The sequence below is a fragment of the Anomaloglossus baeobatrachus genome (assembly GCF_048569485.1).
Source record: "Anomaloglossus baeobatrachus isolate aAnoBae1 chromosome 5 unlocalized genomic scaffold, aAnoBae1.hap1 SUPER_5_unloc_14, whole genome shotgun sequence".
NCBI lineage: Eukaryota > Metazoa > Chordata > Amphibia > Anura > Aromobatidae > Anomaloglossus > Anomaloglossus baeobatrachus.
Genome location: NW_027441789.1, coordinates 159,586 through 303,764, shown reverse-complemented (window position 1 = coordinate 303,764; position 144,179 = coordinate 159,586). Strand labels below are relative to the sequence as shown.

The 144,179-nt window shown below is 45.9% G+C and overlaps 3 protein-coding genes across 3 annotated transcripts; all 3 read left to right on the top strand.

The window, feature by feature from the left end:
- Window positions 1-31,507: 31,507 nt before the first annotated feature.
- On the top strand, window positions 31,508-38,793 carry LOC142258860 (uncharacterized). The gene is made up of 5 exons (XM_075331433.1): window positions 31,508-31,653; window positions 31,783-31,962; window positions 32,089-32,167; window positions 32,251-32,364; window positions 34,025-38,793. The coding sequence occupies exons 1-5, from the start codon at window positions 31,576-31,578 to the stop codon at window positions 35,383-35,385; spliced, it is 1,812 nt and encodes a 603-aa protein (XP_075187548.1). The 5' UTR covers window positions 31,508-31,575; the 3' UTR covers window positions 35,386-38,793.
- Window positions 35,964-59,503, top strand: LOC142258859 (uncharacterized). Its single transcript, XM_075331432.1, has 6 exons — window positions 35,964-35,978; window positions 40,454-40,648; window positions 51,412-51,591; window positions 51,673-51,796; window positions 51,880-51,993; window positions 53,718-59,503. Exons 1-6 carry the CDS (start codon window positions 35,964-35,966, stop codon window positions 54,734-54,736), a joined length of 1,647 nt encoding a protein of 548 aa, XP_075187547.1. The 3' UTR covers window positions 54,737-59,503.
- A 15,790-nt stretch (window positions 59,504-75,293) lies between these two features.
- On the top strand, window positions 75,294-118,422 carry LOC142258858 (uncharacterized). The gene is given in 6 exon segments (XM_075331431.1): window positions 75,294-75,311; window positions 93,465-93,588; window positions 93,672-93,769; window positions 93,967-94,057; window positions 115,865-116,990; window positions 116,992-118,422. Coding segments are annotated over 6 exon segments (1,542 nt in total). The 3' UTR covers window positions 117,077-118,422.
- The last annotated feature ends 25,757 nt before the right edge of the window (window positions 118,423-144,179 follow it).

Below are 144,179 nucleotides of genomic sequence, written 5' to 3'. Positions count from 1 at the left end.
ATCGTATCATCGAGCCTTTACACACTACGATGTCGCATGCGATGCCGGAAGTACGTCATTTTCAATTTGACCCCACCGACATCGCACCTGCGATGTCGTAGTGTGCAAATCCCGCCTTAGCTTTCCAAAACATCCAACTTTCCTAATACCCACTGGTATACACAATCCTAGCAGAAAATTGAGTCTACTTACATACCTTCACAGCACTAATATTCTAGTGAAATGAAAAAAACATTACTTTGCTATAAAACCTTCGTCTCCATTTTGAGGGGAAGACACATACGATATCTCACTATAAGGACAGATCCCAGGACCACTTGTCCACTCATTCATTGATTCCAGAAACTTGTGTAACAATACACCTTCCAAGGATCAGTTAACCTCACATGTAAATAAAATTATCTAAACCGCTCTTGACACTGATGGGGAAAAAATACATATGTAAGCTATCCACTCAAATACTCTATATGGCTATGCCCTGTGACATTTCACAACCAGAACATCTTTTCACAGTCCACAGTATGGCCTATAACCATTAATTTATACATACATATTATTACACCAAGTCCCTTATCTCAATTACTCGTCACTTTAATGTTATTCAGAGGCTTCTCATCAATATACAACTTACTGCCTGTCTACTTTATCTAGGCATTAGTATGAAACCACTTATGAACACATATCCCTAGTCCAGTGTATTGCACATCAAAGATGCAAAGATGGCCAAAGCAAAACACAAAACACAGCACATGTAATTATACAGAGATTGTCCCAATTCCGTACTATGCAATCTATGCAATCAGTTAATGGACGGACAACAGATTATCTTATTACTCTATTTTTCAACTCTCATTCAGACATGCATGAAAAAACAATACTCACTGGTGATGCCAGAGTTCTTGAACCGTGTGTACAGCCTTACCCAGAATATTCGGGAAATCACAGAGAGTGTAATAAAGTGTAAGAATTGCAGGCAGGTCAGTGAGGCTGCACTGAATGCACCCTGACTGCTGAGCACCGTATGTAAGAGGTTAAAATCCCACTCCCATGCCCGAACCCTGCCCCCTTTATGGTGTCCAATCCCACTATTTTCCTCACTATTGGCTCCCCTATATAATTCCCCTTACTTCCTGGATTTGGCCTCTCCTCATCCTGAGACTTGGACGCTGCTGTGCTGTTGGCAACCCAGACACAGTCTGCTGCTGGTGAGAGATGGCTGACACTTTGGTTGCTGCCATAAGAGACAGAATCAGGAGGGATGGTGACGCCTGGCTTAACGCTTTCTTAGTTAAGCCGCGTCCCGTCCCTCCTGAGGCTCAGATGGTGACCCCAAGCGGCAGGCGGTCCGCTCGGCGTACTCGTCCACCGGAGCGCCTGAGTCCCACACCGATAATGTCGCGAGGCGTGCGCACTTCTCGTGCTCGCGCCTCGCGACTAGCCCCCCAAAACCCCCCTCGGTTCCTGACCGCAGTGGCTACACGCCAGTACTGTCCCTCTGGCAGCATGGACCTGCGGTTGGTAGCTGTGACGTCACGGAGCGTGCGCACTTCTCGTGCGCGCGCGCCTCGCGATTAGTACCGCCCACTTTCACCCAGCTCCCGACCGCAGCGGCTGTGAGCCAGGACTGTCCCCCTGGCCGCATGTATCTGTGGTCGGGAGCTGTTAACCCCCAAGTACCACCAACTCATGCGGATCCCTCCCCCCTCACCCCCTCCCAACTCCTCACTCCCTTCCAGCTCCCGACTGCAGCGGCTGTGAGACAGGACTGTCCCTCTGGCCGCATGTATCTGCGGTCGGGAGCTGTTAACCCCCATGTACCACCAACTCATGCAGATCCCTCCCCCCTCACCCCCTCCCAGCTCCTCACCCCCTCCCAGCTTCTGGCCATGGCTGCTGCACGCAGACATTCTCCCCCTGTCAGTGTGGAGCCGCCGCAGCCAGTATTAGTTAACCCCTGCCTCCCCGAACCGCTATTAAAACAGCCACCACCATCACTAACAATAACAGGGGGACACCATGACTGTGGCTCCTCGTTCATGGGAGGATCTGCAGGCATGGTGTACCCCCTACCCCCCCCTCTCAGTTTATTCAGCAGGGTGCACCCCTGAGTGCTGGGGCAGTAATAAGCCCTCCTGGCCCCTTTACACAGTTGCAGCCCCTCGCCATGCCACCTTTGGTGCGGGGGGCTGCAGGTGTGCACCCTGCAGTATCTGCCCCTCCCCCACCTGCACGAGCCTCATCTGCTCAATTATTAGCCCCTCCTGCCCCTTGTCCACCTGCCCCGGCTTGTCAAGCCCCTGATATTCCTGCTTTAACCCAGGCAGTTGCTGGACCCCCGGCCCGCGGTCGTAGCTGCCGTGGGCGCGGTATCCGCTCTGCCTTGCTCTCCTCGGCATTACCTCTTCGTAGCCCTGGCCTACGCAGATGCTCTGCAGGTGTACATCCTGCAGTGTCTGCCCCTCCTCCACCTGCACAAGCCCCATTTGCTCCTGTTTCACCAAAAGCGGTTGCTGGATCCCCGGCCCGCGGTCGTAGCCTCCGTGGGTGCGGTAACCGCTCCAACTTGTTCTCCTCGGCATCAACCTCTCGCATCCCTGACCACAGACACTCTGCTGGATCACATGGCAGACATAGCCACCATTCCTCCCGTCGTTCCAGATCCTCTCGGAGGAGTCGCCGTTCCCGTTCATCAAGGTGGTGTTCTCCTTCCACTTCACCGTATTCCTCAAATGGCTTAGTTGTGCCCCATGGGCATCATCGCCGTCGTTACCGACCTCCTCAGAGGGAGACGGTTGTTGATCCTCTTCAGGAACCTGCTGTCGCTCCCCTTCCGGGTGTTGGTGAGTACCAATACTTGGGGACATTGGGGAGTAGTGCGGGCATGGCAGCGACTATCCAGACACTGTTAGCTAATTTACAGGCGGGTGGGAGAATACTAGTTAACCCTTCTTTAGCTGGTCCACCTCCTTCACAGTCTGACCCCCCCGCCTCGTGCTGACATTCATAGAGACGCTTTCTTTTGCAGCATTGCCCCTTTGGGATCCCATTTGGATGCGGAAACTGTCCGAAAAATATGGGCGAATGACTATGTTGATATATGGTCTTTAGTTACGACCGATCAACATACAATTGACAAGGAATGAAGCTTATCTGATCGTCCTTTCGAGAGGAGGCCAAAAGTGGCTAAGTCCATTAACAACTGGCTTCAGGCATTTTTTGTTATGGGATGTGTCATGGGACAGAAACACCCTGAGCGCTGTTCTGAGATGTTTATATATCTCGACACCATTTATAATTCCTACAAGTCACATAGGGGATCAGCTTGGTGGCGTTACGACTAGGATTTTCGGCATCGTTTGGCCCTTCAACCCCAGTTGGGTTGTGGCGTGAAAGCCATGGACACTTGGCTGCATTTAATGCTGGCTCAGAAGGCTTATGATCCCCTTCACCCTGGCACTTCTGCCGACTCCGGCTCAGTGGCAGTTCGTAGACCCGGCGCGTGTTGGTTATTTAATGAAGGCCACTGCCGCTTCTTTGGCCTATGTAAATTCAGGCATGAGTGCTCCGCTTGTGGCGAAGCACATGCAGCAACTCAGTACCTTAGTTCGTCCGCAAAATTGCCAGCGAAACCATCAAATATGCTGGATAAGGACGCCAGTGGGCGTTCTCGAGATGGGACCGTGGCTCGACTGGTACCCTAATAAAGAGGCTGTTGCTCAGCTGTGCTTTGGCTTTATTTTGGTTACCCTTCTTAGGGATTGCAATTGTTTCCAAAGCTATGGTTTTTTCTCCTCCCACCTGACAAAGCTTGCTTTTATTTCCCATGAGGTTTTTTTGGATCTGTCCATAGCACAAGGTGGCAATTGCTTGTGCGTGTAAGTTTGTTTGTCCATGCTCATTCGGTTCTTTTTTTTTTTTTTTGCGTTTTACTTGGCTAGGTCTTTTTTGGCGCTTGTCAAATTGGCAAGCAGTTGTTTTGCAAAGCACATTTCTGGTGGATTTTCGGGCGGTTTACGTGTTTGGGTTTGTAAGTCCAGGAACGAATCCATCCGTTAGGTATTCTTTGGTTAACAACTACATGCGCTGCTCAGCTCCGGTGTTTCCTCCTACCTCTAGAGGATAGGATAGTCCCTAGCTGTCAAAAGTTCCAGTTCTTGTTCCTTTTACGTCAGTGTCTTTGGTTTACTCGGCCTAACCCCTTCGGTTCTGGTACGCATTCTTTTAGGATGTGTGCTGCTGCCGAGGCTGCACGGGCTGGTTTTCCAACCCTGATTTCCAGCACGTCGGTAGTGGCGTTCCTCTTGTTTTGTGCATTATGGTAGCCTTCATTTATTGCTTCACTAATGGACGGTGCAGTATCGCCCGAGCTTTTCGTATTCGGTTATGAGCTCTGTTCCTGTCCCAAGAGCTCCATCAGAGACAGGCAGCTATTTTATTAGCTTTCAAGATGGCATTCAGCAGGTCCTCTTTTTAATGGGTGGGGGTCAGAGCGCAGGCTATCGACTTTTGCTCCTCCGTGGCGGTTAGTGGTTGAAAATGGTGGATGTTAAGCGAAGGCTGATTGCGCCGGGAGTCCGGCCTGGCATTACGCCTGGTTTGAAATGGTATATCCGGTTGGATAATTATAACGGTTAATTTTAAGCTGTGACCGACCCCAACCCAACAAAAGATGAGAGTTCGTATAAATATTTCATTATCTCTCCAATAAAGTTGATTTGGTTTACTACAATCGTGTGTTTTGTTCGGGCATGGGAGATTGGTTCAGTGGTGGGGTCTCAGCAGTCTGCAAGGCAGGTCAGTGAGGCTGCACTGAATGCACCCTGACTGCTGAGCCCCGTATGTAAGGGGTTAAAATCCCACTCCCATGCACGAACCCTGCCCCCTTTATGGTGTCCAATCCCACTATTTTCCTCACTATTGACTCCACTATATAATTCCCCTTACTTCCTGGATTCGGCCTCTCCTCATCCTGAGACCTGGACACTGCTGTGCTGCTGGCAAACTGGACACAGTCTGCTGCTGTCCCACCCTCCCTCCCCTTTATTGTATGTTATATTGTTTTTAGTCACAGTGGTCAGTGGTTGAAAATGGTGGATGTTAAGCGAAGGCTGATTGCGCCGGGAGTCCGGCCTGGCATTACGCCTGGTTTGAAATGGTATATCCGGTTGGATAATTATAACGGTTAATTTTAAGCTGTGACCGACCCCAACCCAACAAAAGATGAGAGTTCGTATAAATATTTGATTATCTCTCCAATAAAGTTGATTTGGTTTACTACAATTGTGTGTTTTGTTCGGACATGGGAGATTGGTTCAGTGGTGGGGTCTCAGCAGTCAAAGCTTCTCACCTTGCTGCAGCTGAAATTTCACTGTCTCAAGAGTAGAGTTCAGTGAGGTTCGAGGTTCACCAATTTCATGTTCAAGTGATTTTGGGGTGCTCGAGATCGAACGCGAGCTTTATGCTTAAAGCTCGATAGCTCGAGTTACGTTCGAGAACGGCTTGATCAGCAAAAAGCCTACCTATTTACTAGCTGGCTTTTCATTGTAATAGTGTGAGTCACTCTGTGATTCACAATATTATCTAATTTCAGCGTATAGTGTGCTGGGGCGGTGCGTTTAGATCAGTGCTGCTGGGATAATGGCGATCGCCATTTTTTTTTTTTTTCCCTAAGCGCGCGTGTAGTGGGGCGGGCCAGCATGTCAGCCGATCACAGACACACACACAAAGCTAAGTGTTCTTTTTTGCCAGACAAGCAAGGGCATGTGTCATAGGCTGTCCATGTCACATATCCTTGCATTATAAATACGGGCATTTTCTCTCACGGCGCCATTATCTGCTTTCTGCGTGGAGGTGACAGTCACCGCTCACGCAGCTCATGGCGCCGCTTCGGCTGTGTACGCTATACACACAGCGCTCTACAGATTAGGGACAGAAGTTTATTTCAGTCCTTTTCAGGGCTCCTGTTCTCGGGCTCAGGGCCATATGTGACAGTCAGGTCCGTGGAAACGCTGTATACAGCTTCAGATAACAGCGTCTGTGCACCTAAGCTCAGGGAATTCCTTGCTGCATTTCACCATTAGGAGGGATAGAAAGTGAGGCTTCCTTTCCTGTTCACTGACCCAGAGAACCCGGCCACTGTACTCACCTGCCCACTTTTCCCCCACTATTTTTATAGCAAACAGTGCTGGACATAAGTGGCATCTAAAAAGGTGGCTGCTCTACTAATTTTGTGTCCCACTGGTGCAAGCATTTGCCAGCACCTCTGCATTAAACCCTGATGCACATTTTGCTACGCTATTTTTATAGCAAACAGTGCTGGACATAAGTGGCATCCAAAAAGTGGCTGCTATACTAATTTTGCCTCCAACCGGTGCCAAGCAAGTCCCACCACCTCTGCTTTCTACCCTCATGCACATTTTGCTACCCTATTTTTATAGCAAACAGTGCTGAATATAAGTGGAATCCAAACAGTGGCTGCTATATTAATTTTGTGTCCCACTGGTGCCTAGCATTTTCCAGCACCTCTGCATTAAACCCTTATGCACATTTTGCTACGCTATTTTTATAGCAAACAGTGCTGGACATAAGTGGCATCTAAAAAGGTAGCTGCTTTACTAATTTTGTGTCCCACTGGTGCCAAGCATTTTCCAGCACCTCTGCATTAAAACCTCATGCACATTTTGCTACGCTATTTTTATAGCAAACAGTTCTGGACATAAGTGGCATCCAAACAGTGGCTGCTATACTAATTTTGTGTCCCACTGGTGCCAAGCATTATCCAGCACCTCTGAATTAAACCCTCATGCACATTTTGCTACACTATTTTTATAGCAAACACTGCTGAATATAAGTGGCATCCAAACAGTGGCTGCTATAGTAATTTTGTGTCCCACTTGTGCCAAACAAGTACCACCACCTCTGCTTTCTACCCTCATGCACATTTTGCTACTCTATTTTTATAGCAAACAGTGCTGCCAGTTTTAGGGCCATAGCTGCATTGTCAGGGATAGTCAGTGTTGGTTCTTCAGCTGTCAATAAAGTTACACCACCTCTGAAATCTACACCACCTCTCAATTTTTGCTACCACATTGTAAATGACTAATCTTGTTGCTAACAAAATGAGTGGCAAAAGGACAGATGCTGTTGGAAAGGGGAACAGGCGTGTTTGAAAAGGAAATAAAGTTTGTGTCCGTGGGGAAGGTGGCAAAGCTACATTAACATCTGCTGAAGATAAGCCATCTTCCAGCAAAAGTAAGATGTCTACTACTTTCCGTGGACAATCCGATGTGCTCCCTTTTTTATGGACCCAAACAACTGTAACAAAGGTAGATGATGCACAAAAAAAGAACATGCTTGAATGGATCTCAAGTGCTCCAACAAGTGCCCTCTCCTCCACCTCAACTACCACATCAAAAAAAACCCAGTCCTCTGAGTTGTCATCCTAATCACAATTGCTTTCTCCCAGCTATCAAGTCTCCACCCGCCCTGCACAGTATGGTGTACCAGAGATGGCTGAGTCTGCAGAGCTGTTCAGTCACACTATAGACTGGGAATCAGAGGTCTGCTCCCAAGCTACAGTGAGTACAGACCAGGAAATGGTCTGCAGTGATGCCCAGAACCTCTGTTACTCAGATTCAGGCCCTGATGACCAACTTTCTGAGCATAATGTAGCCCTCATTCCCAAACTGTAACACCTGTAGGTGGAGACAATGAGGAACATACTGATGACGATGAGACGCAGATACCAGATTGGGATGACAACTTAAATGTTCGGGCAGGGCAGGAAAAGGTTAGGTCTGAGGGCGAGGGGAGTGCAAACACAACGCTTGATGGTGAAGTTCTAGATCCCACCTACTGTCAACCCACAGTCAGGCACTTGAGGAGGTCAACAGAGGCGGTGGAGGAGGATGCAACTGACGACGAAGTTACCTTGCGCCTTCCTGGACAGAGTCGGAGTACTGGTAGCACGTCTACAACTGCATCCTCAGCCACCACTCTGCCTCTGAGCACAAGTCGGGGTGGTTCTGCAGGTCGCATGTCCTCTAAGCCTTGCCTAGCCTGGTCCTTTTTTGACCTTGCAAAGGATCTCCCAAATCATGTGATCTGTAAAATTTGTCGTGAATCTATAAGTAGAGGCAAAAAGCTCACCAGTTTGACAACTTCTTCCATGAATCGTCACATGAATACCAAGCATAATTCCCAGTGGGAAGCTCACTGTGCTGCAATGCTGCCTAGCGTAGCGGGCCAACCACCGCCTGCCCCTTCCAATACATCCGCGCGCTCTTCATCTTCTATTACTGGGGGGACAGCTGTCACACCTGGTTTTCCACGCACACCTTCCACTACTGTAACCGCAACAGGCAGTTTGCTTGGTAGGTCGTCAGTTGGTTTGGAAGGGGAAACAAGTGCGTGTGTACAGCACTCTCAGACATCGATAGCACCAATGTTGGATGAAGGGAACATCATGTCTACGCCTGCACTTTCCTTACAAACCTGCATTTTTCCAGGGACACCCTACTCACCACCGTCTACACACAGCAGCCAGATCTCTGTCCCTCAGATGTGGACAAATAAAAGGCCATTTCCTCCGACCCATGACAAAGCTAAGAGGTTCACTTTATCCCTCTCTAACATCTTGGATACGGAAATGCTGCCTTTCCGCCTGGTGGTCACAGAGGATTTTTGAGACTTTATGTCCATCGCAGTGCCCCAGTACCAGATGCCCAGTCGCCACTACTTCTCCAAGAAAGGTGTGCCTGTGCTACACCAGCATGTCGCACACAACATCACCGCTTCCTTGAGAAACTCTGTGTGTGAACGGGTGCATTTCACCACCGATACTTGGACCAGTGAGTATGGACAGGGGCGTTACATGTCGCTGACTGGGCACTGGGTAACTATGGTGATAGATGGAGAAGGGTCTGCTAAACAAGTCTTGCTGTCCCCATGACTTGTGCGTCTATGCTCTGTATGTATAAGTTCCTCCAACTCTTCTGCCTCCTCAACCACCTCTGGGTCCTCCACCTCCGCCCCAAGCCTGCCTGGTCAGGCCACCAGCGTTGTAACTGCGCACAAGGAATCACACACACCTACTTACTATGCTGGCAGCAGAGCGCAACGGCATCAGGCGGTCTTTAGCTTGAAATGTCTTGGAAATAAGAGTCACACAGCGGCTGAGTTGTGGGCAGCTCTGCTGTCCGAGTTTCATAAATGGTTGTCTCCACTCAACCTGCAGCAAAGTAAGGCCGTGTGCGACAATGCTGCAAACCTGGGTGCGGCCCTTTGCCTGGGCAAGGTGACACACTTGCCTTGTATGGCTCATGTGTTGAACCTTGTTGTCCAGCAATTTTTAACACACTATCCTGGCCTAGATGGCCATCTGAACAGGGCACGAAAACTGTCTGCTCACTTCCGCTGTTCAACCGCCGCAGCTGAGCAACTTGCTTCGCTCCAGAAGTCTTTCGGACTGCCGGTTCATCGCCTGAAATGTGATGTGCCGACACGCTGGAATTCAACTCTCCACATGTTACAGCGACTGTGGCAGCACCGCCGAGCACTGGTGTAATACATCATGACGTATAGCCTGGGCCAACGAGATGCAGAGGTGGGGCAGATCACCCTGATGGAGTGGTCTCAGATCAAGGACCTATGCACCCTTCTGCACAGTTTCGTCATGGCGACGAATATGTTTAGTGCTGACAATGCCATTATCAGCAGGACAATTCCAGTCATTTACATGCTGGAGCACACGCTAAACACTATTCGGAGTCAGGGGGTGGTTCAACAGGAAGGGGAGGAAGTACATGAGGATTTATATGCGCAAGGGATAACAACATCACCAAGGTCCAGGCATTCATCATCACCAAGCCGGCAGGCATGAGATGGTGGGGGAGAGGTATTAACAAGGGCGCATGGTAGCAGGCAAAATGTTGAGGAAGGTGCAGGAGAACATGAAGAAAAAAAGGACGAACTGTCCATGGACATGGAAGAATCAGCAGATGAGGGAGACCTTGGTCACATTTCAGTTGAAAGAGGTTGAGGGGAGATGTCAGAGGAAGAAAGAACGGTTAGCAGTGCACCTCCATGCCACAAACACAGCAAGGACTTGGTCCGCATGGATGCGCAAGACACATGAGCGCCTTCTTGCTGCACTACCTACAACATGACCCTCGGATTGTCAAAATTAGAAGTGATGATGACTATTGGGTAGCCACACTATTAGATCCCCGGTACAAGTCTAAATTTTGTGAAATAATTCCAGCCATAGAAAGGGACGCACGTATGCAGGAGTATCAGCAGAAGCTGTTACTCAATCTTAGCTCGGCTATTCCACCAAACCCCAGTGGTGCACGCAGTGAATCTCCCAGTTGTAACTTGACAAACATGGGACGGTCTCGTCATCAACAGTCTATCCGTACCAGCAGCACCATATCTGGTGCTGGTGACAGCAATTTTATTGAATCTTTTCATAATTTTTTTAGACCATCCTTTGCAAGGCCAACAGAGACAAGAAGTCTGACACATAGTCAACGGCTGGAGAGGATGATACAGGAGTATCTGCAAATGAACATCGATGCCATGACTTTGCAACTGGAGCCTTGCTCATTTTGGGCATCAAATCTTGAAAAATGGCCTGAGCTCGCCACTTACGCCTTGGAGATCTTGTACTGTCCAGCTGCCAGCGTTGTCTCTGAACGTGTCTTCAGTGCTGCTGGGTGTGTGCTAACAGATAAGCGCACGCGTCTGTCCAGTGACAATGTGGACAGACTAACGTTCATCAAAATGAACAAGTCATGGATCCGCAAGGACTTTACTACCCCTGTGTCCTCCTGGGGAGAGTAAATGCTTGTGTATTTGGAATGTGCTTGATGCAAATGTACCTGTCAAGTTTACAACTGGGGCACAAGTGCTGCCACTGAAGGGGTGTCTGGGGCCCAATTTTTGGAAAAAAGGGAGACTCCGCTTGGAGTAACCCTTGCTTGCAGTGTTTCTAAAAATGATCCAAGATGAACAGATCTGGGATCAGCAAAGAGTTTGCTACCTACCCCGGTGCCATCCTGGGGACAGTTAAGGTTGGCGTATTTTTGAATGTGTTTGATGCAAATCAACCTGTCCAGTTTGCAACTGGGGCACAGGTGCTGCCACTGAAGTGGTGTCTGTGGGGCCCAATTTTTGGAAAAAAGGGAGAGTCTGCATGGAGTCCCCTTGCTGTGTTTTACATGATTTTAGAAGGGCATGCCATGCCTATATCTGTGTCTCCTCCTCTTTTTCCTCGTCCAGCTGTTTAGTTTTCGCATGAGTATTTGTCCTTGTCACTTTCCCATGTGTTTGTGTTGTCTGGGGAGTTGTTTGGCACCTTTTGGACAACTTTGAGGGTGTTTTCCAGGTGTTTTTATGGGTTTGTGATTGCATCCCATTGTTTCCTATGGGGTTCGAGAGTTCGACGAACGGTTCGACGAATGGCTCGTCGAACGGGGCACCGTACGACGAACCGAACTCGAACTCTAGGGGTGGTGGCTCATCTCTACTCAAGAGTCCCCAAAACTTCTTCCGAATAGGCTGGTTGGCCACGGCTCCACGTTGGGCACCAGGAACTGTTATAGCTGTTCTGTTTTGTTTCAAAAGTCAGCTTATGGGATCACCAGTGAGGTCCTCTGAATTAGGCCTCTTCAGGCCTAATCAATATCCAGCGCTCGGAGAAAAGACCTGCATTAATGTGAGCATGATCAGTTTTCTGTTTATTCAGCCAATGCACAGATAATTTATACCATTTACAGATCAATGTGATATTGCAAAAAAGGCTTCGAGTGGAAATTTACAAGTTGATCATATGACCTTTGACAATGACAAAAATGTAGTCATGCATATGAGATAAGAAGAACATTTAGCAGACAATAATAATCCTTGAGCTTGTTTCTTGTCTTGAAGGCTGAAAAATGGCGATGAACTTACACCAGATGTACTAATGGAATAATAAAGTATTTCAAATCAAGAAATATAACTATTAACCCTTCTATATCAGGGTGGACCCCATGTTTTTTTTTCTTATTTATTTATAAATAATTATAAAAAAAGAGCTTGGGCACTCTCCAAATTGCATCAGCAACCAAGGTGAAGCTGCCAGCTGTGGTTTGCAGGCTGCAGCCATCTGCTTTACCCGAGCTGGCTATCAAAAATGGGGGGACCTCACGTATTTATTTTTTTTTTAATTATTTATTTTTTGGCTAAATACAAGTCTAGTCACCCTTTAGTGCCACATGAAAGTCACTAAAGGGTGCCAGCTTAGAATATGTAGGGGGGTGGGACATTTTATATGTGTTTGATATCTGTCTGTCCATCCATCCATCCTAGCTTTTTAGGCTGCGTGCCCGCAATTAGGGTTTCAATCGTTTTGGACGCTGTGTTTTCGCTACGTCCATAATGCTACGTTGTACAGTAGAAGTGCAGTGGGAGGAGTTTTAGAAATCTCCTACCCACGGTGCTTATTTTCTCCGCATAAACTGACATTTGGTACTGCAACGTGTCAATTTATGCTGCGGAGATGAGAGTTCTCTGCAAAGAGAATAGAGCTAAAGTCAGCAGCAGCCTGAACCTGGACCGTGGTCATGGACATCACTCACATCTCCACAGACTCAGTATCGCCGGATCGTGGGCACATAGCCAAAAAGTGAGAAATTTGCTGCTAGAGCAACATATATGTGTTCCCCATGGGGGTTCAAAATGCTCACTATATCCCTGAGTAAAACCCTTGAGGGGTCTAGTTTCCAAATTGGGGTCACTTGTGGAGGGTTTCTGCTGTATAGGTACCCTAGGGGCCCTGAAAATGCAACATGGTGCCCGCAATCTATTTCAGCTTTACCAAAATTTAAATGGCGCTCCATCCATTCCAAGCTCTCCTGTTTGTCCAAACAGAGGTTTTTTTCCAGATTTGTGGGGTATCCCTGCACTCATAAGAAATTGGATAACTGTGGGGTCCACTTGAAAAAGTGATACATTTGATGCTAAAGCAAGATTTTTGTGAAAAAAATGAAAATTTTCGATATGACAACCTAAAGTTATCAAAATCTGTGAAGTACCTTTGGGTTTAAAATGCTCACTATACCACTGGATAAAATCCTTGAGGGGTCTAGTTTCCAGAATGGGGTCACTTGTGGGGGAGCTCCACTGTTACGGGCCCTCAGGAGCTCTCCAAACGCGACATGGCGCCCACTAATGATTCCAGCCAATTTTGCAGTCTAATGGCTCTCCTTCCCATCCGAGCCCTGCCGTGCACCCAAACATTTGATTTCCAGCACATATGAGGTACTAGCATACTCAGGAGAAATTGCACAATACATTTTTGCTGCATTTTTCCTGATACCCTTGCAAAAAAAAAAAAGCTACTTGGTTGAAGTAACAATTTTGTGGTAAAAATGTATTTTATTTATTTTTACAGCTCAACGTTATAAAATTCTGTGAAGCCCCTGGGGATTCAAAGTTCTCACCAAATATCTAAATTCCTTGATGGGTCTAGTTTCCAAAATAGGTTCACTTGTGGGAGGTTTTTACTGTTTAGGTACCTCAGGGGCCCTACAAATTCAACATGGTGCCCACAATCTTTTTCAGCCAAATTTGCTTTTCAAAATTCAAATATTGCTCCTTCTATTTTGAGCCCTCCCATTTGTCCAATCAGATGTTTCTGACCACATGTTGGGTATCAGCGCGCTCACAAGAAATTGGGTAACAAATTTTGAGTTCCATTTTGTTGTGTTACTTCTGCAAATAGTGTATAAATTGGCGCAAGAGCAACATTTTTAGGTAAAATATATACTGTATTTTTCAGACCATAAGACGCACTTTTTCCCCCCAAATGTTGGGGGAAAGTGGGGAGTGCATCTTATGGTCTGAATGTGGCTGCGGGGAATGTGTGTGCTGCGGTGGAGCGGGTCATCGGGGGCACGAGCAGGCTGTAGCAGCCTGCCGTGACCACGTTGACCCGCGCATTTAATATGCACGCCCATCCCCCGCCCATCATCCCTCAGCGCTGAAGCAGGCACTGACAGGTGGGCGGGATGATGGGCGGGGGTTTAACAGCCGGCCCGCATGATCACTCCTGGCAACTACGGCCTGGAGTGATCATGTGCGGCTGTATTCACTGCTCCCCGCGCATCATCATCAGCGCGGGGAGCAGTGAATCAGTGTACAGTACTCACCGTTCCCCTGCAGCATCGCTTGTCCTCCCGTCTGTGTCAGCGGCAGCGCCGCTGAGTGGAGCCGTCCCTGTTACCCTGCTGCATTGCGATCATCTCCTGTGTCTGTGCCGGCGGCTGGGTGGAGACTAGCGGGGCGCACAGCGATGACGTCATCGCTGTGCGCACGTGTCCACACGCAGCCGCCAGCACAGACACAGGAGATGATTGCGATGCAGCAGGGTAACGGGGATGGCTCCACTCAGCGGCGTTGCCGCTGACACAGACTGGAGGACGAGCGATGCTGCAGGGAGCGAGGTAAGGTGAGGTGAGTATGAACGTTTATTTTTTTTATGTGCCACAGGATGTGGCCATACACCAGGATGATGGGAGTATATTATGAGCAGGATGGGGTCATATGAGCAGGATGGGGTCATATGAGCAGGATGGGGGCATATCAGCAGGATGGGGGTATATGAGCAGGATGGGGTCATACGAGCAGGATGGGGTCAGATGAGCAGGATGGGGTCATATGAGCAGGATGGGGTCATATGAGCAGGATGGGGTCATATGAGCAGGATGGGGGGCATATCAGCAGGATGGGGTCATATGAGCAGGATGGGGTCATATGAGCAGGATGGGGGTATATTATGAACAGGATGGGGGTATATTATGAGCAGGATGGGGGTATATTATGAGCAGGATGGGGTCATATGAGCAGGATGGGGGTATATTATGAACAGGATGGGGGTATATTATGAGCAGGATGGGGGTACATGAGCAGGATGGGGTCATACGAGCAGGATGGGGTCATATGAGCAGGATGGGGGTATATTATAAGCAGGATGGGAGTATATGAGCAGGATCGGGGTATATTATGAGCAGGATGGGGTTAGATGAGCAGGATGGGGGTATATTATGAGCAGGATGGGGCCATATGCCATGATGGGTTATATAGCAGGATGCGGCCATATGCCAGTATATAGCAGGATGCGGCCATATGGCAGGATAGTATCATAGTATCATAGTTTTTAAGGTTGAAGGGAGACTCTAAGTCCATCTAGTTCAACCTGTAGCCTAACATGTTGATCCAGAGGAAGGCAAAAAAACCCCAATGTGGCAAACAAGTTCCAATGGGGAAAAAATGTCCTTCCTGACTCCACATCCGGCAATCAGACTAGTTCCCTGGATCAATACCCTGTCTTAAAATCTAATATACATAACTGGTAATATTAAATTTTTCAAGAAAGGCGTCCAGGCTCTGCTTAAATGTTAGTAGTGAATCACTCATTACAACATCATGCGGCAGAGAGTTCCATAGTCTCACTGCTCGTACAGTAAAGAATCCTCGTCTGTGATTATGATTAAACCTTCTTTCCTCAAGACGTAGCGGATGCCCCCGTGTTCCAGTCGCAGGCCTAGGTGTAAAAAGATCTTTGGAAAGGTCTCTGTACTGTCCCCTCAAATATTTATACATTGTGATTAGATCCCCCCTAAGCCTAAGGATGACGGTATATAGCAGGATGAGGGACATAAACTGTATATACAAGGCAGGAGGATCATTACCAGGATGCGGCACCTTAGTAGAGAATTTGGGGACATTACCCCCATAACAGTGTCAGCAGCATATGCTCGCCCCATAACAGTGTGTCATGACTACATTTTTTGCTTAAAATTTTATTTTCCTATTTTCCTCCTCTAAAACCAGGGTGCGTCTTATAGTCCGGTGCGTCTTATAGTCCGAAAAATACGGTATATATATTTTTTTTTCATTCCACATTGCTTTTGTTCTGGTGAGGCAAATGAAGGGTTAATACACTTCATGAATGTGGTTTTGAGTTCTTTGAGGGGTGCAGTTTTTAGAATGGTGTCACTTTTGGCTATTTTCTGTCACTTTGGCCTCTCAAAGTCACTTCAAATGTGATGTGGTCCCTAAAAAAATGGTTTTGTGAATTTTGTTGAAAAAATGGGAAATTGCTGATGAACTTTGAACCCTTCTAACTTCCTAACCCCAAAAATTTTGTTTCAGAAATTGCGCTAATGTAAAGTAGAGATGCGGGAAATGTTATTTATTAACTATTTTGTGTGACATAACTCTCTGGTTTAAGGGCATAAAAATTAAAAGTTTGAAAACTGCAAAATGTTCATCAAATTTCTGATTTTTGCACAATTAAAAGCAAAAAATATCGTTCTAAATTTATAACTATCGTGAAGTACAATATGTCACGAAAAAACAATTTCAGACTCACTGGGATCCGTTGAAGCGTTCCAGAGTTATAACCTCATAAAGGGACACTGGTCAGAATTGCAAAAAATAGCCTGGGCATTAAGTACAAAACTGGCTTCGTCCTTAAGGGGTTAACATGTAAAAAAACAGAAAAAAAAATCCAAATAAAAAACCAACTTCAACATCGAGTTTTTATTGCTGATGTCGAGCGATACTGTGTGTATATAGCACACTGTGCTATATACAGGCTGTATACTACATGAAGGTGCTTAATGCTATCTGGGTCTGTACTGTGCTATATGGGGCTGTATACTACATGAAGTTGCCTAATGCTATCTGGGTCTGTACTGCGCTATATGGGGCTGTATGTTACATGAAAGTGCCTAATGCTATATGGCTCTACACTGTGCTATATACGGGCTGTATACTACATGAGGGTGCCTAATGCTATCTGGGTCTGTACTGTGCTATATGGGGCTGTATACTACATGAGGATGCCTAATGCTATCTGGGTCTGTACTGCGCTATATGGGGCTGTATGTTACATGAAAGTGCCTAATGCTATATGGCTCTACACTGTGCTATATACGGGCTGTATACTACATGAGGGTGCCTAATGCTATCTGGGTCTGTACTGTGCTATATGGGGCTGTATACTACATGAAGTTGCCTAATGCTATCTGGGTCTGTACTGCGCTATATGGGGCTGTATGTTACATGAAAGTGCCTAATGCTATATGGCTCTACACTGTGCTATATACGGGCTGTATACTACATGAGGGTGCCTAATGCTATCTGGGTCTGTACTGTGCTATATGGGGCTGTATACTACATGAGGATGCCTAATGCTATCTGGGTCTGCATTGTGCTATACACAGGCTGTATACTACATGGGATGCCTAATGCTATCTGGCTCTGCACTGTGCTATATTGGGCTGTATACTACATGAAGGTGCCTAATGCTATCTGGCTCTGCACTGTGCTATATAGGGGCTGTATAGTACATGAGGGTGCCTAATGCTATATGGTTCTGCATTGTGCTATATGGGCACTGCTTAATGTGATATGGGGGTTGCATAGTGCCATATGGGGGCTGCATAATGCCATATGGGGGCTGCATAGTGCAATATGGGGGCTGCATAATGCTACATGGGTCTACATAATACTATATTGAGGACTATGGGGGCTTCATAACACTATATGGAGGAGTATGGGGGCTGCATACTACTATAACCCAGGAGTTGTATGTCCCCTCCACCCCAGCGCTGTATACCCCCAGAGCGGTATGTCCCGTGCACCCCAAAGCTGTATACCCCCAGAGCTGTATGTAACCCCCACCTCATAGCTGTTTTTACCCCCACCCCAGAGCCACTGCCCCCTCTAGAGCTGTATGCCACCCATTGCTGTATACCTCTTTCCTCAGTAATATGTATGCCCCCCAGTAATGTGTATGTCCCCAGCCTCTCTTGTGATATATATGCAGCAGTGTTAGTGTGCTCTATGTACGACCATGTCTGTTAGTGACGGCCACCAATCAGCGTGGCACAGACACATGCCCAGAAGGAGCTGGATGGAGACCTGCGGGGAGGTGAATGAGTCAGTTGCCGGCTTCCCAATATTAGAAATATCTCTAATGTGTCTGTGTGTGCATGTATGATGTGTATCTATGTATGTTAGTGTATATGACTGTGTCTAGATTTATGTCTGTTTATGTGTTTTTGTGAATTTCTCTTTAAATATATATGTGTACGTATGTCTCTATGTGTATGTATCTGAGCATGTCTACGTGTGGATGGGGCCCACTGAGACTCTTTCACCCAGGGCCCACAAAAACCTGGAGCCGGCTCTGCTAGCAGGCCTGTGATGCCCCAGGTATGTGTACCGCCCCCGTGCCAGCGGCCGAGCAGCTCAGATCCGGAGCCGGGATGGCTCGAGGGGTCTTCGGACCCAGGGGTTTGCATGGACACTCGAATTAAAGAAGAGAGGGGGAGATATGTACAGGGAGGATGTGTATGTTCGTGACGCCACCCACGGTGCGTGGTAATGGGGGAGACCACCGCTGCTGTTGGGGAGCCCGGTGGCGATGGTGGAGCAGCAGGATATTTAACCCCTCCGTGGTTAGGGGGTTTGTGCCCTGAGCCTGCTGGATTGTTGGTGATTGGGGTCCGTTGGGTAGAGGAAAAGGGGCTTTCAGTGTACTCACTCAATCCAGAAATAATAACACCGACAGCTTGTAAACCAGAATTCTGAGCACCACTGCAGGTTGGAGGGACCACGCTTGGGTCCGTGCCCTTGGTGTTGCTGTTAGCCTGTGGCCCTTTCCTTGGCACCTGTTTTCCTCTAGTTGGACCCTTAAGCATAAAACTTTTCGGGTCCCGCTCACCCGTGTGGCTAACAGAGTGAGCTTGCTCTCAGGGTTCACTCGTAGGATTTCTTTGGACTGTATTGGGAAAGTCCTATTCCATCGGTGCGCTAGTACCCCAATTTTAGAGCGGGTTGTAAATGAATCTTGAAGTCTTCACCCCCGTCGGGTAAATTACCGGGAAGCGTGAAGCTACTTCCCGGCCTAGGGTCCACGTACCCCGTCGTGTCCTGGCCCCTGCGCGGTGATGGCTCAAGGCTGCCGGCTGCCCCCTTGACACGATCCCCTGCGACCGGGGTTCCAGCTCCTACCAGACCAACGTCTGCCACTTAGTAACTACAGGAGCCCTGCTCCAGGCCGGTGACCTCTCTCTCTCAGAGAGTCATCTCCACCTCCTTCTCCTTCCACTCCCGTTTCACACTTTCTTCCAAGTGTCACTTTCTCACTTTCCCCTCACCAACACCCCATCTGGGCGGCCCTATTCCCTTCAGGCCCCCAATGGTGTGTCTGGTGGTTACGGTGTAAAGTGTTTCTAGGATTTTGATTGGCTAAGCTGTTAGCAACACGAAAGGACAAGAATCCGTAACCAAGGAGGAGTGGATACTGTACAGAAGGGAAGATTGTACAATACCCTGTGACGACCTGATAGGCCAGGGCGTCACATTCCTCCTTGGTTAAACGTAGCTCGTCCCCGAGCTACAGGACACCAGAGGTTTATTTTTGTTTTTAAACTGCAAAAGGGGAAAAAGAACATTTTAAACAACACACTTTTATTAACGGGTTCCATCCCACATAGGGGAGGCACTTTACTTAAACGTTACTAAAAATTGTTAAGAGTTCGTCGCCCAACTGTGGGACGCTACCGGTTTCTATGGTAACGGAGGCTCAACCTACTCCATTGCAGCCCCTTCCTGCGACATTCCAGTCCCAATGTCCCGGATCCCAATGACCCGCCACCCAAACAACCTGTTCCCCCTGGAATCCTATGGTGGGTCCATGACCAGGTTAAGGTCCCGGGTGTTGTCTTTCAGATAACTCTGGTTGACACAGGAGGTGCAACTATTATACAAGACACAAGTTTGTGTTGGTTACGCCAGTCCTGTGACCATGGTCCATTTTTACCTATATAAAACTTTTAACGAAGTCCATGTACCGGTTGTACACTTTTTCAACAATTTTTCTTGCAAATCAGGTAACTTTCACTCTTTTCATTAAAACTGGTTGATTAGGCACTCATTTACTAACATTTCTATGTGGAAAATAACAAACTATGGAAAATAACAAACGAAAGCACCGATAAATAACAATTCTATGGCATCGTAACTATTGGTACTGTAACATTTTTTTTAACACTCTTCTCTGTACCTCCGTGGAGGTTGCCCAAAGTTTACACAGGTTGACCTCCTTAACTCTGGGCTCTCGCTCCTCTCTAATGAAGTTTCCACACCCTCTACACGTCCCTCTCCCTCCATGCTAGGTGTAACTGGCAGGATCCTACGTGTACGTGTCAAGGGGACTGGTGATACTCTAGATGCTGGAGTGGATGCAGTGTCAGTAAGCCTTTCCTGCTCTGGTTCTTCCACAGGTTGTGGGAATGTTAACACAGGGACTATTAGTGCTCCATTCTGCATCGGCCAATTTTCTGGAAAATCACCTAGGATCGTGTGGATCACCTTCTTCCTTCTTTCCACCACTGGAGACTGGGACTGAGTTTCTTCTGCTCTTTTCAAAGGTTCTGGGCACTTCTTCAGGTGGTCTCTGGACACCGTAGCTGTAGTTCGTCCATCGTCTTTGCTAATCAAACAAGTCTTCTGATTATCGAAATTGGACGGCTGTATCACATACAGCTCTTTCTCCCACTGGTCTTCCAACTTGTGTTGTTTCCTCTTTCTTTTTAATACAATTTCACCAGGGGCGAAGGGGGCTGCCTTAGCTTGTTTATTAAAATTCCTCTCTTGCCGCTCCCAGGTCTGATCCAAACTTTCTTCAACGTACATCTGGATCTGTTTGTACAGAGCTTGGCGACGTGAGTCCCAATCTTCTCCGGATGCGTAAGTTTCAGGCAACTCTACCTCCATCTCTAGATCTACCGGGAGTCTTCCAGGCGGGCTCTCATCAGGTAGGCTGGGGTACACTTGGTGAATCCTACTGGAATGTTATTATAAATGTCAACCAAATCTGGCAGCTTTTCGGGCCACCGATTCCGTTCTTCAAGAGGGAGGGTTTTCAGCAAATTAATTACCAGATGATTCATCTTCTCGCACATCCCATTTGTCTGTGCGTGGTAAGGTGTGGTGCGGATCTTCTTGCACCCATATAGGCTGCAGAACTCTTGAAAAATCTCGGCTTCAAACGCAGGACCCTGGTCCGTCAAAACTCGGTCGGGATACCCATGCGGCCTACAGAAATGGGCCTGGAACACCTTTGCTGCTGTGTTGGCAGTCAAATCCTTCACGGGCACCACCACCAGGAAGCAGGAGTAGTGATCAACTATCGTGAGCGCATACGTGTACACACATCTGCTGGAGATCAATTTAACATGGTCCAGAGCCACAATCTCTAGAGGTTGTTTAGTGTCAATCGGTTGGAGGGGTGCACACTGGCTAGTGCCATCTCGTCTTCTCAAGGCGCAGGGACTGCAATTTCTACACCAGGCTTCTATGGAGTCTCTCATTCCTATCCAGTAGAAACGGCTTCTCAGCAACATCTCCAGCTTCTTCCACCCGAAGTGCCCGGCTCCGTCATGATATGCCTCCAGCACCACTGGGACATTTGACTTAAGCCTCCTTTACACGGGACAACTGATCGTGCGATTTCACGATCGATCGTACCCGCCCTCGTCATTTGTGCGTCACGGGCAAATCGCTGCCCGTGTCACACAAAGTTGTGAAACCCGTGTCACACGTACTTACCTGCTGAGCGACCTCACTGTGGGGGGCGAACGTCCACTTCCTGAATGGGGAGGGACATTCGGCGTAACAGCGACGTCACACAGCCGCCGGCCAATAGAAGCGGAGGGGCAGAGATGAGCGGGATGTAAACATCCCGCCCACCTCCTTCCTTCCACATAGCCGGCGGGAGCCGCGGGAAGCAGGTAAGCGATGCACGGAGCAACGTGTGATACCACGGAAACGATGAACAACCGGCGCCATGTTTCATAAACGATTTTATGAAACCTAGCGACGAGTACACGACTCACGATTTTTAAGCGATACTGCGTCGCTAGGAGGTGTCACTCAGGCCGACGTCGCAAGCGACACCGGATGTGCGTCACATGACCGTGACCCCGATGATCTATCGCACGATAGATCGTCTCGTGTAAAGCAGCCTTTAGGGACCATGATCTGGCAGATTCTCTCATGAGTCTTGGGGTTGGTCCGACTTCTGCACAATTTACCTTGATGCAGGTAAAGCCGACTCCGATCTTGCCACAACTTCTTGGCCTCTTCTGGAGCGACTGGTCCAAGACGGGCATCAGGTCTGGTCAGCAGTACTTTGACTAACTTAATCACTGGGTCTCGATCCTGAGCCTCCAGCCAGCCATTGTGGGGCAACGGATTACAGGTCATCTCTTGTTGTCGGGCACTGGATCTGGATTGTTCCTCCCATGGAGGCTGGTGGAACGCAGGTAGCTCGACCTCTTCCAGGTCCTCTTCATTACCACCATCATTGGACAAGTGAGGCATCCGGGATAGGGCGTCTGCATTAGTGTTCTTATGGCTAGTCCTGTACTTAATAACGAAATCGTAGTTGGCCAGTCGTGCGACCCATCGTTGCTCCAAAGTCCCAACTTTGCTGTATCCAAATGAGTCAATGGATTATTATCAGTGTACAACGTGAACTTAGCAGCAGCGAGGTAATGTTTGAACTGTACAGTTACCGCTAAGACAAGTGCCAGAAATTCCAATTAGAAGCAGCTATAATTCTCTGGATTTCTTTCCGTAGGTCTTAGCTTCCGGCTGGCATAAGCAATCACCTTTTCTTTGCCCTTCTGTACTTGGGACAAAACGGCTCCCAGCCCTACATTGCTGGCATCAGTGTACAACACGAAGGGGAGGCCATAATCGGGATGAGCCAAGATTTCTTCCCCGGTTAGGGCGGACTTCACCCTCTTGAAAGAATCTTCTTGTTCCGCGCCCCATTTGAACGGAGGCCCCAAGGATTTACCGTGTGCAGCCTGGCCCACCAGGAGATTCTGCAAGGGGGCCGCCATTTGGGTATACCCCTTCACGAACCTCCGGTAGTACACCATCAGGCCTAGGAACTGTTGCACTTCTCTGACTGTAGTGGGCCGTGGCCAATTCTGGATGGCTGTGATCTTTTCGGGGTCCGGGGCCACACCTTCAGCACTCACCACATGCCCCAAGTACTGCACCTTCGGTTTCAACAAGTGACACTTGGACGGCTTGAGCTTCATTCCGTACAAGGAACAGAGCCTCAAACACCTCGGCCAGATGCTCCAAGTGTGCTTCGTAGGTCTTGCAGTAAACAATAACGTCGTCCAGATACAGCAAGACGGTTTCAAAGTTACAATGGCCCAAACAGCACTCCATTAACCTCTGGAATGTCCCGGATGTATTGCACAGCTCGAATGGCATACTATTAAACTCACATAGATCCATCGGGGTAGCAAAGGCGATCTTCTCCTGGTCTTCCTCGGCAACTGCAACCTGCCAGTACCGCTGGTAAGGTCAAGGGTGGAAAAGTACGTTGGGACTTTAGAGCGGCTAATGACTCCTCAATGCGGGGCAGAGGGTAGGCATCTTTATGGGTAATCTTGTTAATCTGGTGGTAATCTACGCACATCCTCATGGTCTCATCCTTCTTCTTTACCAGCACCAGTGGGGCGGCCCACGGACTGCAGCTATCACGGATCACTCCTGCTTCTTTGATACTTCTGAGCATGTCCTTGGCACATTGATAATGGGCAGGTGGTATAGGCCTGTACCTTTCTTTGATAGGTGGGTGCGTGCCAGTGGGTATGTGGTGTACCCCCTTAATTCACCCAAAATCCAATGGGTGCTTGCTAAAGACCTGCTCATATTCCTTGACCACCCTGTAGACCCCTTGTTTGTGATGTGCGGGTGTAGAGTCGGTGCCCACATGTAGCTCCTTACACCCCTTCCCTACTGGACCCTGGGGATCAGCGCCAGGATGTTGACTTTGCTCGCCTGAAGACCCTGTTGCATGAATGTCATCTGCATTTACTGTAAACAGCTTGGCTATGATGGCATAGAGGGGCAATGTGGCCTCCTCTTCCCCATAGTTTAGCACGCGCACGGGCACCCTCCCCTTCTGGACATCCACTACCCATCTGGCCGTGAACACAGTGGGCCAATGTTCTGAGTGTAGGGGTTCTACCACTGCTTGGTAACCCTGTCCCCAGGAGTCTATAGCTGCTCTGCACCATATCAACATTTCACTTTGTGGGGGCAATACTAGGGGGGTTGCATCCATTACCCGTACACCACCTATCTCACCTCCAGAGAGATTTACCTGTTGTCGCTGCAGGAGAGCTCGGATCTCACGTTGCAGGACCCTCTGTCGCCCTGCTCCTGCAGTCTCAGACAGCTGTTGAAGCAAAAACAACACTTCACCCATGCAATTCTCAATGACATTTGTTCCTAAAATGATCTTCGGGTTCCGATCACTAGGGTCATTTTGTAATACTATCAGGCCTTGTCTGACTAATTCTACTCGGCCCACTTTTACAGTCACCTCCTTGAACCCAATTTGAGTCACAGGTAACCCGTTGACAGCATAGATGGTCAAACCGTCGTCTGGGGGCATCAAGTCATCATCAAGTCAGAACTTCTTATAGAGTACATAAGGGATAGTTGTTACCTGTGAGCCGGTGTCAAGGAGTGCAGAGGTAGGGATCCCATCCAATGTAATAGAGACGATGGGCCGTCCCCTGACATACCGCTCTCTCCAGTCTGCTGGGCCTTGGCAATTTATTCCTGTGGATTGGCCCTTGGCCCCAGGGGCTGCCCGTTTGAAGGACAGCTTCGTGCGTAGTGGCCGGTCTTGTTACATTTATAACAAACAGGTGGATCATACCGGTCACCGCCTCGTTCTCTGTACGCTGAGGTCCGCTTTCTCATCGAGGGGACGTCCTCTGGGCAATCCGCCAGTTGGATCTCTCTCGACGGGATGGTCTTTGACTTCAGTTGCATGGCTTCCAAAATCCAGGCGACATCCTTAGTTGTTGCACTTGGGTAGATAAATCGGGTACTACTCTCCCAGTTGCTGTTAAGGGAGTCGTTGCAGGCAGGGCCAGGGCAGAGGGCTTTACTTGTGCTGGGGAGGCATCGGCCTGCCAAGCCAGGAGTGGGGAGTCAGGAGCCTCTGGGGGCTGTAGGGCCTTGATTGCCCGTTCTTTCAGGATAGCAAAGTGCAAAGCAGGGTGCTCCAAAGCCCATAGCCGGAGCTGCTTGCGGTCCTCCACCGACCCGAGGCCTTTTAGGAACTGCTCCACTAGCATCTTGTTCCCTTCCGGCTCTCCGATATCGTTGGTCAGTCTCAGGGTCCGCAGCGCTGCTTGCAATCTCAAGGCGTAATCTCGGATGTTATTGTACTGCCCCGCACTCGGCTGCAGCCGAGCCGCTCGGATCCGGACTCGTTTGTCGGTGGCTCGAGCGCCTCCGGACCGGGAGTTACTTCGCTCTGAAAGGGGCTGGCGCTCTGAAGGGGGTTTAGGGTTACGGCTGGGGCCATGGTGTTTGTTGTTAGAGTTCGTGACGCCACCCACGGGTTGTGCTGAATGTGGACACCACCGCTGCTGTACACTAGGCACCCGGGGGAGATGTTGTGCAGCTTTGGTGTTAACCCCTCCGTGGGCAGGGGAGATGGCCCCTGGACCCGTTTGGTGTGAGGTAACGGTGCTTGGCGGTGCAGGGCAATGCGTGGCCTGAGGGCACAGTTGTACTCACTATTACAGATGCACAAGAGTCTCTGGTAAACCAAAAAGATGGTGGTCGGTGCCCGCAGCCGGCTGCGTCTGGTCCCCCAGGCGGGTTGGTGGTCTCCGCCTTTCTCCTGCACCTTCTGTGTAGCTATGGACAACCCGTGCTTCAGCAACGGGAGCCCGCTCCCCGGGATTATGTGTCGGGAGAGCCCGTTTGCCCGCAGACGCTGGCCCTTTGGATCTCTTAGCCTGAGCGGTGGCTTTTTATCCCTTTTCGGTGGGCTGTTGTCTTCAGTCGGGACTTGGGTGGGAAAGGACCTAAAGTCCAGACCTCAATCAGTTAATTAACGGGATCCGGTAGTTTCGGGACCGCGTTTCAGGGTCTGAGTACCCCCCTTTGTGCTCCAGTTTCCAGTCGGTTCCCCGGTTCGGTACCGGCAGGCCACTACCCTGTCCCGGTCCCTTATAGTTCCACCGAGCCATCTTCCCGACTCCTGCAGGCTGAGGCCACCATCTGCCTCCTAGCCAGAGGTGACTGGGCTCCGACCCAGAGACCCGGAGTTAGGCGGGCTTTGCACGTTGCGACATCGCAAGCCGATGCTGCGATGTCGCACGCGATAGTCCCCGCCCCCGTCGCAGGTACGATATCTTGTGATAGCTGGCGTAGCGAAAATTATCGCTATGCCAGCTTCACATGCACTCACCTGCCCTGCAACCGTCGCTCTGGCCGGCGACCCACCTCCTTCCCAAGGGGCGGGTCGTGCGGCGTCATAGCGACGTCACACGGCAGGCGGCCAATAGCGGCGGAGGGACGGAGATGAGCAGGATGTAAACATCCCGCCCACCTCCTTCCTTCCGCATAGCCGCCGGCGGCAGGTAAGGTGATGTTCCTCGCTCCTGCGGCGTAACACACAGCGATGTGTGCTGCCGCAGGAACGAGGAACAACATCGTACCTGTCGCGGCAGCGTAATTATGGAAAAGTCGGAGCCTGCACCGATGATACGATAACGACACTTTTGAGCTCGTTAATCGTATCATCTAGAATTTACACACAACGATGTCGAAAGTGACGCCGGATGTGCGTCACTTTCGATTTGACCCCACCGACATCGCACGTGCGATGTTGCAACGTGCAAAGCCGCCCTTAGACTGGGGCAAACTTGGGCACAGGTCTGCCTCTGCACTTGTACTTCACTCCTCCACTCCTCAAACTAATCTAACTGTTTTTCCTGCCTCAGGAGCTGTGAACTCCTCGGTGGGTGTGGCCAACCGCCTGGCTCCACCCCCCTGGTGTTGTTATGGACAAGATTATGAATTATTATGAGTATATAAGAGTTACATGGAGATATCCATAAAGAACAGGATTTAAGATGGTGTTTGAACTGTACCACACATATCTCTTGGCATAAGACTCAGACAGACAGTCTGGGCTATTCTTGTGACAAGTGAATCATGCTGACATTGCCTAATATAAATGAGGAACCAAGCACATTACAGTAAATTGTATATCACAGAATAAGCTGTTCTACTTTATCCAATAGGAGACGTGTTACGTATTCTTGGCACCTAGCCAATAAGCCCGGTTATATATATTTGTACAACTTCCGGAATAAAGCAGTCTTACTTTCTATTCATATCTGAGCACGTCTCTGGTGTGGGTGAAAGAGAGTGGAATGCATGCTACCACGAGTGACTCATAATTTGGACTGCAGACAGTTTAAGAGGGATGCATGACTGAATGGCATCAACCTAAATTAAGGCCTTACCAGTGTGAACATCAAATCCTGAGGGAGGTGACTAGGGTTTTAAGGGTGGCTAATGACACCTTTTTAGGGCACGGGTGTTTGTGCAAGGGCCTACCTGTGACTATCTGGCTAGTCCAGGGCGTCACATTCCCCCTTGGTTTAATACAGACCGTCCGCGGGCTGTCCGACCACCAGCGGTTTATTTTTGTTGTAACTGCAAAAGATAAACGGGAAAAACAGATACAAGTATAATAACATTATTTACATTATAAGCAAGTGTGGAAATCATCCCTTACGGGGGGCATGTTACTTTAACGTTGCAAACCTAAAACATTTTTATTAAATGGGAACGGGTCCTTTCATTTGCCCACCCAAGCAAACCTACCCCTTGATGCTGCCTCTAAGAACAGGTCAGCACCCCTCTTCCCCAGTCCAGGAATCGGGTCCGGGTCCGGGTATTGCCCACAACGGGCTGGGTACAAAGTTCCATACCCGGCAGTCTCTCAGAGGTCCCACGTCCAGGGGACCCCTGGACCCGGAGGGTTGTCACCGGTTGCCATGGTGACGGGACCTCGGCCGACTCTACAGCAGGCCCTTCGTCCAACCAGCCTCTCCGGAAACCGTAGACATGAAAGGTGTTCCAGGGGCTTTTTACAAAGCCCAAACGTTATTGGGTGGTCTGCAAGTTCTCGGCCTTGTCTATGTTTAAAACGGGACCGCGTTTCAGGGTCTGAGTACCCCCTTTGTGCTCCAGTTTCCAGTCGGTTCCCCGGTTCGGTACCGGCGGGCCACTATCCTGTCCCCGGTCCCTTACGGTTCCACCGAGCTGTCTTCCCGGCTCCTGCAAGCTGAGGCCACCGTCTGCCTCCTAGCCAGAGGTGACTGGGCTCCGAGCCAGACACCCGGAGTTAGACTGGGGCAGACTTGGGCACAGTCTGCCTCTGCACTTGTACTTCACTCCTCCACTCCTCAAACTAATCTAACTGTTTTTCCTGCCTCAGGAGCTGTGAACTCCTCAGTGTTCATGGCCAACCACCTGGCTCTGCCCCCCTGGTGTGAACATCAAATCCTGAGGGAGGTGACTGGGGTTTTAAGGGTGGCTGATGACACCTTTTTAGGGCACGGGTGTTTGTGCAAGGGCCTACCTGTGACTACCTGGCTAGTCCAGGGCGTCACACTATCCTGGGGCCGTTGCTTGCAGCTGTAGAACCTCATTCTCAGCTCCGCTTCTGTGCGGGTTTCAAATGCAGCTCCCAGTCTCCTAAAAATGGTGGTCACTGATGTCCGGTCTGCTTCAGTCCACATCTCCACTTCTAGCTCGGCAGCATCGGTCAGCTGTCCCAGTACCACCGAGGCCCGCTGCCGCCCGTTTAAGGCATACATATCCAGACGTTACATATTTTCCTCTTAAATCCTTGCAGCGCATCTGATCGGCCGTCATACTGTGGGAGCCAGGCATACATACGGCAATGTTATCGGCATTATGGGGACAACTGCTTCAGGTCCCGGTGCCGCTGCCTCTTGTGACTGGAGCGGCATACGCTGCGCCATCATTACCCTGGTCGGGCGGAGGCAGCACCGCCACAATCCCATCGTCTGGAACCGACATCTCCGCGCGCCACCTTGGTCTTTTCGCAGCACTCCCTTGCTGACCGTGGCCCTCTGGGAACTTCCGGTTACGGCCTCACTGGGAAGACGAAGGGTGGGGCTTAGGCTTTGCACGCTTTCTTGGAGAAGATGGCGTTTTGGCGCGAAAAAATGCCAGAAAATGTCAGAATTGGCGGGAAACAGAATCTTGACTCGCAGTTTTCGGCTTTTAAGGCGCACGTTACCAAGGTAAGTGGGTCCTGCTCGTATCCTGTTCGTGACGCCAGGTTTTTCGAAAGTGTACCGCCCCCGTTCCAGCGGCCGAGCCGCTCGGATCCAGAGCCGCGGTGGCTCAAGGGGTCTCCGGACCCGGGGGTTCGCGCGGACACTTGAATTAAAGAAGAGAGGGGGAGATATGTACAGGGGAGATGTGTAAGCTCGTGATGCCACCCACGGTGCATGGTAATGGGGGAGACCACTGCTACTGTTGGGGAGCCCGGTGGCGATGGTGGAGCAGCAGGATGTTTAACCCCTCCGTGGGTAGGGGGTTTGTGCCCCGGGGCCCGTTGGATTGTTGGTGATTGGGGTGCCATTGACTAGAGGAAAAGGGGGCTTTCAGTGTACTCACTCAGTCCAGGAATGATAACACAGACAGCTTGTAAACCAGAATTCTGAGCACCACTGCAGCTTGGAGGGAGCACGCTTGGGTCCGTGCCCTTGGTGTTGCTGTAAGCCTGTGGCCTTTCCTTGGCACTTGATTTCCTCTAGTTGGACAGTTAAGCCTGCTTTACATGTTACGATTTCGCATACGATATCGTATGCGATCTTAACCGCCCCCATCGTATGTGCGGTACATTCAATTTGTTGAATGTGCCGCACAAACGATTAACCCCCATCACACTTCGAACGTCCACTTCCTGGAGTGGGAGGGACGTTCGGCGTCACATCGACGTCACGTGGCATCCGGCCAATAGAAGCGGAGGGGCTGAGATGAACGGTACGTAAATATCCCGCCCACCTCCTTCCTTCCGCATTGCTGGCCGGGAGCAGCTGGACGCAGGTAAGATCTGTTCATCGTTCATCGTGTGCTACCCCGGGTACGATGAACAATCTGACGTTCAATTTTTAGGAATTGAACGACATGCATGCGATGAACGTTTTAAGGTTCAATCGCAATCGCACGTACCTGTCACACACTACAATGTACCTTACGATGCCGGATGTGCGTCACTTACGACGTGACCCCGCCGACACATCATAAGATATATTGTAGCGTGTAAAGCGGGCTTAAAGCATAAAACTTTTCGGATGCCGCTCACCCGTATGGCTAACGGAGTGAGCTTGCTCTCAGGGTTCACGCGTAGGATTTTTTTGGACTGTATTGGGAAAGTCCTATCCCATCGGTGTGCTAGTACCCCGGTTTTGGAGTGGGTTGGGGATGAATCTTGAAGTCTTCACCACTGTCTGGCAAATTACCTGAACGCGTGAAGCTACTTCCCGGCCTAGGGTCCACATACCTCGTCATGCCCTGGCCCCTGCTCGGTGATGGCTCAAGGCCGCCGGCTGCCCTCCTCGGCAGCCCGTGCCCCTTGACATGTTCCCCTGCGACCGGGGTTCCAGCTCCTACCAGGCCCAGACCAACGTCTGCCACCTAGTAACTTCAGGAGCCCTGCTCCAGGCCGGTGACCTCTCCCTCTCAGAGAGTCACCTCCACCTCCTTCTCCTTCCACTTCCGTTTCACACTTTCTTCTAAGTGTCACTTTCTCACTTTCTCCTCACCAACACCCTATCTGGGCGGCCCTATTCCCTTCAGGCCCCCCAATGGTGTGTCTGGTGGGTACGGTATAAAGTGTTTCTAGGATTTTGATTGGCTAAGATGTTAGCAACTCCAAAGGACCAGGATCCATAACGAAGGAGGAGTGGATACTGTGGAGAGGGGCAGATTGCACAACACCCTGTGACGACCTGATAGGCCAGAGCGTCACATATGCTTTTTAGGGTTAATTGGGCAGTTCACGTCTCCACCCACATGCAGCCATAAACAGATCACTTCTGGGGGAGGGTGGGTTTTTCCATTTTTTTTTTGCTTGTGCACACTACATCCGATCATTCTGTTGTTACCCCCAGTGCAAGCCGATCAAACCCTGCAGGTGACTCACACTGGGTTGAGCACCGAGCGTACCCGAGTACCGCGATACTCCAAGAGTGGTTTACATTCATAAAGCCTCCGAACTCTGAACTCGAACTTAGTTTTCTTGGAAAAGTCGGAGTTTATACTGATAGCCAAAATTCAGTTTCACTCATCTCTAGTGGTATTTTTGCATCAATGGAGTTGAGTGAGGAATTGTTTTTTTCTTGATGAGCCAACATTTTCATTGATGCCATTCTAGGTACAATATGAATAATTGATCACTTTTCATTGTATTTATATGGCTATAAAATGATATCTCACCTCCCGTATCTGAATTAATTTTCCATATCATCTGCTCATCTCCTTCCCATTCAGGTCCTTATAATATCAAATCCTCTCAGTGGAGATCTTCTATATAACAGAATTCTCCTGATTGCCCCGTGAAGGATGGATATGGACAGGGACAAGATGGCGGAGAAGATATTACACCTCACCCTAGAAATCCTCTTCCGGCTTACTGGAGAGGTGAGAGATTCTGATGACGTCACATTACATCATTCTTATCTATGGGAATAACAGATGGACAGAACTGGAGAGGTGAGGACTCTGGAAATGTCTGTAGTGAGATTTATTACTGTGTCTCTCCATAACCAGGATTACACAGTAGTGAAGAAGACCTCTAGTGAGCGCTGTCAGAACCCTGTGTCTGAGGGATGGGGAAGACCCCTGAGCCCAATCACGGGGCCTCCACCTCACCCCCCGATACATGAGGACATCAATGACCAGAAGATCCTAGAACTCACCTACAAGATGATTGAGCTGCTGACTGGAGAGGTGACACTGCTGGGAATGCTGGGACATTATACAGTAACGCTATGGAGGGATCGGGGGTGACGGTATCATTGTATGTGTCAGGTTCCTATAAGGTGTCAGGACGTCACCGTCTATTTCTCCATGGAGGAGTGGGAGTATTTAGAAGGACACAAAGATCTGTACAAGGACGTCATGATGGAGAGTCCCCAGCCCCTCACATCACCAGGTAATAGACAGGACTAAATACACACGGCCTATAATTATCTGTATGTAAGGAATGAATTCAGTCCCTGTATGTGTCTCCTCCAGTTCTATCCAGTAAGAGGACAACACCAGAGAGATGTCCCCGTCCTCTTCTCCCACAGGACTGTAAACAAGAAGACCCCGATGTTCCTCAGGATGTGTTTCCTCCAGTTCTATCCAGTAAGAGATATCTACTCATGTACTTTCTGCACTAATTTTGTGTTTACATTTTTAGACTTTCTGCTCCAGGGTTTTTTTTAGCTGTATTTTCTTTTCTTCTTCTGCTTCTTCTGCTGTTTGTTTCTAGTGCCTTCTCTATGTTGTTTTGAAGGCAACTCAAAGACCTGCAGAGGGTTCACGAATACTCTGTTTCCCCAAAAATACGACCTACACCAAAAATAAGCCCTAGCATGATTTTATGGGATTTTTGGAGAATGAAATATAAGCCCTACTCCAAAAATAAGCCCTAGTTACAGTCAGGGCCAGCGTTAGGAGGAGTTAAACTGTGCAGTTTCTCAGGAACCCAACTCTCTTCGGGTCCCCATCAGTTGTATTCTAAGGTTGATTGTTTAAGGACCTTTGATGACTTCAAAGTTATGTGACATGATGTAACCAAAGGTCTCATCATTGCAGGAGTCTAAATTGAACAGAATAAAGGCTGGCATGCAGGACTGGTATTAATGGAAAGGGAGAGCAAACTGGACAATTTCACAGAACCCCCATTCTACTAGGTCCCCCAGTGTTTATATACCGATTATAGGACTGCTTAAGGACCTTTTTAACATCACATCATGTGATATAAGGTCTCTTAATTACAGAAGTCTAAAAATAAAGAGGCGATAGGCTGGTGTGTGCGTGTGTGTGTGTGTGTGTGTGTGTGTGTGTGTGTGTGTGTGTTCATGCAAATTTTAACCAGCTTTGCCAAAATAGGCAGAGTTACAGCCGCACACTGAAATGCAAAGGTTTACAACTACCAAAAAAGATGTAATTAAATTATTGCTTTAGAGAGTGTGAATTACTGGCAAACTACCCTGGAAGGAATGGAGACACCTACAGAAGGAGATTTTACACCCTGATTCATCAAAGCAATTATGGCATAAACCACTTTGAAATTTCTCAAAAAAATGTGTGCAGCACAGAGTTTTAAAAAAAATTGTGCAACTTTTGGAGGTTTCACGCCAATTGTAACCAGCTTTGTCAAAATGGGCAGAGCTTGGCCAGAAGAAGGGTGTGATGCCACCGCTTCTCTAATTCATAACAAAATGCAGTGTTCCCTATGCCAGAAATCTCACTCCAATTCATGATGTAATTTTTCAGTGTCCATCGCCAGTCTTGATGAGTTGGAGCTCTAATGTTTATCTGCATAGACCGCAAGAACTTACTACCGGATTGGTTACAAAGCCTAAGGATGGGGGGGGGCGTGGCCGGCTGCAGAGTGATGAGGAAGTGAAAATCCTCTCTGTGTTTCACTCAGCAAAGCTACAAAATACAGCAACTTGGATGGACCTTAGCCTTTATTGAACGAAGGAGAGCACAAGAGGACTCCGTCTGGATCATTTCAGTACCAAAATTACCTAAATCGGGCTCTCCTAGTTCGGAGTCGCTCATAGGTGTCACACGCAACGACGTCGCTAACGACGACGGAAGTACGTCACGAAAACCGTGACCCTGACGACATATCGTCAGATAAATCGTAGCGCGTAACGGGACCTGAAGATGTAAAAATTGGACAACAGATTCAGAATACATTTTTTCCTCATTTAATTTCTGATGTTATGGTTTAAAAAAATAAATGTGCTTTCAAGATATTAAAAACTAATAACATTGTATTTATTTTTAGGAGATTACTGTATTTTGAGTTCGTATGGAAATCTATTATCTTCAGAATTTGAAACTGACAATCAAAGTGTCACACATGATACATATGAAGAGCATGCAGTTGTCCCAGATATATCTCCAGTCCTTCCTTGGAAAGCTCTATCATCTGATCTTTTCAAACAAGTCCAAAATTCTGATTCATTACAGAATTGTCAGCAAAATAAAAGTTACAGTAGGGATGTGGAATATGAAACTGCTACTACAAGGGAGAAACCATTTTCATGTCCAGAGTGTGGAAAATGTTTTATTCAGAAATCACAACTTGTTAAGCACCAAATATCTCACACAGGGGAGAAGCCATTTTCATGTTCAGAATGTGGGAAAAGTTTTATTCGGAAATCAGCTCTGGTTAGACATCAAAGATCTCACACAGGGGATAAGCCATTTTCATGTTCAGAGTGTGGGAAATGTTTTATTTGGAATTCAGAACTTGTTGACCATCAAAGATATCACACAGGGGAGAAGCCATTTTCATGTTCAGAGTGTGGGAAATGTTTTAGTCAGAAATCACAACGTTTTCAGCATCAAAGATCTCACACAGGGAAGAAGCCATTTTCATGTTCAGAATGTGGGAAATGGTTTAGTCAGAAAGCACAACTTTTTCAGCATCAAAGATCTCACACAGGGGAGAAGCCATTTTCATGTTCAGAATGTGGGAAATGTTTTATTCGGAAATCAGCTCTTGTTAGACATCAAAGATCTCACACAGGGGATAAGCCATTTTCATGTTCAGAGTGTGGGAAATGTTTTATTTGGAATTCAGAACTTGTTGCCCATCAAAGATCTCACACAGGGGAGAAGTCATTTTCATGTTCAGAGTGTGGGAAATGTTTTATTCAGAAATCATACCTTGTTAGACATCAGAAAAATCACACAGAGATTAAGCCGTTTTCATGTTCAGAATGTGGGAAATGTTTTATTCAGAAATCAGACCTTGTTAGACATCAGAAAAATCACACAGGGGTGAAGCCATTTTCATGTTCAAAGTGTGAGAAATGTTTTAAGTGGAAATCAGGACTTGTTGTACATCAAAGATATCACACAGGGGAGAAGCCATTTTCATGTTCAGAATGTGGGAAATGTTTTATTCGGAAATCAGATCTTGTTTGTCATCAAAGATCACACACAGGGGAGAAGCCATTTTCATGTCTGGAATGTGGTAAATGTTTTATTAGGAAATCAACTCTTATTGACCATGGAAAACTTCACACAGGGGATAAACCATTTTTATGTTCTGATTGTGGAAAATGTTATTCTCAGAAATCAGATCTCGTTAAACATCTGAAGAAGGCACACAGAGAAGGATCCTTTTTCATGTTGTGAATATTTGAAATGTTTAACTGGTAAATCAAGTCTTGTCGACCATGAGAAAACCCACACAGTAGAGGAGCCATTCTTGCATTTGGAATTTGGCAAATGTTTTTATCATTACTCAGGTCCTGTTGTCAGATGAGTCACATGGGAGAAGGCATCATGATGTACTGTGAGTAAAAGGGTTTTTTTTCAAAAGTCAATTGCTCAAGTAAGACTTCGTCAGGGAAAGCACCATTTTCTTTCTTTTTAAACTTACTGTATTATGATTATAAGATGCACTTAGGTTTTAGAGGAGGAAAATAATAAAAAAATTGTAGCAAAAAACGTAGTCATGATACACTGTTATGGGTGGGTGGGGAATCTTCTGCTGACACTGTTATGGGGGTAATATCCCCCAATTCTGTACTATTATCCCCCATCCCGAGGCCCTTCCAGTTATGTGTCTCTGATTTTGGTGCATATTTCGTTCTTCCTGGTATATATGTTCCTTATCTTTCTCCCATCCTGGTATATATGGCCTTCATCCTGGGCTCATCCTGGTATATATGATCCCCATGCTGGTATATAAGGCCCTCACCCTGGTATACATGATCCTCATCCTGGTATGTATACCTCTCATCCTGGTATATATTGCAATCATCCTAATATATATGATCCCCATCCTAAGCCCATTTCAGAATATATGTCCCTTATCCTGGTATATATGATCCCAATCTTAGTATTTACAAGTGAAAATGGGCCCCCTTACCTCTTGGGCTGCAGGTTGCACCTGCCCCTGGCGTCATCCTGGTATAAATATCCCTCATCACACTGCAGAAATAAAAAAAAATGCTTATATTCACCATCCATCTGCTCCCCCAGTGTGTGGTGTTGTCTTTGATGTTGGCAAGTGAATTCAGTGTATAAGCGGTGCATCGCATGACATCACTGCCATGCACCTGCAGTTACACGCAGATATCAGCTGCCGGAATATTCACTGCTTCCCACACCTGGGATTATTGGCTTGGGGACAAGTGAATTATTAAAAAGAAGTAATAGTCACTGCTCCCCACGCCCATAATGCCACACACCCCTCGATTTTAGCTTCAGTGTCTAGAGGTAGACGGGATTATGGGAGTGAGGAGCAGTGAATATTCACTTTTGTTATTAGCAGGCACACTGTTCGCCCCAGCGCTGGTTCCTGCCTCCTGCACTACCACTCCTCCAGCCACAGCCAGGAGCATTCGGACTATGAGACAACCCCCCTTCCTACACATTTTTTTTTGGGGGGAGGGGCGATGTGTCTTAAAGTACAAAAATTACAGGAATTGGTTAACAATTAGTAAAAGTAAAAAAAAGTACAATAGGCAAAATCACATATCATAAAAGGGCACAAATTATTGTGAATCTGTCTGACCGCTTCAGGCACCACCCTCTTTCACTAAACTTCTCCTACATTTCAGAATAAAAAATGTCAAAAGTCACAAAATGTTTGAACAACTAAGGTGTGTTGCACAAAATGAGTGACTTTTACACAATAGTTTGTAGCACAATGTGTTTGATGACTTTCCCTTTAAATAGTGCTTATCATCATAAAATATATATCATGGGATCCTTTATCAAGATAGCCTCAAAAAAAAACAAAACACAGAACTGCCGCTCAGAGAGAGCTGGAAATTACCTTGTTAAAGTTAGAGGCAGCAAACCAATCATATCCCACTATCCATCTTACCAAACGCATAACAGATATTACATTTCAACTACAAACTTTGTTGACAACAAAAACGGAGCGAGCACTAAGATGGACGCAAGCGACATACTACAAACTTTCCAATAAAATAGATAAACTATTAGCAAGAAAACTTTGTGATTAGGAAAGGATTAACTCAGTATACAAATTAAACAACAATCAGGGAGGCCAAACCTCCAAACCTGATAGAGTATACCAGTTATTTAATAACTTTTATCAATCTTTATATACCCAGACAGCACCTGCTACCCCGAATGCGATAGATAGTGTCACGGGCGGAGGGGCGCGCTCGGGTCCGGGGCTTCTGCTGCTCGGCTCGAGCGGTGGGCCGGACCCGGGGACTCGAGCAGCGCTCCTCACCCGTGAGTGAAAAGGGATGGTTTGTTTGGGGAGATAGTTCGTGACGCCACCCACGGGATGTGGTGATGATGGCTCCACCGCTGCTGGTGATGGGGATCCCGGGAGCGATGGTAGGGAGCAGCTAGGGTGTTGTCCCCTCCGTGGGTAGGGGTTGGTGTTCCTGGGGCCCGGGTGATGATACGGGACGGCTGGATAGCTGGGATGCAGGGTTGCAGAGGCAGCGCGGCACGGTGCCGGATGGCACTGTTGTACTCACTCAGACAGAAAGTCACAAAGTCTCTGGTAAACCAAACGGCCGGATGGACGGGTCCCGCAGCCGGCTGCAGTGTCTTTGCTCTCCCCGGACAGGTGATGGTGGCTGTCTTTCCCTGCACCTGTGTAGAATGTGTTGACTCTTATGGTTTCCCAATGGTAGTCCTCTCCCCGGCGTATTGGTACCGTAAGAGCCCTTTTGCCCGCAGGCTCTGGCCCTTGGATCTCTAGCCTGTGGCGGTGGCTGTATATCCTCACGGTGTGGACTATTGCCTTCTAGCGGGACTTGGGTGTTAGGAAACCCCTGGGGTTCCGGTCACTTTCGGATAAACTTTGCAAGCCTGGTCGGGGTCCGATGGCCCTGCCTGTGTGCTTAACTTCACTCCGCTCCCCGGTTCGGTACCGGTGGGCCACCGCCCAACCCCGGTCCTACGGTTCCGCAGAGATCCGCCAACTCCTGCAGACGGCCACCACCATCTGCCGACCTTGCTGTCAGTGCCTGGGCTGCTACCCAGGCACACGCAGACGTTTTACTCCTCTCACTTTCACCTCCAAAACGAATCTGACTCCTTTTCCCGCCTCCAGGCCTGTGAACTCCTTGGTGGGTGGGGCCAACCGCCTGGCTCCACCCCACCTGGTGTGGACATCAGCCCCTGGAGGGAGGCAACAAGGTGACTGGTGTAACTGTCTAGGGAAGGTGGTGTGTGTGGTGTTATGTCTGTGACTACCTGGCTAGTCCAGGGCGTCACAATAGCTTTTTAAACTCCATAAATCTTCCTACCCTTACCTCGAATTTCTCAGCAACACTTTAAGCTAGAGTCACTAAAGAAGAGTTCGAGGAAATGGTTAAAAAGTTAAAACCTCACAAAGCCCCCGGCCCGGATGGACTCTCAGCAGTTTATTATAAGAAATTCATTCACATTTTGAAACCCCATATTATAAACATATGTAATTACATTCTTGAAGGTAAAGCGATGCCCCTGGAATTTCTCTTAGCACATACAGTTAGGTCCAGAAATATTTGGACAGTGACACAATTTTCGCGAGTTGGGCTCTGCATGCCACCACATTGGATTTGAAATGAAACCTCTACAACAGAATTCAAGTGCAGATTGTAACGTTTAATTTGAAGGTTTGAACAAAAATATCTGATAGAAATTGTAGGAATTGTCACATTTCTTTACAAACACTCCACATTTTAGGAGGTCAAAAGTAATTGGACAAATAAACCAAACCCAAACAAAATATTTTTATTTTCAATATTTTGTTGCGAATCCTTTGGAGGCAATCACTGCCTTAAGTCTGGAACCCATGGACATCACCAAACGCTGGGTTTCCTCCTTAATGCTTTACCAGGCCTTTACAGCCGCAGCCTTCAGGTCTTGCTTGTTTGTGGGTCTTTCCGTCTTAAGTCTGGATTTGAGCAAGTGAAATGCATGCTCAATTGGGTTAAGATCTGGTGATTGACTTCGCCATTGCAGAATGTTCCACTTTTTTGCACTATTGAACTCCTGGGTAGCTTTGGCTGTATGCTTGGGGTCATTGTCCATCTGTACTATGAAGCGCTGTCCGATCAACTTTGCGGCATTTTGCTGAATCTGGGCTGAAATTATATCCCGATACACTTCAGAATTCATCCGGCTACTCTTGTCTGCTGTTATGTCATTAATAAACACAAGTGACCCAGTGCCATTGAAAGCCATGCATGCCCATGCCATCACGTTGCCTCCACCATGTTTTACAGAGGATGTGGTGTGCCTTGGATCATGTGCCGTTCCCTTTCTTCTCCAAACTTTTTCTTCCCATCATTCTGGTACAGGTTGATCTTTGTCTCATCTGTCCATAGAATACTTTTCCAGAACTGAGCTGGCTTCATGAGGTGTTTTTCAGCAAATTTAACTCTGGCCTGTCTATTTTTGGAATTGATGAATGGTTTGCATCTAGATGTGAACCCTTTGTATTTACTTTCATGGAGTCTTCTCTTTACTGTTGACTTAGAGACAGATACACCTACTTCACTGAGAGTGTTCTGGATTTCAGTTGATGTTGTGAATGGGTTCATCTTCACCAAAGAAAGTATGCGGCGATCATCCACCACTGTTGTCATCCGTGGACGCCCAGGCCTTTTTGAGTTCCCAAGCTCACCAGTCAATTCCTTTTTTCTCAGAATGTACCCGACTGTTGATTTTGCTACTCCAAGCATGTCTGCTATCTCTCTGATGGATTTTTTCTTTTTTTTCAGCCTCAGGATGTTCCGCTTCACCTCAATTGAGAGTTCCTTAGACCGCATGTTGTCTGGTCACAGCAACAGCTTCCAAATGCAAAACCACACACCTGTAATCAACCCCAGACCTTTTAACTACTTCATTGATTACAGGTTAACGAGGGAGACGCCTTCAGAGTTAATTGCAGCCCTTAGAGTCCCTTGTCCAATTACTTTTGGTCCCTTGAAAAAGAGGAGGCTATGCATTACATAGCTATGATTCCTAAACCCTTTCTCCGATTTGGATGTGAAAACTCTCATATTGCAGCTGGGAGTGTGCACTTTCAGCCCATATTATATATATAATTGTATTTCTGAACATGTTTTTGTAAACAGCTAAAATAACAAAACTTGTGTCACTGTCCAAATATTTCTGGACCTAACTGTATAACTGTTTTACCAAATCCCAAAAAAAAGACCCCCTGCAAGTGAAAAACTACAGGCTTATATCACTTTTGAATGTTGACCTGAAGCTCTTTACCTCTCTTTTGGCTAGTAGAATTAATCGAGGACTACAAGCACTTATACCTCCAGACCAAGTCGGACTCATCCCGTTTTGCCAGGCACCAGACAACATCCGTAAGAATCTCAATATAATTCAACATGCCAGTAAGTCCAAATCGTCAATACTCCTTCTCGCCCTTGATATAGAAAAAACCTTTACCTCGGTAATGTGGCCATACCTACTGTATATAGGGTGTTGGCTAGATTAGAGTTCACTGAGAACTTCATCCGAACTATACATTTTCTCTATAACAACCCCGCGGCGTACCTAAAACTCCCCACCACTAGCCCACAACCGATACGCATTGGACGGGGTACCAGACAGGGGTGTCCATTATCACCGGCCCTGTTTGCAATAGCGATGGGTGACTCAATAACTTGAAAACTATAGTAGCATACATTTTTTTTTACAAGAAATAGTTGATTCCTGATTTTCTGATCCCATTTGGGGGAGATATTTTGAAAATAGCATAATGTCATTGCATCAAGAAATGTAACCATATAATGCTTTGATTTATTTGTCAATGATTTGAATGACTCAATAAAAATCTGTTGAAACAAAACTAAATATTTACATTAAAAATTTGCAATAAGAAATTGATTTTGTAAGTCTTATTTTCATTTATTTTGAGGTATTGCCTTATTTAACATAGTTATCTAAATGGTCATAAAAAGTGATGTCAAACCGAAGGTTATTTTCGGATTCAGTGCATCCAAAAACATAAAGATTACGTGGAAAAAACAAAACATCTCTTAAAAAAACATTTTTTGCAGACCTATGTTATAGATCCTTTTTCTACATTTAAAACAAAATATGCTCTCCTCATAATAAAAGCTTTTGAGAAAGGAATCTTAGGCGGGCTTTGCACACTACGACATCGCAGGTGCGATGTCGGTGGGGTCAAATCAAAAGTGACGCACATCCGGCGTCACTGGCGATGTCGTAGTGTGTAAAACCTTTTTGATACGATTAACGAGCGCAAAAGCGTCGTTATCGTATCATCGGTGTATGGTCCGACATTTCCATAAATGCCGGTGCAGCGACGGTACGATGTTGTTCCTCGTTCCTGCGGCAGCACACATCGCTGTGTGCGAAGCCACAGGAGCGAGGAACATCTCCTACCTGCGTCCCGGCTGCAATGAGAGGAAGGAGGTGTGCGGGATGTTTACATCCTGCTCACCTCCGCCCCTCCGCTGCTATTGGCCGCCTGCCGTGTGACGTCGCTATGACGCCGTACGACCCGCCCCCTTAGTAAGGAGGCGGGTAGCCGGCCAGAGCGAAGTCGCACGGCAGGTGAGTGCATGTGAAGCTGGCATAGCGATAACATTCGCTATGCCAGCAATCACAAGAGATCGCCACTGCGACGGGGGCGGGGACTATCGCGCTCGGCATCGCAAGCATCGGCTTGCAATGTCGCAGCGTGCAAAGTAGCCCTTAAAGAGAAGCAACCATCATCCAACATATTGTATAACAATTTAGAGCAGACATCAGTTGGATTGATTGTAATGTACGATAAGTTGTATTATTTTCCAAACTGTCATATTCTCATTTTTTATATAAAGAGTTATCCAATAGCACTATACATCCCGCCTTGTCTGACTTACATATAACCAAATAGTTGTTATTTTCTTGTTTATTTTCAGCATTAAATTGATTTTTTGTTAAATTATATACTTTTTATTTTTATTGGAGGAGACATAACGGTGCAGAGCCAACTGGTCCCTTTCTATCATATTCTGGAACATGTGTAATGATGGTAACGAGATGTTACTGGATAATAATGAGGGTTTGAGGCCTTTGGTTTTACATCATGATCCCCCATCAATTCTTCCAAATTACGATCCTCATCCATTTAGTTTAGCATTACAATGGCCTTCTGTTCAGAGAAGGAGAATCCTTCAAATTCATTAAAGGTTGTAAATATATTACTAGAGTAATTCAGACCTGAAACATTTCTATCCTCAGCAAAAAAAATGTCACTGAAAAAATTTAAGCCCCTGTCAAGGACTTCAATCTGCTCAACCGATAAGACTGTGGGTGTCAAAACCAAAACACTATGTCACACCAGAGCGTACAAACACTCAGCGTGCAATGTAACACAAGGGTAACAATGGGAATAGTAAAAAAAGAAGGCCCTGATGATGGGAAGAGGGGACACCTCCTGCAACTCACCTGAGTCTGTACCCTATACTCCCTAACGTCTCTATACGGGTGCTTGCCCCCGTTATCATCATGTGCCTAGGCCTGTGCTAAGCCTGGCTAGTGAGAAGGTCAGCGAGAGCAGTAGTCTCACCATTGCAATACTACAACACATAGGTAAATGAGACAGAGGGAAAATAGACACAAAAAGGAAAAATACTTCAAACTCTTCCAATGCAGCTAAACACCACAGCTGCAATAGTCACAACTCCTCAGCTTCTTCCAGAGACAGGCTCCTTCCAAAGAGGTCAGCATGGAATGAGAATCTATAACTGGCATCAGATGGTAAAATACATGACTTTTTATATTGAAGGGAAGTGGTCACAAAAGAGATGCACCTGAGTTTAATGCTACAAAGGATAGCCAGATTGGAAAGCGTTCTTAACCCCTACAGCATTAAAAGAAAGTAGATTGACTCAAATAATGTTGTAGACCTATGAACAATAAGTTGCTGTGACCTTCTGATCCCAGACTCACCAGAGGTCTCCTCAGAGCGGGACACACTCATGACACATTATCCATAAATTCATTGATATTCAAGTTCATTTTTTCTTGTTCCGTATTGGAGATCTTTTCATATCCTTCTTATTGGTTCTCCTTTTTCTCTTTCTTTTTCTGAATCCTGAAATTCTTTGAATGATGTATTAAAATGAACATTTTCTCTTTAAATTATCAGGATTACAGTCTGAAGATTCCAGATCTGTAGATTTTTGCAGCGTCCGTGCAATAGTTATTGTGTGAGGTTTTCTTTAAGATTTAGGCTATGTGCGCACGTTGCGTTTTTTCTTGCGTTTCCGCAGAATTTTGAGCTGCAGCGTTTTAATGCAAAAATGCAGGCGTTTTGATTTCCATGCAAAGTCTATGGGAAATAGGCATATTCTGTGCGCACTACACATCCAAAAACGCAGCGTTTTTTGTGACAAACATTTGTCAAAATCTCTGCATTTGAAGAAGCAACATGTCAATTGTTTTGTGCGATTTGGCAGCGTTTTGGTAAAATTGAAGTCAATGAGAGTTGTGAAAACGCATCCAAAATCAAAATTCAAGCGTTTTACATGCATTTTTGGAGCTTTTTTGTCAAAATGTAAGCATGCGTTTTTAGCATTATAGTGATGTCAAGAGGTTTCCTTTTGCCCTCACATGCAGCCCGACTTTAAAAAATGAGTCAAACAATAAGATAAATTTATTTTTAACATAAATATTGAATCTCAAGCTTTTTATGAAAATTATCATTATAGTGTATGATTTAAAGCATGATTTTTTTTTTCATTTTTTTCCAAGTGTTTGAATGTTCAAACTTTATTTAGTAGTGTCTTTGTCTTGAAAACGCACCCCATTTTAAGCACTGAAAAAGCATGTAAAACGCAGTCAATACGCAACAAAAACGCAAGAAAAACACATGAATTTTTCATGCATTTATGTGGTCAGAAAGAAATTTGACATTGAGAAATTCTGCCAGAGGATGCGTTTTTTCCTGCAAGGTACAGGACTCAATGTGCGCACATGGCCTTACTTCTGTGAAAGAAGGTGTTTGCCCGACATTGCGCTATGAGCCAAATATCTATCATGGTGCAGAGAAAGGCGGCAATCGCTCTCCCCCCTTTTGTCACGTGATAGTATTTTGAACACGCCCCTATCACGTGACAAAAGGGACGTCATCCCTGGAAGCAGCCCATACAGTCTAGCACTACCCTGAGCATAGTGTGACCGCTGGTGAGGTTTGCGCGCTCACGAGATTATGGGCGGGTACTTGCTGATAACAGTCACAGCCCCGCCCATAATCACTTGCCTGCGCACACGTCACCAGCGGTCACACTGCTCAATCCCCTGAGCCTGGCACTGGGCATGCGCGGGGATGGCTGGAGCAGTGGGCGGTGCATCAGCTATGGAAAGGAGCAATGGGGGCGGCATACAGGACAAGGAGGCAGAATAACGGATGGCAGAGAGCCCGCGCCCGTGTCACATTTACAGTATCTGAATACAAAAAGGTACCACTTTATAAAGCCTTTATTTTGGTCTCACATGGGGCACAATAATCACAGGGACCTTTCTAGAATGCAGCCCAGGAGCTGCAGAGGGGGAATCTTTTAGTTTTTGGGCGAAATTTCTGCTGACAGGTTCCCTTTAACCTGTAATTTAAAGTTAATAAACACACATCCTCATACACACGCGGCTCTGCTCCGTACACCTCGTACACACACGGCTCCGCTCTGTACACCTCGTACACACACGGCTCCGCTCCGTACACCTCGTACACACGCGGCTCTGCTCCGTACACCTCGTACACACACGGCTCCGCTCCGTACACCTCGTACACACACGGCTCCGCTCCGTACACTTCGTACACACACGGCTCCGCTCCGTACACCTCGTACACACACGGCTCCGCTCCGTACACCTCGTACACACACGGCTCCGCTCCGTACACTTCGTACACACACGGCTCCGCTCCGTACACCTCGTACACACACGGCTCCGCTCCGTACACCTCGTACACACACGACTACGCTCCGTACACCTCGTACACACACGGCTACGCTCCGTACACCTTGCACACACACGGCTCCGCTCCATACACCTCATACACGGCTCTGCTCCGTACACCTCGTACACACACGGCTCCGCTCCGTACACCTCGTACACACACGACTACGCTCCGTACACCTCGCACACACACGGCTACGCTCTGTACACCTCGTTACACACACGGCTCCGCTCCATACACCTCATACACGGCTCTGCTCCGTACACCTCGTACACACACGGCTCCGCACACCTCGTACACACACGGCTCCGCTCCGTACACCTCGTACACACACGGCTCCGCTCCGTACACCTCGTACACACACGGCTCCGCTCCGTACACCTCGTACACACACGGCTCCGCTCCGTACACCTCGTACACACACGGCTCCGCTCCGTACACCTCGTACACACGCGGCTCCGCTCCGTACACCTCGTACACACGCGGCTCCGCTCCGTACACCTCGTACACACGCGGCTCCGCTCCGTACACCTCGTACACACACGGCTCCGCTCCGTACACCTCGTACACACGCGGCTCTGCTCCGTACACCTTGTACACACACGGCTCTGCTACATCCACACTGTAAACCCCTCCTGACCCCACACATAAACTTCCCCTCATCCAGCACCATGACAACCAGCACAGCAGAGTCCTGCATACACTGAGGAGCTGATCATGTGACCCCTGACTCCTCCCCTCCATGTGACATCATCACAGGTCCTGTAAGCACAGAGCAGCCATATATCTAGTGTGCGGCTCTGCAGGTGGAGGTAGGTGCAGGGTATTATATATCTAGTGTGCGGCTCTGCAGGTGGAGGTAGGTGCAGGGTATTATATATCTAGTGTGCGGCTCTGCAGGTGGAGGTAGGTGCAGGGTATTATATATCTAGTGTGCGGCTCTGCAGGAGGAGGTAGGTGCAGGGTATTATATATCTAGTGTGCGGCTCTGCAGGTGGAGGTAGGTGCAGGGTATTATATATCTAGTGTGCGGCTCTGCAGGTGGAGGTAGGTGCAGGGTATTATATATCTAGTGTGCGGCTCTGCAGGTGGAGGTAGGTGCAGGGTATTATATATCTAGTGTGCGGCTCTGCAGGTGGAGGTAGGTGCAGGGTATTATATATCTAGTGTGCGGCTCTGCAGGGGGAGGTAGGTGCAGGGTATTATATATCTAGTGTGCGGCTCTGCAGGTGGAGGTAGGTGCAGGGTATTATATATCTAGTGTGCGGCTCTGCAGGTGGAGGTAGGTGCAGGGTATTATATATCTAGTGTGCGGCTCTGCAGGGGGAGGTAGGTGCAGGGTATTATATATCTAGTGTGCGGCTCTGCAGGTGGAGGTAGGTGCAGGGTATTATATATCTAGTGTGCGGCTCTGCAGGTGGAGGTAGGTGCAGGGTATTATATATCTAGTGTGCGGCTCTGCAGGTGGAGGTAGGTGCAGGGTATTATATATCTAGTGTGCGGCTCTGCAGGTGGAGGTAGGTGCAGGGTATTATATATCTAGTGTGCGGCTCTGCAGGTGGAGGTAGGTGCAGGGTATTATATATCTAGTGTGCGGCTCTGCAGGTGGAGGTAGGTGCAGGGTATTATATATCTAGTGTGCGGCTCTGCAGGTGGAGGTAGGTGCAGGGTATTATATATCTAGTGTGCGGCTCTGCAGGTGGAGGTAGGTGCAGGGTATTATATATCTAGTGTGCGGCTCTGCAGGTGGAGGTAGGTGCGGGGTATTATATATCTAGTGTGCGGCTCTGCAGGTGGAGGTAGGTGCAGGGTATTATATATCTAGTGTGCGGCTCTGCAGGTGGAGGTAGGTGCAGGGTCTCTATTATTTTGGGGTCATCATCATTATCATTAACCCCTTTATGTCCAGTTCCAGACCAGTTTACTCCGGTTGTTGATCAGGCACATTTTCATATTAGAAAGGGGAGGAGCCAGCACTGCTTGATCAGACATGTCAGATGTGAGATAAATCCCCTCCCCCGGTCCCGCGTGTGGCCAAGGTGCCCCCCATCCCCCCTCCCCATACTGATCATCTAAGATGGTGGCCGAACGCTGCATTCATCCTCCTCCTCTGATTTCTGTCACATGTGACATGTCAGATGTGACAGAAACGTCCTCCCCAGGTCCAGCTAAGTCACCCCCTGTCACTCCCTGGTCCTCCCCCGGTCTCCTGATACCAGCTGCTGCTCCGTCCTCGCGATCCCTACTCATCCTCTGAAAAATATCGTCCGCATGCGCAGAGCGGTTCTAACCCCAGGACTTGATGCCAGGTGACATTACACAGCTGGTATCAACCCCATTTATTACCCCGTTTGCCACCGCACCAGGGCAATGGGATGAGCCAGAGTGAAGTGTCAGGATTGGTACATCTAATGGATGCGCCACTGCTGGGACGGCTGCGGCCTGCTATTTTTAGGCTGGGAAGGGCCAAATAACCATGGCCCTTCCCACCCTGAGAATACCAGACACCAACTGTCAGCTTCACCTTGGCTGGTGATCCAATTTGGGGGGAACCCATGTTTTGTTTTTTTTAATTATTTATCAATAATTTAAAAAAAAAACTGCGTGGGGGGCCCTCTGTTTTGGATTACCAGCCAAGGTGAAGCTGCCAACTGTGATCTGCAGGCTTCAGCCATCTGCTTTACCCTAGCTGGCTATCAAAAATGGGGGGAACCCACATAGGTTTTTTTTCAATTATTTATTTTTTGGCTAAATATAAGGTAAACACCCTTCACTGCCACATGAAAGTCACTAAAGGGTGCCAGCTTAGATTATGCTGGGGGTGGGACATTATATATGTGTTTGTCCATCCATCCATCCTAGCTTTTTAGGCTATGTGTCCACGATCAGTGTTTGCAGCGTTTTGGACACAGAGTCTTTTCGCTGCGTCCAAAATGCTGCGCTGTGCAGTACAAGCGCAATGGAAGGATTTTTGGAAATCTCCTGCCCACTGTGCTAGTTTTTTCCTTAGCATAAACTGACCTGCAGCGCGGCTTCCTGAGCCTCAGGATGTCAATTTATGCTGTGGAGACGAGAGTTTCGACCAAAGGGAAAATAGAGCTAAAGTCCTCAGCAGCCTGAACCTGGATCGTGGGCCCGGGCAGCTGTGTACCCCAGTGGACAATACTCGCATCTCTGCATGAAAGCTGACATTGCGTCCTAGACACAGTGTCACCTGGTCGTGGGCACATAGCCTAAAAGTGAGAAATTTGGCACTACAGCAACATTTGTGTGAAGTACCTGTGGTTTCAAAATGTTTACTATACCCCAGAAGGAAATCCTTGAGGGTCTAGTTTTCAAAATGGGGTCACTTGTGGGGGTTTCTGCTTTATAGGAACCTTAGGGGTCCTGAAAATGCGACATGGTGCCCACAATTTTTTTCAATTTTTCCAAAATTCATATGGTGCTCCTTCTGTTATGGGCCCTACCATTTGTCCAAACAGAGATTTAAAGCCACATGTGGGGTATCACTGCACTCATAAGAAATTGGATAACAAACTGTGGGTTCACATTTGGTGTTGCTGCTTGAAAAAATGAGAAATTTGGTGCTAAAATAACATTTTTGTGGAAAAAAAAGAAGATTTTCAATATGACGACCTAAGTTTATAAAATTCTATAAAGTACCTGTGGGTTCAAAATGCTCACTATATCCCTGGATAAAATCCTTGAGGGGTCTAGTTTCCAAAATGTGATCACTTTTGATGGAACTCCACTGTTTAGGCAGCTCAGGAGCTCTCCAAATGCGACATGTCATTCGCTAATGAATCCAGCCAATTTTACAGTCAAATGGCGCTCCTTCCCTTCCGAGCCCTGCCGTGCACCCAAACATTTGATTTCCAGGACATATGAGGTATCTGTGTACTCAGGAGAAATTGCACAATAAATTGTATGATGCATTTTTTCCTGTTACCCTTGTGAAAAAGAGCTTTGATGTCACTTGGATGCCCATTTTGTGCCAGTTTTATACTTTTTTTGCTGCTTTTAAGTGTATTCACATCAGGGCTCCGCACTGTATTGTATTTTATTATTGTGACTTTTTTTTATGTTTGTTGTTAAACTGAAAAAAATCCAAAAATTAACCAATTTGTCTTGAATAAAAAACTGGATGAATAAGAAACCAACTTCAGCATTGTGTCTGATGTCGAGCGATACCAGTTTGAATATAAGGAAAATGTCTGTTATTACCACATATATACCCTGCCCCCCGCACTGACTGACAGCCGCTGACCATTGGAACCTGCTGTCAGTCAGTGCTCAGAGCGCGGTATACTGAGTAGTGACTAAAACCGCATCGGTGCCACCCCTATGACTGAAAGCTGGACGCCGTCTCAATATATGTCCATGATCACATTTACATATTTCTTAGCTATTTATTAACACTTATTATTTTGTATATATCGCTGTTTTTTACCTGGTCGGGTCCAATAACAGAGATTTGGATTGACAGTGGCATTTTCCTATATGTCACACATTTGCAAGTGGGGGTCAGTTCAGTTTATTTTTATTTTCATCTTCCTTCCCTTGTAACTGGGACTGATCTAATGACTCAGCTGTGACCACATCCTCTGTATATGGGGGAGAAAGCACCATCAGCGCTTTCTACCCTGTTTCCTCGAAAATAAGACCTACCCTGAAAATAAGCCCTGGTAGGATTTTGGGAACCTTTTTGAGTATAGTTAAAATATTTACCCTACTCCAAAAATAAACCCTAGTTGCGGTTCTATAGGGAAGTGTCCAAGCATCTAAAAAACTTAAAGAATACAGCAGGACATTTATCAAAGAAGGCAGACACTCCCAAAAGAAAGCAGATACCCTCTTCCCCCCAAAAAACTTATTGCACTCACCAGACTCCAAACAATTACAGATGGCAAGTACCGATGGTGGATGGGCTCTCACACAGAGATCTGTGTCACTGTCAGGTTCCTCGCCGTTCCAGCTGCATTACACCAAAGCTGTGTATACAGTGACAGAGAAGGCAGAGGCAGTAATAAACCGTCTCTGCCTTATCTAGAGATGGACGGATTTCCTCTCCGTTGCTACATGATTGTCTGTAGCTGTGCTGCTCTTTTATTTTTCCTCCCACATTGCTGTATGAAGGATTGTTTGTTTTTTTTGGTTTTTTTTTAAATGACTCATAGTTTTTAATTTTACCATAAAATGTACTGAAAATTAAGTAAAAATTCAAAGTACGGTGAAATGGTGAAAAAAAAGGTAACTCCATCATTTTTTTTTTTATTGTTTTTACTCCATTCCCAATGTGCTGGAAGTGAGCGGTCAGCGTGATTCTCCAGGTCAGTGTGATTACGGCAATATCAGACATTTCTTATTATCTCAGTGGTGACTAGAGATGAGCGGACCCGTGGACGTTCGGCTTCTGCTGGTCCAGCTGAACGTTTGTAAAGATCGGTTCTGGACTTGGACTTGACCTGGACTTTATTTGAAGTCACTGATTGGCAGTTCGGGTCTCCGCCCACATGCAGCCATAAACAGATCACTTCCAGGGGAGGGCGGGTTTTTTCAGTTTTATTTCTTGGTGCACAATACATCTGATCACACGAGAGCGGTTTCCATACGTAAAGCTCCCGAACTCCAAACCTGAACTTTGCTATCTTGGAGAAGTCTGAGTTTGTACCGAAAACCGAACTCCAGGTTCACTCATCTCTAGTAGTAAATAAAAATCAGACTTTTGTTATAAAACAAAACAAACTGTTTTTTTTTAATGTCTCTATTTTCCGACATCTTTGTTGAGTGAGGACTTGTTTTTTGCTTGATGAGCTGACTTTTTCATTGATACCCTTTTAGGTGCAATACTTTTATGGGTCGGTTTTGAAACTTCATTTCATGTTGACATTTTTTTTTCCTACCCAAATGATATCTTCCCTCCATTATTATCTCCATTAATTTTATATATGGGCTCATCTCCTTCCCATTCAGGTCCTTATAATATCAGATCCTTTCAGTGATATTATTCTGTTTCAGAAAATTTCCTGTCCACGATGGATATGGACAGGGACAAGATGGCGGAGAGGATATTACACCTCACCCTAGAGATCCTCTTCCGGCTTACTGGAGAGGTGAGAGATTCTGATGACGTCACATTACATCATTCTTATCTATGGGAATAACAGATGGACAGAACTGGAGAGGTGAGGACTCTGGAAATGTCTGGAGTGAGATTTATTACTGTGTCTCTCCATAACCAGGATTACACAGTAGTGAAGAAGACCTCTAGTGAGCGCTGTCAGGCCCCTGTGTCTGAGGGATGGGGAAGACCCCTGAGCCCAATCACGGAGCCTCCACCTCACCCCCCGATACATGAGGACATCAATGACCAGAAGATCCTAGAACTCACCTACAAAATGACTGAGCTGCTGACTGGAGAGGTGACACTGCTGGGAATGCTGGGACATTATACAGTAACGCTATGAAGGGATCGGGGGTGACGGTATCATTGTATGTGTCAGGTTCCTATAAGGTGTCAGGACGTCACCGTCTATTTCTCCATGGAGGAGTGGGAGTATTTAGAAGGACACAAAGATCTGTACAAGGACGTCATGATGGAGGTTCCCCAGCCCCTCACATCACCAGGTAATAGACAGGACTAAATACACACGGCCTATAATTATCTGTATGTAAGGAATGAATTCAGTCCCTGTATGTGTCTCCTCCAGGTCTATCCAGTAAGAGGACAACACCAGAGAGATGTCCCCGTCCTCTTCTCCCACAGGACTGTAAACAAGAAGATCCCGATGTTCCTCAGGATGTGTTTCCTCCAGCTCTATCCAGTAAGAGATATCTACTCATGTACTTTCTGCACTAATTTTGTGGTTACATTTTTAGGGTTTCTGCTCTGTTTTTTCAGCTGTATTTTCTTTTCTTCTTCTGCTTCTTCTGCTGTTTGTTTCTAGTGCCTTTTTTATGTTGTTATGAAGGCAACTTAAAGACCTGCAGAGGGTTCATGAATACCGTTTCCCCGAAAAGACGACCTACACCAAAAATAAAACCTAGCATGATTTTATGGGATTTTTGGAGAATGCTTGAATTATAAGCCCTACTCCATAAATAAGCCCTAGTTACTGTCAGGGCCAGTGTTGGAAGGAGTCAAACTGCGCAATTTCTTAGGAACCCCAGTCTCTTAGGGACCCGATCAGTTGTATTCTAAGGTTTATTGTTTAAGGACCTTTGATGACTTCAAAGTCATGTGACATGATGTAACCAAAGGTCTCTTAATTACAGGAGTCTAAATGAACTGAACAGAAGACAGGCTGGCATGCAGGACTGGCATTAGGGTAAAGGGAGTGCAAAATGAGATATTTCATATCCCCTTCCTCCTAGCGGCCCCACTGTTTATATGCCTATTATTGGACTACTTAAGGTCCTTTTTGACAATGTCTTTGAACACATACTGTAGAGGAGAAAGTATCGCTGAACTATTTCATTAATGCTAGTTTAAGTTTACCTATACTGGTCTGGTGAGGTGTTGTGATCCAGACTTACGGGTGGTTGTTGTGTATTATTGCTGTGAGCTGCTGTGGTGTTAACCCTCGTTGTCTTTTTGTTGCTGCTTTTCTGCTCTTGCTTTTCTCCTTAGTCTCTCACTGCTTATTTCTGTGAGTTTACAATGAGTTCCGTCTGTCTTAATCTGTGTTTCCATCATATTCCTGTCCCTTCTTTCCCCGGGGGGAGAACAGATTAGATCTGGTCTGGAGAATAGTAAGGCACAGGACTCTGGCATCTCCATCTTCAGAGGTAATGCAGAGGTTAGGAATAGTTTAGGGTCCCCTAGCGTGAGGGACAGTATAGGAGCCCCCTGTCCCTCATTATCCTGCAGTCACATTGTGACAATCATTCAGATTATTTACTATAGCACATTCCAGAGAACTGGTGCTAGGAATGGGAGATCCGAATTGTCGAACATGTAATTCTAAAGGCTGCTTTACACGCAACGACATCACTAACGAGATATCGCTGGGGTCACGGAATTCGTGACGCACATCTGGCCTCGTTAGCGACGTTGTTGCTTGTGACACCTACGAGCGACCACTAAAGATCAAAAATACTCAGCTCATCTTTGATCATTGACACGTCATTCATTTCCCAATTATCGTTGCTGGTTGTTCGTAGTTCCTGAGGCAGCACACATCGCTACGTGTGACACCCCGGGAATGACGAACAACAACGTACCTGCATCCTGCCAGCAACGAGGTGGGCGTGTCGTTAATGTGGCTGGTCTCCGCCCCTCTGCTTCTATTGGCGGGCCGCTGTGTGACATCCACAGCGACGTCGCTAGGAAGGTAAGTATGTGTGACGCGTCCTAGCGATATTGTGCGACATGGGCAGCGATTTGCCCATGACTCACAATCGACCGGGGTGGGTGCTGTCATGAGCGACATCGAAATTGGACAACAGATTCAGAATACATTTTTTCCTAATTTAATTATGTTATGGTTTAAAAAAATAAATGTACTTTCAACATAATATCATTAAAAAATAATAATATTGTGTTTAGTTTTAGCAGATGACTGTATTGGGAGTTCAGATGGAAATCTAATATCTTCAGAATTTATAACAGATGATAAAAGTATCAAATATGAAGAGCATGCTGTTGTCCCAGATATACCTCCAGTCCTTCCTTGGAAAGCTCAATCATCTGATCTTTGCAAACAAGTCCAAAATGCCGATTTATCACAGAATTGTAAGCAAAATAAAAGTTACAGAAGGGATGTGGAACATGAAACAGCTCTTACAAGAGAGAAACCATTTTCATGTTCAAAATGTGGGAAATGTTTTACCAGGAAATCAAATCTTGTTGACCATCAAAAAGTTCACACAGGGGAGAAGCCATTTTCATGCCCCCAATGTGACAAATGTTTTAATTTTAAATCAGAATTTGTTGTGCATCAAAGATCTCACACAGGGGAGAAGCCATTTTCATGTTTAGAGTGTGGGAGATGTTTTATTCGGAAATCAGCCCTTAATAGACACCAGAAAAATCACACAGGGGAGAAGTCATTTTCATGTTTAGACTGCGGGAAATGTTTTAGTCAGAAAACAACTCTTGTTAGGCATAAAAGATCTCATACAGGGGAGAAGCCATTTTCATGCTTGGAATGTGGGAAATGTTTTAGTCAGAAGTCAGATCTTGTTGAGCACAAAAGAATTCACACAGGGGAGAAGCCATTTTCATGTTCAGAATGTGGGAAATGTTTTAGTCAGAAATCATATCTTATTTTGCATCACAAAAATCACATAGGGAAGAAGCCATTTTCATGTTCAGAGTGTGGGAAATGTTTTAATTGCAAATCAGAACTTGTTGTGCATGAAAGATCTCATACAGGGAAGAAGCCACTTTCTTGTTCAGAGTGTGGGAAATGTTTTAATTTTAAATCACAACTTGTTGTGCATCAAAGATCTCATACTGGGGAGAAGCCATTTTCATGTTCAGAATGTGGAAATTGTTATTCTCAGAAATCAGATCTCGTTAAACATCTGAAGAAGCCGCACAGAGAAGGAACCTCTTTCATGTGAATATTTGAAATGTTTAAATGGTAAATCAATTCTAGTCGACTAAGAAAACCCACACAGTAGAGGAACCATTCTTGCATTCGGAATTTGGCAAATGTTGTTATCATTAATCAGGTCCTGTTGTCAGATGAGTCACATGGGAGAAGCCATCATGATGTACCATGAGTCAAAGGGTTTTATCCAAAAATTGCTCAAGCAAGAATTAGTCATGGAAAGCACCATTTTCTCTCTTTTTAAACTTACTGTATTGTTATGACCATAAAACACACCTCAGGTTTAGAGGAGGAAAATAGGAAATAAAATGTAAAGAAAAAATTTAGTCATGACGCACTATAATGTTGGGGGGAATCTGCTGCTGACGTGGTAATAGGGGGTAATATCCCCCATTCTGTATTCCTGGGCCCCTTGCAGTTATCTGTCTCTCATCCTGGTGTTTATGGCCTTCATCCTGGTATATAGGATCCCCATCTTGATATTTAAAGGTGAAAATTGGTCCCCCTTACCTCTTGGGCTGCAGGTTGCACCAATGATATGTCTGGTTCTGCTGTCATCCTGCTATATATGTCCCTCATCACACTGCAGACATAAAAAAATGATTATACTCACCATCCCTCTGCCTCACCACTGTGCAGTGTTGTCTCTGATGTCGGCAACTGAATTCAGTGTGTAAGCGGCGCATCGCATGATGTCACTGCCATGCACCTGCAGTTACACGCGAACATCAGCTGCCGGAATATTCACTGCTCCCCACACCCGGGATTATGGACTTCGGGAGCAGTGAATATTCATTCTCTAATTGCAGACAGTCGTGATCACCCAGCCGCAGCTTTACGTTGTCAGCTGGGTGATCATGTGCCTGTTATTAAAGAGAATGAATAGTCACTGCTCCCCACGCCTAAAATTCTGCCCACCCCTCGATGCCGGCTTCAGTGGCTAGAGGTAGATGGGATTATGGGAGTGAGCAGCAGTGAATATTCACTTTCGCTATTAGCAGGCGCATTGTGCTGGTTCCTGCCTCCTGTGACCTATTCCTCCACCGCTACCCCTTCAGCCTCATTTGGGAGCATTCAGACTATGAGACATCACCCCCCCCCTTCCTACACATTTATTTTTTGGGGGGGGGGGATGTTTCTTTAAGTCTGAAAAATATGGTAATTGGTTAACAAATAATAAAAGTAATAAAAGTACAATAGTCAAAATCACATATCATAAAAGGGCACAAATTATTGTGAATCTGTCTGACCGTTTCAGGCATCACCCTATTTCACTAATCTCCTCTGACAATTTTTAGAAGTGTCCCTAATGTCCCCCAAAAGAAACCTCCAGGTTGTGAGATCTCACAGTGAAAGAGTGAGCTCTACGACCCCAGCGCTGCGGCATCCTTCTTAAGCAGTTCAGTAAATTCTTAAAGTATGTGACAGCGCTGGATTAGTTGAGAGCAGTGTCTTGTGCTTAGAGCAGCTGCAGAGATTTGTGGGATCCCGCTCTGCTCACTGAGGTCCCACAAAATGGAAATTCGGGCTCAACTCTGCTAGTAAGTTGGGTATTTCGAGAGCCTTTAGGAACATTTGTGAAAAGTTTTAATACTGGATTATATTTAGATAATTCACTAATCTCAGGTTTCCCACTGCTTTATTTACTAAAAAGCGGAGCCCCAGATTGGAGATAGGAACTCTTAAGTATATCACATTGTATATAATTGCATTTCAAACCTTGTGTTAATAAATGCTTGTAAATATATAATCTTCATGCCTGTCTTTAGCTATTGTTTAGATGTGATGATTTTGCCTCAGAATCTCGAGTTGAGGCACACGTGTAGGCATTTCACACAAAAATAGTGAGGGGAGAATTGAATCACACTGCATCCTAGTGTCACGCTAGGTACGGGGATGTACCAAGCGCATGGCGAAAGGCAATGGGAGGAAAACCCTGTGTCTAGGAAGATGGTGACCCCTGACTTAATCTACTGCTGGTCCCTGGGGTCCATCAACACCCTAAATAGGTTCCGTACCTATGCGCCAAGCTGGATACCTGACCCCAAGTATCCCTAATGCTGGGCCATGAATAGGGAACTGGTGGGATGAGCTCTTCGTCAACCCCACTAATAAACATCTATAGAAACACAAAGGGGACATGGGGAAAAGCATGAACTACTTATCATTAGATAACTCAGGTAGAAGTTCAGCAGAGCTTTCAGCAACAATACCACAGAGGAGAACAAACCACCTGCTTGCAACCTCGCCTTGAAGGAACTGAAAATATCACCAGCACAATCCAAAGGAAGGAAGGGACTATTTAAACACCAAGGGAATACTGATAATCAACAGCTGGGTGAAAGTCGAGCTCCTGCTGGGTGCAAAAGGAAGAGCGATGAATCCAGCAGGAAAGCTCCTATACCAATAAATACTGACAGCAGGAACAATGGAAAGTCAGGAAGCATTCTTCTCAGCCAGAAGCTGTGACTGTCGATGGCGAGAAACCACGTGACTGTTAAAGGCAAGAAACCACATGACTGGCTGTCACCCGTGACACCTAGATATGTGGAAGTTAAGACACTCTGGTCCCAATTCATCAAAGTTTTATGCCAAAAAATTGTCACACAAACTTCGAAAAGTGTCACAAATTTGGCGTAACTCAGAGTCGGTGAAGAGCAAGTAACATTTATGATAACTATGCTGGGGTTTTCTGAATTAATGGGGTTCTGTCAAACCCCAAATGCTAAATGTTTACCTCATAATTAAAAATCAGAATAATATAAAGATAGTGACTCTGATTCCAATGATTTGTCACTTACTGGGCTGCTTGCTATAGTTCTGATAAAATCACTGTATAATCGCTAGGGAATTATCACTAGAAAACTAGTAAAACTGCTGGCATGTATCCTCCATCTCCATAAGCTCTGTATAACCCCGCCCCCACCCCTAATTGGCAGCTTTCTGTCTATGCTCATTGTACACAGCTGCCAATCAGTGGTGTGGGTGGGGTTATACACAGAGCAGCATTTCGAGAACTGGTATATCTTAAAAGGAAGGTGTCGTACCTTAAAAAAAAAAATTAAATAACTGAAAAAATGTAAAGTATTAATGTTTTAATGTTTTGTTAAAATATTATTTGTTTTTAATTGAGCAAAATATAAAAAGAAAAATTAAAAAGTTTGATATTTTCCACTCTTAAACACTAGGGGGAGCAGCTGCTGCAATCCTACTGTAGAAACAGCTCACACTACAGCTGCAGTAAAAGTGGGCGGAGTTTGCTCTCCTGTGTGTGATGTCACCCCCCCTCCCAATTTGGGTGTTTCCAACAAGATAGGAGAGAATGAAACGTAGGAACACCAATTTTGTTGGTGACCACAAATGTCTAAAGTGTCACCAAGGACAGCTACATAGTGCTCCCCACATAACGCTCTGCACACCCTGTACCAGCAATGGTCTGTCGCATGCATGCCCACCCACAATGTTGTGCCACATGCACGCCCGTAATGGTCTGCCACACGGACGCACACAGTGTGTGTGTGTGTGTACACTGTGTATATACTGTGTGCTTGACCAAGCACCCAGCATGAGGGCGGCAGAGCCAGCATGTGTATATATTATACACCATGTACTGTGTGTATTTTCTATATACTGTGTGTATATACCATATACCGTGTGTATATACTATATACCATGTGTACAGTGTGTATATACTGTGTGTGTGACCGAGCAGCATGAGGGAGGCGGAACCAGAGTGTGTATATACTATATACCGTGTAATGTGTGTGACCAAGCAGCATGAGGGTGCAATACTCTGCATGCACACACACAATGCTCTGCATACACAACCACCCGCAATGTTCTGCCACACGCCCGCACACCCGCAGTGCTCTGCCACACACGCACACAATGCTCTGCCACACGCACGCACACACACAATGGTCTGCCACACGCACACACACAATGCTCTGACACACGCACACACAATGATCTGACACACGTGCGCGCGCACGCAATGTTCTGCATGCACGCACACAATGCTTTGCATGCACGCACGCCCGCAATGCTCTTCATGTACGCACGCCTGCACACAATGCTGTGCATACATGCACGCCCGCAATGCTCTGCCACACGCAAGCACACACAATGCTCTGCCACACGCACGCCATGTTCTGCATGCATGCATGCACGCACAAAATGCTCTGCATATGCGCACGCCCGCAATGCTCTACATACATGCACACACGCACAATGCTCTGCCACGCATGCACACACAATGCTCTGCCACCCACGCACACACAATGCTTTGCATGCACGCCTGCTGCGGCAAGTAGAGCGGGGAGGCGGTACACTACTCACACAGGCTGACAGGTGACAGGCCAGGGGGGAGAGCGTGGGGGTGTCAATGGAGATGGTAGCATCGGCGGCGGGGGAGAGACGCCGGTTGTTAAAAATATATGTCCTGCATATATTTTTCTTTAGTTACATGATAAGACGCATGAGAAATAAACTTAAAAAATGTAAAAATAAATAGATGTATTTTATATTGAGCAAAGTGATTGACAAAAATAGAACAGTTCATTAGTTCAGTTACAGAAATGAAAACTAGTATTCTTCGTTAGCTTACATGAGGAGTTCAATAATAGTCCATTTCTTTACTAACTCTGTAGAAATAAGTTTCTTCATCATCAAATGTTTTATCCTAGATGGGTGGATGGATCAGGCTGCAGCAGCTTCGACATGTGTCCTCTTGCAGACACACACCCCTCCGAGTAGGCTCTTCCCCCCCCGAGAAGTCCCTGAATATCATATGGTATGGTGTATATAGATTTCTAATGCAGCTGTCAATGCCCATATAAAAGACTATGTCAGCTTATATACATATATATATGTATATATATATATATATATATATATATCATTATAGACTCAAAATATTAATTATTCTGTAAATTCTGTCATCAGTAAGTTCTGCCATCTATACATCTATTATCTGGATGTATTATATTATCTGGATGTATTATATATTATAAATTATTTGATAAATGTGAACTTGTTACAATTCCCCCTGTGGAGGGAAAATTTACATGAAACCCTCCAAATAAATAAATACATCATTAAGATAACAGATCTTCTTTCCTTCATTGGCGATAGTGGATTAATGTCAATGATAATGATGAAAATAATAATCAAGTTTGCATTATTCATGTTATATGCTCAACAATATAAGGATGTGGATTCATGTTATGGTAGGCCGTGACCGATAATCATATAAAATACATAATTATACTTCCCTAAATCTAAAATTATACAAAACAGATCCGGTCATCATCTGATGTCATCTGGCATGGTGTCTTCTTATATCTGATGTCATCTGGCATGGTGTCTTCTTATCAATTGATGTTTGTTAATTATTTCCGGCATAAACACAGTCCTTTGAAATAGATCCTTTGATAAAAGATGAATGGTTATTGATTTGATATAGTCTACTATTGCGTTTATCATTATTGGATCCATAAACCTTATTCTTTATTGCAAAGTCCATATATTTAATGAAAGTCCATGATCAAATGTTGATAAAACACAAAGTTCATAATTGAAGAAAAATAGCATAGGCTTTTGGTATCTGTGCAGTGTGAAACTTACATTAGTCACCTTGGATCCTCTGTGCTGCCTGTTGTCATCTCTGGAACAGGTGGTGAGATGTTTTTGGTCAGCATGACAGGGGTTAACTTTAACACTTTCCTGCTCTCCTTGGTAACTGTGGTTGAGTCTTAATGCACATAAGTCAGGGTTGCAGATTCCTGACAATATCGCATCTTGAAGGTTTGGAAATTATAGCAAAACAGAGACTTTATATAACATTGTCCATCCTGGCGTCATAAGACCACCATCCTGCTGCAGTCCAGAAGCGGTCAGTGTATTGTAATTGACACAGTCTTATATATGAGATGTTACCTTTTGGACTTTTGGATATCAGCTTTTGCAACGTTTTGTAGAATCACTTGGACTTTAAAAAAAAAATAGTAAAAGTCTTTTATCTTTCTGTAATCTTGATTGACACTTCATTCCATAACCAAAATATGGTAATAATACTACCCATAACATCACGGCGTATCATCTCTTGTGATGATGTGATATTGTGGGTTATGTACCATTTTGTGTGGATTAATGTTTAGGCGTGGTTCACGGTCCATTATTTGTATTGCTTGTGTGTACATTGTATTGTCTGCAGGGTTATAACTCCTTGAAGCACTTCTGTCCCTAGGTTTGGGGGAGGGGACCTGGAATCCACCTAACCTCTTTGCTTAACTTCAAGAGTGAAGTAGGAAGATTGAATCTCTGAGGGAAAAGAGGCGGCTTTCCAAAGAGACCTGGACATTTATCGCTTCCTGGATTATATTCGTATTTCTTGACTAATTTTACCCTCTGTATGGTGGATTATGTTATGGACTGTTTGATTTGCTTGGAATAAATGTTTATTGGATTCTTCAGCCATCTCTCGCTCTGTTGATTGTGTGATATGGGAGAAGGACCCCGTCACAACTCTAATACCATATCATTATTATTGTAAAAATATGAATATAATTTGATACTTGGAATGATTAAATAATACTGAATAATGATACATACGATAGTATTTTCATGTAATAACTTTTTTACATTATTGGTATAATTACTTTTCCAACCCATATGTGGCAATATGTTTGAATGTAACCAAAATGTAACACTAAATATGAAAGGCAACAATGTGGCATCTTTAGTTAGATCATTTGTAAAATGCTAAACCAAAGGGGTAATAATGACAGTCAATAAACAACCTTTAAAACTAGATGACCCATTAAAACACTATTATTCATTATAAATTATTATAATTGATTAAAAATATATTTAACGTTTCTTCTATAAGAAAATGTGTAACTATAACCAATATTTCATCCATATTGCGTTAACATACTAATGTAAGAATAATATATCACTACAAAGCAAATGAATATATTAATGAATGAAGTGTTTGTCCTTCAAAAAAATTGGAACTTTTTATTTTCGTTTAATATTTCTTTATTATTATTTCAAAAGTTTTCATATAACAGAAGATAAGAAATGCATAGGGGTGCTTCATGTTGCCCAATGTTACAGCATATGAAGATTATAAAATAACCTATGTCTTTAAGTCTCGTAAAACATATGATACTATGAAATGTATCGCAAATCGTGTGGAAGGTAAAATCTGTATAACATGCTATAGAACATCTTAATATTAACATGTAATAATCTTCTATCTTTATCTTTATTCTGTGTAAAGTGTTAAAGGCAACTTCCTTCTGTATAGTCTGGTTCAATAGGTATGAAAACATAACCCTATGTATATCAAATAGGTGAGAAAGAGATATAGAGAGAGGGAGAGAAAGATAGGTAGAGAAGAAGCGAAGGAGGGGGAGACATGGGGAAATGGGGGGGAAGGTCTGTATTGTGATGCCGCGCCACTCCTATGTCCGGGAGCCCATCCCGGCTTCTTGAATATTTATTGTGATAGAGTGCCTGTGAGTAACCAGATTTGGAATTGCTGTGTTTCTCTATACTGAAGCTACGGATACCAAGCTGAGAAACAAGGAATCTCTCCCTTCGTGAAACGCTCTCAACTCCTCCAGACGCCGCAGGCCATCCATAGCCTCTACCCAGTCTGCTCTCCTCAGTGTACAGGGGGATCTCCAATGCCTCGGTATGATTTGCCTCATTGAGATCATGAAGTACGAGAGCAAGCCTTTCTTCGCCTTGGAGACTGCCCCTGTATACATTGATAAGAGGGCCACTTCCGGTGAGGGTGTCACTTCCGTGTGATGTAAATGGTTATAGAGAGCAAAGACATCTTTCCAAAGTCCCTGTATCCCTGGGGAAATCAACCAGATATGTAGCATTGTGCCCACTGAGGTTTGGCACCTCCAACAGGTGTCCGATACCTCTGGGAACATTTTATGTAGTCTGGCATGTGTCCCATACCACCGTGAGAGGATTTTATAATTGAGTTCCTGCATTCTACAAGAAATGGTGGATTTATGTGTTAGGTTAAATGACTTACACCATTGTGCCTTTGGAAAAGTCTGGCACAATTCTGTTTGCCAATGTCTAACATAATCAGGCAAGTCGTTTCCTCCACCCCCCTCGGGCACTGCTATGTTGTAGATTATTGAGACTATGTGAGGAGGTGTTTCTCTAAGGAAGCATAGTTTTTCAAATGGAGTCAGATCATTATGTATCTCAGATCCCGGAGCCAGAGAATCTATGAAACTACGTAGTTGTAGATATTGGAACCAATAACCTGGTTCCCGTGGCCGGTCTCCAAGCAGGGACATCAGTGGTTTGCACCCCTGTTGGGTAATTACGTCTTTAACTCGTGGAATCCCTCCCATTGATGTTGAAATCAGTCTGGGATGAGGTTCGTGAAACCAGCATTGAAATGCAGGGTTGCCCACCAGAGGCGTCATAGGACCCGGTTCTCCTGTCAGTCTATATCGCCTATTGGCTGTCCTCCACGCTGTAGCCAGGGACAAGAGGATCGGGGAAACTCCCAGGGTCCCCAGGTTAGTTCTAGATGACAACCAGAAGATTCCGTGTGCCATATTCGGGCATAGGTCACATTCAATCTCCACCTACAATTTTCTGTCTTTACTGTGCAGGAGATCCAATATGCAACCGCCCACCGCCGCTGTGTGATAAGCTTTAAGATCCGGGAGCCCCGCCCCTCCGTCCCAGCGAGATTTAGTCAGCATTGAGTATTTCATTCGGGGTTTGGTGCCACGCCATATAAAATTGCTGATCATCTTCTTTAACTTGAGGAAGACATTTTCTCCTAGGTTCAGTGGGATAGTTTGAAACAGGTATAGTATTTTAGGTAGGACATCCATTTTAATTGTATTGACCCTGCCGAACCAGGAAATGGGAAGGTTATGCCATGCTATCAGGTCATTGTGGATATTTTTTAAAAGGTCTGGGAAATTGTAATTATATAGGTCTTGGTGGTTAAGAGAAACCCTGATCCCCAGATATTTAATGTAATTGCTGGCCCACTTAAAGGGGAAGGCGGGTGTGAGAGTATTCTCTTCTACGGACGGTAGCGATACGTTTAAGATCTCTGTTTTTTTGTAGGTTTACTTTAAAATTGGAGAGTCTGCCAAAGATCTCAAACTCCTGCAGTATGTTGGGCAAACTAGTCTTCTGCTGTGTCACATATATCAAGAGATCGTCCACGAATAGTGCTAATTTATGAGATGTTTGTCCTATCTGTATCCCTTTTATCGAAGGGTTTTCCCTGAGTGCATTTGCCAGGGATTCCATTACCAGAATGTATAGGTATGGCGATGGAGGCATCTCTGTCTGGTACCATTTCTAATATTAAATGGAGCTGACAGGCGTCCGTTCACGCCCACTTGTGCCGTTGGTTCGTGATATAATGCTTTTATCCATTGTAGTAAGCGCGAACGGACGCCGATTGCCTGCATCGTGGCTTCTAAAAAACCCCAATGGACTCTGTCAAATGCCTTTTTGGCATCTACTGTCAAGAGGCACATTGGGATTTGACGCTGACGTGCCTGGGCCACTAGGGACAGGGTTCTAATAGTGTTGTCCCGCACCTCCCTCCCTAGGACAAATCCCACCTGGTCTTTGTGGATTAGTTTGGGTATGAGGGGGCCTAGTCTCAGGGCTATCATTTTAGAGTACAATTTAATATCCACATTTATTAGTGAGATAGGTCTGTAATAGAGCAGGTCAGTGGGTCCCTGCCAGGCTTGGGGATTACGGTTATTCGGGCTTGGAGTGTCTGTTTAGGGAACTGGCATGTGTTGGTTATGGAATTGAAGGCTTTCAGCATTATAGGGCTGCAGGCCTCTCCACGTTTTTTGTAAAACCGGGGGGTGAACCCATCAGGACCAGGGCTTTTACGCACTTTAAGGGTTTTAATGGCTTCGCTTAGCTCTGTGTCTGAGAAATCCTCATCTATGTCTTCGGCTACCGCATCTTCAAGGGGGTCTGGGGCATATTTGTTTAAGTATTCCCAAATGTTGCGATGTCTCGCATCGGGTGATGGGGCATGTGGGGATGGGATGTTATAAAGTTTTATATAGTAGTTTCTGAATTCTTCTAATATGTCAGGGGTGGAATGTATCTGGGTTCCTGTCTGTGAGTTTAATGCGAGTATTGGGGTTTGTGCCTGTCTGGGGTGAAGGGTCCTGGCCAACAATCGTCCACTTTTATCTCCAAACTCAAAGATATTCCTATGAAATTTATCTCTGATACACAGTGATTTTTGGTCAAGGATAGATAATATTTGGTGGCGGATAGTAGAAATGTCCGTTTTAAAGAAGTTGTCCAGTTACCAAAACTGATTTTTTTTTTTTCTGATAAATCTTGCTAATATGTGCCCCTCAACACATCTATTATGTTTTTTCAGCAAAATTACCTTTTATTGTGCACTAGCAGCACACGGTCATTGCTGGCTCCAGCTCTGATGGGGTTAATCTCTCCTCTGACTTCCTGTGTTCAGTTCCTACAAGTCCCATAATTCTTTGTGGCTCTAGGGCGGTGTCTGGCTTATCTAACACACCCATTGTGTCTAATACACCCACTCTGCTCCCACCCAAACCCTCCTCCCTGCCTCTTCCCTGTGGATGCACTGAGATCATCAATCACACAGACAGCAGCAGCTCTACACAGCCAGGGGAAGAAAGTGTGTGTGTGCGCGTATATACAGTGTATGTGTATATACAGTGTATGTGTATATACAGTGTATGTGTATATACAGTGTATGTGTGTATATATACAGTGTGTATGTGTGTGTGTGTGTGTGTATGTCATACTCACCTGTCTGCAGGGTCCGGTGCCATGCCTGCTTCCAGCCCCTGTCTCGGTACCGCCGCTCTGGCTGTGTGCAGTCTCCCCGGGGCACGTACGAAGCTTGCAGGACCTGGCGGTGGATCACCTGATGCAGTCACCTGACGCATCAGGTGATCGTAGTGTCGCCGGCTTCTTCGCGCTCGGCCGGCTATCAGCTGATCCTGCCGTCAGGGGACTTCATCAGCTGATTACCGGCAGCTCCTGCAGTGATGGGCCAGGATCAGACTCCGCTGCAGGAGCTACCGGTAATCAGCACAGACGTGAGTATATATTTTTTTTTTTTTGCACTGATGCTTCAGCTGATTGTATAATCGGCTTTTATACAATCAGCTGCTGTGTCATGTGATTCACATCCTTTAACCTGACACATCATCTGATCGCTTTGCCTTCCAGCAAACCGATCAGATGATATTGGATCCTGATTGGACGGCGCGGGACCCTAACCCAGGATTACTGCGGAGGGGGGTTTATTTAAATAAAGATGGAGTCACTAATTGTGTTGTGTTTTATTTCTAATAAAAATATTTTTCTGTGTGTTGTGTTTTTTTTTATCATTACTAGAAATTCATGGTGGCCATGTCTAATATTGGCGTGACACCATGAATTTCGGGCTTAGGGCCAGCTGATAATATACAGCTAGCCCTAACTCCATTATTACCTAGCTAGCCACCCGGCATCAGGGCAGCTGGAAGAGTTGGATACAGCGCCAGAAGATGGCGCTTCTATGAAAGCGCCATTTTCTGGGGTGGCTGCGGACTGCAATTCGCAGTGGGGGTGCCCAGAAAGCTTGGGCACCCTTCACTGTGGATTCCAATCCCCAGCTGCCTAGTTGTACCCGGCTGGACACTAAAATTAGGCGAAGCTCACGTCATTTTTTTTTTAAATTATTTCATGAAATTCATGAAATAATTAAAAAAAAAAGAGCTTCTCTATATTTTTGGTTCCCAGACGGGTACAAATAGGCAGCTGGGGGTTGGGGGCAGCCCGTACCTGCCTGCTGTACCCGGCTAGCATATAAAAATATGGCGAAGCCCATGTCATTTTTTTTTTCTTTTTGGGTAAACAACTGCATACAGTCCTGGATGGAGGATGCTGAGCCTTGTAGTTCTGCAGCTGCTGTCTGCTCTCCTGCATACACTAGTGAATGGAGGATGCTGAGCCTTGTAGTTCTGCAGCTGCTGTCTGCTCTCCTGCATACACTAGTGAATGGAGGATGCTGAGCCTTGTAGTTCTGCAGCTGCTGTCTGCTCTCCTGCATACACTAGTGAATGGAGGATGCTGAGCCTTGTAGTTCTGCAGCTGCTGTCTGCTCTCCTGCATACAATGAACATTTTGCATAAGGAAATGACATCAGACCTTTTTTTTTTTTCATCAACAATCTTTAATGGCATTGTGCACTGATTAAAAACGCAGTGAGCAAAAACGCAGCATAAAACGCACCAAATCGCGGCAAAAACGTGACATGCAGCACCGCAGGTGACAGAGCAGAGCAAGTTGGTGACATGCTCTGCTCTGACACATAGTGTGCTGCATGTCACTGTATCCACTCTGGGACTTGTTGTGCAGGTGACCGGATGATACATGTCACTAACTTGCTCCACTCTGTGACTTCTGCTGCATTGTTCCAACTGTATACACTCTCACCTGAACAAGTCTCAGAGTGGGGCAGTTAGTGACATGTATCATCCGGTCACCTGCACAACAAGTGCCAGAGTGGTGAAAGATAGTGACATGCAGCACACTATGTGTCAGAGCAGAGCATGTCACTGTCTTTACTCTGGGACTTGTTGTGCAGGTGACCGGATGATACATGTCACTAACTGCCCCACTCTGTGATTTCTGCTGCATAGTACCAACTGTATACACTCTCACCTGCACAACAAGTCCCATAGTGGAGACAGTTAGTGACATGTAGCATCTGGTCACCTGCACAACAAGTCCCACAGTGGAGACAGTGACATGCAGCACACTGTGTCAGATCAGAGCATGTCACTGTCTCCACTCCGCTGACCTCACAGCCCGTACACGCTGCGATGGATGCAGGGGACACAGAACAAGTAATCGGCCGACACTGGAGTCATCTGATTACTTGGGATGAATGAGAAGTAAAATGCTCTGGTGCTCGATGGGCGAAGCCCATGCCGATTTTTTTTTTAAAAAATTCATTAAAAATAATAAAAAAAAAAATCACATTGTTTGTGGGCTCCCGCTGCATTTTCTATTGCTAAGGGTAACCAAAGCAGCTACTGGCTGCTAGCCCCCGCTGCTTGGTGTTACTTTCACTGGCAATAGAAATGCAGGGAAGCCTTTTTTTTTATAAAGGTTTTTCCCTGAAAACGTTTTTAAGAAAATGACGTGGGCTTCGCCATATTTTTGTATGCTAGCCAGGTACAGCAGGCAGCTACGGGCTGCCCCCAACCCCCAGCTGCCTAGTTGTACCCGGCTGGGAACCAAAAATATAGAGAAGCCCTTTTTTTTCATGAATTTCATGAAATAATTAAAAAAAAAAAAATGATGTGGGCTTCGCCAAATTTTTGAGTCCAGCCAGGTACAACTAGGCAGCTGGGGATTGGAATCCACAGTGCAGGGTGCCCAAACTTTCTGGGCCCCCCACTGCGAATTGCAGTCCACAGCTGCCCCAGAAAATGGCGCTTTCATAGAAGCGCCATCTTCAGGCGCTGTATCCAACTCTTCCAGTGGCCCTGGTGGCAGGTGGCACGCTGGGTAATAAGGGGTTAATACCAGCTATGTTTTACCAGCTGGTATAAAGCCCGAGATTCTTAATGTCAGGCCAAGTTTAACCTGGCCATTAAGAATCTCCAACAAAGGGTTTAAAAAAAAAAAAGACATCACACAGAGAAAAATACTTTATTAGAAATAAATACACAGACACAGTAGGGACTCCATGTTTATTACTCCCTCTCACCCCTCCACGATGGAGAGATTTCTGTACTGACCATGCCAGGAGAGAGCGAGGAAAAAGAGCGAGCGGGGGGGGGGGGAGGAAAAAGAGAGAGCGGGGGGGGGGGGAGGAAAAGAGAGCGAGCAGGGGGGGAGAAGAGAGCGAGCGGGGGGGAGAAGAGAGCGAGCGGAGGGGGGAGAAGAGAGCGAGCGGGGGGGAGAAGAGAGCGAGTGGGGGGAGAAGAGAGAGAGGGGGGGAGAAGAGAGGGGGGGGGAGAAGAGAGAGGGGGGGAGAAGAGAGAGGGGGGGGTGAAGAGAGAGAGGGGGGGAGAAGAGAGAGGGGGGAAGAAGAGAGGGGGGTAGAGAGAGGGGGGGAGAAAAGAGAGAGGGGGAGAAGAGAGAGGGGGGGAGAAGAGAGAGAGGGGGGGAGAAAAGAGGGGGAGAAAAGAGAGGGGGGGAGAAGAGAGAGAGGGGGGGAAGAGAGGGGGGGGAGAAGAGAGGGGGGGTGAGAGGGCGGGAGAAGAGAGAGGGGGGGAAGAAGAGAGAGAGGGGGGAGAAGAGAGAGAGGGGGGAGAAGAGAGAGAGGGGGGAGAAGAGAGGGGGGGAGAAGAGAGGGGGGGAGAAGAGAGAGGGGGGAGAAGAGAGGGGGGGAAGAGAGGGGGGAGAAGAGAAGGGGGGGAGAAGAGAGAGGGGGGAGAGAGAGGGGGGGAGAAGAGAGGGGGGGAGAAAAGATAGGGGGGGGAGAGAGAGGGGGGGAGAAGAGAGGGGGGGAGAAAAGATAGGGGGGGGGAGAAGAGAGAGGGGGGGAAGAAGAGAGTGGGGAAAGAACGGGGGGGGGCAGAGGTGCTCTGTCACCAACTGTCTCCACTCTGTGACTTGTGGTGCAGGTGACAGAGTGCAGACAGTTGGTCCCATGCAGCAGGACAGATGGCAGAGCACAGCGGTGACATGCCTGTCAGTGTCTTGCTGCTGGGAGGAGCAGAAGATCACACTGCCCGACACCGGCCGCTCTCCTGACATCGCAGCAGAGCGGGCGGGTGGACAGTGTGATCACATACTTACGTGCAGGGGGGGATTCAGCTGAAGAACCCCCCCCTGTACTGCACACTGGCGCCCCGTGCCTCACCATTAGCCGGCTCCACACTGACGTCCTCCGGATCCTCCCCTCGATGCTGAGCTGTGACGTGCGGTAGTTACCGCCCACAGCCCTGTCACTCAATCTGAGTGGCGCCGGCATCCTGTGACGTACCCGTCCAGTTTGAGAGCCCGGAAATGCCGGGACGTCAGAGGATGCTGGCGGCCACAGCTCCAGGAGGTCATGTGACCGGCACTCAGCGTGCAGCATAGCGCCGCTCAGTGCCAGAACTGGAAACACAAGCCAATGGAGAAGACGCCTAGAAAGGTAAGTATAACTCCTACAGAAAATAAAAAAAATGGGTGAACCACCCCTTTAAGGGTGTCACTGGATTTGGTTTTGTTTATCGTTTCTTTATGGCCTAATTGTGATAACAGTTCTTTTAGTTCCCTTGCACTTTCTTTTTTAATTCTGGATCCATGGGATATGCAGACCCCCTTGATCATACATTTCAACGCTTCCCATTTGACCGGGGCAGGTGTGGGATCCGCCATATGATCTATTTTGAAGTTTGCAATGGTTTTATGAGTATCTTCCAGGCATTGCTCATTCTTGAGCAGGTTATCGTTCAGTCTCCATGTGTGTCCCACCCCCCCATATCTCTCACCCCAATTTCCCCATATACTGGTGCGTGGTCCGACCAGATAAAAACATCCATTGAACAAACCGGGGATTTGTCTAGCAGGTCGTGGGATATGAAAATGTTGTCTAATCTGGTGTAGCTATTATGAACTGTGGAATGAAAACTGTAGTCTCTGACTCCGGGATGTAAGACCCTCCAAAGATCGACTAGGGATGTTAGTTCTCGTTTTAATCTGCGTAGTGCCGAGGAGGGGATTGCAGACCTACCAGAGGACGAATTCATGGCTGGATCCAGCACAAGGTTGAAGTCTCCTCCCAAGATGATACAGGTGCCACCCGCAAACTCTGCCAACTTCTCCAGAGTCTCCACTCCAAAGGATACCTGGTCCTGATTTGGGAAATAGATGTTAGCGATTGTATAAGTATTATTCAGGAAAGATATTTTAAGAAATAGCCAGCGTCCCTCCGGGCTAGTGAGCATGTCGAGAACTGTTGGCTGGAATGTCTTGTGAAAAGCAATGGAAACCCCACATGCCTTCTTGTTGGGGTGTGGGCCATGGAACCATGTCGGGTAATTCTTGGTTTTACAGTTGGGAGTGTTGGAGGCTATGAAGTGTGTCTCTTGAAATAGGGCTATTTTAACTCCCTTCCTGTGCAGGCGATATAGGATCTGACTTCTCTTTTTGGGTTTATTTAAGCCTTTAGTATTGTAAGTGCAAAAGGTGAGGTGCAACATCACAGAAAAGGGTAGGCAGGGTATAGGGAAAACCAAGGAGAGAAGAGAAAGAGCAGAGATAAGATAGTGGTGAAAAGTGAAATTAGATAAGCTAAGTAGGACTAGGGTGCCTACTGATCTTGGGTATCTACTGGTAGACTATTGTCTAATATGGCTGTAAGGGGGTGCCAGGGGTGTCTCGGGGGTTGTAGTCGTGGCCTCTTTTTCTAGCAGACTTACCCCTGGCTCCGCCGTCACTTTTTGGACAGGAGATGTCTTGGTGGGGCAGAGTGTGGTGGTGCAGATGTCGCCGTCAGAGATACAAACACTTGATAGACGTGGATCAATTGAACCAGCAGGCATGTTTATTGTACACTTCTTCATGACAGAGGCAATACTCAGATGATGTCACAACGTTCGGCTGGGGAAAACCTTCTCTGGATGTCTCCTCTAGTGGGGATGTGCCCGGCTACTCCACTTCACCTGGCTCCCACTTCGGCTAACACAGACTGGACCCACACCAATACTGCTTCACACTTGAGGACACTTTTTCTCTTCTTTTCTCTCGCTTTCCTGTTCACCCAGCTCCCACACTCTGCCCCTTCTGCTTCTTCTCTCCCGTCCCGTACTCAACTGCCTCAGACTCTAACTTTTCCTTAACAACCCCTTTTCTCCCTCCCCCTTCTGCTGCCGGCTCCACCTTGCTCCTACACTGTTGCTGTGGGGACAGCCGTCCCACCCGGCCACTAGGGGAAACCCACTAAAACAGAATAAAACATCTTTATTAAATCACATCTACATTAACAGTTTTCAGGGGGAAACTGCGCCTCCTGGTAAGGGGTCTGCCCACCCCTTACATTCCTCCCCTCTTTAAGCCTTAGCCTCCCGGCAAGGCACGACCCTAAAAACACAAGTTAGCAGCAAAATCATTTTTATAAAACTATAAACATGTCCACATCAAGGCACACGCAAGGGGCGCACAAGTCCGGTCGCCCGGAGTCCCTCCTGGGAGCTCCCGGTCTTAGTAGATAGTGTGCCCGGAGGCCTTCAGCAGGCACTCCCGGTCTTTGCAGGTCTTCTGCCCGGAGGCTTTTGCAGCACTCCCGGTCTTAGAAGGCAGGAACACAAAAACAGCAAAGTCTTCTTTAACAACACGGAGGGAGTCCCTGGCTCAGTCCAGCGTCAGGCTCCTTCCGGGCTCAGCAGCTTGAACAGGTTGTAAACAGTAGAACTTTTCCGGCTCTTCAACAATGCCGGTATTTAACACGAACATGTCCATCACCTCCGGTCACTACGGGTCACCCGGGATGGTGAGCGCGCTGCCATTCGGCCTGCTGAGCCCTCACGTAATCAGAAAGAGACTGACCTGGCAAGCGGCGCAATCTCCGGAATGGTTCGTAGTTGACTGGTGGTTCTGGCGCCTCCGTCTCCGGTTTTTCCTCTTCAACCCCCGACGGGGGTGACGGGGTCGCTGAACGGGACGACTGTGGGCTGCCCACGACGATCACCGGGTGTGTGACCAGGCTCTGGTGAATTTCCAACACCGCCGGGGTCCCCTTCTCCGGGTCAGCACTCAGTCCTGTCATGACTTCGGGCGATACCGCCAGTGTGCTTCTCGGCCGGGAAATCTCAGCTAGTACCGGTAGCTGTTGGGTACGCCTCCGGTATTGGCACTCTTCCCATTCGATTTCCTGCTGCCACTGCGCGGCCTTTTGTGTAGTGGGCATCCGGGTCACCCCTACTGCAAATAGGCCCCGGCATCCCACTTCTCTCCGGAATTTCACTTTTTCTCCCGGGTACAAGGTATGAAGGCGTTGTGGTAAGCCCTCAGTGTCCAGGTTTACCCGGTTGTAGAAGAAATGGTCACCGGTCTCTTCATCCTCAATGAATCCATAGCCCTCCTTCTGGTTAAATTTAACTACGATGCCGACAGTGCACTGCCGTTCAAACTCGTCGCTAAGGGGACCAGCCATCATTTCGCGGGCCACGGTCTCGGCCAGTAATCTCTCCTGCACCGGATCGGGTTCAGGCGATGGGGACTTTCGCTGAGTCAAGGGCGTCGGCTTCACCGGCTCCCAAAAGAATCCCCACTCGTCCTCTTCTAGCTCCCGGGCATGTCGCTCTTCCGGGGCCGGAACTGCTGCGTGGGTTGGAGATCCCACCTCGACTGGCGGGAATACCTCCGGACACTGGTGTGGAGTTCCCAGGACTTTGTTTCCCGGATGTAGCTGTGCCTTATAGGTGGCCCGGACTTCAGTCGAGGTCTCACCGGTCGCGGCATCCCAGGTAGTGACCTAGGTTACTTTTGTGGGCCGCTCCGGTCCTTCTGGCACAGCCGGTAAAGCAAGGGCAAGTCCTTCTGCGTCCGCAGTCTGCTTCGGGCGTCCTCTGCCCAAGCTGGTTCCTACCAGTGCGCCCACTGCAGCATGCTGTTTTCTCGGAGTCTCCATTTTGCTCGGAGTCAGTCTCTGCGTTGGCGTTTCTTGCAATAGCGCCGGGGACAGTAGAGATGCTGGAGAAGGTGGAGGCGGGCCGTCTTTTCCCGCTCTTGGGTATACTCCACCCCCAGTCTCGCACATCACATCGACCCGGCCAAGGCGGCTCTTCTTTTTTCCTGTAACGCCGCCTACTTCACATATCTTCATCAGCATCCTGGGGCCAGCACCTCCCCTCTTTGAGCGGCGCACTCCGCACTTCTTTTTCTTCACCGGCCAGCCCCAGGCTCTACTTTTGGCGCCAATTCTTCGCGCGCTCACTGTGTTCATGAAGACGGCGGCCATATTGCCGCCATCTTGTGCCCGGTCCAACGCCTTAGGCACCACTTGTTCTTCCCACCATGGAATCGGGACCCTTCGCCAATAATCCGGATCCTGTGCCCTAGGCACCACTTGGTCTCCATCTTCTTGGATCGGGACCCCTTGCATATAATCCGGATCCTGCCGACTACGCCACATGTAATGGGGTGCCAGGGGTGTCTCGGGGGTTGTAGTCGTGGCCCCTTTTTCTAGCAGACTTACCCCTGGCTCCGCCGTCACTTTTTGGACAGGAGATGTCTTGGTGGGGCAGAGTGTGGTGGTGCAGATGTCGCCGTCAGAGATACAAACACTTGATAGACGTGGATCAATTGAACCAGCAGGCATGTTTATTGTACACTTCTTCATGACAGAGGCAATACTCAGATGATGTCACAACTTTCGGCTGGGGAAAACCTTCTCTGGATGTCTCCTCTAGTGGGGATGTGCCCGGCTACTCCACTTCACCTGGCTCCCACTTCGGCTAACACAGACTGGACCCACACCAATACTGCTTCACACTTGAGGACACTTCTTCTCTTCTTTTCTCTCGCTTTCCTGTTCACCCAGCTCCCACACTCTGCCCCTTCTGCTTCTTCTCTCCCGTCCCGTACTCAACTGCCTCAGACTCTAACTTTTCCTTAACAACCCCTTTTCTCCCTCCCCCTTCTGCTGCCGGCTCCACCTTGCTCCTACACTGTTGCTGTGGGGACAGCCGTCCCACCCGGCCACTAGGGGAAACCCACTAAAACAGAATAAAACATCTTTATTAAATCACATCAACATTAACAGTTTTCAGGGGGAAACTGCGCCTCCTTGTAAGGGGTCTGCCCACCCCTTACATGGCACTCTGCCACGTCCCTAATAGAGGTGCGGGAAAGCCTACGGTCTCTCAGGAACTCCCCCTCCGCGGCGAACCCCCACAAGTAATATGAATGACAATCAACGTATGCAGTCTAATAGTGATTAATCACTTTTCCATTCCCCTCCCCCATACCCCCAATTACTTGGTGGGTTTTGGGTATGGATCGCACATTAGGAAGAGAACACGAGGCTATCAACTCAATATAAAATGCCATTAAACCAGAGCTCAGTATCAGATCCAGATGTAAAGAATGAGGAAAGGAGAGGGAGGGGGTGGAGCAAAAGATTGAGACAATAAAAAATAAAAAAAATAAATAAAAATATGAAGTGGTGTAGGGCAAAGGACCAGGGGTGAGGACGTGGGGGGAAGTGGGAGGACGGAGTGTAGGAGGTGTATGGAGGGGTGTATGTAGAGAGCATGACTAAGAGGGGGTGATAGGAAGGGGGTAGAAAATAGTGTAGGGCATGTGTCCTTCGTAAGTATGTGTGCAGGGGAGGGGAAGATGGGTTGAGTTGAGTTAGTTTGTAGGAAGTAGTGCGCTCTTGGAAGGTGTGTGAAGAGGAAGACGCAAGGTGGGAGTGATACGAAGGAAGAGGGATAGGGAGAGGGGGTGAGTGGAGGGGAGTAGGGAGAGAGAGAGAGAAAAGAAAAAAAAAAAAGAGGGGGGAGTAGGAAAGTAAGCATGAGGAGAGAGGATACTGATACATGACGCTCTATGACCAGGTAAACAGTCCAATACAATCAATTTATATCTCGCCTCCTGGTTTTCCAAGAAGTTTTCTCCTTTTCTTTGGATGGTCAGCGATGTTCACGGTGTATATCCCGGGGGAATCCTCCACCCCTTCTGGTGGGGACTTGTCACCAATGCTCTCTTGGTGGTAAGGGTGCAGGGCCTCCCGGGGTTGGCCAATCTGGCAGGCTGATCATAGGCAGTTCAAAAGTCCCTAGGAAGTTGGGGAGGTCTCCCAAGGACCGTAAAACCGCCGACTTCCCATTTTTCTTTGCTGTGAGGTGGAACGGATATCCCCAGCGATATGGAACATCCTTATCTTTGAGGGATTGGAGTAGTTGTCATAAGGCCTTGCGTAGTTGCAGTGTCCTCCGTGTTAGGTCTGGTAGGACAATCAGAGGTGTCCCTTTATATGTACCTGCTCTTTTCTCTCTGCATCTTTGTAGTATGGCCTCCTTATCTTTATAGAAGTGGACCCGACATATCACATCTCTTGGTCTGGCCTGATCAGGAGATTTGGGGCCTAGGGATCTGTGGATGCGGTCCAGTTCTATGCGTTGTTCTGGGTCGCGTTGGAGGAGACGGGCAAAGAATTTTTGTGCCCATTCATCCAGCTGTGGTGGTACCGGTTCTGTGAGGCCTCTGATCCTCAAGTTATTATGGCGATGCCGATTTTCAATATCGTCTAAGTGGGTCAGAATGTCCTGTATCTGGGCCGTATGCTCTGATAGGACTTGTTGATGTGATTCCATATGGGAAAATATCTGTTCCTGTACCTCTTCTGTAGCTGCTACACGCTGGCCAATTTGTTTGATCTCTGATTGTATAGAGGTCATATCTTGCTTATGGGATTCCCTCAATTTCCCCAGCAAAGAGTCCATTTCTTGCCTGGTTGGAAGTGATCTGATATGTGCTTTCCAATCCCAATCTTCTTCTTGTTCCTGTGTCTGGTCTGATTTATTCTTCTCTCCCTTGTTTCTGCGGGTGGAGGTGTTGGAGGTGGGGGGTCTTTGTTCTTTAGGTGATGAGTGCTGTTGTTGTGCTATTACAGGCTCCTCTCCGGGTGTCACAGATCTGCTTCCCATGGCTGCTGGGGTCTGCTGTATCACAGAGCTGGGGCCCTGCTCTGCCTGCAGCTCATTTGGGAGTCGCTTTTGTGGCTGGGACAGGGGGTTTTCAACACTCCCTTCTGTGGTGTCCTGCTGTGCTTTATCTATGCTTATGGCTGAGCTGGCTGCTGTTTAGCTGGGTTCACACATAGCGACAGCGACAACGACGTTGCTGTTACGTCACCATTTTCTGTGACGCAACAGCGACCTTGTATGTCGCTGTTATGATCGCTGCTTAGCTGTCAAACACAGCGACGCAGCAGCGATCATAACGTCGCTACATGTGCAGAGAGCAGGGAGCCGCGCACACTGCTTAGCGCTGGCTCCCTGCTCTCCTAGCTACAGTACACATCGGGTTAATTAACCCGATGTGTACTGCAGCTACATGTGCAGAGAGCAGGAGCCGGCAGCACAGGCAGCGTGAGAGCGGCGGAGGCTGGTAACGAAGGTATATATCGGGTAACCACCTTGGTTACCAGATGTTTACCCTGGTTACAGCTTACCACAGCTGCCAGATGCCGGCTCCTGCTCTCTGCTCGCTTCATTTCGTCGCTCTCTCGTTGTCACACACAGCGATCTGTGCGTCACAGCGGGAGAGCAACAATAAAAAAATGAACCAGGGCTGTGTGTAACGAGCAGCGATCTCACAGCAGGGGTCAGATCGCTGCTCAGTGTCACACACAGCGAGATTGCTGCTGCGTCACAAAAACCGTGACTCAGCAGTGATCTCAGCAGCGATCTCACTGTGTGTGAAGCACCCCTTATGTGAGGAGGCAGTGAGGTTGCTCCGCTGCATGTTTGCTGAGCGTTACCTCCTGCCTCAGTGTCTGCCGGCGCCATTTTGGAGAGAGCAGCGGTGTCAGGCTGGGAGGCTGAGGTCCCGAAAAAGCGGGCGATATCTGTACCTTCACCCTCTGGAGTCTGTACACCCGTCGCCCGTCCTCTCCTGCGTGCCATTACTGATCCTGGACCCGGTGAGTGCCTTTGAAGTGTGAGAATTCACCGCGGGTGTGTGGGAGCTCCGTCTTCCAGCGTCTCAGCACGCCATCGGCTAGCTCCGCCCCTCTGAGCTTTTTATTTTAATGTGATATATTTAACCCCTTAACGACCGCCGATACGCCTTTTAACGGCGACAAATTAGGGTACTTCTTCCAAACCGCCGCTTTTTAACGGCGGTCGGAAAAAAGGGTCTAGCGCCCCCCAGAGTCAGAAAATTTCCGGGGTCTCAGCTGCCGGGGGTAGCTGAGACCCTGGAGATCATGATTCTGGCCGTTTTTTCCGGTTCCCGCTCACCTGATGACCGGTATACACCGTATACCGATGATCAGGTTACAGTAAATGACCGCGCCGGTAAAAAATCATTTATCTCCCATCTGGCATGATCAAACATGTCAGATGGGAGATAAATCTTTTTCCCGGTTCCCTCCGGTCCCCTCGGTATCCCCAAAGTGACCCCCCCGACCCCCAACCGCCTCCCGAAAATCCAAGATGGCCGCGCACACCGGCGAGCACAGCAGCGCGCCGGCCGCATTTCCCCCTTTCCTATGGTTTCTGTCGCATGTGCCATAACACATGCGACAGAAACCTGCTCCCCAGGCCCTGCCGGGTCCCCCCCTATCCCCCCCGGTGTTCCCCGGTGTCATACATACCTGTCGGAGCGCTGATCCCCCGCGGCCCCCTCCTCCGGCTCCTTCACAGCAGACGCCGGTCACATGTGCAGAGCAGCTGACAGCTTCCTGTGTTCAGGACGCTGGCTGCTGCTCGGCACTGTCCACCTGTGACCCGGGGAGGGTGGGTGCAGATATTTTGCACCCACTCTCCTCAAATGGAGGGTCTGCCCTCCTAGAAAATGGGGGATACGTTCCCTGAACGTGTCCCCCATATTCTAGAAGGTCCAGAGGCGACGTGGGACGTCCAAATGGATTACAGCGGATTTTTTTTTTCTTTTCTTTTCAATAAATTGGTCAATCAGGGAATGTTTTGGGGAGTGTTTTTTCAAATAAATTTTTTTTTGTTGTCAATTTTTTTTTTTATTACTGTAAATTAGTTATGTCGGGTATCTGATAGATGCCGTGACATAACTAATTGCTGGGCTTGATGCCAGGTGACATTACACATCTGGTATCAACCCCATTTATTACCCCGTTTGCCAACGCACCAGGGCGCGGGATGAGCTGGGGCGAAGCGCCAGAATTGGCGCATCTAATGGATGCGCCACTTCTGGGGCGGCTGCGGCCTGCTATTTTTAGGCTGGGAAGAGTCCAATAACCATGGCTCTTCCCACCCTGAGAATACCAGACCCCAGCTGTCAGCTTCACCTTGGCTGGTGATCTAATTTGGGGGGACCCTATGTTTGTTTTTTTTTTTTAATTATTTATTTATAAATAATTAAAAAAAAAAACAGCTTGGGGAGCCCTCCAAATTGATCACCAGACAAGATGAAGCTGTCAGCTCTGGTTTGCAGGCTACAGCTGTCTGCTTTACCCTAGCTGGCTACCAAAAAGAGGGGGGACCCCACGTCATTTATTTTAATTATTTTTTTTTCTTTTTGGGCTAAATACAAGGCTAGGCACCCTTTAGTGCCACATGAAAGGCACTAAAGGGCGCCAGCTTAGAATATGCAGGGGGGTGGGACGTTATATATGTTTGACATCTATCCATTCATCCATTGTAGCATTTTAGGCTATGTGCCCACAACCAGGGTTTGCAGCGTTTTGGGCGCAGAGTGTGTTCCTTGCGTCCATAACGCTGCGTTGTGCAGTAGAAGCACAGTTGAAGGATTTTTAGAAATCCCGTGCCCACTGTGCTTCTTTTCTCCGCAGCATAAACCGACCTGTGGCGCAGCTTCCCGAGCCTCAGCATGTCAATTTATGCTGCGGAGATGAGTGTGCTCTGCAGGTAGCATAGAGCTCCACAGCAGCCTGAACCCAAATCGTGGGCATGGGCAGCTGCGTTCTCCCGTGGACAACACTCACATCTCTGTAGGAAGGCTGACACTGTGTACTGGACGCCGTGTCGCTGGATCATGGCCACATAGCCTAAAAGAGAGAAATTTGTTGCTACAGCAACATTTTTGTGAAGTACCTGTGGATTCAAAATGCTTACTATACTCCTTAATAAAATCCTTGAGGGGTCCAGTTTCCAAAATGGAGTCACTTGTGGGGGGTTTCTAATGTATAGGTACCCAACAGGCCCTGCCAATGTGACAGGGTGCGCGCAATTTATTTAAACTTTTCCAAAATTAAAATGGTGCTCCTTCCATTCCAAGCCCTGCCATATATCCAAACAGAGGTTTTTGGCCACATATGGGGTATCCCTGCGATCACAAGAAATTGGATAACAACCTGTGGGGTCCACGTTTTGTTGTTGCCTCTTGAAAAAGTGAGAAATGTGATGCTAAAGAAACATTTTTGTGAAAAAAATGAAAATTTTCAATATGGCAACCTAAGCTTATCAAATTCTGTGAAGTATTTGTGGATTCAAAATGTTCAATATACACCTAGATAAAAGCCTTGAGGTTTCTTGATTCCAGAATGGGGTCACTTGTGGGGGGCCTCCACTGTTTAGGCACTTTAGGGGCTTTCCAAATGCGACATAGCGTCCACTAATTATTCCAGCCAAATGTTCAGTCAAATTGCACTCCTTCCCTTCCAAGACCTGCCGTGTGCCCAAACAGTTGATTTCCACCACATATAAGATATCACCAAATTCAGGAGAAATTGCAGAATACATTTCATGGTGATTTTTTTCCTGTTACCCTTGTGAAAAAAAAGCTACCTGGTTGAAGTAACAATTTTGTGGTAAAATTTTATTTTTTTATTTTCATGGCTCAACGTTATAAACTTCTGTGAAGCACCTGGGGGTTCAGGGTACTCACCAAACATCTAGATAAATTCCTTGAGAGGCCTAGTTTCCAATATGGGGTCACTTGTGGTGGTTTTTTGCTGTTTACGTACCTTAGGGGTCCTCCAAATGCAACATGGTGCCCGCAATCTTTTTCAGCCAAATTTCCTTTCCAAAATTCAAATATTGCTCCTTTCGTTCCAAGCCCTCGCATTTGTCCAAACAAAGGTTTCAGACAACATGTGAGGTATCACCGCGCTCATAAAAAAGTGGGTAACAAACATTTGGGTCAAATTTTTGGAATTACCTCTTGAAAAAGTGAGAGAATTGATGCTAAAGCAACATTTTTGAGAAAAAAATTACAATTTTCAATATGACAAAGTAACGTTATCAAAATCTGTGAAGTACCTGTGGGTCCAAAATGCTCAGTATACCCCTCGATAGAAGCCTTAAGGGGTCTAGTTTCCAAAATGGGGTCACTTGAGGGGGGTTCCTGCTGTTTAGGTACCTTAGGGGATCTGTAAAAGCAACATGGTGCCCGCAATCTGTTTCAGCCAACTTTGCTTTCCAAAATTCAAATATTGCTCCTTTCATTCTGAGCTCTCCCATTTACCCAAACAAAGGTTTCTGACCACATGTGGGGTATCGGCGCGCTCATAAGAAAGTGGGTAACAAAGTGTGAGCTCCAATTTTTGGTGTTACCTCTTGAAAAAGTAAGAAAATTAGTGCTAAAGTAATATTTTTAGGTAAAATGTTAATTTTTATTTTTTTCATTCCATATTACTTTAGTTCCTGTGAAGCACCTGAAGGGTTAATAAACTTCTTGAATGTGGTTTTGAGTACCTTGAGGGGTGCAGGTTTTAGAATGGTGTCACTTTTGGGTATTTTCTGTCACCCAGGCCTCTCAAAGTCACATCAAATGGGATGTGGTCCCTAAAAAATTGGTTTTGTAAATTTTGTTGAAAAAATGGGAAATTGCTGATGAACTTTGAACCCTTATAACTTCCTAACCCCAAAAAATTTTGTTTCAAAAATTGCGCTGATCTAAAGTAGACAAGTGGGAAATGTTATTTATTAACTATTTTGTGTGACATAACTCTCCGGTTTATGGGCATAAAAATTAAAAGTTTGAAACTTGCAAAATTTTTAATTTTTTTGTCAAATTTCAGATTTTTTCACAAATAAAATAAAAAAATATCATCCTAAATTTACCTCTAACATGAAGCCCAATATGTCACGAAAAAACAATCTCAGAATCACTGGGATCCATTGAAGCGTTCCAGAGTTATAACCTTATAAAGTGACACTGGTCAAAATTGCAAAAAATGGCCTGGGCATTAAGTACAAATCTGGCTTCGTCCTTAAGGGGTTAAACATAATCATATTTAATAAAGTAATATTCTTATATTAGACATTACTTAATTAAATAATAAAGTGTTTTCTCAATTGAGATATTAAAAATTAGATGGAAAAATAAAAATTGTAGAATTAAAATTTTGATTAAAAATTCAAATATTGAATAAAAAATAATCAAAATAAAAATAGGAATAAAAATGAAAAATGAAAATCGGAATAACAATAAAAGGTTAAAAGTTGGAATAAAAATAATACTCTTCTTTAGTATATAAATGCATTATGATTACCATACTTCAATTTATAATTCCCAATAATTATTCTTTGTACTTGATTAATATTGATTATTCAAATAATGTGAAGACATGTATGTTAATCAAACATGTAACAAATATTTAATTAGGACCAAAACTTTTTTTTCCCCTTTTTAATATCATGAAATATGATGTTATGAAAAAAATTCATATATCAAGATTAAATTAAAATTGATGTTGTAAATCTTCAGGATAAAACTTTATATTACTTTTATATTTGAAAAGAAAATGTTTACCAATCTGTGTAGCAGTAAAATAAATAGCATAACTGTATAAAAGTAAAGACATTGAAAATAATAATTCCATAATGTGAGTCTTCGGAGTAAACCTTTAATGTGGGTTTTACCCATCTACAATTTGATTAAATGCTGACACACATCATTTCTAAAGGAGTATGTATATGAATAAGATATATTCTGAATAAATTCCTTCTTTGTTAATACTTATGTACTTTAAACTTGTTTTAATTTAAATTTTATATATATTGCTTCAAAGCAAATAATTTCAGCCAACAGCTGTTCAGACAATCAATCATTCAGACTGTCACACATACCTTTAGAACTATGGAAAGTTTTACAGTGCTTACATACACGAAGAAGACATTGGACAAACACGAATATTGTTTCTTTAATTATCAATTATTATCTATGCGCATTTTCAAAGATATGATCATTGATTTGAAGTACTTCTTTAGATATACGAATGACATTTATCACATATACTCATGAGTAACAGATATACAGTTCCTTTGGCCATATGATAGTCACAAATTATTAACTAAGTATTCAAATGTCACATGCCTTAGTTAAGTACAAAAAAAACCATTCCATCAACAGCAATCCGTGTAAGTATTCCACTCAAAAAACTCAGGTTACACATATTAGTTACATTACAAATAGTACTAAGAAAGATATATGTATCAATATATCTAAACAAATTGTTAAAAACTGATAATCCTCCTCGATTGATAACTGAGAAGATAATAATTATTTATCATGTTTTGATGATTAGCCCTACACAATATAAGGAGATATTTTACCTGTTTGAGGATAAGAATACATTTATAAAGAATTAATATTTCATCAATCTACTTTTACTGAGAAATTCTGAGGAAAATAAAAAGAATAAAATTATCATTTTATGGGAAAAATGAAACACTTAAAATAAGTTATACTTATTCCTTATTATTAAATTTTAAATATTATTATTCGTATACAGAGATCAAATTTATTAATTTATAAAATTAAACTATAATTTTTTTTAACTAAATGGAAATATAACTTTGATTTTACTGTCACTAATTTTAAGTATACTATATAGATAAATCTATAGAAAGTATGTAATACATACTGTAGATACACTGTATATGAATAATTATGAATATCAAATACAATCAGATTTTAATTAATTCAGAAATCCCCTTTACCCAACTGAAGATCAAACCTCACTTTTTCTTCAAAGATTTGATCTATTATGGTCATTTTCAAACTTGGAATTTCTGAAAATATTTTATAACTCTGCTATTTTCTTTACATGAGACAGAATGTCTCTCTCAGGAGAATCCATCACCTGTTTCTGTCTGTCCAAGCTTTTAAAAGTGACTTGTCTGTGAGTATAAAATCCTGTGACAATTCCCTCCTGCATTGGAGACAAGGGAAGAGAGTTTTTTTCCTGTGTAAAAGGATTTTTAGATAATAATTGAAGTGGATTGTATGATTTGTAATTTACATGGAATTTCCTACGAATTTCACATATTTTGTCACAAGAATATTTTGATCTCGGTGGCATTGATGTTGATTTTTCATAAAATTTCGCCTTTTTTGGTTTAACGGTATTAATTAATTTCTGTTTTGATTGGGTTTGGTGATTCCTAACAAAATTAATAAATTTGGTGTATTAAAATAAGGACCTTTTTTGAGAAGCAATAGTACAGATTTTATCATCCAGAAATTTGAATTTCTTTACAAATGTGTGAATCATTGAATCTGATCCAACATTAGAGATGACTGCCCTATATAAACGTTCAAAAACGGACATAAATGAGAACGTACCTTCATTCTGTCCAATTTGTAATTCCTTCAGCATCGCATAAATTGGACAATCTTCATTTGTTTCACAAAAAATCAGATTCCTCAGCCTATTGAGATCATTATAATTTGGACACTCACATGTGTCATTTTCAGAAGACCTTTTTAATGCTAGTTGTCTGAAAAAATGTTCTGGCAACCACAGATGGAATATCTTAGTTTTCTCATCATTGGTTAAATTGAACTTTTCAACAAAACTTTCAAATATTTCTGAATTTCTGCACATATGTATCTTGGGATCATATGCAGAATTAATTTGCATAAATCCAATAGATTCTTCCTGACTTTAATTTCTAGCTTTGCCTGTTCTATTTTTAGAAACTGACTATCGCCATGCTCTCTGACTCCTCCCCCTTCTCTAACTCCTCTCTGCACGTGTCCTTCTCTGGCTCCTCCCCTTTTGGCTCCTCTATGTAATTTCCTCCCTCTCCACTATCTTTTCCTGCATCACTTCCGGTGTCTTCAAAGTCACCTTCAATGGACACCACATGTCTGTAGCCATCTTGGGGACGATTTTCATTAGAAACATTACAGACAGTATTGCTTTCTGATATTTCAGGTTGTAAGGTTCCACAATCTTTGAATTTCTCTAACACTAACTTGTGAAATTCGTGGACCAAATGAAAGCCATTTCTAATTTTCTGTTTCTCTCTATTAAAAGACATCGTACATTCTACACGTGAATTCTAAAGTTCACATTCCCCATAAAAGCTTACCCAGAGCTCCTTTATATTAGAAATATCTGAGTATGTGAACTGTAGCTTACTTTGTTTAGAAAAAGAAGAGATAAAATCCATTGTCTTACCTTGGCTTATAACTCTTTTGTGACTTGACTCGTCTTGTTCAGCACTTGTAGTACTTCTTATGGACTGACTTATCCTTTTTTCCTCCAAAGACACGTCAAAGGATGATTTTCTGTGGCTTTGCAAACTCTTCAAACTTTATTTAAACAATTTCATGCGACTTGAAAACTCATGCGTATGTTTAGGTTCTCGTTTGATTTAAACACAGTTCTGTGCAATTCCCTGAAGCTTTTGGACAAGTTTGTTATTCATCAGCACTGCCACCCTTTGTACAAAAGGTTAGGGAAATGAGACAAAAACAACAAAAAAAAACGGCAGTAGCCAGTGTCAAAAGAAAAAATGACCACACATGCCAAAATGGGAAAAACAGGCGTGTCAATCAATTAAGCTGACTTGCCAAAATGTTAAAAATATATCCCTTAAATATATTTTTCTTTATATACGCGATGAAATATAAGAACCGATAGGCTTTAAAAATGGAAAAATAAATAATATATTTTATATTGAATAAAAATGACAAAAATATTATTATATATTACAATATACAGTGCCTACAAGTAGTCTTCAACCCCCTGCAGATTTAGTGGGTTTGATAAGATGCAAATAAGTTAGAGCTTGCAAACTTCAAACAAGAGCAGGATTTATTAACAGATGCATAAATCTTACAAACCAACAAGTTATGTTGCTCAGTTAAATTTTAATAAATTTTCAACATAAAAGTGTGGGTCAATTATTATTCAACCCCTAGGTTTAATATTTTGTGGAATAACCCTTGTTTGCAATTACAGCTAATAATCGTCTTTTATAAGACCTGATCAGGCCGGCACAGGTCTCTGGAGTTATCTTGGCCCACTCCTCCATGCAGATCTTCTCCTAGTTATCTAGGTTCTTTGGGTGTCTCATATGGACTTTAATCTTGAGCTCCTTCCACAAGTTTTCAATTGGGTTAAGGTCAGGAGACTGACTAGGCCACTGCAACACCTTGATTTTTTCCCTCTTGAACCAGGCCTTGGTTTTCTTGGCTGTGTGCTTTGGGTCGTTGTCTTGTTGAAAGATGAAATGACGACCCATCTTAAGATCCTTGATGGAGGAGCGGAGGTTCTTGGCCAAAATCTCCAGGTAGGCCGTGCTATCCATCTTCCCATGGATGCGGATCAGATGGTGAGGCCCCTTGGCTGAGAAACAGCCCCACAGCATGATGCTGCCACCACCATGCTTGACTGTAGGGATGGTATTCTTGGGGTCGTATGCAGTGCCATCCAGTCTCCAAACGTCACGTGTGTGGTTGGCACCAAAGATCTCGATCTTGGTCTCATCAGACCAGAGAACCTTGAACCAGTCTGTTTCAGAGTCCTCCAAGTGATCATGAGCAAACTGTAGACGAGCCTTGGCATGACGCTTTGAAAGTAAAGGTACCTTATGGGCTCGTCTGGAACGGAGACCATTGCGGTGGAGTACGTTACTTATGGTATTGACTGAAACCAATGTCCCCACTGCCATGAGATCTTCCTGGTGGTCCTTCCTTGTTGTCCTTGGGTTAGCCTTGACTCTTCGGACAAGCCTGGCCTTGGCACGGGTGGAAACTTTCAAAGGCTGTCCAGGCCGTGGAAGGCTAACAGTAGTTCCATAAGACTTCCACTTCCGGATGATGCTCCCAACAGTGGAGACAGGTAGGCCCAACTCCTTGGAAAGGGTTTTGTACCCCTTGCCAGCCTTGTGACCCTCCACGATCTTGTCTCTGATGGCCTTGGAATGCTCCTTTGTCTTTCCCATGTTGACCAAGTATGAGTGCTGTTCACAAGTTTGGGGAGGGTCTTAATTAGTCAGAAAAGGCTGGAAAAAGAGAAAATTAATCCAAACATGTGAAGCTCATTGTTCTTTGTGCCTGAAATACTTCTTAATACTTTAGGGGAACCAAACAGAATTCTGGTGGCTTGAGGGGGTTGAATAATAAATGACCCTCTGAATAAACTTTTCACAATTTAAAAAAAAAAAAAAAAAAAAAGAAATAACATTCTTTTTTGCTGCAGTGCATTTCACACTTCCAGGATGATCTACAGTCCAAATGTCACAATGCCAAGTTAATTCCGAATGTGTAAACCTGCTAAATCTGCAGGGGGTTGAATACTACTTGTAGGCACTGTAGTATTATTATTATTATTATTATTATAAAAATAGAACAGTTCATTAGTTCAGTTAGGCTAGTTTCACACTTGCGTTCAGCGCATTCCGTCACTATGGAGAATAGCGCAGTCCGTTAACGCACTGCGCTATTCTCCATAGACTTGTATTGACGACGCACTGTAACGCAAGTGTCTGCGTTGCATCCGCTGGACAACGCAGCGTCATTATTTTGACGCTGCGTCGGGCGGATGGAACGCTGCATGTAACGTTTTTCTGCGCTTGGCGGAGTGTCAAAAAACGCAACCTGCAGGAATCCGTTAGGCATCCGTTGTTTTTATAATGGACGCCTATGGTGGCGGATTCCGTTAGAATGCGTCATTTGACGGATTCCGTTAACGCAGCTGTCTTTACACAACTGCGCATGCTCAGATGTGTAAAGTTAAGGAAAAAAAACTATAACGGATTGCGTTATTTTGTACGATCTGTAGCATGCGTTGTGCCACTATATGCAACGCATCCGTTACATGCGTCACACAACGCAATGCTATGGATCCCATCCAACGCAGGTGTGAAACTAGCCTAACAGAAATGAAAAATAGTATTCTTTGTTAGCTTACGTGAAGGGTTCAATAATAGTCCATATCTTTACTAAATCAGTAGAAGTCTTCATTCATCTTTCCCTGGTTCCTGAATGGATAGGCAAGGATGATATACTGTAGGCCTGCCAGCATGTGCTATCATGGTGGGTCTTCTATACATCTCGCATGCTGCAGGTTGACTCTCCCGAGCAAGAGTGACCCCCCCCCCCCCGAGAAGTGTCTTGTTATATATGCAGCTGTTCAAAAGCATATAGGGAGATTTTACTGTACACATGATGTAAGCCTCCAATATAGACAGGACTGTCAGCATATATACTCAATATGTCCTATTATAATGGGTTTGATGCCTAGATGTATTACTAATATTTAATGTTTTTACAGTACACCTCGTACACACACGGCTCCGCTCCGTACACCTCTTACACACACGGTTCAGCTCCGTACACCTCGTACACACACGGCTCCGCTCCGTACACCTCGTACACACACGGCTCCGCTCCGTACACACACGGCTCCGCTCCGTACACCTCTTACACACACGGTTCCGCTCCGTACACCTCTTACACACACGGTTCAGCTCCGTACACCTCGTACACACACGGCTCTGCTCCGTACACCTCGTACACACACGGCTCTGCTCCGTACACCTCGTACACACACGGCTCTGCTCCGTACACCTCGTACACACACGGCTCCGCTCCGTACACCTCGTACACACACGGCTCCGCTCCGTACACCTCGTACACACACGGCTCCGCTCCGTACACCTCGTACACACACGGCTCCGCTCCGTACACCTCGTACACACACGGCTCTGCTCCGTACACCTCGTACACACACGGCTCTGCTCCGTACACCTCGTACACACACGGCTCTGCTCCGTACACCTCGTACACACACGGCTCTGCTCCGTACACCTCGTACACACACGGCTCTGCTCCGTACACCTCGTACACACACGGCTCTGCTCCGTACACCTCGTACACACACGGCTCTGCTCCGTACACCTCGTACACACGCGGCTCCGCTCCGTACACCTCGTACACACGCGGCTCCGCTCCGTACACCTCGTACACACGCGTCTCCGCTCCGTACACCTCGTACACACACAGATCCGCTCTATACACCTCGTACACACGCGGCTCTGCTCCGTACATCTCGTACACACACGGCTCTGCTCCGTACACCTCGTACACACACGGCTCTGCTCCGTACACCTCGTACACACACGGCTCTGCTCCGTACACCTCGTACACACACGGCTCTGCTCCGTACACCTCGTACACACACGGCTCCGCTCCGTACACCTCGTACACACACGGCTCCGCTCCGTACACCTCTTACACACACGGTTCAGCTCCGTACACCTCATACACACGCGGCTCCGCTCCGTACATCTCGTACACACACGGCTCCGCTCCGTACACCTCGTACACACACGGCTCCGCTCCGTACACCTCGTACACACGCGGCTCCGCTCCGTACACCTCGTACACACGCGTCTCCGCTCCGTACACCTCGTACACACACAGATCCGCTCTATACACCTCGTACACACGCGGCTCTGCTCCGTACATCTCGTACACACACGGCTCTGCTCCGTACACCTCGTACACACACGGCTCTGCTCCGTACACCTCGTACACACACGGCTCTGCTCCGTACACCTCGTACACACACGGCTCTGCTCCGTACACCTCGTACACGCACGGCTCTGCTCCGTACACCTCGTACACGCACGGCTCTGCTCCGTACACCTCGTACACGCACGGCTCCGCTCCGTACACCTCGTACACGCACGGCTCCGCTCCGTACACCTCGTACACGCACGGCTCCGCTCCGTACACCTCGTACACACACGGCTCCGCTCCGTACACCTCTTACACACACGGTTCAGCTCCGTACACCTCGTACACACGCGGCTCCGCTCCGTACATCTCGTACACACACGGCTCCGCTCCGTACACCTCGTACACACGACTCCGCTCCGTACACCTCGTACACACACGGCTCCGCTCCGTACATCTCGTACACACACGGCTCCGCTCCGTACACCTCGTACACACACGGCTCTGCTCCGTACACCTCGTACACACACGGCTCCGCTCCGTACACCTCGTACACACACGGCTCCGCTCCGTACACCTCGCACACACACGGCTCCGCTCCGTACACCTCGTACACACACGGCTCCGCTCCGTACACCTCGTACACACACGGCTCCGCTCCGTACACCTCGTACACACACGGCTCCGCTCCGTACATCTCGTACACACACGGCTCCGCTCCGTACACCTCGTACACACACGGCTCTGCTCCGTACACCTCGTACACACACGGCTCCGCTCCGTACACCTCGTACACACACGGCTCCGCTCCGTACACCTCGCACACACACGGCTCCGCTCCGTACACCTCGTACACACACGGCTCCGCTCCGTACACCTCGTACACACACGGCTCCGCTCCGTACACCTCGTACACACACGGCTCCGCTCCGTACACCTCTTACACACACGGTTCAGCTCCGTACACCTCGTACACACGCGGCTCCGCTCCGTACATCTCGTACACACACGGCTCCGCTCCGTACACCTCGTACACACGACTCCGCTCCGTACACCTCGTACACACGCGGCTCCACTCCGTACACCTTGTACACACACGGCTCCGCTCCGTACACCTCGTACACACACGGCTCCGCTCCGTACACCTCGTACACACACGGCTCCACTCCGTACACCTCGTACACACACGGCTCCGCTCCGTACACCTCGTACACACACGGCTCCGCTCCGTACACCTCGTACACACACGGCTCCGCTCCGTACCTCATACACACACGGCTCCGCACACCTCGTACACACACGGCTCCGCTCCGTACACCTCATATACACACACGGCTCCGCTCCGTACACCTCGTACACACACGGCTCCGCACACCTCGTACACACACGGCTCCGCTCCGTACACCTCATATACACACACGGCTCCGCTCCGTACACCTCATACACACACGGCTCTGCTACATCCACACTGTAAACCCCTCCTGACCCCACACATAAACTTCCCCTCATCCAGCACCATGACAACCAGCACAGCAGAGTCCTGCATACACTGAGGAGCTGACCATGTGACCCCTGACTCCTCCCCTCCATGTGACATCATCACAGGTCCTGTAAGCACAGAGCAGCCATATATCTAGTGTGCGGCTCTGCAGGTGGAGGTAGGTGCAGGGTATTATATATCTAGTGTGCGGCTCTGCAGGTGGAGGTAGGTGCAGGGTATTATATATCTAGTGTGCGGCTCTGCAGGAGGAGGTAGGTGCAGGGTATTATATATCTAGTGTGCGGCTCTGCAGGTGGAGGTAGGTGCAGGGTATTATATATCTAGTGTGCGGCTCTGCAGGTGGAGGTAGGTGCAGGGTATTATATATCTAGTGTGCGGCTCTGCAGGTGGAGGTAGGTGCAGGGTATTATATATCTAGTGTGCGGCTCTGCAGGTGGAGGTAGGTGCAGGGTATTATATATCTAGTGTGCGGCTCTGCAGGTGGAGGTAGGTGCAGGGTATTATATATCTAGTGTGCGGCTCTGCAGGTGGAGGTAGGTGCAGGTTATTATATATCTAGTGTGCGGCTCTGCAGGTGGAGGTAGGTGCAGGGTATTATATATCTAGTGTGCGGCTCTGCAGGTGGAGGTAGGTGCAGGGTATTATATATCTAGTGTGCGGCTCTGCAGGTGGAGGTAGGTGCAGGGTATTATATATCTAGTGTGCGGCTCTGCAGGTGGAGGTAGGTGCAGGGTATTATATATCTAGTGTGCGGCTCTGCAGGTGGAGGTAGGTGCAGGGTATTATATATCTAGTGTGCGGCTCTGCAGGTGGAGGTAGGTGCAGGGTATTATATATCTAGTGTGCGGCTCTGCAGGTGGAGGTAGGTGCAGGGTATTATATATCTAGTGTGCGGCTCTGCAGGTGGAGGTAGGTGCAGGGTATTATATATCTAGTGTGCGGCTCTGCAGGTGGAGGTAGGTGCAGGGTATTATATATCTAGTGTGCGGCTCTGCAGGTGGAGGTAGGTGCAGGGTATTATATATCTAGTGTGCGGCTCTGCAGGTGGAGGTAGGTGCAGGGTATTATATATCTAGTGTGCGGCTCTGCAGGTGGAGGTAGGTGCAGGGTATTATATATCTGGTGTGCGGCTCTGCAGGTGGAGGTAGGTGCAGGGTATTATATATCTGGTGTGCGGCTCTGCAGGTGGAGGTAGGTGCAGGTTATTATATATCTGGTGTGCGGCTCTGCAGGTGGAGGTAGGTGCAGGTTATTATATATCTGGTGTGCGGCTCTGCAGGTGGAGGTAGGTGCAGGGTATTATATATCTGGTGTGCGGCTCTGCAGGTGGAGGTAAGTGCAGGGTATTATATATCTGGTGTGCGGCTCTGCAGGTGGAGGTAAGTGCAGGGTATTATATATCTAGTGTGCGGCTCTGCAGGTGGAGGTAGGTGCAGGGTATTATATATCTAGTGTGCGGCTCTGCAGGTGGAGGTAGGTGCAGGTTATTATATATCTAGTGTGCGGCTCTGCAGGAGGAGGTAGGTGCAGGGTATTATATATCTGGTGTGCGGCTCTGCAGGTGGAGGTAGGTGCAGGGTATTATATATCTAGTGTGCGGCTCTGCAGGTGGAGGTAGGTGCAGGGTATTATATATCTAGTGTGCGGCTCTGCAGGTGGAGGTAGGTGCAGGGTATTATATATCTAGTGTGCGGCTCTGCAGGTGGAGGTAGGTGCAGGTTATTATATATCTAGTGTGCGGCTCTGCAGGTGGAGGTAGGTGCAGGGTATTATATATCTAGTGTGCGGCTCTGCAGGAGGAGGTAGGTGCAGGGTATTATATATCTAGTGTGCGGCTCTGCAGGAGGAGGTAGGTGCAGGGTATTATATATCTAGTGTGCGGCTCTGCAGGTGGAGGTAGGTGCAGGGTATTATATATCTAGTGTGCGGCTCTGCAGGTGGAGGTAGGTGCAGGTTATTATATATCTAGTGTGCGGCTCTGCAGGTGGAGGTAGGTGCAGGTTATTATATATCTAGTGTGCGGCTCTGCAGGTGGAGGTAGGTGCAGGGTATTATATATCTAGTGTGCGGCTCTGCAGGTGGAGGTAGGTGCAGGGTATTATATATCTAGTGTGCGGCTCTGCAGGTGGAGGTAGGTGCAGGTTATTATATATCTAGTGTGCGGCTCTGCAGGTGGAGGTAGGTGCAGGGTATTATATATCTAGTGTGCGGCTCTGCAGGTGGAGGTAGGTGCAGGGTATTATATATCTAGTGTGCGGCTCTGCAGGTGGAGGTGTGTGGAGATTCCCCATTACTGGCCTCAGGCTCCATACACATTAGATGCTGGGGAAGAACAATCGCTCTATAGAAGAGAATTCTCCTGATTGCCCCGTGAAGGATGGATATGGACAGGGACAAGATGGCGGAGAGGATATTACACCTCACCCTAGAGATCCTCTTCCGGCTTACTGGAGAGGTGAGAGATTCTGATGACGTCACATTACATCATTCTTATCTATGGGAATAATAGATGGACAGAACTGGAGAGGTGAGGACTCTGGAAATGTCTGGAGTGAGATTTCTTACTGTGTCTCTCCATAACCAGGATTACACAGTAGTGAAGAAGACCTCTAGTGAGCGCTGTCAGGCCCCTGTGTCTGAGGGATGGGGAAGACCCCTGAGCCCAATCACGGGGCCTCCACCTCACCCCCCGATACATGAGGACATCAATGACCAGAAGATCCTAGAACTCACCTACAAGATGATTGAGCTGCTGACTGGAGAGGTGACACTGCTGGGAATGCTGGGACATTATACAGTAACGCTATGAAGGGATCGGGGGTGACGGTATCATTGTATGTGTCAGGTTCCTATAAGGTGTCAGGACGTCACCGTCTATTTCTCCATGGAGGAGTGGGAGTATTTAGAAGGACACAAAGATCTGTACAAGGACGTCATGATGGAGGATCCCCAGCCCCTCACATCACCAGGTAATAGACAGGACTAAATACACACGGCCTATAATTATCTGTATGTAAGGAATGAATTCAGTCCCTGTATGTGTCTCCTCCAGGTCTATCCAGTAAGAGGACAACACCAGAGAGATGTCCCCGTCCTCTTCTCCCACAGGACTGTAAAGAAGAAGACCCCGATGTTCCTCAGGATCATCAGGTAGATGGAGAGAAGGTGCCATGAAATCTCCCTATGATGTGTAGACGGCTGTGAAGGTCTTGTGCTCAGTCTTGTTTTATCCTCCAGTATTATATGTGTTATACTTGTGTAATGAGAGCGGTGGGGATGGCAGGATTAGAGCTGATCATAGATGGGACTTCTCCATCTGTCTGTGACTTTTACAATATTTGTTTCAGGGGGAAGATCTGTCCCATATTAATACTACAGAGACATATGTGAGGGGTGATGAGCGGAGTAAAGAGGAGATTCCTACAGATAACCGCCCAGGTGAGTAGTGACCACTAAATGCAGAAAAGTCACAGATTCTTCTCAGTCCCCGGCTGTGGCTGCTTTATCAGGGTTGTAGTCCGGCCATATCAAATGGTCACCATTCTGCTGCTTGATCATCCTCCTCCATCCAATACTGTCCCCATTATTTTGGGCATTGGACGCCCTTCTGTTGGAGTGAGATCTGTATCAGCCAGATCTTACAGGTAGGATCCATCCTATCCTCTGAAATTTAGAAGACATTGACCCTTTGCTGCCCAGATCTCTAATCTGTAAAGCCAAATGACAGCGTACGTAGAATGTGCAGACAACTCAGAAACTCATTGGAAGAAGAATCTAATCTTTATGGTGGACCCCTAAAAGAAAGCGGAGGGTAATGATGCTGGTGACCTCCTAGAATCTCGGCATTTTATTGATGAATCTTCCTGCTCTCCCTTCTGTGCTGCTGAATGTGCTGATCGGGTTGTTACAAAGGTCCAATCTTCCTTCCCTTTTATGACCAGACTCCATTCCATGAGCAGTGAAATTCCCACTTTGGGCAGTCGTAATACATGTGAAATAGATCTGCAGCCTCTGAGTTACACATAGGACATTTAGAATATTTAAAAGGAAGGTGTCGACAAAAAAAAAAAAAAGAAATTCAATAATTGAAAAAATGTGAAGTATTAATGTTTTTAATGTTTTGTTTAAATATTATTTGTTTTTAATTGAGCAAAATATAAAAAAATGTAAAGTTTGATATTTTCCTACTGTTAAGGCCCATTTACACACAGCAACATCGCTAGCGATGTCGCTGCCAATCGCACCCGCCCCCGTCGTTTGTATGTCACGGGCAAATCACTGCCCGTGGTGCACAATATCGTTAGTCCCCGTCACACATAGTTACCTTCCTAGCGACGTTGCTGTGGCCGGCGAACCGCCTCTTTTCTTCTAAGGGGGCGGTTTGTGCGGCGTCACAGCGACGTCACACGGCAGGCGGCCAATAGAAGCGGAGGCGCGGAGAGCAGCCGCTTGAACGACACTCCCACCTCGTTGACGGAGGACGCAGGTACGGTGTTGTTCATCGTTCCTGGGGTGTCACACGTAGCGATGTGTGCTGCCTCCGGAACGACGAACAACCTGCGTCCACAACGACCAATGATATTATGAAAATGAACGACGTGTCAATGATCAACGATTAGGTGAGTATTTTTGATCGTTAACACTCACTCGCTAGGTGTTACACACAACGACGTCGCTAACGAGGCCGGATGTGCGTCACGAATTCCGTGACCACCCCCCCCCCCCAACGACACATCATTAGCGATGTCGATGCGTGTAAATAGGCCCATTTCACACATCCAGCATTTCGCCACTTTGCCGGATCCGTCACACTTCAGTACAGTGTTAATACTGTTCAATGGCATCGCGGTAAGCTCCGGTCACATGACAGCATGTGACTGGAGGTTGCCGCAATGCCATTGTACTGTATTACACTGTACTAGAGTGTGCCGGAGCTGGCAATCCAGCGCAATGCCGGATGTGTGAAACAGGCCTTAAACACTAGGGGGAGCAGCTGCTGTAATCCTACTGTAGAACTACTGAAGTAAAAGTGGGTGGAATCTACTCTCCTGTGTTTGATGTCACCTCCCCCCCCCCCCCCACACCTGGGTGTTTCCAAAAAGATAAGGGAAGATGAAGATTAGGATCACAGGGCGGAGCCATTGTGTTGGTGACCGCAAAATTATCCTAATGTCTAATCTAAAGTGTCACCAAGTACAGCTGCATAGTGCTCCCCACATAGCGCTCTGCACGCCCCGTACCAGCAATGCTCTGCCGCACGCCCACCGGCCGCACTACTCTGCAGCACGCTCGCAATGCTTTGCCGCACGCACGCCTGACCGCAATACTCTGCCGTATGCAGCGCTCTGCTTCACGCACTCCCACAATGCTCTGCTGCACGCATGCCCATCCGCGTATATTGTGCTCCTCAGTATACCGCAGTCCTTAATATACCGCGCTCTGCTGTATTATGTGCTCTGATGTATTCCATGCTCTGCTATATCCATGCTCCTCAGTATATTGTGCTCTGCTGAGCTGAGGAGCGGAGGCCCGAGGTGAGCACACAAGAGCAGGGTAGCGGTGGGGACGGGGAGAGTGGCGGGGGGGCAGAAGGGTGGTGGCGAGAGCTGGGGGGAGGGTAGCGGCGGGGAGAGGGGGGGTATGGGAAGGGTAGTGGTACTCACACATCCCGGCGGGTGACAGGGGGAAAGTGCAGCATACGCTGTGAGCTCCACAAAGATGGTGGTGATCTCCTCCCTCTGCTGTGATCTGGACAGCCCAGGGGGCGCGTCAGATCACAGCAGAAGTGGTCTCTGTGTCTAGAGAGTCGCAGCCTAACATCTGACTGTTAAGCCCATGTAACTGCCGTATTTGAGGTGTGTAACTGTCGTTACACACAGCAGATCCAAGATGGCAGCCCCCTGTGTTTGAGTAAATCTAGAATTAAATAAAAACTAAATAAACAGTGAGTTTAATTTTGTATTAAAAATAATTGATTTCATAATCACTATTATTTATACAAAAATAAAAAAAACACGAGACCCTACCTTTTTAATATTTCCGATCTCGGGCATAAAACCCAGAGACGGTGTAACCTGTGAATTACCGTAAATTGAAACCTTCTCTCATTTTCTTAGGAGAACATTGGCAAAATTTTATAATTATTTCTTATTGTTTAGGGTTCCGTAAGTTTTTTTTATTTTGTTATTCATTAATTATCACATTTTTTACAATCATATATTTCAATAAAAAAACACAGGCAGAACGACGTCATACAGATGGGGTTAGGGGGTAGGAAGAAGAGCTCTGTGAATTAAACTCCTTTCAATAAGGGCATCTTTTGCTGCGTTTTTGAGGTCACAAAGATGAACCTAAATGCATGCATTTCCTTCTCCCAGCAAAGTCTATGAGATTTCGATTTTGCTGTCCACACTGGGCACCTTTTGTTGGCTGCATCTTGGCTGCGTTTTTCAAGATGCAGCATGTCAATTCTTTTTGCGTTTTTACCATGTTTTTGAGCCCTCCAGTCAATAGATTTGACTAAAAAAAACACATTGGGCAAAACGCGGTAAAATCGCATTGCGTTTTTGATTCGGTTTTGGGTGCATTTTAGATGCACACAGGATGCACTGACAGAAAAAGATGCTGCGTGTGAACATAGCCTAAAGGCCGCTTTACACGCTGCGATATCGTTCCCGATATCACTAGCGTGCGTACCCGCTCCCATCGGTTGTGCGATTCTTTCGGCGTTACAGCGACGTCACTAAGCGGGCGCCCAATAGAAGCGGAGGGGCGGAGATGAGCGGCCGTAAAAACCCGCCCACCTCCTTTCTTCCGCATTGCCGGCGACCGCAGGTAAGGTGAGGTTCCTCGTTCCTGCGGTGTCACACGTAGAGATATGTGCTACCGCAGGAACGACGAACTACATCGTACATGCAGCAGCAACGATAATTGGGAATAGAGGGGCATGTCACCGATTAGCGATTTTGAACGATTTTGCGACGATTCAAAATCGCTCATAGGTGTCACACACAACGAGATCGCTAAAGCGGCCGGATGTGCATCACAAATTCCGTGACCCCAACGAGATCGCTTGAGCGATGTCGTAGTGTGTAAAGCGTCCTTTAGGGTCCTCTTTCCTCCCAAGTAAATCATAGGAAGTATAGTAAATCATAAAGTATTAATGGTTTTCTTCAGCATATGGGAAGAGATTTCTTCAAACTTGCCACAAATACAGAAATTGTTTGATATGTGACGGTTCTCTGTTATCTATAAATGTTAGAATATCTGAGATCTGAGTGGTGTGTTCAGATATGAGATATTGGTCCTCTATTGTTTGATATAAAGACGCTGTGTCAGATTCTAGGTCATCCACTCTTGCCCACTTGCGTAATGTCTTGTTTAAAAGAATATGGGCCCCGGGTCTGAGTCTCCTCTAGTCTAGTAAACATTTCCTCCAGGTCCTGCTTTGTGGGGATCGAGCACAGATGTTCTCTTCAATCCAACTTGTCTCCTTCAAAGGGGATTGTGATAAATTTATAAAGATAACATGACACCTCCGCCATGATAAATCGCTAAGCTGTGCGTGGTTGATGGCTCTAAAATACAGTTACTCACATCTACAGGATCGTCATGAATTCTATTATGTTTCCGATCCTAAGGAATTCAGATTACTGCACAATCGCTCCTGAAATGGGGAGCACTAATACTTTCTCTACTTTTCTGGCCAAAACTCACAGTAGCACTGATGGTTCACCTTAAATGAGTACAACTCCGGTTTACTGGACTATGTTAAGAGGTTCTCTGTAAATGTCTAATATTTCTTCAAGAAACTCATCTGACAGAAAATATTGGCCCCTACAATAGTTTGGATTGCCGAGAGCCCCCGAGCCACATACTGTAATTACTCCAGATGTGTCACCTCTAGTTACTAAATCACTGACGGTGACGGCTGTCGGGTGGAGGACGGTCATTTTAGTAGATGTGTTATTGTCTATAGTCACAGTTTCTCTATAGTAGTTAGTACCAAAGCTGCTCTTATTTCATGGCTTTCCACTGCAGCCAGTTTTCTGCTCCTATCCAGGCCCCATTTCTCCAATCTGACATCTGTCACTTTACATGAAAACACCTTTCTAATGCTGAATCTGATGCTAGTGTTTCTGATATTTTTTTTTGTGACACATTGTACTTTATCTTAGCTGTAATTTAAGATTGATTTGTTTCCTGGTCACTTAGAAAAAATCTGAAATTCGCTAAAAATGTAAATTAATTAGAAATTATCACACATTGCATTTGGATGTTCTTAAAACAAATGGTGATACCGCAACATACACTGGAGATCAAAATTAGAGAACAATGTATGATCACTTGCTTTTTTCAGAAATTATGTAATTTAAATTGATCAACACTTGAAGGTTTTTGCCACTAGAATAGTGTTTTACAAAAGATCCAAAGTTAATCAACCTAAAACCTTGATTTTGCCAAAAATGTGATGATCAGAATTAGAGAACTGCAATGACTGTAGCACAGAAAAAGATATAACTAAATTTCTCCATCGTTTCATTGGGGGACACAGGACCATGGGTTATGCTGCTGTCACTAGGAGGCTGACACTAAGTAGACATAAAAAGTTAGCTCCTCCCCAGCAGTATAACCCCTGAGCCGGAGGCGGACTCAATCAGTTTTTTGCTTAGTGTCGTAGGAGGCTGATGTGGGCCAGCTGGGCCCTCTTCAGCCACTTGATTTTTTTGCTTATTTTTTAAATTTTTTCTCGGCGACGCTCGTCGCTCTCATCTGTGGTACTTTTGTCTCTACAGGTATCGTTTCTCTACCTCAGCTCTCGCAGCCCGTGTGGGTACCACTCCCCTGGGTCGCAGAGGCTTGAGACGTCGGGCCCTCTCCCCCGTCCAATTTCCGTGGTACCACTCCCGGGTCGGCACGCGGGGCAGAACCTTCCGGGGCACCCCCTATTCACCCTGCGGTATCACCCCAAAGGGTGTAAGGGGCATACAGCAGGGACTGGACCTCTGCAGCGCGTCTGGATGTATGCTGGGGCCCGCAGCGCTGCTACGTTTACAGGGGGCTCCCACCCCCCACTGGCGTCCACCTCCCTGCCTTCCTATTTCTTCTCCCTGGTGCCGCAGCCTTTCCTCCAGGGTGCGGAGCACACAGGAACAGGTGCAGAGCTCCACGCCTGCACACTGGACAGGGGAGCCGCCGCCGACCAGGTAGGACACCCTCTCCTACCTTCCCCTCCTCGGCCGGCGGCGAAATTTAGGCCCCGGTCTGGGCCTAGTCACCGGACGCCCCGATCCACATCGGGCTGCAGAGTGCAGCGGCGTGCACGGAACTTCCGGACGGCTCCGGTCATCGCGGCTGCGCCGCTGCTCCGTTCGCTGGCAGGGCAGCCGGTCGGTATCTTCCCTGCTTGGGCAGCTCAAAATTTTAGGTCCCGGCTTCGGCCCTGTCCCCGGCGTCCTAGGCCCGCCTCCTGCCGCAGCGCTATTGGCCGCCGGCCGCTCGGTCGCCACCCCCCTCCCAGCCCCAGGCATCACAGGGGGGGCGGTGGAGGGGTTTTTCCCGCTCTCCTAGGCCCGCCTCCAGCCTCCTCAGCATCCATTTTAGATAACGAAAAAAAAAAAAAAAAAAAAAGTAGAAAAGAGGGATTATAGCAGTCCCCTGTTCTGCGGATTGCTGAGGCTGCAGCAACCCTCATATCTGGGGAAAAGTTGACCAAAATTGGCCACCTTCATTTAACGATAGTGGTTGTTTTTTCTTTTTCCTGGGCTCAGTTTATTTCAATATGTAAAGGTAGATTTATATATATATTTATTAACTCTTACGAGCACTCCTTCGGGGTCTTTGGGTAGTATCAGAGATACAGTTAGTATGGGCTGTTCCCTCTGTTGTGGATTACCCAAATGATGTTACTTTAGTGTTTTACAGCTACCGCAGCCCCTGGCACTGCACGCTCCTGTATCCCGCCCCTGCCGGCGGGTTAGCGCCCTGTCTCAGGCCCTACATCCCCTCGCCTACGTCCCTCGGGTGGGTGCGCATGCGCTGCGTCCCCGGCCGACGCTCTGTCGTACCATCCGCAAGACTGGCGCAACCGGGGAGATGAGTCCCGTACCAGGGACCTTTTTCCTCTGCCCAAGGCGGGCCCGCCAGGTCTCGTCGTCTGCGCCCCCAGTTTTCACCTTAATCCCCAGGTCCAGACTGCCTCTCCTCTGGTAGCCTTTCGACCTCTGGGGGATGGCCCAGGCGTTCCACCTCTGCTGGACTTCGAGCAGGAGGACCCGGATGTTTGGCGCAGGACTAATAGCCTGGTAAGGATGGTGAGTCAAGCCTTAAAGGTACGGACAGTCCTTTTCTCTCCGGCACGCACCGGGGGAGGTGAGTCCCGTACCAGGGACCTCATCCACTGCTCGAAGCGGACCCGCCAGGTCTCGCCTTCGGCGCCTCCCCCTGGTTTTTCCTTCATTCCCAGGTCAAAAATTCCCGCTCGTCCAGGAGCCTTCCGACCTCTCTGGTGATGACCCAGACGTACCACCTCTGCTGGATTCCGAGGTTCGACGCATGGCGATTAGCTGGGAGGAAACGGTGAGTCAGACCATAAGAGCACGGATAGTTCTCTTCTTCTCTCTGAGCACACAGGTCTCCTTTAAGACTTTCCTAGCGGACCCATGATGTTTGCAGTGGTCATCCAATAGTTCGCAGAGTTACTGCTCCTTCACAGACACCATCCAGACAGGACGTTACCAGCGGTAAATTTTGTTATTGTCTTTATCCATTCTCCAAGGGGCTCCGGGGAGAAGGGGCATGCCCCCCTGTGATCCACCCGCCTGGTTTCCTCTTAGCTGATCATCCCTAACGTGACGTCTCTCAGGGACTACACGGACACCCTACGCAGCGGACTACATTCCATCTCTGCCGATTCAGAACTGGTGGACTTCTGCGGTAAGTACCTTCTCATCATAGCCTTGGCGTTTTACCAGCTGCACGGCCTGAGCCTGTAGCACCAGTGTGACTCCCGTCGAGGCCTCTGACTCAGGAGCTGGAACGCGGAGAGGACATCTAAGGAGTCGCTGACTTTCCTTCCGCCTTTAGGTGACCGTCCCTTCGGAAATAGGTTAGTCCACTGGATCCCTTAGGCTACGTGAGGGAAGCGTACATCTTCCCCTAGGCTACATGAGGAAAGAGCACTTCTCTTCCCAGCATCGGCCCAGACGCTCAGGATCGTCGCCTCACGCTCTGTCCAGTCCGTTCGACCCGCAACAGTCAGGGCGCCTCTAGCTCTCAGACAGTCCCTCCGCCTTGCATTGCAGCGGCCAATTCCAGTTTTAAGAGCGCTTACGGGGATCAGGGCGTCTGTTCCTGCACATCCTACTCTGCAGGGCCGTTACGGTCACTCCGCCCATAAACGACCTGGGGGTCCAGACTTCTTCCGTCAAGGATCCTCGTCTCGGGGTTTAGACCCGTCATCGTCACCTTTTCGCTACTAGGGTAGTTGATCTACCGGTTGGAGTCCTTTCAGACACCGGCCCGGTAGATCATCCCTTTAGGCATGTTATTCGAGACCGCCCAAGGGAAGTTACTCTTCACGCAGGAGTAGTTTTCTTTCCCGCACCAGGTCGGGTTCGGTAGGCGAGTCCGCAGTGGTTGGTGGAGGTGATAGCGGCGGTACACTTACCAGTTTACATCCTTGCCCTTCCAGAGGTCCCCACAGAAGAACGGAGATAAATAGCTTCCGTTTGTCCCGGGGACCCGCCATTCCCTTCCTAGTGGACCAGTCTTCGTAACCGTTCCCTGGGAAGATCCCCTCTCCGTCTCCTCTGGAGAATAGCATCAGCCGTTACCAGTCTCCTATGCTAGGGTGGGCGTGCCCACCTTTCCACAGCTCGGTCCCGAGGGACACCCCTTGAGTGTGGTCTCCCCTTCAGCATTCCAGAATTCAGATCCATCCGGTTAGACCGGTTACGTTTTTTCTTCACTGGGGCGAGGTTGCCCGGTCAGGTTCCAGTCGAACCATGCCACAGCGGTGGCGTGCATCATCCACCAGGGAGGCGCAGGAAGTGTCATGACAAAGGAACAGGTCAAGAAGTTCTTGCTCCGGCCGGATCTTGTCGCGCTCTAATCTCGGCAGTACACATCCCTACCGTGGACGTTTAGACGGCCGTTTTGTTCTCAGCAGGAAGGGCCTCGCCTAGGCAATTGGCTCCTCAACAGGGAGGTCTCCAGCCAGATCTACGACGAAAGAAGACGTCCAGTAGTGGTCCTATTGGCCCCCGATCCAGCTTTATAGTCAACGGCGCATCTAGGGTGCCCCCTTCTCTGCGCTAGGTGACGACGCCCTCGGCCGGCCGTGAGGCCAGTTCATTCTCTCGGACTTCTTCCCACGGCTTCCCATGATCTCGAGCGTTCTGAAGATGGACCAAGGCAGAAGGTGCCGATGGAGGGGCCCAGGCGAGCATAGCTCACAGAACTCACTCAATCCACTCGCAGATGCCATGTGGCGCTTCCAGACCGTCCAGTTCTTTCGTGTCGTGGCCCTCTCTTCCACCAGGACTTAGAAGCCCTAAGTTTGACGGCCTTAATAGCGGATCCCGGGTTCTAGCTCGCACAGGTCGATTGGCAAGAAGGATACAGACAATGTGTAGACCGGGAAGCCGGTTCCCTCGAAGATGTATTACCACACGGGTGGAGTTCCTCCGGGGTGTAAGGAGCACTTCTTCTTTTTGCTCTCTCTCTCTTCCTTCCTGCACTACTGCCAGGTTGGCAGTCAGAGCGGGATGCGGCTTCTAGCGCGTCCCTCTAGGGGCCAGGTGTCGACGCGGTCATTCCGGTTTCAGAGACGTATCACTTCTCGTTCCACGATCAAGAGTTTCACATAGAGAAGCGTCCATCTGGCTCGGCGGCATCACCGTCCACTAGGAACGTGGGACCTTAATCTAGCGATGGGTTCACTTCACGGCTCTCGGTTTGAACCTTTCCGAGTGCTTCTTACTCCCACCTGTTTTGGATAGGTGGGCTCGTCGTGGCCGTCTCCTTTTTTCAAGGGGCATCAGGGCGGACAGCTCTCTCTTGTTGCCTTTGTTCCCCCCTTTTTTTCCGGGTCCTCCAGCAGGGCAAAGGGGGGTGCTCCGGCCACTACCCTCCTTTCGGTACAAGGCAGCCCGCCTTCCTTCCAGATAAGGAGATTGGGTTTTCGGGTTCGGTCCTAGTACCTTCTCATCCTGAAAAGGGCCTAATTCGTTCCTGAGCTGGTGTGAGCTCTCAGTAGTTGTGCCCTCTGGACCGCACTTTTCGGTTTTCACCGACAGTCGGTTCATCTTTTTAGGACAGTTCATCCTTTCACCCGGTTCCAGGAGGCGCATGCCGGCGCCCAGGGCTAAGATTCCCACATGGATCCTTGCCGCCATAGGTGAAGTCTATCGCATGGAAGACGGACCTCCGCCGTTTTTTTCTACCGTCCAGGGGGAGTCTCCTGGATGATTGGACTTCAGACGTCGATGGTCCGATGTCTGCCGGGCCACCACATGGTCTAGTCGGCAGACCTTACTAGTTCCTAGAAGGTTCACACCCAAGCTTTGGCAGAGGCCAGTCTTGCCGTTATCCTTGTGGGCGGCAGTAGCACGCCTGTAACAGGGTAGGTATCTGTAGGTCTGGGTCAAGCCCGACAGGAGGAAGCGGTTTCCTACCGATCTACGGTGATGGTTCTCTTCCCACCCACGGACTGCTTTTGGACGTCCCATGGTCCTGTGTCCCCCAATGAAACGATGGAGAAAGATAGATTTTTGTGTACTCACCGTAAAATCTCTTTCTCTGAGTCTTCATTGGGGGACACAGCACCCACCCTACTTGTGTTTTTTGGGTTACATTTTACATGTCTGTTGCCTCAGTGGCCTTATTCCCAGGCCATTGTTCGCACGTCTAATTGGTTATAGTTTTTTCCTTGTCTTATCTAAGATTGTTTGGTTCTCCTCCTACTGCTTGTGCACTAAACTGATTGAGTCCGCCTCCGGCTCAGGGGTTATACTGCTGGGGAGGAGCTAACTTTTTATGTCTACTTAGTGTCAGCCTCCTAGTGACAGCAGCATAACCCATGGTCCTGTGTCCCCCAATGAAGACTCAGAGAAAGATTTTACGGTGAGTACACAAAAATCTATCTTTTCTTACGGTAACAGCAGTCATCAATCAGTAGGACGTGTACCGGCCGTCGCTGTGAATGACTTCAGCACATCTGCGGCCACAGGACATCACTAGTCTCTCACACTGCTCTGGTTGGATTTTGGTCCTTTCGTCTTCCAGTTTCTTCCACAGTTCTTTGACTGTTGTGGGTTTCTTGGCCATAACTTTGTCAGCAAGAATTTTCCAGAGGTTTTCTATTGGGTTTAGATCAGGACTCTGGGCGGCCATTTCATTGTTTCAATGTTTTCTGTTTCAAGGAACTGCTTTACCCATTTTGTTGTGTGACGGGGGGCATTGTCCTGCATGGAAATTGCTGGCTCATTGAGTGATGAATGCAAGTGAAGAACCACGTGTTGTTGAAGAAGGTTCTGATACACACTTGCATTCACTCTGCCATGTAGCTGTATGAGAGGTCCAACTACTGCAGAAAACAATCCCCAAACCATGACACTTCCTCCACCGCCTTTCACTGACTTCTTACTACACTTCGGATTCAGTATTTCCCCAGTTTGTCAACAAATATAATATTTCCCATTAAACCCAAATAAATTAAACTTGCTTTAATCATTAAAATGAACTGTGGACCACTTCTCCTCTGTCCACACAACATCGTCCTTTTGATTCTTTCTGCTAATGAGAGGTTTGGTCACTTCAGAGTGGGCTTTCAGTCGAAATGCTCTCAAACATCATGACACTGTATGACGAGATAAGATTCTTACCCTGTTCTGTGCTGAACTCTGGCTAGCAATTCCAGCTGAAGTTTTGGAACGATTTACCCATGGAGATTTTCCCTATTATCCTGTCCTTTCTTGCATTTGTCTTTTGAGGGCAATCAGTCTTCTTGGGGGACTTGAAAGAGTTTGTGATGCTGTAAAGAACAATATTCTTGAAATCACAGACTTGGCTCTACCTACTTCTCTTGCTATGGCTGATAGGGTCACCCCTTTGGCCTTCAGCTAGACAACCTGTTGTCGGAGGGTTTCAGTCACTTTGGAACGATACACTATTTTTGCAAAGTCAGTGCAAACTGGAAACTTAGGCTGCCAGGTACATAGGATTTAAATAATGAATAAACGGCGTGCACACTGGATTATTTTTCGGGTTCTAGTGTACGGGTTAAACCCCTTATTTACAATCCATATTAATACACTTCACACACTTTTGTCTTTGCTTTGCAAGTGAAAAAACTGTTTTTATTTAGGAGAAATCCTATAATTTAACACTACTAATTCCTACATTTTGGCCCAAGGGGCCTTGTTCCTAGAGTCGCTAGGAAAGGGAAAATATATACAGCGACTAAACACATATACAGATGTATACATTATTTACAATATGAACTTTAGATAAAGATTTTTTTCAAAAGTGTGAGAATAATCTCCTATCTGGATATTTCTGGATATTTTTAAATATTTTTAAATATTAAAGAAAGCACATGGTAGTAGAAAGTTAGGAGTACCTATATAACAATATAATGCTAGTCTACAGCAAGTGTGTACACATAGTTGTTACAGTATTAGTATATTAGATAGTATATACAAACAGTGCACATGATAATGTCACATTTGATAAGACAGGTAAGGAAGAGGATGAAGGTAGAGGAAAATGTAGTGATGATAATAAGTGTTGGGTAGTTATATACTACCTGTAAAGTTGATCTCCTGGTAAGTGGGAGGATTTTGGAGTTGCGCATGCACGCTAATGAATCGAGTGACGCGCTGTTAATATAACTGGACTTTCTATACTGATAGTAAACAGGGCATTACAGATTCATAGCTGCGCTTTTCACACATGCGTTTTGATCCCTATCAGTAAAGAAGGGCCAGTGATACTAACAGCACGTTACTAGATTCAGCATCACGCACGCGCAACAATCCCCATGACTACAAGGTAATCTCGGCAAGCTCCACAACACGCAAGCGCCAGCTACATCAGTGAGTCATTAGATTGATCAGTGCGCATGCGCTGCCATTTCCATAACTACCAGGATGCTACAGCACACTATCACATTCCCGCCCCACAATATACTAAGCGCCCTCCAGTGCACCAGTGCCGGCCTCTCACAGCACACCATGACACGTCATTTCCCTGCAGTCTGTGAGATGGCTAGTGTGCAGGCGTTAGCGTTATTTAAAGTCCACACGCTCACATTATGGCAGGGCTACATTCAGGAAAGCACAGGCACGGGAATGCTTGCCATTCACACGTACTACTCATCACTCTTATTCTTCCCCTCTTTGTACTATTATACATTTCTGCATTTAATATTACAGGGGCCCTCATTACCCCAAAATCCTCGCACTTACCAGGAGATCAACTTTACAGGTAGTATATAACTACCTAACACTTATTATCATCACTACCTTGTCCTCTACCCTCATCTTCCTCCCTTACCTGTCTTATCACGTGTATTATCATTATTCTCACACTTTTGAAAAAATCCTTGTCTAAAGTTCATATTGTAAATAATGTGTATATGTGTTTAGTCACTGTATATATTTTCCTTTTCCTAGCGACCCCGTGAACAAGGCCTCTTAGGCCGAAATGTATAAATTGGTTGTGTTAAATTATATGGTTTCTTCTAAATAAAAAAATTTTTTCACTTGCAAAGCAAAGACAAAAGTGTGAGCAGTGTATTTCTATGGACTGCAGTTAATTTGGGTTTGTGAGATAATTAAGGAAATTAGCACCAGGTGCCAGATTAACACCAATAACTTGCAGGTATCTGAACGTGTTCTCTCATTTTGATCAGTGATCTTTTACACTTATGTCATTTACATTTTTATTATGTGCTTTTGAAAAAAATCAATATATGAAATAAGCTTAAAATACTGTGAGTTTCCTCATGTTAGGATATAGTCACTAGAGATGAGCGAACCGGTCCCGGTTCGGCTCGAGGCCGGTTCGCCGAACGGGGGTCCCGTTCGAGTTCGGTTCGTCGAACGTTCGACGAACCGAACTAGAACCAATAGGCTATAATGTGAGGCAATCACAAACACATAAAAATGCATTATAAATGTACACAAACAGTTAATAAACATTGCCATAACACTTACCGGTCCTCGCGATCCCTTCTGCACTCTGTCTCCTGCCGCTATTCCATCCGATGATCGCTGAATCCTCCCGGTGACCGGCACTGCCAGCAGAGAAGCAGGACCTATCGTGACGTCAAAATAGCCATGTGACCAGTCACGTGGCTATTATCTCATTGGCTACAGACTGGTCACATGACTATGACACGTCATGTAGGACCTGCGAGTGCATCTCTCCGGTACACGGTGCACATATGTGTATCGCCGTGTACCGGCGACATGCTCTAGCACACGGTCGACTCCCCGTTCCGTTAGGGACCGGCTGACACAGCCGGTCATTAACGGAGATCACCGTTGCCATAGCAACGCAGTTAGCGGTGACGTCACCGCTAACCGCGGCTCCGGGAGCACCGTTGCTATGGTAACGCGTCTGTCAGCGTTACCGCTGTTACCGCTAGCAGCCAGCAGTGATCACTCACGGAGTGAAGGCTGCACGCTGCTTCCCGATTGTAGTGAGCATTGTAGTTAGGATGGAGGTTCCCCAGCCCCAAGTGATGCCCCTCACTACAATCGTCACTACTACTACACTAGAAAGAAAGAAGACAGAAGAGCAGGATCGTGGAGGGCTGACAGGGGTAATAAAGATGGAGTCTCTAATGTGTCTGTGTATTAATTTCTATTAAAGTATTTTTTCTCTGTGTGGTGTCTTTTTTTAACCCTTTATTGGAGATTCTTAATGGCCGGGTCAAACGTGCCTGACATTAAGAATCTCTGGCTTAATACTGGCTGGTAAAACAAAGCCAGTATTAACTCATGATTACCCAACAAGCCACCCGGCTCCAGGGCTGTTGGAAGAGTTGGATACAGCGCCAGATGATGGCGCTTCTATGAGAGCGCCATTTTCTGGGACGGCTGCGGACTGAAATCCGCAGCAGAGGCGCCCACAAACCTCGGGCTAACCTGTGCTGCGGATTCCAATCCCCAGCTGCCTAGTTGTACCCGACTGGACACAAAAATAGGGCGAAGCCCACGTCATTTGTTTTTTAATTATTTCATGAAATAAGTGAAATAATTAAAAAAAACGGGCTTCCCTATATTTTTGGTTCCCAGCCGGGTACAAATAGGCAACTGGGGGTTGGAGGCAGCCCGTGGCTGCCAGCTGTACCTGGCTAGCATACAAAAATATGGCGAAGCCCACGTCATTTTTTTGGTGGGCAAAAAACTTCTGCATGCAGTCCTGGATGGAGTATGCTGAGCCTTGTAGTTCTGCAGCTGCTGTCTGCTCTTCTCCATACAGACAGACAGCAGCTGCAGAACTACAAGGCTCAGCATACTCCATCCAGGACTGTATGCAGAAGTTTTTTGCCCCCTGAAAAAATTATGTGGCTTCGCCATATTTTTGTATGCTAGCCAGGTACAGCAGGCAGGTACGGCTGCCCCCAACCCCCAGTTGCCTATTTGTACCCGGCTGGGAACCAAAAATAAAGGGAAGCCCTTTTTTTATTATTTCATGAATTTCATGAAATAATTAGAAAACAAATGACGTAGGCTTTGCCCCATTTTTGTGTCCAGCCAGGTACAACTAGGCAGCTGGGGATTGGAATCCGCACCACCGGTTGGCCTGAGCTTTCTGGGCCCCACTGCTGCGAATTGCAGTCTGCAGCCACCTCAGAAAATGGCATTTTCATAGAAGCGCCATCTTCTGGCGCTGTATCCAACTCTTCCAGCACCTGCCTGCTATACCTGGCTAGCATACAAAAATATGGCGAAGCTCACGTCCTTTTTTTGTAGCTTTTTGGCAAAAAAAAATGCTTCCCTGGATTTTCCATTGCCAGTGAAGGTAACACCAAGCAGTGGGGGTTAGCAGCCAGTAGCTGCTTGGATTACCCTTAGCTAGCAATACAAAAAATGCAGTGGGAGCTAACATATATTTTTTTTAATTATTTATTTAAATAACTAAAAATAAAATGGGCTTCCCTGTATTTTGATTGCTGGACATCACAGTGCTGTAAAAATAAATCTTTAAAAAAATGACGTAGCGCTCCGCGGTATTTTTGATTCTCAGCGCAGATAAAGCAGACAGCTATGGGTTGCCACCCCCATCTGCCTGCCGTTACCTTGGTTGGCAATCAAAATACAGGGAAGCCCATTAATTTTTTCTATTTAAAAAATAGTTAAAAAAAAAAAATTACGTTGGGTCCCCCCATTTTTGATAGCCAGCTAGGGTAAAGCAGACGGCTGTAGCCTGAAAACCACAGCTGGCAGCTTTACCGTGGTTGGGGATCCAATGTGGAGGTCCCCTCAGGCTCTTTTTTATAATTATTTTATAAATATTAATAATTACACAATAAAAGTAGGGGACCCCCCAAATTGGATCACCAGCCAAGGTAAAGCGGACAGCTGTGGTCTGGTATTCTCAGGGTGGGAAGGTCCATAGTTATTGGGCCTTCACAGCCTAAAAATAGCAGGCCGCAGGCACCCCAGACGTGGCGCATCCACTAGATGCGCCAATCCTGGCGCTTCACCCCAGCTCATCCCGTGCCCTGGTGCAGTGGCAAACGGGGTAATAAATCGGGTAGATACTAGCTGTAAAGTCACCTGAGATCAAGCCCAGCAGTTTGTGATGTCATGGCGTCTATTAGATACCCAACATCATAAACTGTCAGTACTAACAAAAACAAAAAATCGACAAAAGAAATTTATTTGAAAAAACAGTCCCCAAAACATTTCCTCTTTCACCAATTTATTGTAAGAAAAAAAATAAAGGGGTCCCACGACGACTCTGGACCGTCTAGAATATGGGGGGGAGACACTCAGGGAACGTATCCCCCATTTTCTAGGAGTGCGGACCCTTCATGTGAGGAGTGTGGGTGCAATGAATCTGCACTCACTCTCCCCGGGTCCACAGCAGCAGAGTCCATGTCGTAATGGTTGCTACCAAAGCTGCAATGCCCTGCTCATGAGGTAAGGGCATGCCTAATCAGGAGAACTACTGTAGAGGAAGCTCTGCTCACTGGTATATAGGTGCTCAGAGGTAATAATAGATAAAATTAGTGAGTAACCTCGGCACTCTAAATCTCCCAGACTAAGTCAGTAAGTCACAACGGATAGTAATGCAAAATCACTCTTTATTGGTCCGTATTAAGAAAAAAATTTTTTCATAAGCATATATGTTTTTGTCCAAAACAAGTTACAAATGACGTTTCGGCCTGAGCCTTCGTCAGATTGGACTTATCTGCATGTAATCATGAAAAATGACAATAATCAGTATCACATAAGAGTGAGAGAACAATAACATAAACTCGAACAATGTAGAGGTACAATTGGGATGCAGCAAAAAAATTGCAACACAGCAAGAAATGAAACACATGATACAAATGTCATAATACAGTACAAGGACAATATAGTAATGACAAATATGGGGTCAGAGTAGACTTAGACAGCTCTGGTACGAAAGAGATGTCAATCATAAAGTAACATGTGCAGTAGGTGTAGAGCTACACTATGCATGGCAGAGCTAATGGGTAGACCGACCATAGAAAAAGTAGAGAAAAAGTGGAGAATAAGTGGAACATAAGAGGAGAAAAAGTGGAGAAAAAGTGGAGAAAAAAGTGGAGAAAAAAGTGGAGAAAAAGTGGAGAAAAAGTGGAGAAAAAAGTGGAGCATAAGAGGAGAAAAAGTGGAGAAAAAGTGGAGCATAAGAGGAGAAAAAGTGGAGATTAAGAGGAGAAAAAGTGGAGAAAAAGTGGAGCATAAGAGGAGAAAAAGTGGAGAAAAAGTGGAGCATAAGAGGAGAAAAAGTGGAGATTAAGAGGAGAAAAAGTGGAGAAAAAAAGTGGAGAAAAAGTGGAGAAAAAGTGGAGAAAAAGTGGAGATTAAGAGGAGAAAAAGTGGAGCATAAGAGGAGAAAAAGTGGAGAAAAAAGTGGAGAAAGTGGAGAAAAAAATGGAGAAAAAGTGGAGAAAAAGTGGAGAATAAGAGGAGAATAAGAGGAGAATAAGAGGAGAATAAGAGGAGAATAAGAGGAGAAAAAGTGGAGAAAAAGTGGAGAAAAAGTGGAGAAAAAGTGGAGCATAAGAGGAGAAAAAGTGGAGAAAAAGTGGAGAAAAAGTGGAGAAAAAGTGGAGCATAAGAGGAGAAAAAGTGGAGAAAAAGTGGAGCATAAGTGGAGAAAAAGTGGAGAAAAAGTGGAGCATAAGAGGAGAAAAAAGTGGAGAAAAAAGTGGAGAAAAAGTGGAGAAAAAGTGGAGAAAAAGTGGAGAAAAAGTGGAGAAAAAGTGGAGATTAAGAGGAGAAAAAGTGGAGAAAAAGTGGAGAAAAAGTGGAGCATAAGAGGAGAAAAAAGTGGAGAAAAAAGTGGAGAAAAAGTGGAGAAAACGTGGAGAAAACGTGGAGAAAACGTGGAGAAAACGTGGAGAAAAAGTGGAGAAAAAGTGGAGAAAAAGTGGAGCATAAGAGGAGAAAAAGTGGAGAAAAAAGTGGAGAAAACGTGGAGAAAGTGGAGAAAAAGTGGAGAAAAAGTGGAGAAAAAGTGGAGAATAAGAGGAGAATAAGAGGAGAATAAGAGGAGAATAAGAGGAGAATAAGAGGAGAATAAGAGGAGAATAAGAGGAGAAAAAGTGGAGAAAAAGTGGAGAAAAAGTGGAGCATAAGAGGAGCATAAGAGGAGAAAAAGTGGAGAAAAAGTGGAGCATAAGAGGAGAAAAAGTGGAGAAAAAGTGGAGCATAAGAGGAGAAAAAAATGGAGAAAAAGTGGAGAAAAAGTGGAGCATAAGAGGAGAAAAAGTGGAGAAAAAAGTGGAGAAAAAGTGGAGAAAAAGTGGAGCATAAGAGGAGAAAAAGTGGAGAAAAAGTGGAGCATAAGAGGAGAAAAAGTGGAGAGAAAGTGGAGAAAAAAGTGGAGAAAAAGTGGAGAAAAAGTGGAGAAAAAGTGGAGCATAAGAGGAGAAAAAGTGGAGAAAAAGTGGAGCATAAGAGGAGAAAAAGTGGAGAAAAAGTGGAGAAAAAGTGGAGCATAAGAGGAGAAAAAGTGGAGAAAAAGTGGAGCATAAGAGGAGAAAAAGTGGAGAAAAAGTGGAGCATAAGAGGAGAAAAAGTGGAGAGAAAGTGGAGAAAAAGTGGAGAAAAAGTGGAGAAAAAGTGGAGAAAAAGTGGAGAAAAAGTGGAGCATAAGAGGAGAAAAAGTGGAGAAAAAGTGGAGCATAAGAGGAGAAAAAGTGGAGAAAAAGTGGAGAAAAAGTGGAGCATAAGAGGAGAAAAAGTGGAGAAAAAGTGGAGCATAAGAGGAGAAAAAGTGGAGATTAAGAGGAGAAAAAGTGGAGAAAAAGTGGAGAAAAAGTGGAGAAAAAAGTGGAGAAAAAGTGGAGAAAAAGTGGAGATTAAGAGGAGAAAAAGTGGAGAAAAAGTGGAGCATAAGAGGAGAAAAAGTGGAGAAAACGTGGAGAAAACGTGGAGAAAAAGTGGAGAAAAAGTGGAGCATAAGAGGAGAAAAAGTGGAGCATAAGAGGAGAAAAAGTGGAGATTAAGAGGAGAAAAAGTGGAGATTAAGAGGAGAAAAAGTGGAGAAAAAGTGGAGAAAAAGTGGAGCATAAGAGGAGAAAAAGTGGAGAAAAAAGTGGAGAAAAAAGTGGAGAAAAAGTGGAGATTAAGAGGAGAAAAAGTGGAGCATAAGAGGAGAAAAAGTGGAGAAAAAAGTGGAGAAAAAGTGGAGAAAGTGGAGAAAAAAATGGAGAATAAGAGGAGAATAAGAGGAGAATAAGAGGAGAAAAAGTGGAGAAAAAGTGGAGAAAAAGTGGAGAAAAAGTGGAGAATAAGAGGAGAAAAAGTGGAGAATAAGTGGAGAAAAAAATGGAGAAAAAATGGAGAAAAAGTGGAACACCCTTTGGTACCTTTCATGTGGCACTAAGGGGTGCTTAGCTTTGTATTTAGCCAAAAAAATGAAAAAAAAATGACATAGGGTTCCCCCTAGTTTTGTAGCCAGCTAGGGTAAAGCAGACGGCTGCAGCCTGCAGACCACAGCTGGCAACCTCACCTTGGCTGGTAATCCAAAACTGAGGGCACCCCACGCTGTTATTTTAAATTAAATAAATAATTAAAAAAAAAAAACACGTAGGGGTCCCCCAAAATTGGATCACCAGCCAAGGTAAAGCAGACAGCTGGGGCCTGATATTCTCAGACTAGGGAGGTCCATGGTTATTGGAATCTCCCCAGCCTAAAAATAGCAGGCCGCAGCCGCCCCAGAAGTGGCGCATCCATTAGATGCGCCAATCCTGGTGCTTCGCCCCAGCTCATCCCGCGCCCTGGTGCGGTGGCAAACGGGGTAATATTTGGGGTTAATACCAGATGTGTAATGTCACCTGGCATCAAGCCCTGGGGTTGGTGAGGTCAGGCGTCTATCAGATACCCGACATCACCAACCCAGTCAGTAATAAAAAAAAAATACACGACAAACACATTTTTATTTGAAAAAACACTCCCCAAAACATTCCCTCTTTAACCAATTTATTAGATTGAAAAACAAATCCAGGTCTGGTGAAATCCAAGGGGTTGCCATGACGATGCACACTGTCCCAGTCAATGAAGAGCAGGATGTTCCCCATTGGCTGGGAGAGCAGTGCAGTGACCTGAGCTAACATCAATGGGTCAGCCCAGGTCACTGCAGGGGATGACAAGTGCTGCTGTCAGCGAGGTACATTACCTGCGCTGATCTCCAGCACACTGACAGCCCCTGTCACTGAGGTCAATGACCGGCGCCTTCACATCAAGTATCGCGAGAGGTCCGTGACGTCACCGCCAGTGTCAGTCTCGGGTCGGAAGCGATAGGTGATGTGACAAGCGGCGGCCATGGAGGACAGTGACAGCGCTGAGGTCGGGATGGCGGGACTTCATCACCGCAGGTAAGCCGAGCGAGCGAGCGGGCGGGCGGGCGGGGGGGGGGGGGTGGATGTGTGTGTGTGTGTGTGTGTGTTTGTGTATGTGTATGTATGTGTACATGCCGCGGGCAGGAGGGGGTGGAGCGAGCTGAGCGGGAAAGTGTGGGCTTCCTGCACGTAACTAAGATAAACATCGGGTTACTAACCAAAGCGCTTTGCTTGGATACCCGATGTTTATCTTGGTTACCAGCTTGTGGCAGGCTGCCAGCGATGGCTCCTGCTCACTGTAGCTGTAAAAAGCCCTGCTTTTTGCTGCTAGAACCGTTCTCGAACGTATCTAGAACTATCGAGCTTTTAGCAAAAAGCTCGAGTTCTAGTTCGATCTCGAACAGCCCAAAAATCACTCGAGCCGCGAACTGGAGAACCACGAACCACGAACCGCGCTCAACTCTAATAGTCACATAGGACGACACAATGGCCGCAACATTTAGGAAATTGTGTGTTGTTCTCTAATATTGATCTCCAGCGTATAGTTAATAAATAGCATTTACCATATTCTACTTTAGTCTAAATTACTATTTTGACTCCAGAGGCAGTCTCTGGAAATTGGCATGAAATGGACGTTGGAGTGAGAAAATTACAAATCTGCCAATTTACTGCCCTACACACAGTGCCTAGTTTGGTCTCCAGGAAACCTACATCATACATTTTTATGTGGGTTCTTCTCTGTGGTAATGCCCAATATGTGGATACTAACAGGGTTTGGGCCTCTGCAAGGCTGAGAAGCATCGAGGATATTTGGCTTTGGAATTTTTCTGGATTGGATTATGAAGCCATATCGCTTTTCAAGATTTTTTTTCAGCTATAACCAATGTGGAAACATCCTATTTTTACACTGATGGAGTAAACTTGTTTTGGTATAATTTTAGCCAGAAAACATTATTTGGTGGATTATTATTCAAATATTTGGGATGCAAAATGAACAAAGAGGGTTGAACATCTTATTCTAGAGGTACTTGCTCAGAGGTCCACTGTTACATTGTGAACAGTTTTTGTTTCAAGTAAATAATTATTATAATTATAGATTGCTACATAACTTGCAATTTCTTTAGCTATTTTAGAAATTATATCCTAACATTTTTATATATTATTACAAATATTTTTTTTATTCTTGGCAGGTGACTGCACCAGGAGATCAGAGGCACAACTGACATCTTCTTCATTTTTTAAATCAGATGACCGTGATATCACGCAAAATATAACTGAAGTGAATGCTACTATTCCAGATATACTATCATCTCTTAACAGCAAAGATCTATCATCTGATTCTCTTAAACAGGATCTACCTTCTGTTTTATCACATACTATAAAGAAAAATATAAGTCACAAATCAGGCATTCAAAATAGAAGTGCTCTTACAGCAAAAAAGCCATTTTCAACTTTAGAATCTAAAAAAATACATAAACAAATTCACACAGGGGAGAAAAGATTTTCTTCTGAGTCTGTTAGTTACCAGAAACCTCACACAGGGAAGAAGTCATTTTCATGTTCAGAATGTGGGAAATGTTTTGCACATGAATCACAGTTTGTTATACATCAGAGAATTCACACAGGGGAGAAGCCATTTTCATGTACAGAATGTGGGAAATGTTTTGCACAGAAATCACATTTTGTTATACATCAAAGAACTCACACAGGGGAGAAGCCATATTCATGTTCAGAATGTGGGAAATGTTTTGCACATACATCAGTACTTGTTAAGCATCAAAGAATTCACACTGGAGAGAAGCCCTTTTTTTGTTCAGAATGTGGGAAATGTTTTAACCAAAAATCACAACTTATTAGACATCAGAAAACTCATACAGGGGAGAAGCCTTTTTCATGTTCAGAATGTGGAAAATGTTTTACACGTAAATTACAACTTATTACACACCAGAAAACTCACACAGGGAAGAAGCCTTTTTCATGTTCAGAATGTGGTAAATGTTTTGCACACAAATCAGATTATGTTACACATCAAAGAACTCACACAGGGGAGAAGCCATATTCATGTTCAGACTGTGGGAAATGTTTTTCATGTACATCACTACTTGTTCAGCATCAAAGAATTCACACTGGAGAGAAACCCTTTTTTTGTTCAGAATGTGGGAAATGTTTTAACCAAAAATCACATCTTGTTACACATGAGAGAACTCACACAGGGGAGAAGCCTTTTTCATGTTCAGAATGTGGAAAATGTTTTGGCGATAAATCAACTCTTTTTAAACACCAAATAATTCACACAGGAGAGAAGTCATTTTCATGTTGAATGTAAGAAATGTTTTACACACAAATGCAGTCTTTTTGAACATCACAAAATTCACACTGGTAGAAGCCATTGTCATACCTAGACGTTTTTCTTGAAAATTGTAATTTCTTGACCACTAAGAAAAATTCAAACACCATATACAAGTGCATCTCAATAAATTAAAATATCATCAAAAAGTTAATTTCTTTCAGTAATTAAATACAAAAAGGATTGATTGCTCTCAGTGAAACAAAATTATAATCTTGTTGTTCTGATACGTTTTAATGGCTAACTGTTGTGAATACGTTTTCCAGTTTGAGGCTCCCTCTTGTGGTCAGTGCTGGCGGTGCAGTTGATTTGTGGAATGAAAGTCACACACCTGCAGAGGACTGGCAATCAGGGTCAGATTGGGACTATATAACTGAGTAGTTTTCTCTTGTTACTTGCCGGTGCTCAATTGTCTCCTGTGTGTTAAGGACATTCTGTAACCAGCCCTGGTCACTACCAGAACTCCTCTCAGATAAGTGGTCTTTGTACCTCTGCTGTTTGTTTTCCACTTTTTTGTTGTTTTCTTTTCTGCTTTGATACTAATGCTTGATTCCTATTTTGTCTGTGTGGATTTCTTGGTCGAATGGGATCATTCCCTGCTGGGAGTGTCTGTATACTTAGCTCCATGATTCCGCAAGGTATTGTGTTTGTCATGCCTGGTATTAATTCAGTCCCTCATCTGTATTAGTGTTTTTTTTGGATCCCAGTAACATCTGAGTGCTGGTACAGTGGGGAGAGGTTATGTGACGTCAGGATTTTTCCATATCATTGCTGGTATTTATTAGGGTTTTTACGGTTGCAAACAGTGCTCCTTCCTATCCTTTCATATAAAGATAGTATTAGCTTTCTTATATCTGTGAGAATATTTAGTTCTCCGGCTGTGTCGAAACGACTAGGTCATCGTAGGCTCGTCCCACGTCTACTTCTAGTTGTGTGTCAGGATTAGGTCTGCAATCCGTTAAGGTTTCAGCAACTCTGTTACTATTTGGGATTCCGCATTTTTTTGATCCTCCTTGGTCCCTTAATCATAACAGCTAACTAAAATAATGTAAATTATATTACAAAGCAATAAAAAGTCCAACCAGAAAAAAATCCGGCACCACTCACATGCATGTAATCAGTGATGGAAAGACATCCCCACAGACTCTTCAGGACTACAGGTGCTAAACTCCAGGCAGTAGTAAAGTTCAAATTCCAAAGAGACGAAAAATAGGAGCAGCACTCACCGTTCTTGTGAATAAAAGTTTTTTTCTTTATATATAAATTCATCTTAAAAGCGAACATAACAGACTATGGCTGTTTCCTGTGCCTGAACACACTTCAAGGAAGGCCCTCTTTGGAATTTGATGTTACAAGGCAAGCTTTCCAGATTTATCAGGTCCCTTCATTAGGCATGGTATAAAGGGTGCTTTACACGCTGCGTCATCGCTAGCGATCTCGTTAGCAATTTGACACGCCAGATCGCAGATGCGATCTGCCGAGATCGCACATAGGTCGTTTTTATAGAGCCGGTCACATGTGCGATCTCGGAAGATCGCATCTGCAATCTGGCGTGTCATATCGCTAACGAGATCGCTAGCGATGTCGCAGCGTGTAAAGCACCCTTAACAAAATATCTGAAGAAACTCAAATATATTCACAAACAGAGCAGAGGCATGGTATAATAAAATGACATTTAAATAAACAAACACTGAGCTTAGAGAGTGAATCCTTAATTATCTTTGATTAGTAGTGTGACAGTTTTATTGTCCCAATATCCATGTAGGATCAGAGGCCTGGTGCCCTCCTAGTCTCTGAAGCAGACTCCTCAGATTTTGTAGTGAGTCATAAATCCTCCTGACAGATTTAGTCTTGAGTGGACAGAATCAAACATTGTAATGAATTTGTATTCCCACACCCTTTGATGATTCTGTGATCTGAAGTTGCCTTTTATTATGACAACTTTCATGTGGTTTATGTTGTGTCCTGAAGCAAAGAAATGTTTGGCCACAGGTAAATGGGTTATTACATTTAACCCATACACCTCTGCCTGGATTGTGGCCTCTCCACTCTTCCTCCAGACTCTGGGTCCTTGATTTCCAAATGAAATGCAAAATTTACTTTCATCTGAAAACAACACCTTGGACCACTTAGCCATAGTCTAGTTCTTTTTCTCCTTGGCCCAGGTAAGACGCTTATGGCATTGTCTATTGGTCATGAGTGGCTTGACACAAGGAATCTGACACTTGTCGCCCATGTCCTGGATATGTCTGTGTGTGGTGGCTCTTGAAGCACTGACTCCAATAGCAGTCCACTCCTTGTGAATCTTCCCCAAATTTTTGAATGGCCTTTTCTTAACAATCCTATCAATGTTGCGGTTATTCCGGTTGCTTATGCACATTTTTTTTACGACACCTTTTCCTTCTACTCAACTTTCCATTAATATGCTTGGATACAGCACTCACAGAATAGCCAGCTTCTTTAGCAATGACCTTTTGTGGCTTACACTCCTTGTGGAGTGTGTCAATGACTGGCTTCTGAACATCTGACAAGACAGCAATCTTATCCATGATTGTGAAGCCTACTGAACCAATCTAAAGGACCATTGTAAACACTTAGGAAGCCTTTGCAGGTGCTCTGTGGTCATTATTCTAATTTTCTGAGATAATGATTTTTTTGGTTTTCATTGGCTGTAAGCCATAATCATCCACATTAACAGATATAAACACCTGAAATAGATCACTCTGTGTGTAATGACTCTATATAATATGTGTGTTGCCTTTTTTGTATTGAATTACTGAAATAAATTAACTTTATTATGATATTCTAATTTATTGAGATACACCTGTATTTGACAAACTGAACAAGAAAACACAAAAGAAACAGTCAAACTAAAGGCAAGAAAAGAAACAAAGGGAAAGCACGTTAGAAGTTACATTAGAATTACAATATATACAGTTACATTAGAATTACAATATATGCAGTTACTAATAGACGTCTGTTTTCTAAAAATCAAATAAAAAGCAATATTCCATGTGCATAGAACATTACACAGTGTTATACACTGAGGAGCAAAAAGGTAAAAATGTTTTAACCTTTTACTTTCAGACTCCATATCCCCCCATCTGCTATTTTATTGAACATGAGACTACCATCATTTTATAAACAATCATCTCGGCTATCTAATACATAAATTTTACTTGTAACTATTTAGCATTTGATTAGTTATGCAGATTCTTGTCATGTCACTGCATATTATGGTTTTGCGCCTAAAAATCTAAATTTTTATTCAATTGTTAGCATTTTGTAAATCCACTTTTGGTTCTCAACACTGCATGAATCCTCCTCTGCATGTACTGGATCAGATTTAAGCATGTCTCGACCAAAATCTGATTCCAGGTCTCTTCTACATGGTCCCAATGTTTAGGGAAGGAATACTCCAAAATACCATCACAAAAGTAGGGGTGGACCCAGACTTTTCTGGAGCCCAGCCCAATTAGCACAAACTCAAAAGCTTATTAGAAAAGGAGAACAAGAGTTTTTATAGTGCAAAAAGTAACAAATTTTTATTAAACAGTGGTGGGGGAAAAATCCGAACAGTCATTAAAAACATATAAAAACATTAATGGCGGTTAACCCCTACATTAGGGCATGGTACAAATATTAGAATGTAAATACATAAGGCATGTGAATAGCACGTACTCAATGGTGCAGAAATAACACGTGGGTATTATCATAACAGTCTGCAGAAAAAACAGTGATGTCACTTTATCAGGCAAAATTGCTGCAGTAATCTACACTTAACACCAGACCTCAGAGTGTATATATATATAAGAGGCATGCAGATATAACGTACTTATTTGTACAAAGACACTATATAAATACCATTTGGTATGCTGCCAAAACACTCTGAAGTCATGATGCCGAGAAAACACTGCAGTGTATAGTTGCAGCTGTGATTGAAATTAAAGCCCCACTGAGAGCCCGCACACATAAATAACAGTGCAAAAAACGCCCATTACCAGTCCAACCAAGTAAGGGGGAAAGGTCCGCCAGTAACTGCAGCCTCGGAAGACCAAGGGTAGACCAAGGGTCTTCCGAGGCTGCAGTTACTGGCGGACCTTTCCCCCTTACTTGGTTGGACTGGTAATGGGCGTTTTTTGCACTGTTATTTATGTGTGCGGGCTCTCAGTGGGGCTTTAATTTCAATCACAGCTGCAACTATACACTGCAGTGTTTTCTCGGCATCATGACTTCAGAGTGTTTTGGCAGCATACCAAATGGTATTTATATAGTGTCTTTGTACAAATAAGTACGTTATATCTGCATGCCTCTTATATATATATACACTCTGAGGTCTGGTGTTAAGTGTAGATTACTGCAACAATTTTGCCTGATAAAGTGACATCACTGTTTTTTCTGCAGACTGTTATGATAATACCCACGTGTTATTTCTGCACCATTGAGTACGTGCTATTCACATGCCTTATGTATTTACACTCTAATATTTGTACCATGCCCTAATGTAGGGGTTAACCGCCACTAATGTTTTTATATGTTTTTAATGACTGTTCGGATTTTTCCCCCACCACTGTTTAATAAAAATTTGTTACTTTTTGCACTATAAAAACTCTTGTTCTCCTTTTCTAATATGGTCCCAATGTTTGTCCATACTGGTTTACTCTTTTGGGTATGTATACAGCATTTTCTTCGACTCTACCCACAAGTGTTGGTTGTGGACTGAAGACTGTGGGGGCAAATCCAGCACCTCTACTTTATTATTGAACCATTTCTTCACTAATCTCGAAGAATGCTTCAGGTCGTCTTTCTGCAACACTGTCGTCCTTTTCATACCCAGAGTACTCCAGTCAGAAAAATATTCCAGCAAGCAAGTCCACGGAAAAAATCATCAAGATTTTTTCCGTGGACTTGCTTGCTGGAATATTTTTCTGATCATGAAATGAGTTCTGCTACCTTCCTTTCCATGCACGGTCCTGGATAAGCGGTCTCCGGTGAGAAGCAGGTGAGCTGGACAAAGAAATTTGGTTGTTCCAGAGTACTCCAGTGTATGACGTAACATGTAGGATACTCAGATATAGCTCAACATTGAGATCACCATTGATCCCCATCAAGTGTGCACTGCCTTTGGCTGTGAAACAACTCCATATCATCAGATTTCATCTACTGAACTTGATAGTTTCCTCAATTTCTCCATCCGTTAGCCTCTGTTTCCCTTGTTTCTTCCAAACTTATTTGCACTTATCAGAGCGTAGTCTATTGACGATACTTGCATGGACGCCAGTGATCTCACTATTATAAAGCATACGAACCACCTCCATTGCAGTATTTGTCGTGCCAGAACTGATAGATCTTGTGATGAGTTGACTTCGATATTTTTGCTGGATGTCCACCTCTTGGCTTTTGCAGTTTGGCAATTTTCTCTGCCGACAGACCGCTTTCCATGAACTGGAGGATGCTGTTTCTCTTTTCTTTGGATATCTTCATGGCTACTCCTCAATTCAAACCAGTGACATTTCTCTTGGGAATCAACCTAACACACTGAGCTATTAGGGAATATGAGAACAGGTTGTAATACATAGTAGTAGTACACAGTAGTACACAGGTAAAAAGATTTTTTAAAACACCAATAGCAAAACAGTAACAATACATTGACCTGACAAGAATATGCATATCTAATCATATGATATATTGTTGTAAGTCAGATTTATGTAGGAGATAGCTGAGATGATTAACTATAAAATGATGGTAGTCTCATTCTCATACATGTAGTGGATGAGGAGATATGGAGCCTGAAAGTCACACGTTAAAAACATTATTACCCTTTTACTCCTCAGTGTAAATTTATATATTCACTATATGGCCAAGAGTATTGCACCCTCCCCCCAAAAATACCCAACAACCCTCCTCCCTCTTCTTCCTAACTCCCAATCTCAGCGATCTGCCATTCATTACAGTTACTTTCAGCGCACAATCTCCATGTCTGAACAATGTCTGTAACTTCTCTATACTACAATAATAAACATGTTCATATTACACATTACTATTTCCATCTACGATCCATTCCTTCTTTGTGGAAACATCTTGTGTGATAAAGTTTTTAAAATTATTTTCCATGCTAAGATTAAAATCCTAATGATATCTTCTCTATAAAGCATAATACTGACAAACATGTGATACAGGGTGGCACGATGGCTCAGTGGTGACAAACTCCTTGCAGATATTGACACCAAGGGCAACATCTGCAAGGAGTTTGTATGTTCTCCCCGTGTTTGCATATTTCCTCCAGATTCTCTGGTTTCCTCCCATACTCCAAAGACATAGATATAGGGAATTTAGATTGTGATTGCATTTTATATGATTTAAAATACTTTTTAAAATCCAAATTTAGTTTTCAGTGCACAACAAAACTAATGGGAAGTAACTTTTTCAATTAGATAATTCTAGTATTTTTGTTTGTTAGCGAAATGACAATAAAATACCCCTCCCTTTCCACCATTTCCCAATCCATAATGCTGGGGTAAGATTCTCTATACAGAGACGTCATGTACAGAAATATTAGGGCTACAGCGACATCACATATGTTATACAGAAGAATAGCGCTATCTCCATAGCTCTTTATACAATGACTTCTAGATTAGACAAGCTCCTCATATTTAGGCAGTTTCTATTTTCCTCAGACGCTTTTTATATGAATAAGATCATTGAGTCTCATTATACCGAGTAGAGAAGCTCCAGGGACAAAGACCCCGTCTCGTACTGACACGCTGGAAGCCCGAAGTCTCCAGCCCCGGGGCCCAGATTCTCTCATTTTTGGCTCCATCGTTTCCTTTAGAATAAACCCCCTTCTCATACCGTCCTGTAGTAATGGGTGGCATGGTGGCTCAGTGGTTAACACTGCAGTCTTGCAGTGCTGGGGTCCTGGGTTCAAATCCCACCAAGGACAACATCTGCAAGGAGTTTGTATGTTCTCCCCGTGTTTGCGTGGGTTTCCACTGGGTTCTCCGGTTTCCTCCCACACTCCAAAGACATACATATAGGGACTCTAGATTGTGTGCCCCAATGGGGACAGTGTTGCCAATGTATGTAAAGCGCTGTGGAATTAATAGCGCTATATAAATGAATACAATTATTTATTATTATTACTTTGTTAATCACGTTTTGTCGGAGTCGTCTGAATCATCTAAATGTTATCAATTTATGTATAAGAAACAATAATCGTCCTACCGCAGTTTTCCCGCGTGTGTCCAGTGTCAGTTCTTCTATATTCCCTTATATAAAACCTTGGTGTCTCCGACCAAAGCTGCTGATTAGGATTTTACAATTGTAATAACTTTACTCCAAAAAAGTATTTATACTCCGCAGCCTGTGTATAAGATCCCGAGCTTCCGCTCAGCACTTCCCACCTTTGTCCTCTGTACGTATGCCGACCTTGTGGAGGAACAGAGGGTCATATATCCCCTACGGATAATTTATACAGTGGGATGCAAAAGTTTGGACACTCCTGGTCAAAATTACAGCTTTATTGTGAACAGTAAAGCAAGATGAAGATGAAAAGGCATAAAATTAAAGATGGCACATTTCCTTTGTATTTTAGGCAAAAAAAAAATAAAAAAAAAAAATATATATATATATATATATATATATATATATATATATATATGAATTTGTGTTTTACATTTTATAATTAACAAAACAGGACAATGGATGGATACAAAAGCTTTGGCACCCTGCATGTTTAGTACCTAGACGAAAAAACTGACGGCGTTCCCAACATACAGTCTGAACAAGCGCAAAACTGAATATGCCCTATAATAACAAAAAGACAGTTGCACTCTGAAATGCTAAAGCATGAAAGCCATGAATGTAAGAATATAGACATGCATTACTGCGATAGGAAATCTAGGAAAATTTGAGATATTTAACATACAAAAATGGTAATTTCTATATCTGCCCAGTAGCCACGTCAAGGCATATCCCGTATACTGGGTCATACACTAACGCCTCCCTCAGGGTTAAAAACTTTCATGTGTATGATCAAGTAGGACCCCGCTACTAGAGAATAACATCACCTGTGGCTAATGGGACAAGGGTGCACAGTCAGAGGACATGACTTCAGAATCTAGACAAAAAAACTGACGGCACTCCCAACATACAGTCTAGTTAGTACCTAAATCAACCAAAAAAAAAAAAAGTCCCAAAATGAAGGAATCAAGCGGTTCATGCTAAAATTTATATATACTTAATTAAATAAACACATTTTTAGGTAAAAAACAGATATAATGCTCCTGAGAGGGACCCAAATAATTACCCAGATGTTTACACAAAAATACTTAAAAAATGCGGGGATACAGGGAAAAAATTGGTACAAAAATTCTTAGAATAAATATAATAAATACCTCACATAAATATATACATACTTTACTAATCAAAAGATTATCTAAATAATTACTTATGTGAAGTTACTCAAAAATGACTAAATAAAATGCACTGTAAACATATTTTGCTGCCAAAAACATCTGGGTAATTATTTGGCTCCCTCTCAGGAGCATTTTATCTGTTTTTTACCTAAAAAAATGTAATTAATAAAGTATATATAATTTTTAGCATGAACCGCTTTCTTGTTTCCTTCATTTTGGGACTTTTTTTTTTGCTTGATTTATCATTGATTTCTGTGACATGCATATACATGTCATATGCATATACAGTGTGTCCACCGCCATTAACTTGAGAACGGCGGCAGCTATAGGCAAAGAAGTGGTGTCTAGGTATAGTAAAGTAGCTATGCGCTACGCAATGAAACCACCTATAGCGCCACCTGGTGGAAAACAACGGAGTTAGCATTTTTATCTCGAAAACGGAACGAGATAGAGAAAAAAAGTGAATTACAAAGTTGTAGGGCATCATCAATTCAATACGAATCGACACCTTGCATACAGAAATGCTATAATTAGAATGTGTAAAACTCACAAGCCTGCGGACGTGAAGCGATACCTCATGGAGACCTTCCTACAAGTCATTGGGTGTGTTGGCTGTGTGGAGTGGCCTCCATGCTCACCTGACCTGACCCCATTGGACTTCTTTCTGTGAGGTGTCATCAAACAGCAGGTGTATGCGACCCCCTCCACCAATATTGCAGGACCTACGACGACATACCACAGATGCTTGTGCAAACGTGTCACCTACCATATTACACAACGTGCAGGAAGATACAGTGTGATGTCCAGAATCCAGATGAGCATTGCAGCTGACGGTGGCCACTTTGAGCATCAAAGTTAAATGAGCGCCATATGCGTGACCAGCATTCAATGTTTTGGGGGGGGAAGTCATGGGTTTCATATCATAGCATTTCTGTATGCAAGGTGTGGATTCCTATTGAATTGATGATGCCCTACAACTTTGTAATTCACTTTTTTTCTCTATCTCATTCCGTTTTCGAAATAAAAATGCTAACTCTATTGTTTTCCACCAAGTGGCGCTATAGGTGGTTTCATTGCGTAGCGCATGGCTACTTTACTATACCTAGACACCACTTCTATGCCTATAGCTGCCGCCGTTCTCAAGTTAATGGCGGTGGACAGGATATGGGTGGACACACTGTATATGAACGGACAGGTCTTCTAGGCCGACCGGCGTGAATACTTGTGGCTGCAGGGGACGATACTTTGTGGCAGCGGGTATCCGTGTAGGCAGCCGGGGTAACGGCTCGCAGCAGCGGCAGCAGGTTGGGATACAGCAGCAGTACACTGTAATGCAAACAGGTATAAGCAACAGAACTAGCACAATAAGACAGTGGCAGCAGCACAGTGCTGGAGAACCGGACTACAGAAATGAATCTAAAGCCCACTTTACACGTTGCAATTAGTTGTACAATCGCATTTGCGATGTGACACGCCCAGGTTGCATACGGGATCTTATGAGATTTCACGTTGGTCGTTCATTTGCTGTCACACGTGCGTTAGTAGTCTATGTTAAATTGGTCAATTTTGTGTGCGATCCTTTAGATCATGTGTTCTGTGACGTATGCATTGAGCACCTTTTTTTTTTTTTTTTGACTTGCCAAGCGTGTGTAATGTGTAGGGATGCGTTTTTACTATGTCATCTGCCATTCAGCTCTGCTACATGGCCGCTGACAGCAGACACAGACAGCCATGTAGCAGAGCTGAATGGCAGATGACAGCAGCCACAGACAGCCATGTAGCAGAGCTGAATGGCAGATGACAGCAGACACAGACAGAGCCGCACTGTCAGAATGAACTCGGGTGAACTTCACCCGACTTCATTGTCATACTGCGGCTCTGTCTGTGTCGCGCCCTGATTAGCGGTCACCAGTGAAAGACTCACTGGTGACCGTTAATCTCCTAAGTTACTGAAGTTAGCAGCCCTCTCTCATACTCACCAATCCCCGATCCCCGGCGCTGCACGGCATTCACACTGCTCCGGCGGCTTTTACTGTTTTGAAAAAGCCGGCCGCCCATTAAACAATTTCGTATTCCCTGCTTTCCCCGCCCACCGGCGCCTATGATTGGTTACAGTGAGACACGCCCCCACTCTGAGTGACAGGTGTCACACTGCACCCAATCACAGCAGCCGGTGGGCGTGTCTATACTGTGTAGTGAAATAAATAATTAAATAATTAAAAAAAACGGCATGCGGTTCCCCCCAATTTTAAAACCAGCCAGATAAAGCCATACGGCTGAAGGCTGGTATTCTCAGGATGGGGAGCTCCACGTTATGGGGAGCCCCCCAGCCTAACAATATCAGCCAACAGCCGCCCAGAATTGCCGCATACATTATATGCGACAGTTCTGGGACTGTACCCGGCTCTTCCCAATTTGCCCTGGTGCGTTGGCAAATCGGGGTAATAAGGAGTTATTGGCAGCCCATAGCTGCCAATAAGTCCTAGATTAATCATGTCAGGCGTCTATGAGACACCTTCCATGATTAATCTGTAAATTACAGTAAATAAACACACACACCCGAAAAAATCCTTTATTAGAAATAAAAAACACAAACATATACCCTGGTTCACCACTTTAATCAGCCCCAAAAAGCCCTCCATGTCCGGCGTAATCCAGGATGCTCCAGCGTCGCTTCCAGCGCTGCTGCATGGAGGTGACCGGAGCTGCAGAAGACACCGCCGCTCCGGTCACCTCCACGCAGGTAATGAACACAGCCGCGCGATCAGCTGCTGTCACTGAGGTTACCCGCTGTCACTGGATCCAGCGGTGGCCGCGGGTAACCTCAGTGACAGCTCAGCTGATCGCGCTACTCACCTCAGTTGCTGCGTGGAGGTGATAGGAGCGGCGGTGAGTAGCGCGATCAGCGCGATCAGCTGAGCTGTTATTGGCAGCTATGGGCTGCCATTAACTCCTTATTACCCCGATTTGCCAACGCACCAGGGCAAATCGGGAAGAGCCGGGTACAGTCCCAGAACTGTCGCATATAATGTATGCGGCAATTCTGGGCGGCTGTTGGCTGATATTGTTAGGCTGGGGGGCTCCCCATAACGTGGAGCTCCCCATCCTGAGAATACCAGCCTTCAGCCGTATGGCTTTATCTGGCTGGTTTTAAAATTGGGGGGAACCGCATGCCGTTTTTTTTAATTATTTAATTATTTATTTCACTACACAGTATAGACACGCCCACCGGCTGCTGTGATTGGGTGCAGTGTGACACCTGTCACTCAGCGTGGGGGCGTGTCTCACTGTAACCAATCATAGGCGCCGGTGGGCGGGGAAAGCAGGGAATACGAGATTGTTTAATGGGCGGCCGGCTTTTTCAAAACAGTAAAAGCCGCCGGAGCAGTGTGAACGCCGTGCAGCGCCGGGGATCGGGGATCGGTGAGTATATGAGAGAGGGGGATAGACTGACATTGACAGAGAGTGAGGGATAGAGATAGTGACCGTCTGACAGAGATTAGTGAATGACAGACATTGTGAGGCGCTTCAGAACGCAGCTTTTCAGCTGCGCTCTGAAGCGGACCTTTTTTAAGCTGCGGTGCAGAGCGCACACCTGCGCACATAGCATCAGACACCAAAATCGTATGAGGGATGTCACACGTTACAATTGACTAGGTTCGTGCAACAAAACGCTCAATTCTAGAGAATGATACGATGTGTTTGCGATCAACGGTTTTGCGTTCAATCCTGATCGCAAGTAGATGTCACACGCAGATACCTCACAAACGATGCCGGATGTGCGTCACAACTTGACCCCAACGACGGATTGTGAGATATATTGAAGCGTGTAAAGTGGGCTTAACTCAAACTCATTGCCCAGGCAACTCTCAAAGGGCAGAGTTGCCTTAAATGCCTGCAGCCTCCCAGCTCACCTGGGAAGCACTTCCGGGTTATGAGGACGCTGGCTCTGTAAGAAAAGAGGGTATGGCTGCGGGTGCACCCTACAGGCAGAGGCCTGGAGCCTATCAGGAGTGGTGAGGTTGCAGCATGGGACAGGTGAGGGAACTGACGTCCTCACTGGTGGAGGGGGGCAGGAGAGTGGGAGGACGCCGGACATCATGGGCTTTACAGCTGTCTTCCAAATATCCAACAATGATGGATAAAATTGTGACAACTCTGAATTTCTCTTCCCCTTACATCTATTGATTAGTTTTCTATTGATCTATTCTCCCCTTTATCAGTGACTACCATTTATTTATATCCTTTATCAAGTAAAATAATAATTGCAGATAGTGAAAGTCATTCTTCTGTTACCCAAATCTTTGCTGAACATTACACAATGCACATATCACATTCCTCTAAATAATGGGGACAATCTAGTTATACCTTTATCAATCCATTCTGTGACATTCCCAAAGTGCTCACAATTCCTGTTCCTCCAGATCAGAGCACAACATAAGTAATAATCTATACTAAAATGGAGTTTATTTCTGTCCAACACTGATCACACATTTTCCCACTCCACATTTGTCCCCCGTTTGTCCCAGGAGTCCCACTTCTAGGGGAGATCGATTGCCGCCTTTCTCTGCACCATGATAGACATTTGGGTCATAGCGCAATGTCGGGCAAATATCTTCTTTCACAAAAGTAAATCTTAAAGAAAATCTCTCACAATAACTATTGCACGGACGCTGCAAAATCTACAGATCTGGAATCTTCAGACTGTAATCCTGATAATTTAAAGAGACAATGGTCATTCTAATACATTATTCAGAGAATTTCAGAATCAGAAAATGAAGAGGAGGAAGGAGAACCAATAAGAAGGATATGAGAAGATCTCCAATACGGAACAAGAAAAAATGTACTTGACTATGAATGAATTTATGGATAATGTGTCATGAGTGTTCCCCGCTCTGAGGAGACTTCTGGTAAGTCCGGGATCAGAAGGTCACAGCACCTTATTGTTCACAGGTCTACAACTTGATTTGAGTGAATCTATTTTCTTTTAGTGATGTAGGGGTTAAGGAGTCCTTCCTATCTGGATATCTTTTGTAGCCTTAATCTCAGGGGCATCTCTTTTGTGACCACTCCCCTTCATTATAAAAAGTCACGTGTCTTACCATCTGATGCAGGTTATAGATTCTCATTCCATGCTGACCTCTTTGGAAGGAGCCTGTCTATGGAAGAAGCTGAGGAGTTGTGACAATTGCAGCTGTGGTGTTTAGCTGCATTGAGCGTGAAGTTTTTTTCCTTCTTGTGTCTATTTTCCCTCTCTCGGTCTCCTTTACCTTGTGCTGTATTATTGCATTGGTGAGACTCCTGCTCTTGCTGGCCTTCTCACTACCAAGGGAGTGTTCAGGGTGAGCGAGGGCCTAGGCACGTGATAAGAGGGGGAAGGACCCATATAGGGACATTAGGGAGCGTAGGGTACAGACTCAGGTAAGTTGCAGGAGGTGTCACCTGTTACGTCTCCCTATCATTAGGGCCTTCCTTTTTTATCATTCCCATTGTTACCCTTGTGTTATGCTGCACGTTAAGCATCTCTACACTCTGGCGTGACATGATGTTTTAATGTTTTGGTTTTGACAATCACTCTTTTGACACCCACTGGCCTTTCTCCCTCGCACTCCCCCTTCAGGACAGCAGACAGGGCGGGTAAACAGAGCAGGATGGAGCCACAAAGGCCCACTCTCAATGCACAAGTCACTAAAAGTCCAGTGCATTTCTGCAACTCTGATTACAGATATTTCAGCCCCATCTTTCTACATCAGGTATAATAATACAGCATCCTAGTGCCAGTATCTCTGCCTTTACTTCTTATAGCAAAATCCTGCTGGTTGGTTCTGTTTAAGATTCCTTTCTCAGAAGCTTTTATTATGAGGAGAGCATATTTAGTTTTACAGTGGGTACAGAAAGTTTTCAGACCCCTTTACATTTTTCACTCTTTGTTTCATTGCAGCCATTTGGTAAATTCAAGAAAGTTCTTTTTTTCTCATTAATGTACACTCTGCACCCCATCTGGACAGAAAAAAAACAGAAATGTATAAATTTCTGCAAATTTAAAAAAACAAACCAAAAACATGAAATATCACATGGTCATAAGTATTCAGCCCCATTGCTCAATATTGTGTAGAAGCACCCTTTTGAGCTAGTACAGCCATGAGTCTTCTTGGGAATGATGCAACAAATTTCTTTCACCTGGATTTGGGGATCCTCGGCCATTCTTCCTTGCAGATCCTCTCCAGTTCCGTCAGGTTGGATGGTGAACGTTGGTGGACAGCCATTTTCAGGTCTCTCCAGAGATACTCAATTGGGTTTAGGTCAGGGCTCTGGCTGGGCCAGTCAAGAATAGTCACAGAGTTATTCTGAAGCAACTCCTTTGTTATTTTAGCTGTATGCTTAGGATCATTGTCTTGTTGGAAGCTGAACCTTTGGTCAAGTCTGAGGTCAAGAGCCCTATGGAAGAGGTTTTATTCCATGATATCTCTGTACATTTTCATGATGCAATGTCTGAACTACCATCTCCGTGCTGCCACATCTGAGCTACCACCTCTGTGCCTGCCACATCTGAGCTGCCACCTCTGTGCCTGCCATATTGGAGCTACCACCTCTGTGCCTGCCACGTCTGAGCTACCACCTCTGTACCACCAAATCCGAGTTTCCACATTAGTGTTGCCACATCCGTACACATCAGCACTAGACATTGAGAGAGTTATCCAGTCCGAAAAAGCCGACCTCCACTTGTCCTGGCAGTCATGCATTTAGGCCCCCTGGGGCTGCACCTGACAGTCCCAGTATATTTTCCTTACAGGTTAGCTCCTCCAGGGGAATCAAGTGTACGGCCCAGTGGGTCCACTCCCAGCCACCCGCCGCCCCTCGTCGACCGTAACAGTCATCCCTGTTTTGGATGACTATTCCATCCCCCTTGTCGCTGTAGAGTCACTATATCTGAATCATTGCATAATGATTTTAGGGCAACCGTTGCTTTTTTATTTAGATTACTTTGGGAAGAAGGGAGTGTAATATTTCTGATTTTATTGAACTCTTCAAGCACCAAGTAGAGGAAAGTGTTCAAAGAATGACCTTGGCTTTCAAGGGATAAAAGCTTGACTTTGGAAAAAACAGCAATATGTAGTCCTGTGTCATATAGAAATTATAAAATCCACAAAGACTCAACAAGACCCCATATTCAACTGGAATGCACAAGAATGCAGAAAAGGACAGATATATGACCAGTAGAGATAAGAGCAGCAGTTGAGCAGACAACTAACTGAGAAATTAAAATCCTTTGTTTCTCCTTATAGAAAATATGAATTAAGGTTTTATGAACTGCAGCAATATAATAGATAGGAAACTCATTTTTTCAAATTTGTAATAAAGTGGAAAACGCAAAGCATTGTTTCACATCATTGAGTGACAGCCTGGGTCCCGCCCAATGGATATCGTTCAGACAGGTGAAAATATCTATGCAATGTCTCCTATCTATGAACAGATAAAATCGTGATAAGAAAGATGACGGTAATATCTCCTGCCTGAGACATCCAGGGGAAACGATATCATAAAAGTTAGGAATCTCATAATTTTCTAAGACTTAGACACATCCTATAGTTATCTGAAATCTAGTCCAGTTATGAGTCACCAGAGGGGAAGTATGTGGGTGTAACTTGTGTTAATAAAAAAATAATGCCAATTATGATCCTCGTTCAGTGAAAGGAACATTGCCCATGTAGGATTGTTTTACATTCCATTGGAGTCCTTCCCTCCAAAAATCTGAATCCATTTCTGTATCCCAGGTTCAGTCATTTTCTTTTGTTATTCCCTTTTATTTTATGTATTTGTATATGCTGTATTGTTTTTTTCCCCTTTATAATATCTGTTGTATATTTTTATAAACACTGCATACTTTTCAGATTAAATACAGTGGGTATGGAAAGTATTCAGACCTCTTTAAATTTTCACTCTTTGTTTCATTGCAGCCAATGATAAATTCAAAACAGTTCTTTTTTTTCCTCATTGATGTACACTCTGCACCCCATCTTGACAGAAAAAAAACAGAAATGTTTGCAAATTTATTAAACAATAAAAACTGAAATATCACATGGTCATAAGTATTCAGCCCCTTTGCTCAGTATTGAGTAGAAGTACCATTTTGAGCTAGTACAGCCATGAGTCTTCTTGGGAATGATGCAACAAGTTTTTCACACCTGGATTTGGGGATCCACTGCCATTCTTCCTTGCAGATCTTCTCCAGTTCTGTCAGGTTGGATGGTGAGCGTTGGTGGACAGCCATTTTCAGGTCTCTCCAGAGATGCTCAATTGGGTTTAGGTCAAGGCTCTGGCTGGGCTGGTCAAGAATGGTCACAGAGTTGTTCTGAAGCATCTGTCTTGTTGGAAGGTGAACCTTCGGCCAAGTCTGAGGTCTAGAGCACTCTGGAAGACGTTTTCTTCCAGGATATCTATGTACTTGGCCGCACTCATCTTTCCTTCAATTGCAACCAGTCATCCAGTTCCTACAGCTGAAAAACACCCCATAGCATGATGCTGCCACCACCATGTCTCACTGTGGCTATTGTATTGGGCAGGTGATGAGCAGTGCCTGGTTTTCTCCACACATACCGCTTAGAATTATCACCAAAAAGTTTTATCTTCGTCTCATCAGACCAGAAAATCATATTTCTCATAGTCTGGGAGTCCTTGATGTGTTTTTTTTGCAAACTCATTGCGTGCATTCATATGTCTTTCACTGAGGAGAGGGGTCCGTCGGGCCTCTCTGCCATAAAGGCTTGGCTGGTGGACGTCTGCAGCGATAGTTGCCTTTGTGGAACTTTCTCTCATCTCCCTTTGCATCTCTGGAGCTCAGCCACCATGATCTTGGAGTTCTTCTTTACCTCTCTCACCAAGACTCTTCTCCCACGATTGCTCAGTTTGTCTGGACAACCAGGTCTAGAAAGAGTCCTGGTGGTCCCAAACTTCTTCTGTTTAAGGATTATGGAGGCCACTGTGCTCTTAGGAACATTGAATATTGCAGAAATTATTTTGTAACCTTGGCCAGAGCTGTGCTTTACCACAATTCTGTCTCTGAGCTCCTTGTCAGTCTGACATGCACTGAGAGGTCTTATATAGACAGGTGTGTGCCTTTCCAAGGGTAAGTTCACACAGTGCGTTTTTCGCAGTGTTTTTGCGCGTTTTTCGGGTGCGTTTTTGGCCTCAAAACTGCATGACTTTGCTTCCCCAGCAAAGTCTATGAGTTTTCATTTTTGCTGTCCGCGCACAACTTATTTTTTAAGTTGCGTTTTTGAGCTTAAAAAAAAAATGGACATGTCAATTCTTTCCTGCGTTTTTCTGCGTTTTCCCCCCATGCAATGCATTGGAAAAACGCAGAAAAACGCAGAGATCAAAAACACAGCAAAACGCAGCCAAAAACGCACCAAATCGCGGTAAAAACGCATGCATTTTTGCCATGTTTTTCTGCCGCGGGTGCGTTTTTGTGCGTTTTTAGCGGCCAAAGATACACAAAAACGCAGTGTCAAAAAAACGCAGCGTGTGCACATAGCCAGCTGGACTCCAATGAAGTAGAACCATCTCAAGGAGGATCATAAGGAAATGAACAGCATGTGACTTAAATATGAGTGTCTGAGCAAAGGGTCTGAATACTTATGACCATGTGATTTCATTTTTTCTTGTTTAAAAATTTTTGAAAAATTCCTACATATCTGTTTTTTTCTGTCAAGATGGGGTGCAGAGTGTACATTAATGAGAAAAAAAATAACTTTTTTGAATTTACCAAATGGCTGCAATGAAACAAAGAGTACATCAAGACCAGCCAGTACATGCTTGGTTCTCTCTGAGAAACCTTCCCGAAAGGTGTATGCTAGTCCTTGATCATTCCATCTTAATTCAGAAGCAAGGACACAGAAATGAACTGCATACTGACCCACAGTCAGAACTCCTTGACACAAATGCAGAAGAGAGGACTCCGCTGTGATGACCCGAGCCGCTTCCTCCAAAACTCTCCGGAAGGACTACAGAAATTTCAACAAGTCAGTAGTAATTGGGTCATTTCTTTCCCACAGGGAACAAACCCAGGCAAGAGCCTCTCCACCGAGGTGCGACATCAGAAACGCCACTCTGGACTGGTCTGAAGAAATCGATTGACCCAACAGCTTAAAATGTAGGATGCACTGGTTGATGAAACCTCGGCATTGCTTGGGATACAGCAACATACTGCCAGTATAGCACTGCCTTTACTTCATATAGCAAAGTCATGTTGGCTGGGGTCCTGGGTTCAAATCCCACCAAGGACAACATCTGCAAGGAGTTTGTATGTTCTCCCCATGTTTGCGTGGGTTTGCTCCCACACTCGAAAGACATACTGATAGGGACTCTAGATTGTGAGCCCCAATGGGGACAGTGTTGCCAATGTATGTAAAGCACTGTGGAATTACTAGCGCTATATAAATGAATAAAATTATTATTATTATTATTATACTCTTTGAGATTTCTTTCTCAAAAGCTTTTGTTATGAAGAGAGCAAATTTTGTTTTACTTATAGAAAAAGGATCCATAGTTGTTATCCCTTAGTGTATGAGGTTGGAGAGAATATTCTGAGCTTCCTTATATAGTCATCCCTGCTTTGTCAGTTAATAGTTACTATATCTGAATCATTGCATAATGATTTTAGGGCGACCTTTTCTTTTTTATTTAGATTATTTTAAGTATATGAGAATGTAAATGTGATGCTACTACCAGGGGGAGCCGGTACTCAGGCAATATGTAGTGCTTTTAAGTGAAGTTAGGCAGAAGTCCACGAGGGGTCACTAGCATCCATGGGGGGATGCAATAGAATAGTTGATCAAGCCGAAAGTGAGTCCCGGGAAGTAATGTAGATACAGAGGGATAAGCGGAACCGGAGTCAAGGGAGAGCTGAGGGTCGGAAAGCCAGGAGGTATCATCAGGAGCTGGAGGGGAGCAGAGCCGTAGTTAGAGAGCAAGCCAGGGTCATAAACCAAGAGGACAAGTTAGTATAGAGGAAGGACTGGAGACGGAATAACAAAGCAGAGAGCGGGTTAGGGAGACAGGGAGGTAAGACAAGACAGGAAGGATGCAGGTCAGGGAAAGGAGTACTAGGTAGTGGGCAGGATCAGAACAGACTCACAGGAACCAGAAACACACACTGCAGAGCAGGAACTATTTACTGTCGTACCAAGATAAACAGTTGCAAGATAAGGCAGCGTGACCCCAGAAACGAGGAACAACAGAATAGGCACCTCCCATCGGACCTAACCCCGGAGAATGCAGACAACAGGAAAACAAACACATTCAATGCCTCCACAAGCAGAGTCATATGGGAATCATGACAGTAAAATTTCTGATTTTATTGAACTCTTCAAACACCAAGTACAGGAAAGTGTCCAAAAAATGACCCTGGCATTCAAGGGGATTAAAGCGCGATTTTGGAAAAACATTAATGAATAGTTCTGTATAATATAGAAATTAAAAAATCCATAAAGACTCAACAAGACCCCTATGAAGCTAACCCCCTCCTTTGGAAACAAGTAACTAAATAGAATCCTCTAGCAGATGTTAGGCCAATCTCAACTTGAATGCACAAGAATGCAGAAAATGACAGATTTATAACCAGTAGAGATAAGAGCAGCAGTTAAACAGAAAAATAGCAGATAAATTCAAATCTTTTGTTTCCCCTTATAGAAAATAAGTAAGGTTTTATGAACTGCGTTGATATCAAGAGAGAAAATTCATATTTTCAAATTTGTGATAATAAAGTGGAGAATGAAAAGCATCGTTCTGCATCAGTGGGTGACGGCCAGTGTCCTGCCAAATGGATATGGGCCACATAGATGAAAATATCTATGAAATGTCTCCCATCTATGAACAGATAAAATCGTTATAGGAAAGATGACGTAATATCTCCCGCCTGGGACCTCCAGGTGCAAAAATGTTGTAAAAATTGTGACTCTCATAATTTTCTAAGACTTAGACACATACTATAGATATGTTAATTACATCCCTGTTATGAGTTACCAGAGGGAAAGTATTTGGGTGTAACTTGTGTTAATAAAAAGCTAATGTTAATTATGATCCTCATTGAAAGAAAGGAACATTGTTGTGTAGGATTACTCTACGTTCCATTGAAGTCCTTCCCTCCAGAAATCAGAAGTCATTTCTGTGACCCAGGTTCAGTAATTTCCCTTTTGTTATTCTTTTTTAATTAATGCAATTGTATATACTGTATTTTTTTGTTTCCCTTTGTAATATCTTTTTGTATATTTTTATAAACCCTGCCTACTTTTCAGATTAAATTTATAACAATTAATAGCGTATGGCTTTGGGATGTGATTTATAGATTAAGAGGAACAGAGCTACCTGTAACGTGTGTCCTATCGACCTGTATAAGCAGAGACCCTGATTCTAGGGATGTGTCACTTGGCTGCTTGCTGAAGTTTTGATAAAAGTCAGTTTTATCTGCTTAAGATCTACCAGTTCTCGAAATACTGCTCTGTGTATAACCCCACCCACACCACTGATTGGCAGCTGTGTACAATGAGCATAGACAGAAAGCTGCCAATCAGGTGAGAGCAGGGTTATACACAGCTTATGGAGATGGAGGATACATGGCTGCAGGTTTATTAGTTCTCTAGTGATAATCCTTCATCGATAATACTGTGATTTTTATCAAAACTACAGCAAGCAGCCCAGTAAACGACACATCATTGGAATCAGAGTCCCTGTCTGTCACGGGTGACAGACAATCCTTTGGTGTCCAACTATAGAAAGCCACAGCGTCTGGCTGTGCAAAATGGTCCCTGACTTTCTATTTTTGCTGCTGTCAGTATTCAGGGTACTAGGTATCTCCTCTGCTGGGTTTTCATCCTTTTCCCTTTAGGACCCAGCAGAGCTCCCATTCCCTTCAGCTGTTAATCATCTGTAATTCCCCTTGGGTTTAAATACTCTCATTTTCCCTGGACTTGTGCTGGTGATATTCAGTTCCTTCACAAGCTCTGAATGCAAGCAGGCGGCTTGCATGCATTAGTAGGATTGTTACTGTTCTTTACTGAACTTCTTACTGAGTCATTTAGAGATGAGTTGTTTGTTGTTTTCCCTTGTTTATTATCCCTGTGTGTCCTTTAGCACCTGGTGGGGTTATCGAAAAGCTCATCCCAATTTCTCCCTATGTAGGGTCCAGATCAGGCTCAGCCTAGAATCAGATATCCATCTCGGTGCATAGGTGCAGAATCTAGGGCGGTGAGGGAACCCAGGGCCCAGCAGTAGGCATTATCTCCCCCTTTCCTAGACATAGGGTTTCCCTTCCCTTTTGCCGTTCACTTGGTACTTCCCCGTACCTAGTGTGACACTGTCTTAATGTTATTCTGATTTTTAATTAAGTGGTAAACACAGAATGACAGAATCCATTAAATTCACAACCCCAGCATAGGTATCATAAATGTTACTTACTCTTCACCAAGAGATAGGCCCCTTTCAGTTCTGGTCTCTTCTACACCCATAATTCAAACTGTAATAAAGGTTTGTGGGCAGAGATAAGAGAACCTGAGTAGTAAAGTTTGATGTTTGTATCAAATACAGACTTTATAAAAAAAAAAAAAAATCAGTGTTAGAATTCGGAGATCGGGTTCATTACGTATCCTAACCACTCGATCTAGCATCGGTGTGCTCGGGTACACGCGGTGCTCAGCACAGTGCGAGCCAGTTGTAGTGTTTGAATGAATTTCATGGGGAGGGTTAAAACCATCATTATAGGATGTATTGTGTACAAGAAAAAACCTGCCTTCCCTCTCCCGGAAATGCTCTGTTTATGGCCAGTTGCATGTGGGCGGAGACCCGAACTGAACAATCAGTGACTTCCAATGGGGGTCAGGACAAGTTCGGTTCCCAAACTGAGCTTTATCTAAAGTCCGGCTGAAAAAGCCGAACCCGAACTTCAACGGGTCCACTCAATCTCTATTTGTGGGTAGCCCCATCAAAAAAAAAAAATAATCCCTTGGATATCAGACAGATAAAATCCTTTCTTTATTTTATTACAACAATTATCCTGTGTAAAGGGATAATTTTTATTATAACATAAAGGGCCCAATTTATTCGGGAGCCACTCCTGATTAATGAAGTGGTGCATGCCTCTCCATGAATCTGGAGCATTTGACGAGTGGCATGTGCCTCCTTGTGCCATGCTAGAAATATTACTCCCTTCAGGGACTGGAGTGAGATTTCTGGCATAGGGAACGACACAGCTTGTCATGAATTAAAGAAGTTGTCATGTCACGCCCCCGTCCCACCCAAACTCTGCCAATTTTGGAGTCAAAATGCCAAAAGCCACCAAATGCTGACACAACGTTGCAAATTTTTGAGACTTTTCAGATCTTTTGTGACAATTTTTTGGGCATAAAATCTTTGATGGGGGCGTGGCCTGGCAATGGCTCTGAACAGACGTGACCACTGAATCCTCTGCTGCTCCCGGGGGGGATTTTGGCATGGAGAGATAAAGTCCCACAGCTTAAATTAATCACCAGTACATCTAAAGTCCCCTGCAGCCACCTGAGACCGGTTCCAGCGTAATCTGAGCAGTCACACCGGAGAAAACAAGCAGATCTAGCCGGAGGGAGTGCTTACCTGCAGACCCCAAGATGGCTCCTGGAGTCCTGTGCTGTGCCTCTTCCTGAAGCTTTCTGCACGCAGAGACCCTGGGACACCTTCTCCCTGGAAGCCTTGGTTCCTGCGGCAGCTACTCAACTGTGGAGGAGGGAGCTTCAGAGTCCGGGTGTAAATAGAGGTGTTCCTGATCTGCGTCCACAGAGGTGCGGTGCCTTCTCCTGCAGGAGGGCAGATACAGGCAGCAGCGTGCAAGAGACCCTGGCTTGCTGGAGTTGCCTGAATGCTGAGGCCTGCAGCTACACAGGACAGCAGCTCTCACGTGATACAGGGGAGCTGACAGCTAAAGTGGTAAGCCAAACGAATGGACACATCCTGGAATCCAGAGGCCTGGATGAGTGGGCACAGTGAGCTGTGACAGATCAGGATCTGTTTGTCTTTGTCAAATATGCACAGTTTGTAAAGACAGAGGCACTTAAGATAGGTTGATTAGTTGACACTGTGATTGCTGGATTCATAGCAGGCCCTGACTTTCACATTGTAATCTTCCTGTGCAGCAAGCTGGGAGGGTGTGAGTTCAATCTCAATAGCCTTAAGGCCCCTTTACACACTGAGACGTTCAGCGATCCCACCAGCGATCCCAACCTGATAGGGATCGCTGGTAAGTTGCTAGGAGGTTGCTGGTGAGAGGTCACACAGTCAGACGCTCCAGCGATCCCACCAGCAACCTGACCTGGCAGGGATCGCTGGAGCATCGCTACATTGGTTGCTGGTGAGCTGTCACCAGTGACCAGCTCCCAGCCAGCAGCGATGCACTGAACCGATGCTGCGCTTGGTAACTAAGGTAAATATCGGGTAACCAACCCGATATTTACCTTGGTTACCAGCGCACGCAGCTACACGTGCAGAGAGCAGGGAGCAGCGCACACTGCTTAGCGCTGGCTCCCTGCTCTCCTAGCTACAGTACACATCGGGTTAATTACCCGATGTGTGCTGTAGCTACACGTGCAGAGAGCAGGGAGCCGCGCACACTGCTTAGCGCTGGCTCCCTGCTCTCCTAGTTACAGCACACATCGGGTTAATTACCCGATGTGTGCTGTAGCTACACGTGCAAGGAGCAGGAGCCGGCACTGACAGTGAGAGCAGCGGAGGCTGGTAACGAAGGTAAATATCGGGTAACCAAGGACAGGGCTTCTTGGTTACCCGATGTTTACCGTGGTTACCAGTGTCCGCAGAAGCCGGCTCCTGCTGCCTGCACATTTAAGTCCCCTTTACACACTGAGACTTTCTAGCGATCATGCTGCACAGCGGGAAACAAAGGACCAAAGAATGGTCCTGAACAATTTGTAGCGGTCAGCAACTTCACAGCAGGGGCCAGGTCGCTGATGTGTTTCACACACTGCAATGTCGCTGGGGAGGTCGCTATTACGTCACAAAACCGGTGACGTTACAGCGATGTCGTTTGCGATGTTGCAGTGTGTAAAGCCACCTTTAAGGCCCAGTCACACTAAACAACTTACCAGCGATCCCAACAACTATACAACCTGATAGGGATCGCTGGTAAGTTGCTAGGAGGTCACTGGTGAGATGTCACACTAAGCGACGCTCCAGCGATCCCACCAGCAACCTGACCTGGCAGGGATCGCTGGAGCATCGCTACACGTGGAAGCATGCTGCACTTGGTAACTAAGGTAAATATCGGGTAACCAACCTTATATTTACCTTGGTTACCAGCGCACACCGCTTACCGCTGGCTCCCTGCACACCTAGCCAGAATACACATCGGGTTAATTACCCGATGTGTACTCTGCTACGTGTGCAGGCAGCAGGAGCCGGCTTCTGCGGACGCTGGTAACCACGGTAAACATCGGGTAACCAAGCAGCCCTTCCCTTCCCTTCCCTTGGTTACCCGATATTTACCTTCGTTACCAGCGTCCGCTGCTCTTACACTGCCAGTGCCGGCTCCCTGTTCACTGCACACATAGCCAGCTACATGTCCACAGAGCAGGAGCCGGCACTGAGAGCGGCGGACGCTGGTAACGAAGGTAAATATCGGGTAACCAAGGTAAGGGCTTCTTGGTTACCCGATGTTTACCGTGGTTACCAGCGTCCGCAGAAGCCGGCTCCTGCTGCCTGCACATTTAGTTGTTGCTCTGTCGCTGTCACACACAGCGATCTGTGCTTCACAGTGGGAGAGCAACAACTAAAAAATGGCCCAGGACATTCAGCAACAACCAACGACCTCACAGCAGGGGCCAGGTTGTTGCTGGATGTCACACTAAGCAACATCGCTAGCAAGTTGTGCATCAGCAGCGATGTTGCTAGCGATGTTGCTTAGTGTGACGGTACCTTTAAGCGGGCTTTACACGCTACGATATTGCTAGCAATTGCTAGCGATATCGTATGTAAAAGCACCCGCCCGCGTCGTGCATGCGATATCGTGTTATCGCTGCCGCACCGAACATTATTGCTACGGCAGCGTCACATGCACTTACCTGGTCGGCGTTGTCGCTGTGACTGCCGAGCAGTCCCTCCCTCAAGGGGGAGGTGCGTTCAGCGTCACCACGACGTCACTAAGCGGCTGGCCAATCAAAGCAGAGGGGCGGAGATGAGCGGGACGAACATCCCGCCCACCTCCTTCCTTCCTCATTGCGGGCGGGACGCAGGTAAGGAGAGGTTCCTCGCTCCTGCAGTGTCACACACAGCGATGTGTGCTGCCCCAGTAACAAGGAACAACATCTATAAACAACAATTAACAATTTTTGGTTTTAGGACGACCTCTCCGTGGTGAACGATTTTCACCACTTTGGAGGACGTTTAAGGTCGCTGGTAAGTGTTACACGCTGCAATACCGTTAATGACACCGGATGTGCGTCACTAACGACGTGACCCCGACGATAAAACATTAACAATATCGTAGTGTGTAATCCTACACCCTGGCAGACAGGAAGACATAGCTGGACATTACTATCTTAACTCCATTACAGGCTTAGGCTAGGTTCACACTTCCGTTAAATTGTATCAGTCACAATCCGCTGATCTGGTAAACAACGGAATCCGTTTAGCGGATTCCGTTGTTCCCATAGACTTGTATGAGCGGCGGATTGTGACTGATGATGCTGCGTTGCACTCTCCTACTGACTGATCAGTCGTGGAATGACTGACCGCGGGGCGGAAGGAACGCAGCCTGTAACGTTTTTTGAGCAGTGCAATCTGTAGGATTTCGCTGCACATGCTCTCTCTAGCTCCCTGCACACGTAACCAGGATACACATCGGGTTACTAAGCAATGAGCTTTGGTTAGTTACCCGATATTTACACTGGTTACGTGTGCAGGGAGCCAGCGCTAAGCGGTGCACGCTGGTAACCAGTGTAAATATCGGGTAACCAAGCAAAGTGCTTTGCTTTTAGTTACCCGATATTTACCATGGATACGTGTGCAGGGAGCCCGACACTTCCCCGCTCGGCTCCGCCCCCTCCCGCACTCCGCATGTATACACACACACACTCACACTCACCTGTCCCCAGCCCTGCAGTCCCCTCGGCACTGACGTCCTCAGCGCCACGGCCCCGCTCGGCTCCACCCACCTCGAACTCCGCCCCCTCGCGCTTCGCTCCCTGCACACAACAGAGTCCGACAATGAAAATTCTGTTCTTTGTCATCCGTTGTACAACGCATCAGTCACATGCATCAAGCAACGCATGTGACTGATGCAAAACAACGGAAATGTGAACCTAGCCTTACTGAGTCAGTTTCCTAATATCCTGTACAGCAATATAGTCTCAGAAACAGCTATGGTCAGGAAAAGCAGAAAACCATCTCATCACCATCTAACTCCTCGTCTACTTCCAGAGGCGGTAATATCCAGAAGTTCCTGGTAGATAATACAGCCTCGCAACAATATCCTAATGAAATGGATAAGTCTGCATTACCCCCCCAAAGATCAGAGGACACAGCAATGTGTAATCAAGATGCTGAGTGCTCGCCTCCCAACTGTGGCACAGCTTTGGGGTCCCACCTATCTACATCCCCCTTGGCATCTCAAGCTTCACCAGCACAAAATCCCATGATGGAAGAGATAAAAGACCTGCGGACTCAGATGGCTGAGATCTCCACCAAGCTGGATATGGAGGGATA

Coding starts and splice junctions, on each gene's coding strand:
- LOC142258859 (XM_075331432.1), top strand. Junction 40,649..51,411: donor TAGAAAAAACCTTTACCTCG/GTAATGTGGCCA, acceptor CTCCATAACCAG/GATTACACAGTAGTGAAGAA. Junction 51,797..51,879: donor CCAGCCCCTCACATCACCAG/GTAATAGACAGG, acceptor TGTCTCCTCCAG/GTCTATCCAGTAAGAGGACA.
- LOC142258860 (XM_075331433.1), top strand. CDS start 31,576: ATGGATATGGACAGGGACAAGATGGCGGAGAAGATATTACACCTCACC. Junction 31,654..31,782: donor TCTTCCGGCTTACTGGAGAG/GTGAGAGATTCT, acceptor CTCCATAACCAG/GATTACACAGTAGTGAAGAA. Junction 32,365..34,024: donor GTTTCCTCCAGTTCTATCCA/GTAAGAGATATC, acceptor ATTTATTTTTAG/GAGATTACTGTATTTTGAGT.